At 44.5% G+C, this 121,494-nt stretch overlaps 2 protein-coding genes and 1 long non-coding RNA gene across 3 annotated transcripts; 1 reads left to right on the top strand and 2 right to left on the bottom strand.

Moving 5' to 3' along the window:
* Positions 1 to 301: 301 nt before the first annotated feature.
* On the bottom strand, positions 302 to 41,269 carry SAPCD1 (suppressor APC domain containing 1). Its single transcript, XM_072989105.2, has 6 exons — positions 40,691 to 41,269; positions 25,544 to 25,680; positions 13,209 to 13,346; positions 3,997 to 4,089; positions 1,722 to 1,832; positions 302 to 570 (listed from the first exon to the last, which is right to left on the bottom strand). The coding sequence occupies exons 1-6, from the start codon at positions 41,133 to 41,135 to the stop codon at positions 448 to 450; spliced, it is 1,047 nt and encodes a 348-aa protein (XP_072845206.2). The 5' UTR covers positions 41,136 to 41,269; the 3' UTR covers positions 302 to 447.
* Positions 41,270 to 56,063: 14,794 nt separating this feature from the next.
* CLIC1 (chloride intracellular channel 1) lies at positions 56,064 to 90,105 on the top strand. Its single transcript, XM_020814868.3, has 6 exons — positions 56,064 to 56,322; positions 86,066 to 86,175; positions 86,346 to 86,471; positions 86,613 to 86,719; positions 88,115 to 88,296; positions 89,723 to 90,105. Exons 1-6 carry the CDS (start codon positions 56,284 to 56,286, stop codon positions 89,882 to 89,884), a joined length of 726 nt encoding a protein of 241 aa, XP_020670527.1. The 5' UTR covers positions 56,064 to 56,283; the 3' UTR covers positions 89,885 to 90,105.
* Positions 90,106 to 93,548: 3,443 nt separating this feature from the next.
* LOC140704299 (uncharacterized) lies at positions 93,549 to 106,912 on the bottom strand. Its single transcript, XR_012083396.2, has 2 exons — positions 106,789 to 106,912; positions 93,549 to 93,960 (listed from the first exon to the last, which is right to left on the bottom strand). It is a non-coding gene; the product is annotated as an uncharacterized LOC140704299 (long non-coding RNA).
* Positions 106,913 to 121,494: the final 14,582 nt, after the last annotated feature.

Genomic DNA, 121,494 nt, shown 5'->3' with positions numbered 1-121,494 from the left:
AGTAGCCCACAGCAATGGCTGTTTTCCTTTTCCTGCTTGTTTCTTTCTACCTGTTCTTCTCCATAATCTTCCAATAGCCCTTTGATGCCATCCTCACCATCATCCACTATTAAAAAAGTTTTTCCCAGACAAAAATGTGCTGGTATGCAAACTGGGGGTGGGGGACATTACGTTTTTAGGCATGCCTCCCCAAATAGAGGGCTTAATACGTTGCCTTAAAAAACTAGGGTACTACAGTCACTTTATGGGGGAGAAATTGCTGGCTGTTGCAATGGCTTAAAGAAGAGGATGATATTAACCCCCCCCCTCTCCCAGGCAGAAAGGCTTGCCAGAAAAAACATTATCCTTTGGTCTTGGAATCAGAGAAAGAAGTGTTGTCCCTGGCGTTGCACAGAGAGCAGACAGCAGAGTCACGGCGGCGTTCACCCTCCGAAGTGACCTTGTGCGTCAAATGAAGGTGGACTCCTTATGGCTGGGTAGTCGGTAGCCCCTTCTCTCTTTCAGTTGCTGGCAAAGAGCGGCTTTTTCCTGCTCCAGCTGAGCAATGCGATCACTCTTTTCAGACACTTCCTGTTAGCAGGCAGACATCAAACATTAGGATAACAGGATCACTATTCTTCCCAGTGAGAACATTTCATTTGTGCTGGTTCTTTCATACTTGTGGAAAGCAAGAGATTAACCCAACATCTCTCGTTTGATGTGTGTGCATATGTGTATTCCTATAGTAAGCCTATAGTAAGCCCCACCTGATATTATTTGCACAGAATGTGTGCGGGGGTGGTTAAGAAATTAAGTAGATATGTGATAAAGGAAGGGAGGCGCAGAAGGAGGAAACAAGGAACTGAGCCTTCTTGGTGGTAGCTCCATCGCTTTGGAATGAACTGCCACCCAAGAAATCGTCTAGCATTTCCATTTTACAAGCTATGAGCATGCAGCCCGAGGGCTGTTCCAGATGGGACACCTCTGTTTTCAATCACTTGCTGGTAGAAGTCCATAGACTTTACCAGGTACAAAGCACAACAAAAAATAAACCAAGGGGTTTGGCACTAAAAAAAAAAATCTGGGAAGTTGCGTAGGGGGACAAACAGTTGTGTGTGGGGAAAAACAGTGCTAAATGAGAAAGTGGGAATTTGGACATGCAAAAAATAGCAATATGACCTGCATGAATGCAGGCCTTTCACAGCTCCAGAAAGAAAAGTGTGTGTGTGTGTGTGTGTGTGTGTGTGTGTGTGTGTGTGTGTGTGTGTGTGTGTGTGTGTGTGTGTGTGTGTGTGTGTGTGTGTGTGTGTGTGTGTGTGTGTGTGTGTGTGTCCCTGCCCGCCTGGGGCAATACTGGCCTGTGCTGAGGGTCCCCGCCACCTCCAGGACCCCTCCCACTTTTATTTTTAATAGCCATGAATGAGAGGGTACAAGGTCCAGATGCAAGCAGCCTACAGATCTCCAGAGGTTGCCTCCCCCCCCCATATAAATGCATGTACAGATGGGCACAAATAGCCAGTTCGGTGGTTTGCGCCAATTCATCTTTTGGATGGACAGGCATTCAGTGCTTCCCAGCCCCACCTCCCTCAGAGGCAGCACTGTCCTGCCTCTGGGAAGCGCCCAACACCTGTTCATCCAAAGGACAAACTGGCATGAACCCCTGAACCGGCGATTCGGGCCCATCTCTAAATGCAGGTGTACTGTTGCGTATGCATGTGCCACCAGCATTTGACTTTCGTTACCTTGATCAGCAGGTGGTTTTGTTCCTTAAGGACAGTGACTGCTTGGTGATGAAATTCTTTCTTGCCCAGTGAATAGAGAGGAGCTCCAAAAGCACCAGGTGGAACTTCAGACTGGAGAAGAGGACAACGAAATAAGTTCACGAGCATCATTCTTCCCCCTCCACGCCCACTTCTTCCATGCATTTGGATGGACGATATGCAAAGCTTTTGTATGCATAGGCTTGATAATGTGCAAATCTTATTTCTCAAAATTAGATTCAGGCCAAGACTGGCCCCTGATACAGAGCATTCGGTGCCTATTGTGGCAGGCAAACTACCTGGGTGAATGTATTTAACATGCACAGTATTTTTTTTTGTAATGTAAACAGCAGCTGTGTTGTCAGGGGACAATGCTAGACTTGAAGGAGGGCCAGCAGTCCCCACAAAGTTCACCAAATTATCAAGCTGCGATTTGCATTGGGCAAAAAGCCTCCAGCGGCATCACCATCTTCAGAGCAAGGGTGGGGAATAATTTTCATCAGGACTATGGAACAGGGAAAAGGCTGAGCTCCTTATAACCATTAGCACCATGAACCACCACCACACGTAAATGGAAAATGAACCTTTGTGTAACACTTACTGGTCCAACCCAAAGTGTTTGCACTAAGAAAGAGAAGGACTATGAGTAAGAGGTTTGAATCTCAGAAAGGGCAGGAGAACTGCAGAAGCCAGAGCTGCTGATGCCTCTTTGACTGGTGAAGCCCTTGCCAACTTAGTTTAGGATTTAATTCCTATATGCTTGTGTTGGAGCAGTGAATCTACATAGTGAAATCATGAATTGCATACAATTTATTGTGTTCACATTTTATTTTAGAGTTTTGAAGATTCTCCCATGTTATGGAGACCCAACCCAATTAAGTTGAATTGGATTTTTGTTTGACTTGGAATCTAAAAAGGGACATTTGAGCTTTGCAAATTCTACAAGCAACCCAGTACAATTTGTGTTAGAGTGCACAAATTGCAGCATGTTGTAGTTATAATTACTCATGCTGTCTGTTATAGAAATGCAAATAAGAAAAGATTCGTTTTGTGAAATTGTGTTTGCAAGATTCATCAATAGGAAGTAAATAGTCCCATAGAACCTAAAAGTGTTATATAGTGGACCCTCTACTTAAGGAATTAATCCGTATTGGAAAGGTGGCTGTAAGTCGAAAAGTCTGTAGGTCGAATCTCCATTGACCTACAATGCACTGAAAACTGATTAATCCCACAACTGGCAGTTTTTATTCTATTTTTGTTCCATTTTGGTTTTTTTCTGGTCTGTAAGTCGATTCTCCGGCTGCAAGTCGAATCTAAATTTTGCAGCCAGAGAAGTCTGTAACTCGAAAAGTCTGTAAGTCGAGCCGTCTGTAAGTCGAGGGTCCACTGTATGTGCAAGACAAGCTAAAACCTGTGCTGAATTCGAAAGCAACAACATTCTGAAGTCATTCCAGATCTCTTGTGGCGCAGTGGTTAAACTGCTGTACTACAGCTAAAACTGTGCTCACGGCCCAGGGTTCAATGCCAGGTAGAGCTGGCTCAAGGTTCACTCAGCCTTCTATCCTTCCATGGTCAGTAAAATGAGTCCCCAGCTTGCTGGGGGGGGGCACTGTGGAGCCTGCATAATTAACTTGTAAACCGCCCAGAGAGTGCTTGAAGCGCTGTGGGGTGGTATATAACCAGCACACTTTGCTTTGCTTTTGCTCTCTTCGGTTCTTTCACCTATTACTGGATTTGGGACTTTTCTTTTCCTTTTCCCTTTTCAATCTCCCCCCTGAGGCAGTTTGCTTCAGCTTGTCTCAGGCTAGGGGCATATGAAATCTGTTGCAGTTTTTACAACCTCACATGCTGCCTGAAGAAGGTGTGGCAGGGAGGGGCTATTTGGGAGAGGGGTGACTGTCAATCTATCCAGCATTAACTAATTGTTACCTCCTGTCCCTGAATTCAAATTCTGCCTCTCTGCTCAGAGCTTTTTCCTTCTCTAGAGTCTGTTGAAATCTGTTACTTGAAGGCGGTCATGTTTGCCAGTTTGCTGTTATCTGTTCATCATAAGTACATTAAATGCTTTTATTCTTTCTCCTTACAAATGTCTCAGAGTGAATGATCAAGACTGCAGGTGGCAGTTAATTAGAAAAGGAGTGGCCCAATCTGAGGTACTTGAAGCTATTCTGCTCTGTGAATCTTTGCTGTGCTGCTCGAGGAATTTAACCAAAAAAATTCTGCCATGGGGTCCATTCCCGCCCTCAATCCTCCTGACCTTTCCTGGAGAGGTGAGTAAGTTTTTCAAGCACAAATTCACTTCCTGGATTTTGGCCAGCAGCAGGTGGTTCTGGTTTTCTGGAAAATAGCTCTGTAAGTAGACAAAAAAAAAGCCACTCAGGTTGAAAATCCAAGTATATGTTAAGCACTGCCTTCCAATATAAGAGAGCTAACAAACAAAAATATTTTTTAGCATTTATTATACATGTGTTTACTCTCTGGATGTCTGAATGAGCTGAATGCCTTGCACCTGAGTACAGAAACAATCACATATTCATTCCCTTTTAAAATTCCTTACTCTCCTTCCCCTCCTCGGTGCAAATTTCTGATTGTAAGCTAATAGAAGGTCAGCAACTTCCCTCTTGAACCATGTAAAGCAAGACTTAGGGAACCTAACATTGTTGACCTACAACTCCCATCCTCCATAACCACTGGCCAGGTTTCCTGGGACAAGTCATCTAACAACCACCTGTTCAATTTTTTAAGGGAATCTCCCTCCACAAAAGTATATCCTAGGACTGCACAACATCTTGCAGCCCAAAGGCTGAATTCTATATCAAACAAGTTCCCAATGGCCACATTCCGGTTGCGATGGGGAGCAAAAGAGCGGAATCCAAAATACCAACATATTTTTTCGAAGGTTTTCACAGCCGGGATCTGATGGTTGTTGTGGTTTTTTCGGGCTCTTTGGCCATGTTCTGAAGGTTGTTCTTCCTAACGTTTCGCTAGTCTCTGTGGCCGGCATCTTCAGAGGACAGCAACCTGTGCTCTGGTGCTGTCCTCTGAAGATGCCGGCCACAGAGACTGGCGAAACGTCAGGAAGAACAACCTTCAGAACATGGCCAAAGAGCCCGAAAAAACCACAACAACCAACATATTTTATTAAGTTTTTCTTCCCAGTAACTAAGCTTTAAGAAAGGCATTTCAGTTGTTAGCATGGTGCAAAATAAAAACCCTGGGAGGCAAAAGCTGGGAAATTTTGTTTATTTTATTTTATTAAATGAACAATAACGGAAATAACAAAAACCTAACCTAGCCTGTGCCAACATAAAGCGAAGAGCCAATTAAATTAAATAATAAAACAACTGAGACATTTAAAATATGTAGATTGTTATTAAAAGATTAAAGAAGGCAGGAATTAAATAAAAAGCTAGTGCACTATTTGGCCCGTTTTGAAAGGCTTGATGAAACAAGAATGTTTTCAAGAGCTTTTAAAAAGACATCAGGGAGGAAAATTGTTCCTAAGGCAGGGGAGGACTGCAAAGAAGGCCTGTTTTCTTGTTCTCTCTTTCCAGGCATCCTGGAAAACAGCTAATTATATTGTCAAGGGGGAGAGGGGTGGCCCTTTTGGGAATCTCCGAGGGCTGAAGGGGAATCTCAGGAGGAGTGGACTCAGCCTGAGGACCGAAGGTTCTCCACCCCTTCCAACACTACCATTAACACTGCCTACAGTACTTTCGTTACATCCCATTTGGAGTCCTGTAACACACCGTATGTGGGGCTGCCTTTGAAGAGGGATCAGAAACATCAGCGGTTTCAAAAGGCAGCACCCAGATTACTGACTGGGGCCATTTTACAGGCAGCAGAAAATGTCCCTGTTGCAAAGAACTGCACTGGCTATCAGTCCATTTCTGGGACCAATTCAAAATGCTGGTTATTACCTATACAGCCCTATACAGCTTGGGTCCAGGATATCTGAAGCACCATGTGTCCCTGTATGGACCTTCTCAGTGTTTGAGATTGTCATCAGAAGCTCTCCTATGGGTCCCATTGCCAGTACAAGAAATAGGGACACGAGAGAGGGACTTCTCTGTGGCAGCTCCCACATGATGGAATGGCTCTCCCTTGGGGGAATCAGGCTGGCCCCCTTCCCCTTTTCATCTTTCTACCGACAGCTGAAGACCCAACTGTGACAAACCCAGACCTACTGGGATATGTCACACAGTTACACTAAGCTGCCACCAACCATTCCCTGTAAGAAGTCACACAGACCAGGGATGGATTTTTAAACAAATAAAGAATAAGGTTTATTTAAACACACACACAGGAAAATAAAACAATCAGGTGAATAAGATAAAGTAACGTGGCTTATTCTCACTCATACAAGCATACAGTTTGGTTCACACAGAACCCTTAACTTGAAGCACAGACCCTGAACCTATCAGTTCTGGCTACCCAACAGACACCTGAACCTATCAGGTTGGTACTCTGACACACAGAAGTACCCTGTCTGACACACAGACTCCCACAACAGCTTCTTCTTCCCAGCTGCTGCTTCGTCACAACCCAGTGTCTCTCAGCGTCATCTCTCCACCACACACACGCTCCACATATATATACAGTACAGCCCCTCCTCCTGATGTCCCGCCTTCCACTCCCCATAGGATGGAACTTTCCCTCCAAACCCATGACAGACAGGTAACATCAGTGCTGTATGTAACACCTCCCCTCTTTATAAGTTGTTTTGTAGGAGGAAAGCTAACGTGCTTTTCACCAAAAAACAACCTAGGTAAAATACACAACAACAGTTATACATACCATATTACACTTACTCATACTTACATTCTAAGTTAAACCATAGCAAATAGGCATTTAAACATTTACCATATACATTACATCCATTTACCTTTATTCATACAAACCAAATTCAAAACCAGGTACATTTAACTTTTTGTCATCATTATATACACATAGTCCATGTTCTTTCGCCGTCTTCAATCTTCAGGTCTTCTTGATAAGGCGTCAGCAACACAGTTCACTGACCCTCTGACCACCTTCACTTCAAAGTCATAGTCCTGTAGGTTTAAAGCCCACCTCATAAGTTTGCTATTGTGGGTTTTCATTGTCTTTAACCATTGCAATGGTGAATGGTCAGTGCACAGAATAAAATGTCTTCCCCAGATGTAAGGCTTGGCCTTCTGGATCGCGTAGACTATGGCCAAACACTCCTTCTCCACGGTTGCCAAATGTCTCTCACCTTTTTGAAGTTTCCTACTCAGGTAGGACACTGGATGCTGGTCACCATTCTCATCCTCCTGGCACAGAACTGCTCCTACGCCGCTGTTAGACGCATCGGTGTAGATGATGAACTCCCGGTCGAAGTCTGGAGCACGCAGGACAGGATAGTTGATTAACGCCTCCTTCAACCTCTGGAACGCCGCCTCACAGTCGCTGGTCCACGGGATGCGGTCATCAGCCTTCTTCCTCGTCAGATCGGTCAGCGGAGCCGCAATCTCGCTAAACCTCGGGATGAACTTTCTGTAGTAGCCCACCAACCCAAGAAATGATTTGACTTTTTTCTTGGTGTTGGGTCGAGGCCAATCACGCACAGCTTCTATTTTGGCCTCCAGGGGTTTTATCACTCCTCCCCCTACCATGTGACCCAAGTATTTTATTTCTGGGCTACCCAGCTGACACTTGCTGGCCTTTACTGTTAGCCCTGCTGCACTTAACCTCTGCAGCACTAACTCCAGGTGTATCAGGTGATCTTCCCAGGTATTACTGAAGATCCCTATGTCGTCAATGTAGGCCACTGTAAAGTCACTGAGCCCTGCCAAGGTCTGGTCCATCAGCCTTTGGAATGTGGCTGGTGCATTTCTGAGACCAAAGCTCAGGACTCGAAACTCATAGAGACCAAAAGGGCTGCAAAAGGCAGTCTTTTCTTGATCCCTGGGATCAATTCTTAATTGCCAATATCCCTTTACCAGGTCCAATGATGAGATGAACCGACAACCCCCTATGGTTTCAATCAGGTTGTCTAGCCTGGGCATTGGGTAGGCATCAGGAGTGGTTACACGGTTTAATTTCCTGTAATCAACACAAAACCTAATGCTCCCATCAGGCTTGTCCACAAGGACTATCGGAGAGGACCAAGGGCTAGAAGAGGGGACGATTATGTTCTCCCTCAGCATCTCGTCCAGCTCCTTCCGCACCTTGTCCCTATAGGGTCCCGTTACTCGGTATGGGGATACTGCCTGCGGGGGTGCATCCCCTGTGTGGATCCGATGCATCACTCCCTTCACTATCCCCGGCTTGTTGGAAAACACCTGTTGATATTTACTAAGCAGCATTTTTAGTTCTTGCTGCTGGTCTTGGGTGAGTGCAGGACTGATCTTTACCTCCTCTGGGTTGTATTTTACTTCCCCTCTACCCTCCCAGAAGGGTAATTCAGCTTCCTCACTCTCAGCTGCTTTTATCGCGAATAAAACCCTCTGCTCCCCTCTGTAGTAGGGTTTTAGGGCATTCACATGAACCACCCTCCTTGCTTGGTTCTCCTCCTGCTCTATAAGGTAGTTCAGGTCTGACATCTTGGAAATGACCCTATATGGTCCTGCCCACTTGAGCTGCAGTTTATTCTCTCTGCAGGGCCTAAGCCAAAGCACTTCCTCCCCTGGGTCAAAGTGCCTCTCTCTAGCTTTGTGGTCATACCATGTTTTCTGTCTGACCTTCTGAGCTTGCAGGTTTTCTGCTGCCAGCTCTAGATTTCTCCTTAGGTCATTCATCAAGGTGTCTATGTATGTCACAACGTCTTGTGGGTCATCCTGGGTGATCTGCTCCCAATTTTGTTTGATCAAATCAAGGGGCCCTTTCACCCTTCTCCCAAATAAAAGTTCAAATGGACTAAACCCGGTACTGGCTTGTGGCACTGATCGATAAGCAAACAAAAGGGATTGCAGCTTCTGGTCCCAATTGTTTGGATTCTCTGCCAAGTAAGCCCTAATCATGCGCATTAGAGTCCCATTGAACTTCTCAGTTAACCCATTACTTTCCGGATGATAGGCAGTGGTTTCCTTGTGCTTAATTCCACAGATTTGCCATAAGCGTTTCATGAGCTTTGATGTGAACGATGCTCCCAAATCTGTGATTATCTCTGAGGCAAATCCCATCCTGGACATATACCCTACCAAAGCATCGGCCACTGTGTTAGTTTCAATGTTAGTCAAGGGTATGGCTTCAGGATACCTTGTGGCATGGTCCACAATTGTTAGAATGAACCTGTTCCCCCTCTTTGTGGCCTTGGGCAAAGGTCCCACAATATCCACCCCTATGCATTTGAACGGAGTGTCAATCACAGGCAAAGGGCACAACTTTGCTTTGGTCCTATCGCGGCTATTCCCCTGCCTTTGACACACATCACATTGTTTACAGAACTCCCTGATCTGCTTCCCTATGTCAGGCCAGTAAAAATTCTGTGTGATTCTCTGCTGTGTTTTGTTCACCCCTAAGTGTGCAGCAAACATGTCAGAGTGCCCCCTTTGTAAGATCATGGGGCGATACTTTTCAGGTACCACCAGCTGACTCCTGATCCCATCTCCCCCTTTTGAGATATTCCTCAGGGTCTCTCTATACAAAATCCCCTTTTTCTCCAGAAATCTCACTGGGGTTTCAGGTGTTAGCTGGGCGTCAGTCACCTGTTCAAAACACTTTTGGAGAGTGGCGTCTGCCTTTTGCTCTTGTCCAAATCTGCTGTCTGTGGTTAAGGTTTCCACCACAGCTTCTGAACTCCCCTCTGCTTCCGTCTCTGGCTCATCATTACCCCCTTGAACTGTCCCCGTGGTGGCTTGTGAGCGTGTAATCACTAGCACCCGTTTCACATGTTCAGCCAGGTCATTTCCCACGAGCACGGCTGCTGGCAGAGTCGATGAAATCGCTAGCCGCCAAGCTCCCCTCCAGCCTTGAAAGTTGACAGGTACCTCTGCTACTGGCAGAGAGATTACCTGCCCCTCAATCCCTGCCACCTTCATGCTCTCATTTGGGATTATAAACTCCCTGGGAATAATATCTGGATGGCACAGGGTTACCTGGGAACAAGTGTCCCGCAGCCCCCTATACTGACGGTCAAGTATTCCTACGTCCACCCCGGCGGTCTCAAACAACTGAGAATCTGTTTTCACCAGCAAGCAGCGCTTTACCTCTATAAGAGGACCATTTTCCTCAGCCTGATCATCAGCGGTAGCTGTTCCAGACTGAGTAGCCATGGCAACAGGCTCCCTCAGTGACACTGAGCCTTGCTCTTTCTGGACACAGAACACAGCTTTTGGCTTGGTCCCACTAGACTCCTGAGGCACCATTCCTTTTAGCTGCTTTAATTTCTCACACTCTGAGATTAGATGACCCTTTCCCTGACAGAAATAACATTTTCTGGTGTATTTTGATTCTCTCTCATCTTGTTTTGGTTTTCCCTCCAAAATCTGAGGTCTTAGTTTCATGTCTGAGGGCTTCCCTTCACCATGGGCCCCTCCCCCTTGCTGGCTTTTCCCTGGTCCCTGAGAGTACTTGCTGTAGGTTTCTTTGGGTTTACCTACAGATTTCCCCTCACCCAAGGGCTTTCTTATTTGGGAAATAAAATCTGCGACCTCCGCGGCTTCTGCCACAGATTTCGGTTTCCTTTCCCTCACCTGGAATTTCAATTCCCCATGCAGGACTGAATAGAACTGTTCCAGCGCTATCAAATCTTTAAGCTGCTCATAGGTCTCTGTTCCCTCCTGCGATAGCCATTTCTCAAGCAGCCTCACCAATTGGGCCCCCACTTGGGTAAAAGTCTGTTCTGGTTTTTTGGTGAGGGACCTGAATCTTTGTCTCAGCTGCTCTGCATTTATCCCATGTCTGGCAAACACCAGTTTTTTAAACTCTGCAAAATCTTTCATCAGTTCCTCAGGCATCTCGGCATAAACCTCAGCCAGGCTACCACTGATTAAAGATCGCATGATGGTCATCTTCTCAGTTTCCCTCACTGAGAAGTCCACAAACGCTCTTTCCACTAAGGAAAAGAACACCTCAGGACAATCTCCCTTGTGGTACACAGGGAATTTCTTCAGGTCAGCTTTAGACAATTGGCCTCCCTCAGAATCCCTATTGTTATTATTGTTCTGGTTCATCAGTTCCAATCTCCTTAATTCAAACGCCATCCGTTCTTTTTCCAGAGCAATTTTCTCTCTCTCCATTCTTTCTTCCCTCTCCATTCTCTCTCTCTCTAACCTTTCTTCTCTTTCCCTTTCCTCCATTTCAAATTGCCTCATCCTCAGTTCATGCTGTTGGGCTATGAGCAATTTTCTAAGTTCTGGGTTCTGCTCTCCTGTGCTGTCACCCTGCACTGAGCCAAATTCATCCTCAGAACCTTGGTCAATCTGGGGGTCTTTCACTTCACTCATTTCGGCCATCTGGCTTCGAGTCAAGGGCATAATCCCCCCTCAGAACAGGCTGCTTTAAAAAGTCAAGCCTCAAAATAAAACGACCACTTTTTTTCCTTCTTGCCTCAGAACCAGCTCTCCCTAGAGATTGCTGCTGTTCTTCAGCACTAACTTGCAACAGTATCGAGTCAGAGCCTACCCCCCTCTGCTGGGCCTCTCAGCTGGCAAGCTAGCTCACTGTTACTACGCAGTTTTGCCTCAGCTTTTTCCCGCCAAAACTAGGCTGCCTCAGAGCACCTTAATCTAAGTCTCCCCAGTTGGCACGTTCTTCTACTAGCGCACCTCCCCGTGAGGTACACCTAGAAGATTACCTACGCGCCTCAGACTGTCCCTGACTAGACCCCCCTTGCTCTGGGCACACTTGCCAAGGCTTTGCTGTACCACTGGACAACTGGACCAGTCGTATCCCACACGCTGGACACCAATCAATGTGACAAACCCAGACCTACTGGGATATGTCACACAGTTACACTAAGCTGCCACCAACCATTCCCTGTAAGAAGTCACACAGACCAGGGATGGATTTTTAAACAAATAAAGAATAAGGTTTATTTAAACACACACACAGGAAAATAAAACAATCAGGTGAATAAGATAAAGTAACGTGGCTTATTCTCACTCATACAAGCATACAGTTTGGTTCACACAGAACCCTTAACTTGAAGCACAGACCCTGAACCTATCAGTTCTGGCTACCCAACAGACACCTGAACCTATCAGGTTGGTACTCTGACACACAGAAGTACCCTGTCTGACACACAGACTCCCACAACAGCTTCTTCTTCCCAGCTGCTGCTTCGTCACAACCCAGTGTCTCTCAGCGGCATCTCTCCACCACACACACGCTCCACATATATATACAGTACAGCCCCTCCTCCTGATGTCCCGCCTTCCACTCCCCATAGGATGGAACTTTCCCTCCAAACCCATGACAGACAGGTAACATCAGTGCTGTATGTAACACCAACTCTGCAAGCAGGCTTTTAACAATCATGACTGAATCCCTGAATGCCTTCTTCGAGTTAATGATAGTTTTTTAATGTTTACTTGCTTTTCATTAATTAATAAGCATATAGTTTAATTTTTGAAATTGTTTTATGTTTTTAATTCTATTCTCTTTAATATTGTGAGCTGCCCTGAGTCCCCCAATTGGAAGAAAGGCGGCATATAAGGCAATATAATGCCCTTCTGACATTTTATCAACAGACCTGTATGAGTTATAGAAGATTATGGGGAATGACTACCTTTCTGGTACCACACACTGACCCTAGTTCACTACCTTCCCCTCCTTTCCCCTCCTCTTCTCCCCCTCCTTCTTTTTCCTCCTTCCACTCTGGGTTTATATGATAAGTTGGTGCCATCTGTTTTTAGGGTTATTGTTGTTGCTTTCTATGTTTTTATCTTTATTTTTGTTTTCTATTATAGGTGTAGTATCCATTCAGAGTAGTACCACAATACTAATGGGAGCAGGATACAAAATGAATGAATGAATGAATGAATGAATGAATGAATGAATGAATGAATGAATGAATGAATGAATGAATGAATGAATGAAAGGAAAAGAAAGGGACTTTTAATAAGGTAGTAGAGACTAGCAAGGGTAATTCAGCTACTGCTTCCATGGAACTCAATCCAATTATTTCGCTACAAAATTTGGTCAGAGGAGTACACACAGCCCAAAGACAGGGAAGGAAGGAGGGAAAGCGACTCTCAAAACTGCTAATCCTATTGTTATTCAGATAAATCAGTTCTTTGAGGTTTGTTCAGCCAAAGATTTAGGAACCTACTGCCTCTTACAATCTGGAAAATCCCCTAAATGCCTGGGATTTTGTTGTCCCATCATGCAGGAATTCCCGCACAAGCAAACAAAAGGATGTGCTATCTCGACAAATGCAAGTTCCCATAGCTCATGTACCAAGTTGGCCTCCTGCTTTTTGTTTTTCTCTCTCTGTGTGTGTGTGTGTCTCTCTCTCACACACAGACTCTCTCTCTCTCTCTTTGCACATTGCCTGTTACTTACTGCCTCTGCTCCCATGTGCTTCTGGCGCCTCTGAGCCTCTAACAGGTGACGCTGAAACCAATCACGCATCCGATCCACCATTTCCAAGCCTTGCAACAAAGCGTCCCGTTCCCGTTCCAGCTCCTGCATCCGCTTCAGCTGCAAGACAGAAAGAAGGGAATAAATACAGTGGTGCCTCGCTTAGCTGTCAAACCTACAGTTCAATGCATTCCAATGGGGGGGGGGGAATTCACCAAAAATTAACAAAGACTCAGAACAAAGCCAAATTAAGTTTGCAAAGGTTTTACAAGGTGCACTAACGATTCCAAGCATTTTAAACAGTTTTTGAACATTTTAAGACACACTTAAAATAGCGAAAACAGACATCGCTAAGCAAAACAGGGGGACCTAAACTGTCATCGCTAAGTGAAGCAAGGTCCCGAACATCGCTATGCGAAATTTCCCCATTGGAAATTTCGCTAAACGGAGCGCAAGATCACTCCAAAAACCTCATCGCTAAGCGAATACATCGTTAAATGAGGCAATCGCTAAGCGAGGCACCACTGTACAGCATTCACCTTGGCATGTTTCTTTGTGCTTTTCCTGGGCTTCTGGCTGTACCCATTAGTCAGGGCTATTCCTCTGTCTTGGGGTGTGTGATCCCATTGCAATCGGGACTGCTATATATCCACAATCCCACACGTACAGGGAATTGCATTCCAGCCTAATCTCAATCCATGCCTAAACTGGACCTTCTTTTGGGGACCAGGTGGGAGCAATTCCCCAGCAGGCAGCAGGGTTCCTTTAAGGGAGATTGCACCCATTAAAGTGACCATTCCCAATGCAATCAGGCATGTGTCTGATGTCCAATCACATCTTCATTACAATTACTTTGTTGGTACTTGAAAATACAGGGTTACAAGTAACTAGAGTTAGGATTAGGGTTACTGCAACAAAGTTACTTTTCAGTAAGTAAGGGTGCTTCCTTGGTGTAACGAGTAATGGTTTCTAATCACTTTCAAAAATGTATTTTACAGCGGCATTTTAGAAGAACTTTGTCAGAATTTTTTCTTATCAGCCCTAGGCAACAAGGATAACACTTTGTTGTGTTTCTTCTATATTTCTGCGAAATATCTTCTGATAAATATCTTATCAGAATCAGACACTAGAATGAACTGAAAAGTATTTCCCTGTGTTTTCCTGGCATGCAGACAAGCAAAACCTTGAGCTGGCTTTCTGAGCCGGTTGGAATCAAACTCAGATTGTCAGTAGAGTTTTAGCTGCTGTATTGCAATTTAACCACTCCACCACAAGAGTCAGCATCTGGCTGTCGAGCCACAGGTTATGAGTTCGATTCCCTACTTGTGCCTCCTTGTCAGGAGCTGGACTTGATGATCCATAGGATCCCTTCTAGCTCTTCAGTTCTAAGATAACGATAATAACAATAACTATGGTAATCCTCCTCAAAATGTCAATAATAATAATAATAATAATAATAATAATAATAATAATAATAATAATAATAATAATAATAATAATAATAATAATAATAGTTATTATTGTTATTGTTGTTGTTGTTGTTATCATCATCATCATCATCATCATCATCATCATCATCATATTATTATTATTATTATTATTATTATTATTATTATTATTATTATTATTATTATTATTATTATTATTATTATTATTATTATTATTATTATTATTATTATTATTATTATTATTATTATTATTATTATTATTATTATTATGTTAACTCAGCCTTCCCTCCTTCCTAGGTTGGTAATTGAGTATCTCACTCACTGGGGGGGAGAGAAATGTGTAGCCTGCATAATTAAATTATTAACTGCTCGGATATTGCTTTAAGTGATATGGGATGGTATATTGGCACACTTTGCTTTTGCTCATAATGTTGACACTGTTGATATCTTCAACAACTTCAAATGTACATGTAGATTAAATAGAAAAAATAGTGTGTAATCTCTCCACAGAAATAAAGTCCTAAACTGGGTACAAAGAAAGAGATGCTTTGAGTTCTCTAAAACTGTTTACCAGGCAAAAATAGTATAAATTATGGAATTAAGACAAATGGTCCAAAGATCTGGGCCAGATGTGAACCCCCTGGCTCTTGAAACCAGTCTGATGGCAACGCCAGATGCGGCTTACAGATTGCACAAAAATGCAAGGTGTCAAAACCTATCAATGTCTCTCTGCAGAAAGGAGTGATGCTGCAAATAGATTTGATTTCTGCTACATTTCTTTTAGATAATGTCACTTCCCTTTAGTCTCCTACAGCCCTTGCTCTATTTTGGCCCCAGCTTCTATGTTTGGTTTTTATTTCAGACTGTGTTGTGCAGTATATTTGTTCTGTCTTTACAGAGCAAGTCTGAGCCCAGAAGCATCACAAACCAATCACAGTCATAACCTGAAAATAAAAAAGGAGAGCATGTGCCAGCATTTTTAGCATATTAAAGCAAATGTTAAAGGTGGATAGGGAAAAAAAAACACCTAGGTCTATCTGTAAGAAAGTTGTCAGAAATCATCAGCGCAAAAGGGGGCTTCACTGATGCAGATGTTCATGTTATTTATAGGGGGGGAAGCCCCCAAAAGGTCACGACAATTTTAAAGGAAAACTTTTAAAACATCTGGCACAAACTACCCTAGACATATTTGTCTGGCATTAGGCAGTAATACTCTTTGTGAGGTAGCTACCAGGTTCCCAAATGTCATGCACATATAGAAAGGAAAGGAAATGAACATTTACCAGACTTTTAAATGTCCCAATGCAACGCAATAGATGATGCAAAGATACAGATTTCTGAAATTTTATTCAGATCCGGTCTCAGTTTGGTTCGAACAGAATTGGGACCAAATTTGAACCACTAGATCTGGTCCTGAGCCAGATCAGGGCTCCTGAACAGACATCAAATGAGCAGCTGCAGCTTAGAAGTCCTCAGGCAGCATTTTGGGTTTGGTGTGAGAGGCGGGGCGGGTAGGTCGGTGCCCCTAAGAGGAAGCCAAGACAGTTTTGAAGAAGAGAGAGAGAGAGAGATGATGATGATGATGATGATGATGATGATGCTAAATAATGCAGGGCTTTTAGGTGTGATTTGCAACAGGGAAGAGAGGAAAGAAAGGGGATTTTAGACAGCAGGAAGTTATTAGATTTGGAAAAGTGGAAGTCAAAGGTAAACAGTGGCAAGGAGGAAAAGAAAGGGATGAGGCAAAGTTGTTCAAGGTGAGGGGTGAGAACAAAGACTTCACACTGCATGTATTAAGGACTCCAGCAGCCAATGAAAAGTACTTAATATATTAAGCTCATTGTAAAAAAAAAACCATACAAGTGTGGAGAGCAAGTACTGAAGACAGCTGGCAATTATAAGTGTCCTCCATTCCTGAATCACAACAAGAACACTGCCGCAAAAGACTTGTTTGCAAAGACAGCAAAACATATCATAGACGGATTGTCAAGAAATTGGCTATGAAAGGGTATACCATAAAATACCTAAAAGAAAAAGGAGCAAAAAAAAAAGGAGCTTAACTTTCTTTCCTTAAGATTAGGGGAGATGAACACCAACAGAGATTCCCAGGGAGGGATTTCAAAAGGGGCCACAACAGAGAAGATCCTGATGGGAGTCATGGCTTTGTGTCTTTGGTATACAAGCAGCAGAAGACACGGCTCCAGGACAGTTCCAGCAGAACCTAATAGGTGAGGAGGTGAGGAGACAAGATGGGACCTCCTTATTTGTATATAATGCACATGGTGCCTCTCTCTTTTTAAAATTTAAACAGGATGCCCGTTGAGTGTGAGGACCAGCTGAAGGAAGCCTGGACGAAAGTGTGCAAGTGCATGGCAAGTGACAGGTGTGTGACACCCCCCCCCCACCGGCCTAGACTCACAAACACTCACCCAGAAGAAGAACTGAATGGCCTCCAGGCTGCTGAGGGCGGTGCTCAGCGGGACGATGAGGATGGTGTAGCCTCTTTGGACTGCCATGGAGGGGCTACGGTGGTCGGGAGGCAGCAGAAGGCACAGCAGGACGGGCGGAGGCCACCGGGGCATGCCAGCCAGGCAGGGATGTCCCCCCGAGGTCACCCCGTTTGGTGGGGTGGAAGGGAAACGACCGGAGGTGGGCCAGGACCCCTTCCCCAGCCTTTCCTCCCTGTCTTTTTGTAAAACCTTCTGAGACCAAGGAAAGAATTGCTTCCTTGGCCTAACCCAGAAGCACCTCACTGAGAGCCCAAAGTCCTTCAAAACTCTTGCTCCCCTTTTCTGAGGCTTTTCCGCATTCTCCCTCGGACTCTTCCGGAGTCCCTTTTCCTGCTTGACAGGACCCCCTTCTTTCTTCTCTCTCTTGTTTCCCTTTAGGGAGGTTCACCATCCCCTGCAAAACCCCTTCTCTGGTCTTGCCATCACTGCTTTCCCTCAACCCTCTCCCCCTTCGTAGTGGCTTTCCCCTTTCATTCCACCCACCCACACAATGGTCCAATCACCCCCCGGCACTGGTCTTTCTGGCAACCTTCTCCTCTGTCAATCCGTCACCCTCTTCTCCTTTCCTTGCCCGAGAGGTGCTTCTGCTCCTCCACCCTCTGCTTCCTCTTGGCATTCGCCCTCCTTGTCTTCTTTGGTGCCCACCGGCTGCCTTCAAACCACTCTGGGTTGCCAGCTTTTTCTGTATTCCCCCCTCCTGCCCCCAATGACTCTCTCTTTTCTCCCTGGGCTCTTCCTCTGCTACTCCCCCTTCCCTGCTGAGCCCTCCCTTGCCCTGGGACAGGCTGACCGGGTGCTGTATCTTCCCCTCCTCCCTCTTTGCCCCAAATCTGCTGAACTCAGCACCCCTTGTGCATTCTGGGACACTCTTCAAAGCCTCAGTTGCCTTGGACAATGGGCACCGTAATCCCGGCCTTTCCGGCCAGCTGAGCTTGGGGAGTAGGTGGGGATGGGATGAGGGAAGCAGAATGACTGCTCTGCCAAGGGATTAACTGCTTTGGGTCAGGAAGGGCCTCATCTCCAAAGAATCGTGGTATCCTTTCAACCTCTACTCTCCAAGCACCCTGAACCAGAAGGGTTTCAAATGAAGTCATCATCATGATCACAGAACGGCAGAGCTGGAAGGGATCCTATAGATCATCAAGTCCAGCCCTCTACATTTTTATTTTGCCCAGCAGGGAATGGCTGACAGCATCAACAGAGTAGACTGAAATGAACAATACAAGCAAAACATCTTGAAGACTAGCTAGATGGTCCTCCTGTTTCCCAGCCTCTTGGTGGGGGAAGCAGCTGAGGGGAGGGTTTGTGAGTGTATGTGTGTGGGGGGGGGGACAGCTGACTTGTAAACGATTTGGCACATTCTTCCTGATTCAAAACTACAGTCACAAAAGGAATGTTTCATGAAAATAACATGTTCAAAATGTTGTTCATCTTTCATGTCATGTGCCATTTGTCTTAAAGCAAAAGGTTTCAGCCTAAGGGCCAACTTCAGTCTCAAAAGCATTCAGGAGGAGGAGGGGCCCAAAAGTACGTGACCAAAAATACTACAAAACGTATCCTAAAGATCTTTTTGCCAGTAATTAAGCTTTAGAACAGGGGTGTCCAACCTTTCACCTTCCCTGGGCCACATTAGATGAAAATTTGGTTTGGGCCGCCCATAAATTTGGTTTGGGCCGCATGGGGGGGCAGCGCTAGCCATCCTCCACAGCCCCGCTCCAAGCGCGCGTACCAGCAGCTGCGATCTCAGACAGCAGAGGCTGCCAGCTTCGACTCCGGCGCCTTTATGGGGCCGGGAGGGGGTCCACCTATTGACGGGGATGGCGCAATGCAGTCACGCAGCCCCCCTGTCCCCTCCCCTCCCACTCCTTCCTTCCCTCTCTCCCCCTCTACTGTTGTGACATGCCCCGGCCACATTCCGGCCACAAGCGCCGGCAGTGTACAGTAACTTGAAACTTTGGAATTTCTTTAAAAATAAAAAATTGCACTGGGCTGCATTATGAGCTGACCTGGGCTGCATGCGGCCCTCGGGCCGCAGGTTGGACAAGCCTGCTTTAGAAGAAGCATTTCAACCTTTCAGAATGAAAAAGAGTCTCATACAAAAGATAGGAAACTAACAAACAATTGTACCATGGGATAGGAAGGGGTCATGGCCTTCAGAGAAACCCCAGAGGTCCACCTTTGATTCGGGGAGGGGGCTGAGGTTCCTCACCACTTCCCTAGTGCCACCTCCTGTTCCCTGGCTAATTGCTCCATGCCTGCTTTTACAGTGATTGCATGGCCAAAATCTTCTAGCCTAGTTATGCTGGCATAACACAAATAGTGTAATCTTTGGAGGTGGATTGCTTTAAGTTAAGAAATCACCACAGACACTGTCTGTTGCAAACTGATTTACATGATGCAGCACACAACTGATAATGTCTACGGAGATTTCTTAACTTGAGGTAGTTTACCTCCAAAAGTTATGCCACTTGTGTAACTACGCAAGAGAATTTTGGCCTATGTGTTTTATATTATTGCACAACATGTGATGCCTAAGGTGGCACAGTGGTTAAACTGCAGTACTGCAGCCAAAACTCTGCTCAGGACCTGGATTCAATCCCAGGTAGCCAGTTTGAGGTTCACTCAGCCTTCCAGTGTCGTTAAATTGAGTCCTCTGCTTGCTGGGGGGGGGAGTGGGCATAATTAAATTGTAAACCACCCAGAGAGTACTTTAAGAGCTATGGGGCAGTATTTAAGCAGCATGCTTTAAGGTGGAATAGCCCATTCCACTGCCAGCAAGTGAAGCTATAGAGCACAAAAGGAGGATACCTGAGTGGAAAATACAAAGATTCTGTAGCTTTAAGAGTAGTACGGAAGAGCAAATATTTGCAGCTGCAGCTTGAACTCTTAAAACAACAGAAGCCCTGAATATCAAGATGGCAAGGCATCAACCTAGCATAGTATTAGAATTGCACTGCATCAATTAGGGATTAAAAAAGAAGAAAACAAAAATAAAGGAGGGGATTTCTCTGTCCTCCCTTTTAATGTCACAATCCACTTAATATGTCACAGTGTTGACTCCTCAGTTAATGTCACCCACTGCTCCATTTGGGTGCAGGCTAACCTTCCGCATAGGCTACACAACGAGCTAATTAAGATCAAGCTGAATCATACAAAAAAGAGTACACGTCCTACCACTGTGCCAGAAAGGAGCGGGACAGCTCTTAAAGAGGTAGGATGGATCTATTCAAATAGAAACACATATGGAAACTATAATTTAGCTCAAACTGAACCATGCCAAAAGTGATCTAAACAGTAATTTATGTACTTGTCTGGACAAGTCCTTAGTCAAGTTATTTTAACACCAGAGGCAGAATATCCCACACGTCTCTTTGCTTCTCTTTGCCAGTGAAATACAACAAGCTAATGGAGTCCCTGCTGCCCTTCCATGCTATTCCAGATCAGCTGCCCGACTCTGCCTCTGGTAGGACCAACCATTCCTAAAATTTAAAGTCAGTTCTGGTGAAATACTGTAGGCCAACTGGCACCAACCCACACCCCACCCACTGCTGCCATTACTGCCACCACGTCCGCCACTACCACAACAGACCTGTTGTGTAAAAAATGCTAGTCATGCAATGCCCTTAGATCTTTGCTGTACACTGAAAAGCCAGTTTATGCCAAGGGGCAGCTTGTCACACATGAATTTGCTGCTCCTCTGTTACACTTCTTGTAAAGGTTCCTGCTTAAGCTCTGAGGTCTTGCTGGCTGCAACCTACTCTTCCTGGTGCAGCACCTCCTGGAATATTGTGCCCCATTCGCATCACTCTAAATCAAGAACCCGGCCATGGAGACAAATCTCCTGCCCCCCCTCATGCCCAGATGCATGCATGTCCCTCCCACTCAAGCACGGCCCCTCCCACTGCCCGTCCCACGACCCCTTCCATTCACGCACAGCCCCTCCCATGTATGCACAGCCCCTCCCATGGCCCCTCCCCCACACACGGCCCCTCCCACACACGTATACAGTAGATGCACAAATGACCCCTCCCATGCACACAGCAATGGCCCCTCCCACACACACAGATGCTCCCCTGCCCCACCTCCTGCATGCTAAACCAGTTCATGGAGGCAAACTGGTTGGGGACCACCGCCCTAACATAAGGCTTCTGGGCATGCTGGATAAAAAAAAGTTTTAAAATCAATTTAAATAACAATTTAACTCACAATTTAAATTATTATTTACATTTTAAAAAACTGATTTTTCAAAATTTTAATCAATAAATCAAATTCACCCTGATTCTGGGCAACCTAAACTATCAGGGTGTTGAAGAATTATTTTTCTGAAGAATAGCTCAGCCCTTTCAGTTTAGGTAAGGGTGGGGAACTTATGAATCTTTAGAACTTGATGAATCCCTGCTTCCAATCATCCACAACATTGGCCAGGCTGGCTGAGGATGATGGGAACTGGAGTCTAGCAACATATGAAGGAACCACAGGATTCCCAGCCCTTTTTTGGGTGGGTGGGGGAAATGACCTGGAGAGATATAAAAGAGGTTTATAAAATTAAGCATGGTGCATAGGAAGTGAATAGAGAATCCCGCCCCCCCCACTTCTCCTGCAACATTAGGTCATTTGATGACAATGACTGACAGCAGATTCCAGACAGACAAAAGAAAGTACTTCCTCTTTGGTGCTTAACTGACTGATCTAATCGTTCTGAATTTGCTTGATCACCCTATAAAGCTATCTGAGCTTGGTGGGGTGTTCATGGGGTCCTCACACTGATCAGGCATTCACACTGCTGGAGCTCATGATAGTGACCACGGTCTTGAGCTAAAGGCCTATCAAAGACTATAAGTCCTGGAATGATTTAAGGGGGCGGGGAGCCTGTCAAGCCCATTGTAACAAAAGCAACAAAGGCCAGTGTCCTGTTGCTTAAATACTGAGCAGAAAGAAAATCATTTAAGAGATTGCTCAGATGGGCATTTGTCCCACTTTAAGGTGCACTACGAGTCAGATTGGTTCTCTCTCTTTCCCAATGATCACATGACATATCTCTACAATGAGCCAATTTGTCTCCAGAACACCCCAACCTGCACCTTTTTGAGCCCTTTTCAAGGGCTTTTACTTTCTTGGTGGAGGTTACTGCACTCCAATTTAGTCCATTCCCAGCATGTGCAATCAATGGGAACAGACTGAAATTGAGCCTTGCAGAGGTCAAAGCTATTGTGAAGTGGCTTAATAAATGAGCCATTTGAGGATAATGTGCTCCTCTGTGGAGAAAAACAGAAAGCAAATTAATTTTTCGTTTGCCTCTTCTAGACTATCGCTGATGCACTGAATCACTAAGATTATTTTTTTTTTAAAAAAATTCCCCCCTTGTGTGTTGTGCTGATCAGAACTCCAACTATGGCCAGTTTATTGATTGGCACTACAAACAAGAGGAAGAAAATATATTTTAAAATTTAATCCAAGTGATTCAGTGCACCAGTGACAGTCCAACACGATTTTTAAAAAAACTTCTTCTGCTCCTCTGCATAGGAAGTGTTCAGTGGACAGTGGAAGGAGCTGGGGGGTCGCTTGGTGTTGATATACTATTTGGACATGAGGTTCACTCCTTCTCCCAACCTCAAGCAACTATATTTAGACCACACCAGCTCGGCCCAAGAGGATCCAGTGTAGACATGCCCTACTTTTTCCCACCTCCCTGCAAGCTGCTCATTAAGTACCACTTGTGTGATCTCCCTCACAACCAGTACAAGAAGAGACATGTGTGTGTGTGTGTGTGTGTGTGTGTGTGTGTGTGTGTGTGTGTGTGTGTGTGTGTGTGTGTGTGGAGCTTATGTGAGCTCCATGTTTGTTCAACAGGATCCACAGAGTCTTGCTGTGCTTTTAAAAACCAGCATGTATATTAATATGTTTTATGTTGTTTAAGCATTTGCAGGCTGCAACCACTGTTTAAGTGTCCTGCAGTCAACAAAAGCTTATACCAAACAAAACTTTAAGAAGCCATAAACCTTCTGTTATTTTTATTTGATCTGAGAGCTATCCAGAGCCTCCATTATCAGATGCAGTATGCCTCCCATTACCAGCCATTTAAGCAAAAGCGTGAGAGAGGGTGTCGTTGCCTCCCGGAAATATATGGCTGCCCATTTCAGGAAGTATGTTTAGTTTGATCCAGATCCAATCAGGCACCTCTTATTTTAGTGTTACAGTTTCCAGGAAGCATTGCAGGGGCTTCCTTTCCCGCCTGTTAACAATAAGAAGTAAGACCCAAGGAAGTCATACTGCCTGAGAGGTAAACCCTGCTCCATGTGAGCAAAATGTAATGTCCATAGGTATCCATTTGTTGGCTGAAAAACCACAGAATCCTCCTTGGGGAATTACTGGCCCCAAAGTTGAAAATGCTCAGCCCTAGGTATCTTCTTCAAGCTCCAGGCATCACTGATTTGTCATCAGATATGTGGAGAGTTCTGGTACCTACCCTTGTCTTTCCACTGAACTGCAATACTGTATGTGAGGTTCTTTGGGTTGAAAGCCAAGGCCATAAATAAAATAAGCTTAAGTCTGTTGTATAGACATAGCCTTAAACGGAGCAGCAGCTCTGAAGAACAGTTAATTCCTGAGGTGATGGATGAAAAATTAATTAACAAAATATATTTATATTTCTTGAGGCTTGAAAAAGGCTGTGACTAAGAACACGAATGTCCTCTCTTTCAAATGAATATTTATTACCGGTATTTCTATTTGGAACCAAGGATATCCCCTCATCTTTTGAACACCTTACCCCCGGAGATCTGACTGGCCCCCTCACTGGGAATTTTTAAAAACAAGTTGAAGACTTGGTTCTTCCGCCTGGTGTTCCCCCCTCCCATTACATAGCTTCTTTATCCCATCTTGGATCCTGTTTTCTTTATTGGTTTTTCTGCTCTTATCGTCAAAGTTATTTGAATGCTGTTTTTATCTTGATATTTTGTCAGCCACCCAGAGTAGAGATTCCCGATTCTAGATGGGCGGGGTAAAAATGGAATAAATAAATAAATAAATCCAGCTGGAGAGGGAAATTAAGACACCCCATATGTTTTCAGGAATCATTCTTAGGCCAGGCCTGCCCCCAAACATTCTGCTGCTGAAGGCAAAATTCAAAATGGCACTGCCCTCCCATTCCACATAAAAAAGAGGCCCACTCAGGCATCCATTAATCATGTGGACTTCACATGTGAGGGGAGGAGATTCCAACACATGGTAATGCCAGTAGGGTTTCTGAGATATGTGAGATATTTAAGGAAAGGTTTTACAAGGGCAACCCCTCAGTGAGCTTCTGTGGCTGAGCAGGGATTTGAACCTGGGTCTCTTGAGTCCTAGTCCAATACATTGTCCACTACAATAGCTGACTCTCAGCTTTTTTTTGGTTTTGTTACTTTCTTTATGCAAAAGTGACTGTCTGAAGGGGAGACCCTACAGTAACCATGGAAGCTGTACATGTTAATTAGAATGTTTACATGTTCTGGCTTGCACGCAAGTCGAAACATCGGAAGAGCACAGGGTTCCTGTACCTTTAAACCGCCGCTTAAATAATGATAATTGCTGATTTTGACAGTGACCATTTCCCAAGTTTTATTTATTTATTTATTTATTTATTTATTTATTTATTTATTTATTTATTTATTTATTTATTTATTTATTTATTGATTGATTGATTGATTGACTGACTGACTGACTGACTGACTGACTTATTTATTTATGTGATTTATATCCCGCCCATCTGGTCTGGTCTAAGTAGAGAATATTCAAAAATGGTTTACTATTCGGTTCTCCTGGGGGGCACCTCTTGGACTGTGTGGTTTGCCCATGGCTTTTCTCTGGGGAGGCACACTGGGGAATTTAACTCCCAATTCTTGGCTCAGTGCTTCTCCAACATGGCTATCCAGCCAGCAATTTGTTGCTTAAAAGAGGCCAATTCAACAGGTACAGCTTTTAGTTCAAGCCTGACATGCTGAAATTTCCCCCCTCTTTACACGTTACCCCCTACATCTTCTTTACCTCCTACATGTAAAGCCTACTTCATCACAGATGGATCTCCCCCTGGGCAGGTGCTTCAAGAAGAAGAAGGGATATGGGGGGGGGGAATGCATGCAACCCATCTTAAAACGACAACACAACTAAGCTGCTTGGGCTGGTAAATGAATGGGAACAGCAGGATAGGATCCTCCATGTCACTTAACAAAGGGCATGGCTGTCCTTCAAGGGAGAGAATCATGGTCGATAGGAGGAACAGCCCAGGTATTAGATTCCAGAAAAATCTCCCATTAGAAGCAGGCACTTCGTTCTGCCTCATGGCTTGGGCAGCCCTACCCAGAACCATCCCCCATCTCACCATGTCATATTCCAGAGCGTTAGAAATGGTGTGCCTGCGTGGCTCCTTCGGGAGACGTAGGCTCCGGCGTCGCCCAGCTTGGCACAGGGAACTGTTGATGCTACGGGAACGTGTGATGCTTTTCCCATCCGATTCTCCTGGAGAAAGGAGCAGAAAGGAATAAAGACAGTTAGATCATTATTTCCGTTCCTTATAGTCTAGTACAAACTATGTTTGCATCATTTTGTTAAAAATAAAAAAGACATCTACATAACACCTGCAATTGTGACTGATCTTACCAAGGCAAGGTGACCAGAGGACACCATCTCTTTCATAGTTGCGTGAAGGAGGAAGTTTCAGCAGGCGTAGTTTGCCTTCTAAGTAACTTTTAAAGCATTTTTAATTGACTGATTTGATTTATATACCACCGCCCCATTAGTGAATACATACAACTCCGGGTGGTATACAGGATAAAACACATACCAAAAACAACAACAACAACAACAACAACAACACAGAGACACACTCAGTTCCACCCCTGTATATTAACGCAATCAATAGAGATATATACCAACTAGAACACAGTAAAAAAAGAACAAAAATGTTACATTCTGGGATACGTTCTTAAAGGCTGCTTTGTCTAGTTCTGTCTTAACTAATTTCCAAAATAACAGGAGGAAGGGAGCCTGGTGCAGCTCAGTTGGAGGCTTGATCCACAAAACGGGGGCCACCACCAATACAAGAGTTTTTTTTTAATTGTCAGTAGGATCAGGCTCAGAGCTAACAATGGGGAAAATTCTTACTTTGTGCTAGGCTGCTGGTAAAAGCAGAGGAGTAGGAACTGTATATTTTGACACCATATAGAACATTCTTTTTCATGGAATTCCCTCCACTTCATCCTGTCTCATTTTCACTGCTTTAATTTAAAAAAAAAAACTAATTACAAAGATTCATTGATTAACTGAGCCAGAAGCTGGCTCTGGTCCAGTGGGATTGATTGCACTTACCGACTCCCCAGAGACAGAAATAATGAGAGGCAAAGCATACATCCTAAAAGTCAATGAAGCTGGTTGGATAGCTCGATGGTTAGGTATCTGGCTGTAAAACTAAGGACTGGGAATTGGATTCCCCCACGGGGTTTCTTGAGAGAAAAGCCAGCCTGTGTAGCCTTGGGCAAACTGCACAGTCCCAGGATGCTCCCAAGTAGGGAATGAATACCGCCTACCTAGAATAGCTTGGAAAGGCTCACCCTCAATTAGAATCAAGCTGGCAGCATGCAATGAACGAAAGAGCCCTCAATTCCACACCCTCCCTTCATCTCTCTTTTATCACTCCTGCTCATGTTGTTCTTCTCGCTGTTGACACAGAGCAGAGAAGGCCATGTGGATCTCCTGCACCATGCCTTGTTGTGACAACAGTATCTCGTCCCGTAGCAGTGAGAAGAACCACACCTGAGGAAATCCCTTGTTTACCTTTGTACTCAGTCACCCAGGGCAGGCTGGGACTTCAGGTAAATTTCCGTTCTGTCATGACATTCACTCATTGATTTTGGCCCCTCTGATCTGCCTCACAGGGATGGTGAGAAAGAGAGCTGAGTGAAAGCTAGGTTAGAAAAATAACAGATAATGAAGTAAAATAAATCTCTGCCACTCCCTACTCTGTATTGCTCCACTACAGTCCCCATCACCCCTCATCCTTGGCCATCTATCTCAAGTTGATGAAGGTTAAGATGGGGGGGGGGAGGCACGAGTACCACATCCTGCAACAGAAATTTGTAAAATGCAGGAGACCTCGATCTTTTGTTTTAAGTTTTATTTCTTCTTAGTTTTTATAGTATTTTCACAGCTGTCACCATCATAGGTTTTGTAGGAATTGCTTGTATTTTTGATGGTTGTGGGGTGAGAGGGATTTATTTACATTATTGTAAACTGCTCAGAATAGAGGCTTGCCGCTAGTATATAAATGCAAGCAATTAATTAATTAATTAAGGAGCCTTGTGGTGCAGTGGTTACACTGGCTGCTAGATGCGTCAGCTGTGGACCAGGTAGCCACCTCAAGGTTCACTCAGTCTTCCATCCTTCTGAGGTTGGTAAACTGAGTAATCAACTTGCTGGGGTGTGTGTGTGCAATGTATCCTGCAGAATTAAATGTTCAACTGCCCAGAGAACACTTTAAGCATTACGGGGCCGTATATAAGCAGCACTTTGCTTTTTAAAGCAAACAGACAAATAGCATGTATCTGTGATGAAGAAAAATGGCTCAGAGGCTTCTCCTCTTCCTCATTTCCTAGTACAGTAGTACCTCGACTTAAGAACTTAATCCGTATTAGGACTGCGTTCTTAAGTCGAAATGTTCTTAAGTCGAAGCACCATTTCCCATAGGAATGCACTGAAAACCAATTAATCCGTTCTGACTGTTTTTGGTTCTTAGGTCGATGGGCGGTTTGTAACTCGAATCATTAGTTTCCATAGGAACTAATGCAAAGCCAGTTAATCTATATCTACCACTAGGGGGCGAATTTTTTCTTCTTCTTTTGTCCTAAGGTGAACTTAGGTCAAAAAAGGGGGCAGGAAAGGCTTTTTTTTCTTTTTTCTTTTTCCTGTTCTTAAATTCGAAGCTCCGTTCTCAAGTCGAAGCAACGTTTTGCAAACAGAGCCGTTCTTAACTCAAATCATTCTTGTGTAGGGACATTCTGCGGAGACAGACCTCCTGCCCTGCCCCCCCACACTCACCCCTGCACAGCTGATTCATGCATGCACACGCACTCCAGCGTGCCCGTGCAAGTGCCGTGCCGCCGTTTGCACATGTGCACAAGTGCAAGCGCCATGCTGCCATTTGCGCATGCACATGAGTGTGCAGCACCCGCACAAGTGCCTTGCTGCTGGTTGCACATGTGTATGAGGGCACACGCCTGCACAAGCACCGTGCTGCTGTTTTTGCATGTACATGAGTGCATGCTTGTTTGTGTGTGAGAGAGTGTGTGCTTGTTCGTGCATGCGCATGAGCATGGAGGGGTGCTCCACCTTCCCCAGCTGGTTGGCGGGGTGAAGAAGATTGGGGACTCCTGCTTTATATGACTACCTTTCAGGTATCTGAAAAGTGCTATCATAATCTCCTCTCAGTCTTCTTTTCTCAAGGCTAAACATGGCCAACTCTTTCAATCTTTCTGCATAGGACTTGGTTCCCAGTCCCCTCATCATCCTTGCTGCCCTCCTCTGAACTTTCTCCATTTTTTGGCATCTTTCTTAAAGTATGGTGTCCAGAACGGGACCCAGTATGAGACCTAACCAATGCTGAATATCATCTAATCAAGCAACTTCTATAAGTGTTAGGGCTGTTCATCTATTCATATCCTTGAGGCTGGGTGTTGCTGTTATTTTCTGGAATGCAGACTTGTAAAGCACCCCTTACTCCACAATAGCTTTTCCATTCTGCAGTTCCAACTAGAGAAAGCATGCAAACTGCACCAGGAAAAGGGGGGAAAGTGGACAGCCAAGCCTCCAAGTTGGTCAGTTATGTGGGGAGCAAGGGCACAAGGAGGAGGGAATGGCAGAGGACGATGCTGAACAACTCAGGGAACACTGCCCAGATCTCAGCTGATGTACAAGGACTACCGTCCATGCAGTGTATGGTGCCAGTTGACAGTCGGTGGCTGAATGGCAGCTGCCCAGACAATGAAGTAGCTCTGGGCCAACTCAGCAGATGGAGGGATGTCTGTGGCTCCATACCAGATATTGTGAGTTGCCAAAGTCTCCCCATCCCAAACACACACACACACACACACACACACACACAGAGAGAGAGAGAGAGCGCAGCTGAGATATCAACTGTCAATCTGTGCATCATTCTCAATCTAGATTTGCTGTTAACTAATCTATTGCGAGAGTCTGGAAAAATTACTTTTTGTGTGACTACAAAATCAAAGGTGGCCACAGAGAGCTATGAGAACAGAAGAAACTCCAAACTCTCCACAGGCTGGTAACAGGTTTATTTAGACAAACTATGGTACAAATCAGAAGAAATCTGCAAGCTTTCGAGTCCTCTATCTGGCCAGATGGTTGAAATAATTTTTTAAAAAGAATGAAAAGGGGGTAGGAAGAAAGATGCATTTGGCTAATGTTTTAAGACACCATGTCTGCAGTTGAATTCAGTCCCAATATGGAAAATGCAGATTTGCCCCTTTTTAGAAAAAAAAAAAAAAACTACCCAACCTAACAAAGAGTTCTAGAGAACTCCAAAGGTTGCACATTTTTGTGAAAATGTTTACGCCTATCTGTGGAGGGGGTGTAGGATTACACCTCCCAGAATCTTTCCACCAGCAGGACCATAGAACTACTTTTCTGAGCTCTCCCTTTCACTTACTTGTCTCCAATAAAGCCCATAAAATTAGATTTTCAGCCTTTGCTGACTTTCTGCTTGCATTTATCTCATCCTGTCCTGCCTTTGGAAACTTCTCATCAGAAACAAAGTAATACGTGGAGAGGTATTTCCCATCCTTCCATTCCTTAAGCCTGTACAAACAAGAAGTGATGTCTGTTGAGCTACATGCAAACCACACTTTAATAGGAAAAAATCTAACCACACCTGATGGGCCATTGGACAACCAGAACGACAGTCTGTTACCTTGAGAACTAGTGGAAGGGGGTCAGTGAACCAAGAGACTGTTGGAATCATCCCCCATCATCCACAGCTGACACATCTAACAGCCAGAGATTAGGGGAGGCCCAGTGAGGTATAAAGGGATACAAGGTTCCCCCCATCTGAGGCTAAAAGTTTCTCCTAACCTATTCTCCACGAACAAGTTCTGTATAAAGACAGCAACCTCTCTCTTTTTATGACCAAAAGTAACTGCCAGGAAATTTCTAAGAAATGCGGCTTGGATTTTTTTGCAATCTGGACAGTAAAACAATGCTATATCGAGTCTGGAAAAGTATATATTGAGTGCAAGGGAACCTACAAGGTTGCCTTATGCTTGACCAGATGATCAGACAGCTGAAAAGCAGGTGTCTGATGGCACACACACACACAAAAATCTCTTTAACAGGAGCGATCTCCCTTAAAACAACTCTCCCATCTGTCAGAGAATCACTCCAGCCCAGCCCCCATAAGATAGGAGCCCTACAGCTAGATCATAAAGGTCCAGCTTGGGCACCTATAGGAATTGCGCCACACTGCATTTTCCCATGTGTCATGTGATTGCAGTGGACGACTTCACAAAGCAGTCCAAACTGTGATCTATTTCCCCATGTGATCACTTTCTATTTTAACATCCAGACTCTTCCTCTGTACAGTATTCTAATTGTCTTTCCCATTTCTGCTATTCATCAGCAATACCAACAGGGCCTGAACCTTCCACTTGTCCACATCCTCATTATAGATGGGGCCGGATCAGGCTAAATAGTGTCACTATCTAGTTTTCCATCTAATTTTTTTTAAGTGATGCAGCATAAATGTGCTGTGCTAATCTATGTTTTTAAAAATTCACTTCCTCTGCCCCCTCCACAGAGCTGAGGAAACATTGAGTTTGTCAGCATCCTTTTCTTAAGCCACATCAGGATACTGGCAATTGACAGGAAGCTTTGCTTTTGGTTTGTTTCTGATTATCACAAGAAAAAAGTAGAACCCCTTGACGAGGGCCAGAAAAGTGAGGTAAAATTGTGGAGGCTGATTTACTCCAGCAAGTGCATCCCCTGATTGCTGTCTTTAGGCGTGAACATTTGACTAAGCAGCAGGCTAATCAGCCTCTTTGTTGGGGTTCTTCCGGATGAGGCCTTTATCTTGCAATTACCTTGCCTCCTTTACTTTAAGGGGTCAGGGGGAATGTCTTCTTGGCATGACACCCCTTCTATATTTTTCCACCTTGCCTTCCATCCCTTTTTTCCTACTGTCAAAATTTTATTAAGAGAGGGAGGATGAAATAGTTGTACAGTGTCTTTTGATGGGTAGGCAATAGGGACTTTCTGGCCAGAACCACCCTAGAAAATGGAGGGAAGATCATCAAAATGGAGGGCCAGGGCCCTTGTTCCTCCTTCCCTAGTTCTGGGGAAGAGGAAAGGTCAGCTGGCGGAACTTGAACAACAAAAGGAGGGCACATTACACTAGGGGGCGGAATAAATAAATAAATAAATAAATAAATAAATAAATAAATAAATAAATAAATAAATAAATTCCTTTTGCTCTTGAAGTATGAGAGTTGTGTTCTCCATTTCATGCAGAGAAACTATGTGGACGGATGAAAGCGTTCCAAGAAACAGGGAGAAACAGGAGGCCTCTGGCTTCTTTACCTGAACTGCTGAGAGAGAGGAGGTGGGGATTATAGGTGTGACTATTAAAATGCTCAGCTCTTTAGGTAAGGGGTGAACACAGAGGTGAGCCAACTAACCACAGGAAAATTAATCCAAATATATCCAGCCTGCTGTGTCAACAGAACCGCAAAACTGATGGAAACCTAAAGAAACACACCCACCCAACAGTGGGATATAGAGAGCTTAAATGAAAAACCTGACACGCACAGGCCCGTCTGGTTGAAACCTAGAGATTCACTTTGTCCCCAATATTATGAATTAAGGAGGACATATTTTGGTCCCCCCGCTTCCTGGTTAATTCTTACTCTGCAGCACATGCTTTATGCAATGAATGGGGGAAATAGGGAAGAGGCAAATCCAAGGAAGAAACAGGCAAATCATTGTTGCTGGCTACTGTATGTCTTGTCCCAATCAGCCGTTTTCAAGACAGGCTCAAACTCAGCCTATCTGAAACCTGGAGTAGAAATACACTTCACATGCTAACATGCAGAACTTGGAAGTAACCAGTGAATTAAGTCGTTATTCATAATAAGCCATTACCAGGAGTGGATGGATAACAAAGAATGAACAAAAATACGTACATCTAAAAGTAATGTAACAAATAGCAATGTAACAAAGGTACTTGGTGTAATGAGTAATACATTTCAGTTACTTTCTACTATTACTTTTAAAGTGGTTTGAAAGGCATGTTGATTAAAAAAAAAAACTTTCCAAAGTCTTATGCCAGTTTCTTTTCAATCCTCAAAAATGGGGGAAACCATGTATATTGCCATGAGTTCACTGGAGAAAAGGGATGGAGAGGTGGGGGTGGGAGCCAAACGTTTATTTGTGCAATTTTTAATCCCCCTTCCCCCCTTCTCTCTCTGTCCCGCGGATGGCCCATTAACAAAAGCTCCTTACTCTCTCTCTCTCTCTCTCTCTGTGTGTGTGTTTGCAGGATGGGGGTAGGGGCTTGGATCAGAGCAGCTGGGTAAGAGGATTGGTCGTCTCTATGGCAGGGGAGACAGGATCAGAAGCGCTAAACCTTTGGCCGTATGGTGCCCCGACTGAGCTGCCTGGAGGCCTGCTAGGGGCATGGAGGGAGGGTTTCCACACAGCGGTGGAAAAAGAAAGGTCCCCATGGGATCCAGATGCCTTGTGGCTATTCTTCCCCCCTTCATGCTTTCCCTTCTGATTTCACCTTCACCTCTAAACACAAGAGATACCTCCCTTCTTCCCCAAGCACATCTTTCTCTTATCATGTCATAGGCCAGAAAGCATCAGTGCTTTCAGGTGAGGAGTAAAGAGGCATCAATTTCTGGTGCTTTTTCTAAACAAATCCTGTGATCTGATTGATTTTTAACTGGTTTAAGTGGTATTTTTAATGGTGTTTGGGGCTTAATGGGGGTGGCCACACTCAAAACAGGACACGGCTCTTCTGCCTTGAATACCTGACTAGCAAAGGAGATTCGAGCCGGTGCAGCTTGTCAAGCAAGATACACCTGCTGAAATATCCTCTTCTGCACCTCTTTTAAAAGTACGGGACCCCTGTCTTCTCATAAAAGTGGCCACCCTATGGCTTCAATCATTAATGGTGATTAGCTTGGTATATTTGAGGACCTGTTTAATTGTTAAGCTTTTGTATTTGTGATGGCTCTGTATTTTTGTTGTTCTTCTTGAATTAGATCTGGTGGCAATCATTTGCCTCAAGAGGTAGGTTTTTAATAATTTACGTCAATGCATAAAAGTTACTTGAGTACCTTTATCCCCCAGCACACTCGTGTTGATGCTCCATCTATGGCATGCAATATCTACAAAGAAATTATCCACATCCTCAACATTTCTATCATAGGTACTGAGGAACAAAGCTGATAATCATGTTTTCTTCTCACTTCCAAGTTTTAAAATTTTAGACTCAGCCCATTCCATTTCCACATTAAGTCGTGAGACCGTTTTTCAAAGTGGCCAGAAAAAAAAACCCGGATGTATTTGTATTTCTTGTTATGCCTTAATATAAGCATTGTTGTTGTCACATGCCACCAAGTCACTTCTGGCTTATGGTGACCCTCTCTCTGTGACTGAGAAAGTCCTGTCCTCAACAGCCATGCTCAGCTCTTGTAAAGTCAAGGCTGTGGCTTCCTCTATTACCATCTCCACACAAGAATTGGAGGTTGTTCATTACTTTGTGTACCTTGGCTCAACAATCTCTGACACCCTCTCTCTAGATGTCGAGCTGGATAAACGCATTGGGAAAGCAGCCACCATGTTCTCAAGACTCACAAAGAGAGTATGGCTCAATAAGAAGCTGACGACACATACCAAGATCCAGGTCTATAGAGCCTGTGTCCTGAGCACACTCCTGTATTGCAGTGAGTCCTGGACCCTTCGTGCACGGCAGGAGAGGAGGCTGAACACGTTCCATATGTGTTGCCTCTGACGCATTTTTGGTATCACTTGGCTGGACAAAGTTCCAAATTGAGTAGTTCTACAGCGAGCTGGAATTTTTAGCATATTTACATTACTGAAACAGTGACATCTATGTTGGCTTGGGCATGTCTTATAACTTTTTTGAACTGTTACCTGCTTATAACTTTTTTGAACTGTTACCGTCTGGCAGAAGATATAGAACAATTAAGACTCGGACCACACGTTTTCTAAATAGTTTTTATCCTAGAGCTATAATTCCAATTAATAATGAGCTTAAAGACCACCAGTAGTGAATAATTAGTTGGACTGTGTTACTTGGTCTGAGGTGTAGATGTTTGTATTTTTAGTGGGGGACTTCTAGTGGGTGGGGAGTGTTTGGGGAATGTTATGTGTGTGCATGTGTCTGGTCTCTGGGTGTCTGTGAATTTCGTTGTATGGGTATACTGTGTATATACTTACAATGACAATAAATTATATGATGATGATGATGATGATGATGATGATGATGATGATGATGATGATGATGATGATGATGATGATGATGATGATGATGATGTCGTCGTGAGAATGGCTGATGGTCGGATTCCAAAAGATCTCCTGTATGGAGAATTAGTGCAGGGAAATCGCCCCAGAGGGAGACCACAGCTTTGATACAAGGACATCTGCAAGCGGGATCTGAAGGCCTTAGGAATGGATCTCAACAGATGGGAAACCCTGACATCTGAACGTTCAGCCTGGAGGCAGGCAATTTCCCCAATTTGAAGAGACCCTTGTCCAGCAGGCCGAGGCAAAGAGGCAGTTACAAAAGCAGCAAAATCAGGGAACTGGACAGGGGACAGGTTGTATTTGTCTTCAATGTCGAAGGGATTGTCACTCTCGAATTGGCCTTCTCAGCCACACTAGACGCTGTTCCAAGTCCTCCATACAGAGCACGATACCATAGTTTTTTGAAACTGAAGGATGCCATCGAGTCGAGGCTTCCTTTAGGGCAGTGCTTCCCAACTTTGGGTCCTCAGATTTTCTTGGAATAGAGATGGGAATGAATCCCTGGTTCAGTGGTTCATGCTGGTTTGTTTAGCGACCAAACAGGTATTTGGCCCTTTGCAGCCCCTCTACCTCCAGCAGTTGCCCCTCAGAGGCAGCACCCCAGCTTCCCGGCCCCCACATCCTCTGTGCACTATCTCTGAGTGGGGCACCCTGGAGGAGGTGGAGCTGCAAAGGCGTCGAACACCTGCTTGGCCACTGAACAAGCCAGCGCGAACCACCGATTCAGAGATTCGTGTCCATCTTTATCTTGGAGTTCAACTCCCAGAAATCCTGGCCAGCACTGCTAGGGGTGAAGGTTTCTGGGAGTTTTAGTCCAAAAACATCTGGGGAGCTCATCTCGTATATACGTATTTGGTCATTCTCTTTCTCTGCTGCTCTCAGAAGACTTTCCCAGCATTTTTGTATTTTCCATTGAACCTTGCCTTCTTCTTATGATATGCCCAAAATATGACAGCCTTTACTGAACATCATTTTGCTTAATTAACACATTTTAGTTTTCCTTGCTATAGTGATGCTCTATACTGTTGTTGTTGTTGTTTCTGTTAACCTACACATTTTTATATTTATGTGTTTGTTTCATTCATGTATCAATATCTCCTAGTGAGTTCCCCTGTGGCATACCTGGCTCTCCCCCTCCCCTTGTTCACACTTTATCTAGACAACAAGCCTGTGAAGTAGGTCAGGCTGACAGAAAGAATGATTGGCCTAAGGCCACCCAATGAGTTTCATGGTCCAGTAGGGGGTTAGAAACGGAATATCGCAAATCCCAGTCCTTCACACTAATCTCTATCTCAGCAGCTCTCTGTATATTTGTTTATCTATCTGTTAGTAAAATACTGAAAATACTGAAAAGTGTAAATATAGAAAAACAATCGTGTTCCAGTTCACATACTGGAGTGCACATCTAGTAAGTTCTAATCAAAATGCCAATGGTACAAAATCTCTCCCACCCAGCCCCCATCATAGGGAAATGGAGGAAAACTAGGGGCCCAGATCCAGAGGAGAAAGGTACAATGTAGTTTTATAGAGGCAGCAAAACTGCAACGTTTCATAGGAGCAGCTAAACTGACCATTGCTTATTTGAACACATTCTCACAGCAGGAATATGCTCTCCCTGTAGAAGGCTAACACATCAGGACATTTAGGTTTATTCCAGCTTTTCAGGGTACTTTTTTATATTGGGGAGTTTTAGATGAGGAATCATTCAAACACAGCTCAAGTAAATAAATTGATATGCACAGTACAAAAGAAAAAGAAGTATGGAAAATGCATAAGGGTATACTGGCTGCCACATTTACTATGACATTTACTATGTGGAACTCCCTCCCACAAGAGGCCAAGTTGGGCCTGTCTTTGTTGTCCTTCTGCAAGCAAGCACAAGTCTTTCTTTTCAAGCTAGATTAGGCATCCTTCCGACTCAAGAGACTATGGTAATGTGCTCTGAAGAGAAGACTTCGAACAGTGTCTATTGTGGATGAGAAGGCCTATTCAAGAGTGACAATCCCTTCCACACTGAGGTCAAATATAATCTGTCCCCTATCCAGCTCCCTGATTTTACTGGTTTCAGGACTTCCTCTTTGCCTCAGCCTGCTGGACAAGGGTCTCTTCAAATTGGGAGAGGCTGTGATGCACCGCCTGCCTCCAGGCTGAACACTTAGATGTCAGGGTTTCCCATCTGTTGAGGTCCATTCCTAAGGCCTTCAGATCCCACTTGCAGATATCCTTGTATTGCAGCTGTGGTCTCCCTCTGGGGTGATGTCCCTGCACTAATTCTCCATACAGGAGATCTTTTGGAATCTGACCATCAGCCATTCTCACGACATGCCCGAGCCAATGTAGACATTGCTGTTTCAGTAACGCATCCATGCTAAAAAGTAATGTATAGATTGCTTTTCAAGCAAGCTTTTCCTTAATGAATGGCTGCCTGAGTGGGATTCTTAAATGGATTGTTGTGCCTTACTGCATATAATATGTTTTTTGTTTGCTGCTGTTTACCGTCTTTCGGTGTGGCATTTGTTTGATCCACTTTATACTGTATTTCTATACTTAGTAGCTTTAACTTTCAATATTGTGTATTTAATGATACAAGCCACCTTGAGACCTTCTTAAGAAAATTTGCAGGATAAAAATATTTTAAATAAATAGATAAATTGTCCAAATCTCATGAGAAACAAAACATTTTTTTTTCTCAGAGATGTAAGAACAACCATTCCAAATGATAATCAAATACAGAGAAACAGCTGCAAAGCTGGATCAGACCAAAGACCTGCCTGGCTCCATCAGTTTTCCTCCTTCAGAGCTCTTGTATTTTATTTATTTATTTATTTATTTATTTATTTATTTATTTATTTATTTATTTATTTATTTATTTATTTATTTATTTATTTATTTATTTATTTAATATCCCGCCTATCTGGTCGGGTGAGGACCACTCTAGGCGGCTAACAACCATAAACTAATACAATAAAATATATATAAAGAATTCTAAGTGACAAAAACATTACGTTACATTACACAAAGCAAAAAACAGTAAGAGAGGAAAGAGAGGGCGTCAGGAGTTATCTGATGGGAAGGCCTGCCGAAACATCCATGTCTTTAATTGATTCTTAAAGATACCCAGCGAGAGAGCCCCACGAATCTCAGGAGGTAGATTGTTCCAGAGGTGAGGAGCCACTGCCGAGAAGGCCCGATTTCTTGTCTTTTCCTTCTGGGCCTCCCTCGGCATCAGGCTCCTCAGCCTCACCTCCTGGCTCGCATGAGTGACATGGGTAGATCTTGGTGGGAGTAGGCGTTCCGCCAAGTATCAAGGCCCTAAACCGTTTAGGGCTTTATACGTAAGTAAGTTACTTACTTTATGTAAGTACGATGAATGCAAAGTAAGAAACAAAACTGCCACAACCTTTGATTGTTCTGCTGTATAACCTGTATTCTGGACAAAAGGCCACCATTAGAAGAAAATGTGAAGAAATAGTTTCCTACAGGTGTCACACAGCCAAAGGTATATTTTATTTCTCTATCTGTTTCATTTGTATGTAGAACAAATGATATGAAAAAACGGGATTAGATCCAGATGAGAGAAGAGCAGTGATTGCTGGAAGAAACATCCATAACTTCAAATATGCAGATAACACCATACGTTTCAACTTGAAATGATGAAGGTGAAAGTACAAAAATAAGATTGCAGTTACACATTATGAAGATTAAAAAGTCAGGACTGCAGTAGTATTACTTAACAGTTGACGAAACGGATATTCAGTGGTGCCTCGCACAACGATTGCTTCATACAACGATGAATTCACACAGCGATGGGTTTCTTTGAGGAATTTCCCCCATCGTTTAACGATGTTCTCTATGGGGGAATTTCACTTAACGATGTCCCTTTTTCGCTCCTGTAAAAGTGTCTTAAATTGTTAGAAACCTGTTTTAAATGCTTGCAATCGTTAGCCCACCTCCTGAACCCTATGCAAACTTAATTTGGTGTTGTTCTGAGTCGTTGTTAATTTTTGGTGATTTTTTAAATTCTCCATTGAAAGCCTTTGAATGGTCCGTTCAAAGGCTTTCAATGGAGAATTTAAAAAATCACCAAAAATTAACGACGACTCAGAACAACACCAAATTAAGTTTGCATAGGTTTCAGGAGGTGGGCTAATGATTGCAAGCATTAATCTGTTCCAATTGCAACGGATTAACCGGTTTTCAATGCATTCCTATGGGAAATGGTGTTTCACTTAACAATGTTTTCACATAACGATTTTTTTATGGAACCAATTAACATCATTAAGCGAGGCACCACTGACATTTTCGAGAGCTCAGTTCAATTGTCAATTAAAAGGGAGGCTGGAGCCAAGAAATCAGAGGAAGGCAGAGACTTGAAAGGACAGATGCATGGAAAAGGAAAACATCCTCAAGTGTATGGACATGTCACTTGAGGACAAAGCCAAGATCATCCATGCATATGGTACTCCGGATTACTCTGTATGGGAGTGAAAGCAGGGCAATGAAGAAAGACGGCAGGAAGAAAACCTATTTGTTCAAACTGTGGTGTTGGGGGAGAGGTAAGAGGCGCCTTCCGAAAGACAAATGAATGGGTTCGAGATTAAATCAAGACTGAATTTCCCCAAATAATAAGAATGACAGAACCGAGGCTATTCTACTTGGTGCACATAATGACAAGACTCACTAAGCCAATAATGTTAACAGCCGCTGAGGACAGAAGAAAGAGAGGAAGATCAGACATTATATAGATAGACTCAGTAAGGGAAGCCATATACTTCGTTTGCAATGACCTGACGAGCTCTGTTAATCACAGGACTTTCTGGAGGTCAGTAATTCACAGGGCAATCTAAGTCAGAAGTGGCTATGTGGCCATGAACTACAACTACAGCAAGCAAAAGAGATCGGCTTCTCTGTTTATCACAATTTGATCTGCAGTTCCTCCAAGGAGTTTGTGATAGCATGCAGGATTCTTCCTCTCTTACCCTCAAAATAACCCCATGAGGTAAATTAGGCAAGAAAACACAGTAAGGTGGGAGAGGGCAGTGACCAAGCCAGTATCACCCACTAAACATCATGAGATTTGGGCCTAGCCCAACACATGAACTACTGTATATACTGTACCACATGGACTATCAATCTTGCTCACATCAGCTAAGGTTGTCTGCTTTTAAATCGTATCACAGGGATGGATAAAAAAATAATTAGTGTGCTGCCTGAAAGCTACAGTATCGGCTTATTTTTCCAACATCACAGGGAGTATCAAGAAGTTACTTTTCAAACACTGAGAAAAGTAATCGGAACAAAAGATTTTTTAGAAATGATTTATCCAAAGGTTTCACCCAAAGGTATTTGCAGATCAAACTAGGCTGCTTATTGGGGACTTCTATTTTTTTCCTAGCTAGGTAAACTCAACAGTGATGCCCATCACTTGCCTTGAGGCCTACAAAACCAATTGCCACCCAAATGCCAACACCTATAGAAGCTGGCTGGAGTAGCAGTTCAATCTTATTCAATGCCGATGGTGGAACCCTATTCTTCACCTCAAGGGAGGCCTGCAAGCTAATTCATTTCTGGGTTAACACACAGCTCTGGCCTCCAGGTCCCAGGAGGAAGGAAGTGGTCTCAGGGCTGTCACTACTTCCTCCTCCATACCACTAATTATCTGCTGCTTGAGACCACTTTACCTAACGCTAGCCCTATACAAAACTTGGATGCGTCTCCTAATGCTACTTGTTGTCCACTCCTTATGCACTTTCATTGCTACTAAAGTCTGATCTGCCTCCTCCTGCCTCCAAACCTGGGAGTCAAGATTTCTAATGTGCCCCCCCTCATCACGTCAGAAAGGACCAGAAATCTTTCCCATGAGCAACTCCCTCTCTAAGAGAGCAACCTCTCGCTTTCTGATCTCACTTACGTATCCGACTCAAGTTCTTCATGGACTGGGATGCGCTCTGTCCGCCTTCAGCCTGCTCAGCTCGAGCGCTTTCTCCTGCTTTCTCCGCTTCGGCGCGATCCTCTTCTTCTTCAGCCCGGAGGAGGGCAATTCTTAGCCCGGCCACTAGGCGGGGGAAACTTAAATACCCCCCGCACGGCTCTGCCACTTGCTGGAGGGCCTGGAGAACGCCGGAAGGAAGCTGGGCTCTCTCTTGGTCTCCTAGAGGTCTCACTCCAGAGCCACCGCGACCCCAACGGCTCTCGATTTCGGAGACGTGGATGGTCCCGCTCCTCTGGTCATCCAGGATTTCAAAGAGAGTCCGGAGACTGTGGAGGAAAGGACGGGGCAGGCGGGTGCCTAAGCTGGGAGCAGGATTTTCGGGGTTGGGGGGAAGGGGTGGGGCTGTCAGCCCCTCAGAATTCATTTGAAATCAGGTTTAGGATATTGGGGAAGAGAAAGCTCCTCGAGAGGTCTGGGGCTTTACAACAGAGGCCTTTGGGAACCGGGTCACCTAGTCTGTCAGAGAGGAGGATTAGGAGAGAGTAGAGGAGAAAGCTGGAAAGCAGCTGCGAAAACAAGTAGAATGAAACTGTGCCAGTGAAAGCCAGAGAGGGGGGAAAGAGGGGAATTCTACAGGGGTAGCAGGACGCCTGGGTTCTCTCTCTCTGGGAGGGGACTGAGCTCCTGCTGGCCGAAAACAGAAGGTCTAGAGGTTAGTTGGAAGCGGAGCACCAGCGTCCTTTTCTGTCTCCCTGCAATGAGCGGTCAGGGTGGCTCTGAGGCTTTTCTCCCTCTAGTTTGTCAGAGTCGAAATATCTGATTGAGTCAGATTGGCCAAGCTGGTCCAGGCAAGGGGGAGGCAGCTGGGACTGGAGTCATGTGACCCATGGCAGATAATCGCCTTGGACGCCAGATGATTAGCGGCTCTGTCTAACGAGGTAGCTTCCCCTCTGGGGGTGGGGGAGAAAGAGAGAGAGAGAGAGAGTCAGAGAGAGAGATTGATTTCTCTCTGGTGGGCAGCTGAACCCAAACTCCAAGATCATTAGGGCCTTCTTTCTTTCTTTCTTTCTTTCTTTCTTTCTTTCTTTCTTTCTTTCTTTCTTTCTTTCTCCTTATAGGTCTTACATTTGCACCCCACTCATGTGCCACACCACATACAACGAGTTAGAGAAGGGAGTTAATGAATCTGGCTGTCACTCAGATATTTATTTTATTTTATTTTATTTTATTTTATTTTATTTATATCCCGCCTATCTGGTCAGGTCATGACCACTCTAGGCGGCTAACAACATAAATACTACAATAAAATTGATATATAAACAATTATTAAATAATAAAACATTACACAAAGTGAAAGGAATGGTAAGAGAGGGAAAAGGGTGTCAGGGGGGCGTCAGGGATTATCTGATGGGAAGGCCTGCCGAAACAGCCATGTTTTTAATTGATTCTTAAAGATACCCAGCGAGGGGGCCACACGAATCTCAGGAGGTAAGTTGTTCCAGAGGCAAGGAGCCACCGCCGAGAAGGCCCGATTTCTTGTCTTTTCCTTCTGGGCCTCCCTCGGCATTAGGCTCCTCAGCCTCACCTCCTGACTCGCGTGGGTGATCCGGGTAGATCTTGGTGGGAGTAGGCATTCCGCCAAGTATCGAGGCCCTAAACCATTTAGGGCTTTGTACGTGAGCATCATCACTTTGAAGTCGATGCGGAAACGGATGGGCAGCCAATGCAAAGCAGCCAGAGTGGATGAGATGTGTTGGAAATTTTTCACTCCACTAAGTAATCTGGCCGCCACGTTCTGCACCACCTGTAGTTTCCGCAGTAGCCTCAAAGGTAGCCCCATGTAGAGCGCATTACAGTAGTCTAATCTTGAGATTATATGGAACTGCTTGGTTAATATCCTGTATGTCCCTACCCATTTTATACATTAAAGATACGTCAGTTTATGGCCATGGCTGACTTGCATATTGCCATTAATAGCATTGCTTGAGTCTGCTGGCCACCTCTGGCAAACAGAAGGAACGGCCAGAAAAATAAGATAAAGGCTAGAGTAATACATGCCTTTGAATATTCACTGCACTAGAAACTTTAGTTGATTGGGATGGTATATAAAGGCAAGCAAGGTTGTCTAAAGAGAGATCTAATATTGATGATGACGGTGTTGATGATGATGACTTGCCATGAAGTTGATTGTGACTTATGGCGACCATTTTCAAGGTTCTCTAAGTAGACACTATTCAGAATTGGCTTACCATTCCTTTCTTCAATCAATCATCATCATCATCTTAGAACTGCAGAACTGAAAAGGACCATATGGATCAATTGAGTCCATCAATGTCAAGGAGGTATACTTGGGAGTCAAACTCCCAAACTCTGGTTCTGCAGCCAGATATATAACCCACTAAGCCCTAGGTTCCCAACCTTTGTTACTCGGATGTTTTTGAACTGCAACTCCCAGAAACCCCAGCCAGCACAGTTGGTGGTGAAGGCTTCTGGGAGTTGCAGTCCACAACTCCTGAGTAAGCCAAGGTTGAGAACCAGTGCACTAAGCTATCCAGCAGTTCCTGTGATGATTTAAGGACTTCTTACAAATCAGAATATCAGACCAAGATCTGATTTCATTAGCTTATTTATTTAAAAGAAACAAAAAGTATTACAGAGGGCAGAATCCTCTCAGGAAACATGGAGCACAACATCTTCATGGGCAGAGCGCTCTGCAAAACCTTCAGCTTTCAGTTATGCCAACTGGATCAAGTCCCATTGAGAGTCATGGAGCAAACTGCAGGATTGACCATGGAGATTGGAGTAGGCTTGGATGTTGGTATTGCAAGGGGAGGAGAGAGACATTTCTCAGGATAACATGATCTGTTCTAACTCCACATCTCTATAGTGGAATCCCCAAATGACATTGTTGGCTCTTCTGGTTGGCGGGAACCCATCAATCAAAGTCTGGTACAGATATCATGGCAGTGATTTAAGAAAAAGAAAATCTTTTCCTGAAGCCAGATGGTCAATGAGAGGATGAGAGAAGGTGGTGGGAGGGATACAATGGGGTGGGAGGCCTGCGTCTTCTCACCAGGGATCATCCAGTCTGAACGAGGCTGAAATTTCCTTTTTTTTTCCTATGCCCTCGAGATGTTAATGCTCCCGATCACCTCAGCTTCCCACCAGAAAGATGGGGCACGGGGAAAACATCTGTCGTGCTAACCAGATGTCAAACACACTTCTGCAGGAACAGATTTGTGAGTGTAATAACAACATGCTGGAATAGGCAGCTAGGGAAAGGAGTGGATAATCACAATATGGCCAGAAAAAAATATAGGGGAAAGAGGGAGAGAAAGAAAGACCAAGAGAAAGAAACTAGGTTGCCAGCCATCACCATTGTCCTCAGCCACAGCATCATTGCGATCAATGTTGCATTGATTATAATACAAGATAACCAAGCAGGTTATGCTCTGTTGTCTATTTCTAGGTTAATTTTGCTGTTTCTGGCTTCAAAAATCCAGAAAGACCTGGATCCTACATACTTTAAATCTAATGGACATGCTGCCTGGGGGATTATGGGAGCTGTAGTCCAAAAAGATAGTAATGTTTTCAAACTTTGCCTTGTTTATATGTGAAGTCTGTATGGTCACCAAACACATGCAGGTGTAACCAGAGTAGAGATGGGCACGAATCTCAGTTCAGAGGTTTAGAAAGTTTGTCAGTGCAACATCAGAGGTCCTGCGTGTTCACTCACCTCCTCGGGGGCTGGCTACCCCACTCACCAGCTGACACATGCTGTTTTTCTCCTATTCTTTGCACAATTGTCCAGTCATGCCAGGAGCATGGACTTCTCTTCTCCGCCTCCTCCAGCAGTTGCCCACTCAGACGGGGAGGTGGAGCAGGGATTCCTGCTGCAATGTCTTTGGGTGGGCAGCTGCTGGAGGAGGTGCAAAAGGGAAGTCCATACTCCTGCTGTGACTGGACAATTGCACAAAGAGTAGGAGAAAAGCAGTATGCACTGGCTGGTGAGTGGGGGAGCCAGCCGGGGTGTGGTGTGTGAGAAGGGAAGACGCAGCACCTGTGGTGTCATGCTGACAAATCAGCACAAACCTCTGAACTGAGGTTCATAACCCATCTCTAAACCATACTTTGAAAAATTAAGTCATTTTCTTGGAGTCTATACCCAGGTATTAATTCCCGCAATCTATTTTGGAATCTATTCTGGAGTTTAGGGTCTACCATCATTCCTCTCCCCTCCCCACCAGTTGCTGGTTGGGTACGAGTGATAGTGATAATGATAACGATAATCTTGAAACTGTAGAGCTGAAAGGAACCCTGTGGATCATCAAGTCCAACCCCTTGTCAAGGAGGATCATCAACTCCCAACCTCTCATTCTGCAGCCAGACACTTAAACCACTGGAGGGAGCCCTCTCTGAACATATCTGTAGCTATGAAGGACCTCTTCTATCTGCTGGCAAGGACTTTGGCTGGTATGTATAGCATTGCACAGGGTTCACATACTAAACACATATATAAGACTCCCTCCAACATACTCTGTTATCTCCTCTGTTTTCAAGAATATTAATTGTTGTGGGTTAAATTATTTCAGAAGATGGTTTGGGGGGCATTTTGTTTTGTTTTACCTCTCTACTGTTTTAGTAGATTATGGCTGCTTTAATGAATTTATCCTTGTCAAACTGTTTTAAGAATTTGTTAAATCTCTGTCAGCTTTCACTGGAAAGATGTGGTGGCCAAGCAAACAGATGCTACATAGATTTCTCTTGGGAGTTTCTTCTACTGCCTTAATTTCCTTAAGATAATCATGTCAGGATATGGAGCAAAGTGAATATATGAGGCAGGGTGAAGACAGCATCATTCAGAGTCAGCCTGTGTGTGATACCTTTCCTTGAAGGAGATTCTGTAACTTTTAACAGCTTCATGTCTGACAGAAAATTAAGAGAACAAAGCTTATCCTGGTATAAAGCAAAGCTTCTTAAATATTTGTGGTAGACAGGCAGCTGTTAAAGGCATATGAGGTGGGGAGGTAAGAACTGCAGAAATGGGAAGGTAAATTTTATTTTAAAGTCACATTAGAAGAGGATTATAGATGTGCTTCCTTCCTCCAGCTTTATGGAAGCTCAGAGTCACAACACATTTAGAGAGGGAAAGATCTCTTTGGACAACATCTCAAGATGAGGACGAGGCACAGCGATTTCCTAAATAAAAAAGTAAGGACACGTACAAACCATGTAAACTGCATACTGACATATGTCCATGTAACAAATCAACTGACCAAATGCATAAAAAGGCACTGGCACATTCTAGAAGACCTAGAGGGGTTTAAAGAGGGAATACAGATATCCTTTAAATAGGACTAAGAATCTAAGAGATATATTGGTTAGAAGTGAGTACAAAGATACTACACCCTCACTAATTCTCAGTAGTTTACCTGCTTCCCCCCTCCCCAGGACAACATCCACGTGGGCATCATGTTTATTGCAGTAATACAAGCCACATGTCAGAATGTATAGATTCTCAGAACAAAAAGGTTTACACCCTGAAGGATTTCACTAACTGTAATACCAACGGAATAATCTATGCCCATAAGATGCCCATGTAATAAACTGTACACAGGAAAAACTTCTAGACCTCTTAAAGTACGAATGGCTGAACACCTCAGTAATTTAAGAAATAAATGACTAGGCAGTCCTCTAGTTGGCCATTTTACATAAATGCACCATACAATAAAAGATCTGGTGTTGTGGGCTATGGACAGAGTTCCTGTGAAAGGTCTTTACTAAAAAGGGAAATTAACTTGATCCTGAAATTGAACACCCTAGTACCTCATGGGTTAAACAAAGAAATAGACTTTCTTCATTTATTATGATAACACTGCTGGGCTGGTTATCTTGCCACCTTCATCTCTATGTACAGCTGTGTACAAACGCCTCCTTTCTCAGTGCCTGCACTTTCAAACACTAGTTTTGGAGCTGGTATAAACCAAAGAAAGATGCAGAGAGTATAAAGAAGCTCAGTGTGTGTTTGATATTCTGTCTAATACAGTATATTTTATCATGCCTAATGTGCTTAGTATAAATGCATGCCACATGGAGTGGTGTGGAAGTGTCACAAGGGGCAGGGAAACAAATGCCTTTCTTAAGAGCACGACCCTGAGGCAATTTTATCCATGATAAATCATTCTTTCCTATTCACAAGGGCAGCCTTTGGGCCCAGCAATGGATACTTCACCACAGAATTATGGTGGAAGCACCCCTTGACCCAATCGCCAATGTAGACTTGTTCTGTTGCAACCCTTCCTCATCTTCTGTAGAGATTGGTTTATGTACCCTATATAGATCAAACATTCTTTTTTTTGGGGGGGGGAAAAGATGGATGGAGACCATTTCAATTCAATAGGTCTGTTAGTGTTTCCTTCCCCCCCACACCAAACCATAAAGGGCACAACCATGCAAATTTACTCATGGTGAGCCCCTATACCAGCGATGGCGAACCTTTTTGAGCCCAAGTGCCCAAACAGGGGAAAAAAACAAAACAAAACAACAACCCAGCAGGAGTTGGAAGGGGGAATCCTGGACCCACCTCCAGTCGTGCCCAACCCCACCACTGCCTATAGCTCAACCGGCCTGCCAGTGCCAGTTGCACTGGATCCTGGCCTGTCGGGGTGCTAGCACTGCGGCTGCAGCCTCCTCCTCAGGTTTGGCTGCCGGAGGTAGCAATCCAGCGATTTATGGCTCGCGTGCCCACAAAGAGGGCTCTGCGTGCCAGCTGTGGCACACATGCCAAAGGTTCGCCATTGCTGCCCTATACAATATTCACCTCAATGTTCAAGAGCTTGTCAAGTGGTTAATGAAGTTTCATATGCAGGCCTTTTTTGGCCCATCAAGTGGAACGAGAGCCTGAGAGTGAAATACTTTTTACTTCAAGTTTCTGCACAAAATGATACTTTAACAGGAAACCTTGGAAAACTGGCCCAAACAGTACATTTTGAATGAACTAATTGCAGTATGCAAACTCACGCTTAAGAGGTTGAGTTAAAACTTCTCTGCCTTTATACGGCCAAGCCAGTTTGGGGTCGATTCAGTGATCAATTAGCCCAAGGGGAAGCTGTTGTCATGGAGACTGCTATATAAGTGATCACCTGCTTCCGTCTTTCCTTCCTTCTGAGTGGCCACTAACTCCTCATGTTGCTGACTATAATCTTGATTGATAGAGACAAAGGAGGGCAACCCAGAGCTGTGTGTCCTTTTTAAAAAATTCTACGGCATGATGTAGATTCCTGATTCCTTTCCTTGTGTGCAGATTATCCTGTTTGGTATCCAGGGTGGATCCTGCAAACAGCTAGATAAAAAGTTCAGAGTGCTCACACGGGCGTTCCAGCCTTAAGAACAAATCATATTTCATTGATTATACCACACCTGAGGGATTTAGTAGGCAGCCCAGACGCCACAGGTGATCACAACACTCTGCTACATGCATTATTTATCTTTTAAAACCCTGAAAGAGGTCTGATGTATTCTTTTTCAACCTTAATTTCCATCCCAAGTAAACACAAAAGATGAGCTCAGCTCTTTGATTTCCTGAAAAGGAGGGGGAGTTCTGATTACCTAAGATGATGTCATTAAACATAATGTCTTTCTTGCCTGCAAATAAAGATAAACTAAAAGAGAGTACTAAAGTTTATGCAACTGTGGATATGAGTATATCTGCTGTCCATAGATGCTGGCACTACCAAAGCCTATGTTTTATAATCAGCTTTCCCACTCAACTAGAGATGCAGCGTATAAGGAGTAGAGTAGTTAGTGGAATTATGCTGCAGCATTTACTTGGGGTAGATTCATGTACAACAAAATAAGATGAGTGTGTCCATGTTTTCAGTGGGGAGTGGGAGCTGACTGCAATATTTTTTTAATTTCTATCTATCTATCTATCTATCTATCTATCTATCTATCTATCTATCTATCTGTCTGTCTGTCTGTCTGTCTGTCTGTCTGTCTGTCTGTCTGTCTGTCTATCTATCTATCTATCTATCTATCTATCTATCTATCTATCTATCTATCTATCTATTTATTTATTTTGCTTTGGGAGGTAAGAATTTCAACCACACTTTTTTCTTTCAAATCAAAGGAGTTCTCTTCTATTTGGGAAATATAGATATTGATGTGCTTTTTTTTTGGAAAGAAATTGTTTTTCCCCCTCACAATATGATCCCAGCCTATCATACCTAATACAAATAAGAGGGTGATAGCAAAACACACACAGCCAATCAGAATTGGCTATATTATGATGTTACTGGTAACAAATAAAACCTGATGATCTCTGAATGGCCATGGAAGGCAAAGGAGGAAAGCATCCTCTGTTGTCAAGGCAACCAAGACCCTTGCTCCACCAGTTTCACTGCCTGTTCAGGATGCAGTGTCTTCTGGGTGGGTGTAACTAGCTGGGGCTTAACATAAATGGGAGATTCAGATTTTCTGTGACATCTGCCTGGCGCCTACTTTTTTATTTTCTGAGCTTCATTATTCTCTCAGTCAAAGGCTTCATTGTTTTCTCAGGCCTTTTAATCCTCTGTATACTTCTGTTCCTGTGTTGTGTTTTCAAGAGGTGTCTCATTCTGTGATATACTATGTCTTCCTGTTGCGATGTGTGTTGTAGCACCTACTATTTTTAACGGATTGTTGTGTTTCCTGGATGGTTTTATTTTGTGGCTTTTAATTTGATTTACATGGATTTTGGAATTTCCCTTTTGGTCTTACGGTATGTTGCCCTCGGAACTATTAGCTATTTTGCAAGTAATAAATCTTGGAAACAAAGTATAGCATGTACTTTTTAGAAAAAGAATCAGAACATGAAATTCAAGGGAGCTTCCGGACACCCATGGGCTGAATCATGTTTTCTACCACCTGGCTGCCCCAAATGATATATTTTCTTGACTCTCATAGCAAAACAATGGCTGAATTCCTGTTGCTTAACATAGTTAAGTCACAACTAGAGCAGGCCCAGTAAACTGGTGAGGATCTGGTGAGTCAACTCCTCCATTAAGTTCTATTGATTCAAATAGAGCTACTCAAACCATCGCTGATTTTAGTGTAGTAAATCACAACTAGAGTAGGCCCCTTTCAATCAAAGGAATTTATGGAGGAGATGACTCACCAAATCCCCACTGATTCAATGGGTCTAATTGTGATTTACTACAGGAAACAATGGGCTTCCAGGTATCGATTTTCTGCCTTAGTGAGAATGTTCCTGATATCCATCCATCCATCCATCCATCCATCCATCCATCCATCCATCCATCCATCCATCCATCCATCCATCCATCCATCCATCCATCCATCCATCCATCAACCTTTTACAGCAACCCTCACGTAAGATCTTACAACAGAAATGCTTTTAAATGCAATAGTAGTTGAATAAGCATAATTAAAAAGTCAGTTCTTTGACTTCTGAAGTCACTTGAAACAGTATTAATTTGATCCTTTTTTTCCCCGTTTTCAATATTGTTTTTGCTGGCAGGTGAAGGTGAAATAGGTGGTCCTGTGCCATGCAAGGTGGTTTAGGGTGAAAGAGAGCCTGACTGGTCAAAACTCACACTGTGAGCTGGATGTGGTGTTTGAATCTGTTTCCCTTTGCTCCTTGCTCTCCAACAATGCAACCCTTGGTGGTCAGCGACAAGTGCTCTCGCCTTAAGATCCTGGACTGTGGTTCCTATTGTCAGAGTAAAATATGTTACATTTGGCCCAGACAGTTTTGGCAAGCTAGGCAGGAGGATCAGGGAAGATACTGCATTGAGTCTGATCACCCCAGCAAGAAATTTCAACCTCACTTTTTCTCGGGAGACCAAGTTCATAGCTTGCTGTTGCAATGAAAATATCAAAAATAAATAAGCAGAGACGGTAATCCATCAAAACTGACCATGCTGGCTAGGAGGGACAGGAGTGGCAACGGAAGGACAGATTGTTCACCAGAAGTCTCCACCACACTGTTTACGCCCACGTGGCCTCTTGTGAGAGAGGTTTACACGACTTGCGCTGCTGCCCTTTTGCAGCTTAACAGGCAGCTTGAAGGGAGCAGAAGCGGAGGAAGCTGCTTTAAAGAAAAGGCAATTCTTGGTTTGCCTGAGACAGGAAACAGAAACATCCTGTTAATCTCGGAGCTCAAGAAGAGACAGAAAGATAGAATCCGAATAAGGAGATGATGAGACACCCCCCCCCACACGGGCATCATGCCCCTGGTGATGCTTTATTCTGTGCTCTCGTTCCTCTCCCCTATCCCCAAAATATTCTTCCTTATTTTAACGACAGTCAAGTACATTTATTTCACAATATCGTCCCTACTATTAAACAAGGGTGAGAGCTAACTGCAGCTACCAGCTTGTAGGAAAACCTGGCCTGGATCCTCTTCATTCCAGTCTTGTTCTCTGCACAACACCTCCTCCTAGTGTTACATCGTTGTTAGTAATGATTTTAGCAGCAAGCGCCATGCCTCAGGTATACCCCGCATATCCACCCTCACTCCCCTAAGGGAGTAGGCAAAATAATATATTTAGTTATTTCTTCCCTTCCACACCACAATTTCCTTTCTCCTGCAAAAAAGAAACCCTGGAAATTAAGGACGGGTTGTTTTTATACACTGGTGGCTGCGGGCCAGTCAGTCTCCCATTCATCAGAGTGCACAGAGGTTTATTGTGCTGTTTCTAGTCCACACCCACCTCCTTCCATCTCCCAGCAGTTTCCTGTCTAGGTCAGAGAAATAATACAGCTGTTTCACTGGAAACAGAACCTCCTGGATTCTTCCTGGTTCCCCCCTCTCTCCCAGGGACCCCAGAAAGCCTCAACCTGGCCCACAGAAAAATGCATCCAAGATATAAACGGTTTTGAGAACTCCCAAATCCTGGAAAGGAGTTAATGTTTAATGTGAAAGGCTCAGGTCAGCCTAGAAACCATATATCCCTTTTACCTAGCGATATAGGAAAATGCTATAGCAAAACGTGCGAGGAAAACATGCCTCGTGGGTGCTCAGAAACTCTTTAGGCATGTTTCGTACAATGGTTCCAGGACCAGAGCGTAGCCTGTAAAAAAATTAATTAATTAATTAAGCTTCAGGCATGGAGATGTGAAACAGGAATTAAAGTTAAGAGAGGAAAGAAGACTCAGAAAGCTGAAAGGCAAACCGGCAAAGTTTTCCACATTGATTCTACAGACCGGTGGTCCCCAGATGTTCTTGGACTAAAACCCCCAGAAGCCTTCACCGCTACCTGTGCTGGCCAGGATTTCTGGGAGTTGTAGTCTAAGAACATCTGGGGACCCAAGGTTGGGAACCATTGATACAGAGGAACCAAATATTCCACTCTATTCAGCACTGGTTAGGTCTCATCTTGAGAACCGTGTCCACTTCTGGACACCAGACATTTAAGAAGGACAACAACAAACTGGAGCAATTTCAGAGAAGGGCATTAAGATGATCAGGGGACTGGAAACCAAGCCCTATGAGGAAAGATTGAAAGAACTGAGCGTGTTTAGCCTTGAGAAAAGAAGACTGAGGGGAGATCTGAAAGCGCTTTTGAAATACTTGAAAGATAGTCATAAAGAGGAGGTGTGCGGTCATCCCAGAGTGCAGGACACGTAATTATGGGCTCAAGCTACAGGAAGCCAGATTTTGGCTGAATACCAGGAAAAGCATCTTAAGTCTTAGAGCAGTAATGGCAATGGAACCAATGACCTCGGTAGGTGGCAAGCGTTCCAACGCTGGAGGCATTCAAGAGAAAATTGCATAACCTTCTGTCAGAACTGCTTTGGTTTGGATTCCTGCTTGAACAAGGAGTTGGACTTCATGACCTTATAGGCCCCTTCCAACTCCATTATTCAATGATTCCATTAAATGGATTAAAAGGTTGTATTTTCTCATAACCATTTCACTGTTGTAAACAATATGTACCCTTTTGAGTCACAGAAATGTCCATATCAAAATGAAGAATTCTGTGTGACCAGTAACCCTGCATGATGTTATATACAGCAGAGGCTGGGCCAAATCCAGTGCATTCTCATTCATATATACCCAAACATATCACACATGCATGGGGAGAATATGTGTGCATTATTCTCCATTAAGTCTTGTTTATACAAGTGGCTTACCCTATAGCAAGATAATCTGCCACTCAGAATTTTGTACCATTGCCAACAGAGACTCTTGGGGGAGTCTAAAGAGGAGGTGTTTGACTACTTGTTAAGGGAGGCCACGGGGAAACGTGACCTTGTTGGTCCTCCTCGATTTCTCAGTGGCCTTCGATAACATTGGCCATGGTATCCTCCTAGACAGGCTGTCAAGTTTGGGGATTGGTGGCTCACTGTTATGATGGCTCCAGTCCTTTCTCAGTGGTGGAGTCCAGAAGGGATATTGTTTCAACCCCATGGGTTCTTAATTGTGGAGACCCACGGGGGTTGATAACCTCCCCAATGCTCTTTAACATCCTTGTTGAGAGAGCTCATCTGGAAATCTGAAGTATGCTGTTATCAATATGCTGATGACACACCAACTCTATATCTCTTTTTCATCATCACTGGGAAGGTTTACAGACCCTGAAGCAGCGCTTGGCCTCGATTATGAGCTGGATGAGGGCTAACAGGTCGAAGCTTAATCTGGACAAGACAGAGATCCTATTGTTGGGAAGGGAGTCCATCCAGCTAGGAAGTATTTTGCTTGGTCTAGATGGGGTCACACTCCCTCTTAAGGACCCGATCTGCGACTTAGGGGTGTGTCTGGACTTTCCACAGAGAAGCAAATATCAGCTGTGGCCAGGTCTGCCTTTTTCCATCTGCACAGTTGTGTCCCATCCTAAACAGAAAATCCCTGACTGGTTCATGAGGTTGTAGTCTATAGCATTGACTGTTGCAATGGTCTCTATGTGGGGCTGCCTTTGAAGACAATACAGAAACATGCCAGCAATGTGGAGATACAACCATGTTTCCACAATGTTGGCATGTCTGCATTGGCTTCCTATTTTCTTCCATGCCAAATTCAAAGTGCTAGTACAGTACTAACTTTTAAACCCCTTAATGGTTTGGGACCCCACCCTTCAGATTGTCAACTTGGGCTAGCTAGCCTTTGTGTAGCAGCACAACATGATTTCAGCCAAGATATCAAACTATAATGAGGAGTAATAACAGTTCTAGTCATGGCCATGCCTTATGTAGCCGCCTAGAGTGGTCATAACGACCAGATAGGCGGGATATAAATAAAATAAATAAATAATATTATGTAATGGTACTGTTGATGATGTTCAAACAAATCTAAAAAGGGAAAAGAAAAGAATGGTAACAAAACCAAAGGAAATAGTGTGTCCTTGTTAGAAATATAATTCCAAAGACAAAAAATGCCACATTGTGGGAAGTTCGCGAGCATATAGGACTGTTGTTGCTCCTCGGTATGGAGTATGCATTCAGCAATGCAATTGCTTCTGAAAGTAGACGTTTCACAATTGGTACTTTGATAGTCCCTTTTCCTCAATGAATCTGTTCAGTGCTTTTCGAAAGCTGACACTCTGCAGCAATGAATTCCGCCTGCTGGATTATATGTTGCACAAAACAGCAACAATGTCTTCATTATGTTCACAATTTAATACTACAGTACAGTATATCAAGTTCAATGCACAGCTTTTGAATTTTAGAATCTGGCAGGCAAGAAAATAATTCGGAGTAGTCACTGGCTGCTCCTCACAGCAGTTGGGCTTGTACAGAACCTTTGCCCCCCCCCTTTCTTAGTCCTATATCCAAAACCTATTACTGTACTCTGAAAGTCTCTCCATAAATTAAATTTTTTGGGGGGACTTAACCTGTTAAAAGTACCTGTCTCAAATTATACAGCACACGTGTTTACAAGCTCAGTCATTTTATAAATCCATGCAATGCAGAGATTCAGAACTGAATCCAGCAGAGTACAACTTCGTAGCAGACCCAGGTTTTCAGCTGTGTAATGTGTGAACCAGCCCATTTGGTTTGATTTCAGCAGAACCTTGTTGTACATAAAATACCTCACCCTGGGATGTATTAACCTGCCTCTCTTCCACCCACAAAAGATTGTTAGAAAGTTCCAAGCTCCTGATTTGTAATAGTGAACTCTGACTATGCTTTTCCTTCTGGTGAACAGGATTGACGGAGATTTTCGTATTGTTGCCAAAGCCTGAGGAACCTGTTTGACCAGATACAACAATATGGGATAAAGGAACCCTATGACATCATTTTACAAGCAAAAAAGATGAAACTGAAGCTATTAAGATTTCGGACACAGAATGGGAAGACAAGACTTGCTTGATAAAACAATAATGGTGGAAGTTGAAGGCAGCAGGAAAAGAGGACCACCAAATATGAGACGGAATGACTCAATAAAGATCTTGAGTTTGCAAGGCTTAAGTAGGGCTCTTAATGAAAGAACCTTCTAGAGTTCATTCATTTATAAAGTCATTGATCAGTTGGAGGTAACTTGATGATGTATAACAATTCCTAGATAGTCCTACGGTGGCAGAACCAGAAGTTGGAACCAGAAGTTGGGAGTTCGAATCCCCACTGGGCCTCCCTGACGGGGGCTGGGCTTGATGATCCACAGAATCCCATGCAGTAATTATTATTACTTCATTATTAGGTGTCGATAGCTAGATTCTCGCCTACAGAAGACTTCTGGAGAAGCCGAAAGCTTGCATCATTGACGGCTTTCCAGTGGCTCCTAAAGTGGAGGGTCGGCCGGCCGACCTGCGGGTTTTGGGAGTCCGCTTTGTTCTGCGGCGCAACCAGCGAAGGCGGCCACCTCTTCAAGGGAGGGGGAATTTATTTTATTTATTTATTTATTTGATTTGATTTGCATCCCGCCCATCTGGTCCACACGACCCCTCTGAGCGGCTTCCAATACAATACAGTAAATTAATAAAAACACAAAATTACATAATTCGCTTAGAGTGGTCCTATGTGATTCAGATAGGCGGGATATAAATAAATAAATAAATAAATAAATAAATAAATAAATAAATAAATAAATAAATAAATAAATAAATCAATCAATCAATCAATCAATCAATCAATCAATCAATCAATCAATCAACAAATGAAAACGTGAAAAAACCAAGAAAATAAAATAAAGGTCAATAAAGGAGAAATAAGAAGGGAGAAGGGAAGGGAGAAATACTTCAGGGGCTGAAAAGGTGGAAAGAGAGGGACCCGGGGAGGGGCCGATGGGGAGCCACAAGAACCTAAGAGGAGGCAAAATGGGGCACCCGTGATCGATCGCCCGTCCCCCGCATCCTCGTCCTCCTCCTCCGCTCCCATCCGCCCATCATCTTCTCGGTGGTGACTCACAGAGAGACACAGAGCCCGGCTCAGTTCCTGGGCGTGGCCCGAGCGGCGGAGGGAAGTTGGTGGAAGTTGCGAGCGAGTCTTTTTTGGCTCGAACGCGTCTCGCCTGCGCGGGTCCCCCCCCTTCCCTCCTTCTCCCACCCCATTGAAACCGCGCTTTCTGGTTGCAACCCCCCTCGGGAAGAGTGCTCGCCAGAGGTCTTCTTTCCCCGCTCCCACCGGATCCCGTCATGGCCGAAGAACAGCCTCAGGTCGAACTGTTTGTAAAGGTAAGGATGTGGGGTGGGATCCCGGGATCCCCTTCTTCTCTCCAGTGGGTGGGTGGGTGGGGGGTCTGTGTTGTCTGGTGCGCGTTTCCCCCTCCTTGGAGGGAATCGGGGGAGTTGGAAACTTTTCGTTTGTTTGTTTTGGCGCGAAAAAGGGAGAAACGGTCTCTTTGTGTGTGTGTGTTGCCTGAATTACTGATTCTCTCTCCCCCCCTTAAAAAAAAACATATACACGATTTTCAGTTTTTAGAGAAAAGAAACAGCAGGGCTTTCGGATCTTCTCCCCCCCCCTCCCTTTTTTTTGACTTCCTCTTTGGCGAAGAGCGAATGAGAGTCTGAAAGAAAGCCAAAAGAGACGAGTTAGGAGAAAGACCTTAAAAAGTGTGTTTTTTTTGGTGGGGTTTTTTTTTTGTGTGGTTGTAGCCTTTCCGTCTTAATAGACTGGACCTAAACTTGGACTTCAACCCTGTACCCGTTGAATCTGGGAGCTCCATGGGACTTACTTCTGAGTAGGCACGTATAGGTTAGAGCTGACTTTCGTTAGATCACTAGGGCTGAGGATAGTGGTAACTAACATTTCCCATGAAACCAGGGCTTTACCCTAAACATGGACCAACCAAATCTGGATCCAGCCTAGTATTTTTTTTTCTCTCCTTTCTTGACCCCCATCTTCCAATCCAACCTGCTGCTTTTCTTGCTTTATAAATGAGAATATGCAAAGAGGGTTACACCCAGAAAAGCAAAAAAAAATGTGCAGGGTCTCAAAAAAGCAAATACGCTTTTAAAATAATTGGCCAAGTGGTCCTTATTTGCCAAAGTTTTTTTTGTGGCAGCTTAAATATTTATTTATTTTCCTTTCTTTACTGTTTGTTTACTCACTGGCGTGGTTGTTGATAGTAGAGAAACTTTAGTCCACATCTCTCCTTTTGGTTATTTAAAAATAAAAAAACCCTTTCTCTGATTCCAGTCCTCTGTGGGAATAGAAGTGGTGATTGTTAGGATAAATGTGCATTAAAATTCTCCATCCTAGTGCTCTGAAGCCATCTTGCCCCTCATCCTTGAGCCCATATGTCCATTGTACACATCTGGAGGGCATCGGTAAAAGCCCTTTGGCCTTTAGGGTGGCGTATCTGCCACCCTCGGTTATCTTTCAGACTGCGGCTCCTAGAAATCACCATTAGAAATCTGCCAAAGGTAGTTTAAAAAAGTTTCCGCCCCACAATTGCTTTATGGTAGTGGGGCTGAAAGAGAGAGCTTACAAGTAAGTGTCCAGGGAACTGTTGCATCAGTCATATTTTTCAAATTGCCTGCTTCATTCCGCCATTAGGGAATTTTGGAAGTTGTAGTCCAAAACACACACACACACACACACACACACACACACACACACACACACACACACACACACACACACACACACACACACACACACACACACACACACACACACACACACACACACACACACACACACACACACACACACACACACACACAAACCTGTGCAGATTTGTTTTGCAGGCAATTCTAGGTGCACATCCATCTCTTTCTACCTTGTCGTCTTTCTACCTCGTGGCTTCTCCCTTCACCATCCATGTTCGGAGGTTGACTTCAGTCCATGCACCATTCTTGGTCAGATCGTGCTGAAGGTCGGAAGGCTCTCCAAGAGGGTCGCTGTCCCTCAGTTCCTCCTAGACTTGATCCAGTTCTACTGAACCAATCCAGGCCCAACAGTTACCGGTAATGTGCAAGAACGTATCCAGGGAGAATGCTCAAAGTCCAAGGAAGTTTCAACCCACGCACCGCCCGGCAACATTTCTTTCCATTCCCGAGATCTTTTGCTTGAGGTGAGGGCAGGTCAGGCAGGGACAACAACGAGGTGCCTGGGCTGAGCCCTAGTTTTCCTTCCTCTGAGTGGCAGACAAGAATGATTTTAAAAAAGAAAGAGAAAATACATTTTGAAGAGGGTTTTTTTTTTTTTTTTTGGAGTGTGTGTGAGACTGGACTACAACTCCCAGAATCGCCCATTGTTCGTGGAGAGAATGATAATTCTTGTATATATGCATGGCAGTAGGTGCCTGTCCTCAACTCATTTCTGAGCCTTAAGTGTAAGATGATAGTGCATGGAAACTCTTGGGTGGGTCCAAAGGTGAAGAGAGTTTATCAGGCCCTTGTGTGGCCTCTGTGAACTTGAGAGGTCTAGTTGAGTGGCTTTAATAGGAGGAGGAGGAGGCAGAGCATACTCCTGTTTTCTTCGTTTTTCACCACTGAACATACAGTACCTGATCGGGACTAACTTCAGAGGCCGGCCAAGCAGGGTCACGCCTGGTTCATAGCTGGGTGGGAGACCCAGGGGTATACTAGTGTGAAAGTTTTCCTAGAACCTAGTCAAGGTTGATGCTATTGAGCTAGATCAGGGGTCTCCAAACTTTTCAGCCCGAGGGCCGCATCATATATTTTACACATTTTGGGGGGCCGAAGGACAGGCACACATGCATGCACGCATGGGCTGAAGGGAACAGACCTGAGCCTGTGACGTTCGCTGGGCCGGATAAAAAGGCAAGGCGGGATGGATGTGGCCCATAGGCTATAGTTTGGAGACCCCTGAGCTAGATAGACAAATGATTTGATGTGGCACGAGGAAATGTCTTCATCCTTTCACGGCTTATGGGGCTCAATCATCAGTCAGCTATTGGGTAGGGTTTTACTTCCTTTCCTTTCCATGCCACTTGGGCCACCATATGACTCCAACTTTGTCCCTTATACCTGTTGTGCTCCTGGATTCCTTCTGCTGCCCAGTGGCCTGACCTCCTTGGTGATTTTGGAGGTGGTCCAACTTTTGCCAAACAGGAGGTGTTGTTCCAGTGGCATCTTCTGCTTCTTCATGTCTGGTTGTCTTGCTGCTGCCCAGCCCATTTGTTTCCTCATTACCATGTGATCCTTAATAACTCACTTGCATCCTGATTTCAAACTTGAAAGTATCCCTCATTCATTTCTGAGGATTTTGCTTCTGGCTGTTCTTAATCTTCTGCCAAAGTAATGCATCTCTCTCTCTTCCCCCCCCAACCCTTCTCTTCTTCCTTCTAAAGAAGGATGGAAAACTTGTTAACCTTCAGAGTGTTAAAGAGTTCCTTAAAGCAGGGGTGGACAACTTTAACCCTCCTGTTGGTCTTCAGTTGCTGACAGCCCCTAGCCTGTGATTGTGGGAATTCTAACCCAGAACATCTGGAAGGTCAGAGGGCTTCCCACACTTACCTTAGTACAGTGGTTCCCATACTTGGGTGTGCAGATGTTCTTAGACTAAAATTCCCAGAAGCCTTCATCACTCTCTATGTTAGCCAGGATTCATGGGAGTTGTAGTCCAAGAACATCTAGGGACCCAAAGTTGGGAAGCACTGCCTTAGTAGCCGAAGCAATAAATTAACCAAACCACACAGAAACATATCGTCTTTTATGTTTTCCTAGTTATATTTCACAACATGCAGTCTTTATACCAACTGGTAATGGGATGCTGATTACAGGTTAGAGGTCACACACCATGGCTTATGGAGTGTGGATTTTTCTACATGATGGTCTTGCTCTGAGATCTGCTTTCAGTGGTAGATTTGAAGTGGAGGATCTTTGCACTGATGACCTTAAAGTTACTTGCCTCCGTTTTCCCGTCTGTCCTAGGAGGCCTATTCCAGGAGCTGCGCTATTGTGTTTCCTTGGCTGGTATGTCATTTGCTGCCTTCTGACCCACCAGCCAAATTGGCCTCTTATCTGTGCCTTGAACACCATCTTGAGGAACGCTGGTTTAAAAACAACCGTTTTCTGAATTACTGAATCTTCTCCTTTCAAGCTTTCTTGTGTTTGCTTTGTTTTGCTTGTGCCTCTGTCTTTCCCTCCTATTTCTTTCCCCTCCAATGTGGGGCTTGCAAGCAGGAAAGAGAACTAAAATTGTTTTCATTTCCCCCTAAATGGAAAATACTTCGCCTCCCCCCATCTTCCTCTGCATATTTTTGCAACGGTTTCTCCATCTGTTGGAGCCAGTTGCTTTGTGATTACGATGATCTATCTGAGTTAAATCAAATGGATTTAAATCATGATTTCAATTTTTAAAAAATTGATTTTTAATCTAAATTGTCAAAATCCAATTTTTTAAAATTGAAATCATGATTTAAATCCACTTGGTTTCACTCAAATCCACCCTGTTTGAGAGGGTGAACTGATAGCACAAGTATCTGTGAGGAAGAAATAAAAAAAATACATCTGCTGACTTCCTGAATGTGCTTTCTTTACTCTTCATTTGTGATCGTCCTCTGGGACATGGTTGCATGCAAATAGGCGTGACAGGGAAATAATTCTGGGGTTGGTTGTTGTGGGTTTTTCTGGGGTTGTCCGTGTTCTCAATTGTGTAGTCCTTTTCTTAAACCTGAGAGCTGGGTTGAACAAGTAATGCTGGAGGTTTCACTACATCTGTGTCGGTTGATAAAGGTAACATGCTTACCCCCCTGTGATGGTGGGATCTCTTGGCCTTATTTTGTGTGAGTTTTCAGCCCATGGATGGCCAGTTTATAATACAGGGATCCGGCACGTGTGGCATCTCCAGATGTGAGGATGAGGGCGCACCGGACTAGGGTGTGGTCGGTGTGGTTGGAATAAAGGCCTGTGCCGCCTTTCACCTTAGTCACTGCTTTCAGATTTTTGATGGAGCCAGAGCCATTTTGAGGTTTGGGAATACAGTATTAATTTTTGGACTGTCACGCCTTGTGTACTCTGGCTGAGGATTCTGGGAGTCCCAGTAAAGAAAATAATGTTTCCAGGTCCTGAAAAAGGGGAAAAAAAGATTCCACCTCCTGTCTAAGTCCTTGTTGTTCCTCTTTTCCCTGAGACGCCATCTTGTTGAAGTTGCCCAAGCTTAAATTCTGGATTTTGTGTGTTGTTGGGGGGGGGGATATGCTTTCTCCCTGTGCTGTGACTCCCTCCCCTTGAGGCAAACTTGCCACATGCAGGATGGCCATTCTAGTCCAGCACTTGATCTTAAACTACTCTTCAGACGTTTTTCTTCCACCTTTCCATGGGCAGGCTCACACCTCCGAATGAGTGGGGGGAGGGCTGCTTTTGGGGGGGGGGCACCAACCAGCTTGCTGGGCAGGCTTGCAGCATGAGTCTGTACATTATGTGCTACCCAGGGAATTTCTTTTTTTGTTTTATTTATTCTGCAAAGTACCTCAGTAAGTATCACGGCATCTCAGAGTGGTCAGTATACAGTGGTGCCTCGCTAGACAGTTACCCCGCATGACAGTTTTTTTGCTAGACATTGACTTTTTGCGATCGCTATAGTGATTCGCAAAACCGTGATTCCTATGGGGGAATTTCGCTGGACAATGTTTGGTCCCTGCTTCGAAAACCGATTTTCGCTAGACAATGATTTTGACAGCTCCCTCCGCGCTCGCAAAACAGGTGTTTTCAGGGCCTAAGCTTCGCAAGACAGCGATTTAAATAGCTGATCTGCGGTTCGCAAAGCGGCTTTCCTATGGCCGATCTTCGCTAGACAACGACGATTCTTCCCCATTGGAACGCATTAAACAGGTTTCAATGCATTCCAATGGGGAAGTGCTTTTCGCTAGGCAATGATTTCGCTAAACAGCGATTTCAGTGGAACGGATTATCATCATTTAGTGAGGCACCACTGTAATGTATTTGGAGAACAGTGGTCTTAAAAATGTTAAAAGAAAGATGCATGAGTGGGGCAGTAAGCGGCTGTGAAACACCAAGGCTTGCTTTTATTTATCTCTGGGCCCAGAATCTGCCAGCTGTCATGCTGTCCCTACTTGGTGGGAAACTTTGGACTCCAAAAAAAATTTTTTTTTTTTTGGTTTCTGGGCCCATCACCTCCTGGAGCAGCTTGTTCTACTCCTGACTTGCACTTGCAATTAAGTTTTTTTTTTTCCTAATGTTAAACATGTGAATGTATGAAGCGGTCTTACATTGGGTCAGAGGACGGGTCTTGTCTTTCTCACGATGTCTACTCCACCATGATCCTTAGGGTCTCTTCCTGCTTGGCAGTTCTAAGGTTATGATGATCCCAACCAGGGTGGATGGATTTTAAATCATGATTTAAATAACGATTTAAAATTTTAAAAATCAGATTTTTTTGGATGCTTTAAATTAGAGAGGATCCATTCACAGTTCCTAAACCAACAGCCACTCCAGTCATCTCATCTTTGGGGCTGATTTGCAAGGTTGTGCAAAGCTTGTCTATGGTTTACCTTCCTGTTAAGACTCTTGTTGTCCTACTCTCTCTCCTTTCCTGAAGGGAGGGAGTGGAAAAGTGGAAGTGGCCAAGTTAAAGTGTACCTTCTGCGCCTGTAATTTCCAATGCTTGTTAAATTTTAAAAGAGTGGCTGCTTTCGGAATGCTCTTGGGGCACAAGTGGCTTCTAATCTATCGGTGTGCCAGGATGTTTCTCAGGAGCAGGGAAAAGGAATGTATGATCCTCCATCAGTTTTGGGTTCCTGTCCGTCGTAGCCATCATAGCCAGAGGTCGTAGATTATGAGAGCTGGAATCCAGCAGTATCGGGGGGCATAGGTTCCCCATCCTTGCCGATAATATAAGGGGGAGGGGGAGGCTCTAGCATTAATTTTTCTCTGGTCCAAAGGGGAATGGTTTCATTCCAGTGCCTTTGGTGCTTGAAATAGAGTGGATCTCTAGAATAATCCCTCTGGACCATCAAGTCAAGCTCATGTCAATGAGGCACAATGGGGAATTGAACTCCCAACCTTTGGCTTACTGTCACATGCTGAAGCCACTGAGCTATCTAGCAGTTCATCTCTATGCCTACAATTGAAGGCCAGCACTGAAGCATCATGTAAGCCTCTTTGACCTTCTGGGCAGGACGCTGGACAGAGTGCTCCAAGTCTTCACAAAGGAGTAGCAATTCGGATAAGAACTGGTGAATTTTGAGGTCAGAACTATTTTCTTCATTCTCTTCTCCCATAGCTTAGTAGATTTCCCCCTTTCTCTGATTCTGCCATGCGTATCTCCTTGGCCTTCATGGCAGAACACTCCCACGTTCAGAGTAAAGTTGGAAACATACCTTTTAAAGATTCCCAGTGTGCAGGATTCCCAAATCTGGGAGCTGGAGCCCAGAAAAACTCCTTGATGTTTCCATACTCTGCTTGAGAGGAGATGTACATTTGAGCAGATGGTACTGGGATCAAACAGAAGAAAAACATTGTGGCTTGTAAGCTCCACAGAAGCATCTGGTCAGCCACGACTGGAAAAGAAACCTGGGCTACACTGGGAGGGAAGGAAATACTTCTCACTAAACCAGGCCCTTTGTTCATTTTAGCTTCACACCGTCTATCTGTACCAACTGGCAACAACCACTTGGATTCAGAGAAACATCTTGCACAGCAGTACAAGGAGTTGGTGTGGGGCTGAACCTGAATATTCTGCATGCAAAAATATGTGCTGTTTTAATGGAGCTGTGCTCCTTACCTTAAAAATGACATTACGGTTCCAATTGTTATTTATTTCTCTGGTGGATTTATATTCCTGCCTTCTCCCAAGAAATGAGGCTGATGGTAGAGTAACAGGACCACAGCAAGCTGCCTTACACCAAGTTAGACCATTGGTCTGTCTACCAGAGGGTTGTCTGCACTGACTGAAATGGTCTGTAGGAGGTTTTCTCAGCCCTTCCTGGGAAGACTGAGGGGTTGAATCTGGAGCACTTTGCAATTCAGGTCATGGGTTCTTTGTGAAAGAAAAATCAGTCTGGATGAACTAGCATGTCATTCTTGTCTATAAGAAGCCTCATGTAAATTGCTTAGCTGTTGTGCCTGAACTCCTCCCAGTGATCGGTCTGAACATTCTGTGATGTCACAGAATGTTCATAAACATTCTAATTGTTCAAGGAGAATGGTTCCATGGTAGAATGTTGACCATCAGTGTACAGTAGTTGTTCTGAGGGAAAATAAAAGTCAACACAGCTGAGAAAACATCACATGTTTTGACAGGAAGGGATTAGGATATTTTCAAAGGTTTATTCCAAAAAAGATGAGTTTAGAAATTGTTTTAACCATGCCTAATAATGAAGGCTTTAGATCAAGTAAATATAGCATCCTCATAACAACCTGTGAAGGTAGGTCAGTAACAATGTAATTTTTATACTGGGGTAGTGGAGATTTTTTTTTACTGTACTTTTATACTGGGGTAGTGATAAATGTTAAAACGTAATTGATGCCCAGGGCCATCTGTTGTGTCTGAACTGGTAATGTGTTTTTCTCCTTTTAAAAACACCACTTGCCACTCTAAAATGGGGTAAACAAGAAAGAACTGAGCCACTGCCCCACTGTATTTCAAAGAGGTGCTGTGCTTTTCTTTGCTAGGACTTGAAACCTGTGTCATGTATGCAGTACAGTGGACCCTCGACCTACTGACTTAATCCGTATTGGAACGGTGGCCGCAGGTTGAAAAGTCCGTAGGTCGCTGGGCAATCCCAGCCATGCTCGGACTCTTGGACTTCCCTCACCGCTGCTAGGAGCCGCGCTGTGTTCGGACAGCGGCGGTGGTGGGAGAAGTCCAGGCGACTGAGCATGGCCAGGATTGCTCCCCCTGAGCTCCCAGCAGCAGCAGTGGCAAGGGGGGGGGGCTCTGGAGACCTCCCACGGCAGCGGAGAAGCCCTGGGAGGCCTCCGGAGAGATGATCAGCGAGGGGGACCAAAGGGCAGTCGACCTACGGACCGGAAGGGGGAGGCGGGAAAGCGCCAAATTTGAATTCTCTGGCTGCAAGGCGAAGTGAAGTTTTGTGGCCGAAGAAGTCCGTAACTCGAAAAGTCCGCAGGTGGAGCCCTACGTAAGTCGACACTGAACTGTATAGAACTAATCAGCAAAATTCCAAGCTTCTTGACCCTACTAGCTTTTTTGAACACGTTTATGAAGAATATGTCAGCCAGAGGTCATGAGACATGATAGCTCAGTGGAATCTGTGGCCATGTTTGATGGAAAGCAGTGGAAGTGGGGATCCAGAACCATAACATTTTAAAGCTCTGGGTCCCTTCCAGCTCTTCATTTCTCTGATTATATTATATATTACATTTATATTTACATTACACACGCACATATACACACACGCACGCACACACACACACACACACACACACACACACACACACACACACACACACACTGTATATATATGTAAAGACTAAGAAGTTTATTTCACTGTGAGTGTTCATGGAACAGAATCCGACTCCCATCAGAGTCGGTGAATTATATATTTCTTCCAGCTGTTTGCCATATTTATTCGCCCCACACTTCATTTATATTGTCCTGCGTTACATGTGAAGGTTATTCTGTTCTTGTTCTTATAATTTAAAAAAGAACCAAAAACTAAGCGATTGTTTAGGAGGATGTAAAATCTTCCATGCTGTGATGTCTTGCTGTGTTTGAAACAGAGTGGCTGATGCTCAGATGTGTTTAGCCACATCTGCGATTTAGTAAAGTAATTAAAAGAGCTGGGAAAGAAAGCAAAGCAGATGCGTTTTTTCTAGGGGACATGCATAACGACTAACAAATAATGTTTTAAATTATTATATTTATGATCTGCTGGATGTTATGTGCTGTCAAGCTGCCTCTGACTCATGATGACTCTATGAATGAGCACTCTCCAAAGGGTGTTGTCTTCAATTTCAACTCTTGTAAACTCAAGTCTGTGGTTCCTTTTAGGGAGTCAGTCTGCATCATGCATTTGGTCGTATTCGTTTCCTGCTGCCTTCCACCTTTCAGAGCATTATTGGCTTCTCCAGAGAATCCTGCTTCTCATGATATTTCCGAAGTAGGACAGCCTCAGCTTCATTATTTTTGCCTCCAGAGATCGTTCAGGCTTGATGTGATTTGGGATCCACTTTATCAAATCGCTGTAGAACGAAAACGTCGTAAAGTGAAAATAAAAAAGCCATTGAAACGCTTTAAAACCTGGTTAATGCGTTCCAATCGGCTAAGAACTCACCGTCCAGCGAAGACCCTCCATAGGGGCGGCCATTTTCGGGTGCCTGTGCAGTGAAAAATGGCTCCTAAACACAGCGTGGAGGCCTTTCTAAGCACCCGGCGGCCATTTTGAAAATGCGACAATCAGCTGTTTTGATTGTTGGGAAGCGAAAATCGGTTCCCAAAACAGAGAACCAATCATCGTGCAGCAAAATTCCCCATTCAAAACTTCATTTTGCGATCGCAAAAACCTCATCGTAATGCAGATTCGTCATTAAACGGAGCGCCCGTCTTGTGAAGTACCACTGTATTTCTGGCAATCCAGAGGTATTCGCAAAGCTTCTGTATATCTTAGTGGTTTAGGTATCTGGCTACAGAGCCAGAAGCTGGGGGCTCAGTTCCCCACTGTGCCTCCTTGGCGGGAGCTGGTTTTGATGATCCAGAGGGTCCCTTCCAGCTCTGCAATTCTAAGATGAGCATTAAAACTTAAGATTTCTCCAGGAGACAGATTAAGAATCAGAACCGAGTTACCAAAAAAGATGGTGGGAAAAATCTTCTCCCTGGAATGCAGGATGGCCACTGCTTGTCAAAAGAGAAGAGCCTAGAAAAGTTCCTTTTTCTTTTATTTTTGATAGCCCCCAGATTCCGACTGGGCAGGCTGTACAAGTTAAGACATTGCTGGGCTAAATAAAGCTAAATGAGTCTCACATAAAGTTTCTAACATGGTGTGTTCAGAGTGGAATTGGTATGCCTTGTTCTTTCTTTCTTTCAACCTACTAATGTTGACAACGAAAAAATTGAAATAGAGATTTTGTATACCTTGGTTCAGTCATCAATCCAAAGGGAGACCGCAGCCAAGAGATCAGAAGACTGGCACTAGGAAAGGCAGCAATTCAGGGTCTAGAAAAGATCATCAAGTGTAAGGATGTGTCATATTGGAAATCAAGATCATCCACACACTTGTATTTCTGATGAGTATGTATGAGTGTGAAAACAGGACAGTTGAGAAAGCTGATGAGGAAAAAATGATTCATTTGAAATATGTTGTTGGAGAAGAGCTTTATGGATACCTTGGATTGCCAGAAAGACAAATAGGTCCTAGAGCAAATCAAGCCGGAACTATTTCTAGAGGCAAAATGTTGAAATTGAGGCTGTCCTGCTTTGGGCACATCACGAGAAGACAGGATTCCCTGGAAAAGTCAATAATAATAATACTGGGAAAGGTGGAAGGCAGAAGAAAAAGAGGAAGACCAAATACAGCGGTGCCCCGCATAGCGACGTTAATCCGTTCCGGATTAATCGTCTCTATGAGGAAACATCGCTAAATGGAACGGAAAACGCCATAGGAACGCATTAAACTTAGTTTAATGCGTTCCTATGGCTCCAAAACTCACCGTTCAGTGACATTCCTCCATAGTGCCGCCATTTTCGCACCCTCAGTGAGCGAGGGCAGGGCGCGAAAACACTTGCGGCGGCCATTTTGGGTGTCCGGCGGCCATTTTGGAACCGCCGATCAGCTGCTGGGGAAACATCGCAATGCGAAGATCAGTAAGCAAAACGCGTACCGATCATCGCCATGCAATGTTTTACCCATTAAAACATCGCAATGCGATCGCATTAGCAATCTCAAAAAAGAGATCGCTATGCGGATTCGTCGTTAAATGGTGCGCTCGTTAAGCGAGGCACCACTGTATGTGATTGGCTAAGTCCGTAAAAGAAGCCACGGTCTGAGTCTACAAAGCTGAGCAGGGTGGCTAAGGACAGGACATTTTGGAGTGCATTCGTTCACGGGGTTGCCATGAGTTGGAGGCAACTTGCTGGCACATAACAACAACAGCATAATGAAAGGTTACTAAAGTCCAAAGGCAGTGAAGGGGCATCAGGCCTTGTCTGCTCATAGCAGCGTTGCCGTCTTAACGTTTTGTGGGATGAACACAGAAAAAACCACACTCATTTTTCTGGTTCATTTTTAAGTTCAGTTTGGAATTTTGCCTGTAACTTCCTACAAGAAGGAGAGAGAGAGAGCACATGTACAAGAGAAAGAAAAAAATGATAATATTGAGATAGCACGTTTGATGTTGTAACCAGTACATACACTGATTAAATAAAGAGAACGAGGAGCCGTCCATCTAAAAGCAGCCTTATCATAAGAAGGTGGTGATATTTGTTTATTACTGTATTTTAAAAACATGTTTACACTCAGCCCTACCCAGACAGGTGGACTGCCAAGGAGTATATAAACATAAAATTAGAGACCAGCAACATCTTAGGATGCATTGAGACATCAGCCATAAAACTGAGAGGAAGTAAAATCGTAAAAACAGCTCTTCGGTCAGCTAAAAAGCAGATCAACCCACTTTTGTTAATTGGGAGCTCCTCGGGTGTAGGTGCTACCTAGGTGTACTAAACTAGAACTCCCTCTACCCTCAGCCACCCTGGCATCAGATTGGGAACGGCCGAGATTAAATCTTCCTTACAACTGTCTCAGCAGGAGTTGAGGGCTCCGTTTTTCGTCCGAACCCACTCCTGTCAGCAAACATGCGCTGTTCAAAGACCATGACAAAGCGACCTGCCTGCAGGTTCTGACGGATGAGTGTTCTGTTGCTAGCAAGGTTTTTTCCCCCTCTTAAATTACCTGCCAGCCGCTGTTTTTCTGTTGGAGTCAGGTTGGTAATTTATGGCTGCCGCCTAGAAATAGTCTCAGGTGGGCCTTTTGTTTTCTCGGGCCCTGCTGTGGAAAGGGGAAGGGCTTTTGTGAGGGCTGAAAGAGGGAGGGTTGGAGCGGTTTTCTTTGCCTTGGGAAAGGCGTTCACGAGTCCAACGTTCAAGCGATTCCTGGGAGAGAGGGGGGGCTGAAAACAGATAAGCAGCCATAATTCTGTCAGTGTGTAAAAATGGAGGACTGACCCCTGTTTCAAAGGCTGTGCGCTTTCCTCCCAGAGGGTTTTTAAAATCAAGTTGATTTAAACCACGAATTGAGTTTTAAAAATCATTATTTTTTATTTGAATCATCAAGCCACCCACCCCCAATTTTTACAATTTAAATTATGATTTAAATCGTGATTCAAGCCGGTTTGGTTTAAATCTAATCCACCCTGCTTTTTCCACCTGAGCCAGCATAGCATACTGAATTACAGAATCTGTAATCTATTGCATGAAGGGCTTCGTCAGTGTCTCATATTTGTTTTGTTGTGGTTTCTTCTTTAAATATATTTTATATCCCATCATTGCTCCTGTGAGCTAGAGTCCTGCTTTCCTTTATTTCAGCTCGAGACAAGATACAGGGCTGCCCTCCCCCACCCTCCAGATTACTTTACGACAGTCCTGTAATGTGAAACAGTGACTGGTTATGACAATGGTTCCCAGCCTCGGGTCCCTAGATGTTTGTGGACTGCAACTCCCAGAAGCCCTTGCCAGCACAGCTGGTGATGAAGGCTTCTGGAAGTTGCAGTTCAAGAATATCTAGGGATCCAGTGTTGGGAAGCTCTGGGTTAAATTTCTTGACTACATTTGGGGGAGACTACGATCTGGCTCAGTGGATGCTAGTGCAGCTTATCATCTAAAGCACCAGCAGCTTGTGGCCTGACTTTCCCATTCTGGAGTAAGGCACACTCATCCTAGTTCAGACCCATTCTGTGGGTTGCCCCTGCCTGTAACCAGTATACTACACTGCCTCTATACAGAGGACGCACCTGATTTAAATCCACAAAGCTTATCCATTACCTCTTTCCAATTTTAGTCAAAACTAAAACCACTTAACCTTCCATCAAGAAGTCCAATGGGGGCTACCAAAGGTAAGATGTGAAGGCCACCTTTCTCCCTCTCTATTTCACCCCGTCCTTGTGTTGGCCACCTTCCTCAGCCTCAAAAAACAAACAAACAAACAAAAAAACCCAGAAAGCTGGTTAGCACGGTGCAAGACAGCCAGAATGATTGTTGTATTAGGCTTGGGGGAATCACTTTAGGCTTGGGGGGGATCACAAGTGAACCTCATTTTATTCCTGTTATGTCTGTTCTGTGTTGTGCTTTTGTCTTGTTACTGATGGTTTTATTTCAGTCTTCATTGATTATCAACTTGTGACTTTTTTTTACTACAAGTCCCACAATCCCTCACTGTGCTGATGAGAGTTGTAGTCTGGCAACGTTAGGAGAGTCGCATATTGTTGTACGTTGTCTTGAGGTGTTTCTGTTTCTCCTAATGGAGAAGAAATTTATGCCTTTTTTTATAACCAGATAAACTGGTTATAAAAATGGGAGGATTCCTCTCGGTTAGTGTTCTCCCTCATTCCATCTCTCTTCCTCCTTCCTATTTCTCCCTCCTCTTAGATTTCTCTTGCTATTTCTTAGCTACTTGTTACTTTTTACTGTCAGCCCTCCTCTCTATAAATGACTATTTTTTTTCAGGTGCTTTTCCTGTTGGTAGATTCAGCATGGAGAACATCACAGGAAAGGGAGAGAGGGAAACCATCGTAGGCATGCATGATGCTTGTAGTAACTTACAACAGGGAGTAGAGCAGGTCCATGTGCATTCTTTGAGGCCAATATTAAAGGGAAGAGGTATTGATTATAGAATCTCTCATTGTGCCAATCCTCATTTTTATCTCTCCTTGAAGCAAAAAGTCTCTAGTTGTTAAAGGAGCACGGAGCATGTACATGAGGCTAGTGCCCTTTGTTTATGCCAACCTACACACGTTTATGTTAACCTACACTACAACCTGAGTGCTCACTGGAAGGACAGATCCTGAAGCTGAGACTCCAATACTTTGGCCATCTCATGGGAAGAGAAGACTCTCTGGAAAAGACCCTGATGTTGGGAAAGAGGGAAGGCAAGAGGAGAAGGGGATGACAGAGGACGAGTTGGTTGGACAGTGTCACCGAAGCTACCAACATGACTTTGACCGAACTCCGGGAGGCAGTGGAAGACAAGAGGGCCTGGCGTGCTCTGATTCATGGGGTCATGAAGAGTCGGACATGATTTAACGACTAAACAACAACACACATGTTTTAGTTCATATATGATTATAAATCAGAAAAGCTCCATTGATGAGTAGGAAAGGAATCTTAGGCTATTAAATCACTTTAAAATATGTGTTTCTGTGTCTGTCTTACACTGTGGCACCATTCATATTCTAAAGCTGAAGTGGACAGCAGGGACACTAATGGAAAGGGGAGCAGATCATGGGGAAAATTCCAGGAGCAGAGCTTTTCAGGAGGTTAGAGCACTGGTTCTTAACCTTGGGTTACTCAGGAGTTTTGGACTGCAACTCCCAGAAGCCTTCACCACCAACTGCTGGCTGGGGTTTCTGGGAGTTGCAGTTCAAAAACATCCGAGTGACAAAGGTTAAGAACCACTGGGTTAGAGCATTATCCCCAGACACTCTGCAGGTCAGATCCCGACCTCATACGGTCATACTGTTGGTCCATTTCACCCATTATTTCTAGGGGGCATTTCAGGAGCCTCCACCCCCACCTTGGAAGAAAGCAGAAGTCTGTTCCATGGACTACGTCCTGATCCTTTTGAGTAGAGTCTGCAGAGACGGATCCTGAGCCTTTCTGCATGCAAAGCATATGCTCTCCTGCCAAGGTGTTGTCCCTGCTGTGTTCGATCAGACCTACTTACCCTCTACTAGCATCTGATACCTGTGGCAGCTGCTCCTTTGGCCTAACAGTTGGGCCAGCCTTGTGTCCCTCACTCAGTTCCTGTACAAAAAAAATCTATATAAAAGTGGAATTCCTGTAAGTAGGTTCTGCCATCCAGAAATAGACCTGGGGAAACCAAAGGGTGCTTCCTGATGCCTGTTAAAACAAACTGGCATGCAAATATGTAGAAGGTCAAGCTATTCCCATCCTTTAACCCCCATACTTTTTTTTTTAATTATATATACCTGTATCTTTATTGCAGGTAATTAAACTGCCCCAATTCTCTTTTGCTTCCTCTTCTCTCACTGTTCCCTCTGCTTTGTATTATATCTTGTATATAGTTTGATTGGTTCAAAATTGGAGTACGACGATTGCTATAGTGATTCGCAAAACAGTGATTCTAATAGGCGATTTTCACTGGACGATGACTTGGTCCGTGCTTCGGAGACCATTTATTCGCAAGACGACGATTTCTACAGCTGATCGGCGGCTTTGGAAAATGACTTCCCTATGTTTTCCGGACCTATGCTTCGCCGGACAGACATTTTAACAGCTGATCGGCGCTCACAAAATGGCTGCCCTATGGGCAATCTTCGCTAAATGACGTGATATTTTCCCCATTGGAACACATTGAATGGGTTTCAATGCATTCCAATGGGGAAATGGTTTTCGCATGACGATGATTTCGCTAAACTGCGATTTTCACGGAATGAATTATTGTTGTCATGCGGGGCAGCACTGTAGCTTTATTGGCACCCACACCAATGTCAAAAACCCAAGTGCAACTTTGGTGTGCTAGAAAGCTTAATTGGGTAAGATGATGAACAAAATAAGAGGTATGGGGAAGAGAAGGAAAAAATAGGGGCTGAATTTTTACACACAGACAGACCCATACCCCACTGATGATTCTTAAACTGGAGGGCAGGAGGAGTCCTGTGGCTTTAACTGGGTTTTAGCCTCATTGGATACAAGACAGTTTACAGGCTGTATCCAGCGCTCCTAAGATAAAGCAAACCATAAAAGGTTAAAGCTGTATTGGAAGGATAAAACCTAGTCATTCCTTGCTCCACCCTATAAAGTACATGCGTAATTTGAAGCTTGTATCATGCTGTGTTTCTTAATGTGGCTCTTTTTCTCTCTCTCTGGAAAGGCATTTTAGTCTCTGCTAGGTATGATTTTTTTTGTCCTTTGCCTTGCTGTGATATGGTGCTGTTTTATACCCTGTGTTTGTGTTGAATCTCTGATTTTTAAATTATTTTGTTATGTTTTGTGTACATGGCCCAAAGAGTGGTAGCTATTCCATGATAGATACATAAAGTAAATAAATGAGAGAACCCAAATCTTTCTGTTAGCAACTCTTGTTATGTGCCGTCAAGTAATGTCTGACTTATGGCAACCCTATGAATGAGGGACCTCCAAAATGTCCTGCCTTTCAACTGCACTGCTGAACTCTTGTAAACACAAGCCTGTGGCTTCTTTTAGGGAGTCGGTCCATTTGGTCTTCCTCTTTTCCTGCTGCCTTCCAACTTTCCTAGCGTTATTGTCTTTTCCAGGGATTCCTGTCTTCTCATGATGTGCCCAAAGCAGGATAGTCTCAGTTTCAAAATAGTTGCCTCCAGAGATCATTCAGGCTTGATTTGCTCTAGGACCCACTTGTTTAGCTTCCTGGCAGTCCCAAGGTATCGGCAAAGCACCACATTCCAAACAAATCATATTCCCCCTGGCAGCTTTCTTCACTTTCCAGCTTTCACACCCATACAAGAGTGTGAATGATCTTGGCAACTAGATATTAGCAACTAGAGAAATTAATTTTAGGCGCTGTACTAGGCACACATTCAGTAGAATCCCATTGAGATAGAATTGCCTGGTGAATGAGAGGCATTAGATTTCTTGAATTTTCTGAATGTATAACGTTATTCTGCTTCTTGCCTCTTCTGAAACTCTGTATACAGTCATGCCCTGCTGGACAATTACCCCGTATAACAACGAATCTGCTTCATGACGATGTTTTATGATCGCTTTTAAATGGTTTTTTTGCGATGGGTTTTTTTTGTGGTGTTTTGCGATCGCTTTTAAATGGTTTGTTTTTTTTTTGCTGTGCGATGATCGGTTCCCTGCTTTGTCGTCAAGCAAGTCACCACTGTACTTTCTAGAGGGCATGAGTAAAAACTAATTTAGGGGTGGGCAACTTATTTATTTATTTATTATTTATTTATTTAATTTATATGCCGCCCACTCTACCCAAAGGTCTCTGGGCGGCTTACAACAATTAAAATTCAATGCAATAAAATAAAATGATTAAAATACAATTAAAATACGATTAAAATACAATTAAAATTGCCATCATTAAGACCCACAGTTAATGTTATTTCAATTAAAAGCCTTCTGGAACAGGAAGGTTTTGACCTGGCGCCGAAATATCATCAGTGTCGGCGCCAGGCGAATTTCAGTTCCATAGTCTGGGGGCAGCTGCCGAAAAGGCCCCCTCCAGATGTTCCTAGAATGCAATTTCCATTCATCCCCATTGATTATACTGACTAGTCCTAATGGGAGTGGTACCCTGTCTATTTTAGGAGGATTAGAAGTTGCCTACCTCAACTCTAGGAATTGACCTGCATTACTGGAAGTCAGTGCCTCCTTTCCTGGTGTCCACCTGCCAGATTCCTCCTCTTGGTCTCCTGCATTATTCCTCCTCCAGATCCATGTATTCTGCCCCACACACTTTCTTCACCTGTGGGCCTGTGAGTTTGTATCGAGTGGATTACGTATGCCCCAACATTTCAGAAGGGAATCGCCAAGCTGCGTTGTCCTTTGTATTTCCCCTCCCTGAGTCATCCACTGCCTTGCTTTCTACAATGAGTAGGCCCTCGGGGCAGGGGGGAAAATTGGGTCGAAACCAGAATTTCTACATCTCTGTGAAGACAGTAGATGGATTGTCACTTGGGTTTGCTTGTGATGGGCAGAACTGAACGGGTTGGGGTTTGGGAGGCAGACGTTCTGGCATTCCCAGAGAGGGAATGTTGCACACACAAGCAGCAAATATTTATCTGCTTTTGTGGAAAGATGCTTGTCAATAATTTCACCAGCAAAATGCCACTTGAAAGGTCTGTGGCTTGCAGACAGGACATGGATCATTTAATTTAGCCAGAGCCACCCCACCCTTGCCATTAGGCAAAGCGAGACATGTCCCTTAGGCAGTAAAGGCTGGGTGGGGGAGCGATGGTAGCCTAGATATTCCCTCTGAGTCCCCTGGCCATCCATCTCTGCTGGAGGACAAACCCATGTGTATCCTGTACATCTTGTCTTAGATCTATTAACGTAGGCTGCTGCCATAGGGAGTAGTGGAGGACGCTGTCCCTTTGGGAGCATTGAAGTAGCATTCAGGTAACTGTTCTGGCACTTCTGAAGAAAGAAACTGGAAGGCAGTACTGTAGTCTGATTTGGCCTTGCCTTGAATTTAGCAAAAAGTGCTTGTGGTGCATAGAGTCTGAACTGTATCTGCCTTGATTTCCTTGGCTGCCCAGGCCTTCTGCTATATCATGTAGGGGAGTTGTAACACTTCTGCCTTCCTTGGGCCTGCTGTGACATCAGAGAGACATCAGCCGATTGGTGCCAAACAACACATATACTGTACTGCCAACTGCAAATTAGTTGTATTATATGTGTTGTTGCTTACGCTGAACTTTCTTGATTGTTTGTCCAGAAGGAAAGACCTTTTTACCTGACAGAATGTCTCTCCCTGAGATTTCCACCTGGGCCTGCCAGATTTTGCAGTTGCAGGTGGCCATCCCTAGATAGGCCTGGAAAACTACTTCTCAGTGGTGGCAGCAATGCTATGGAATGCATTACCCACGGATATACACCAGGCTCTCTCCCTTCTGGCCTTTAGGAAGTACGTAAAAACTAAGAAGAAGCTGAGAAGTTTGAGGAAGCTTTCAGAAACCTCTTACAACAGGGATACCCAGACAGGCAAGACCCTTATGGAAGACAGCAATCTGGAGATTGGAGCAGAAAGTGAAGGTTTAGCTGTTTTGGAAGGGGTAGCCGCATAAACAGAGAGCCCTGTGACATGTTAGAAATGTTAAAATCAGTTTTAGTGTGAGCTCGGTGTGGAATACAGTCTGCTTATTGTACTTTCCGTTTGCCTTCCCGAAAAGAATGTGTTATGTGTGCTTTCAGTTGCACTCCTCCCTACACTGTGCTTTCAGCCCTGTGTAGAAATGTAAATACATAAATATTTAGCAAGAGACAGGTAGGCTGCCAGGATGCTGGGCTTTAAGAGAAGAGTGAGGGTTAGCGGAAGAGGCTGAGGAACAATCTCTTTTTTTAATATAGACTCTCCTTTCTTTCTTGGCGCTGGTTTGTAAAACTGCCGGCAGTAATGGAAGAGAAACGGAAATCAGAATTCCGGGTTTCTATTTGACCGGTGCCTATATTTACCAACCACAAAAATGTCGGTTCTTAAGAAAGGCCTGTGTCATCAAGGATTTTTCCTCGTGCCCCACTCCACCAGACACTTAGGACAGGCTCCTCCCTCCGGGGGATATTAAAGCCCAGCCGGTTTTTAGGTCTCCGTGTTTGTCTACAGTTTGGCACTCCACTCCAGGGTGGGGCTCGCTGGGTTGCCAGGCTGAGGTTGGCTTTACTTGCAGCCTGTCTTCCTTGGCAGGTCGCACCACTGCCACGTCCTGAGCCTGGCAGAGCAGGGCATCTTGAAGAGGTGCCACGGAAGGGAGGTTCTAGAACCGGGTCCCCTCTCAGACCTTTGATCATTTCCCACCATGTCTGCTTTGAGGGAGGATGTGCATCCCCTTCAACCTGCCCTTTTAAATTGCTGTGATGATTATTGATTTATTTAATTTATTTATAATTTTAAAATATTTTTTACCTTGCTTTTCTTCTTAAAAAAGGACCCAAGGCGGCTTATATCATGAAACAAGAGTATTTCAATCTAAAAATAAATACGAATGCTAACAAAGGGTCAAGCAAAAACCACAGTAAAAACTGGTAAACAAAAGGAATTAAAGCCACATACAAAGCAACAAGGCGCTACAATCCATTTAAGAACCCCGCTCAGACAGCCAGTCGCTGAGGGGAAGCTTGCTTGAAGAGAAAGGTCTTGGCCTGCTTGTGGAAGGACAGCAAAGATGGGGTCGGCCTGGTCCCCTGTGGGAGGGAGTTCCAAAGTCTTGAAGCAGCAACTGAGATTATTCTAATGGTTTTATTGACAAATCTGTTTTGAATTTGCGATATATATAACGGAGAAGTTGACTCAATAAATCTTCGATGATTTAATGGGCCTAGTCCATTTCATTATATGGTTCACAAAGTGTGGCCTGCTTCCTGAGATGTAATGGAGGGGAATAGAGAGGAGAGGCCATCTTTCTCCCTAGGCAGCAAGATAATACCTGTTAGAGAGGAGCAGCGAACCAGGTAGATTGAATCCAGGGAAATTCAGGGAAAGAAATTCAGGGAATGGCTGTAAGAACTAGAGTTATAGTCATGTGAATTTTAGAAAGAGAGAATGGGTGTCCGAGGGCCCTGAACTAGGACCTGTCTTATTTTCCCTGAAAATAAGGCAGGGTCTTATATTAATTTTTGCCCCCAAAACACATTAGGGCTTATTTTCAGGTGATTCTTTACTTTTTTCATGTACTGTACAACCACCATTGTTTATTCAGATACAGTTAGGTCATCTTCTTCTGGTGGCTGCACAATGGTGGAGGGCAGGCTTTCACTTAACTAGGGCTTATTTTTGGGGTCGGGCTTTTATTATGAGCATCCTGAAAAATCATGCTCGGGCTTATGTTCAGGTTAGGTCTTATTTTCAGGGAAACAGGGTAAGTCAGCTTGTCTATCAAATTCTGTGTCATTCTTCCCGCTTGGCGTGCTGACAGACGTTGGAGATTTTCTTTATTTCTAACAATTATCTCTGTTTCCAGCAACTCAGAGACAATTTGATTCTATGGCAATGAAGGGTATTCCAGTAAGGTACTTTAAGGGCTGCATCATCGGTCTCTCACGTGAACAAGGCAAAATTAAAGGTTGGCCAAAGGTGTAGGATTTAGCGGCCATAATCCTGTTGCTTAGCATAGTTCATGGCACTAGAGTCGGCTGATTGAATTTAGTGAGTCAACTGCTTCGTAAATTGCACTGATTCAAATAGGCCTACAGTTAACTGCAACAACTGGGCTAAAGCAAAGCTAAGCATGCTGCTTGTATACCACCCCACAGTGCTTCAAGCACTCTCTGGGCGGTTTACAAGTTAATTATGCAGATTGCAGAGTGCCCCCTTCCCCAGCGAGCTGGGTACTCATTTTACTGATCCTGAAAGGATGGAAAGCTGAGTCAACCTTATGCTGGCTACCTGGGGTTGAACCCTGGGTCGTGAGCACAGTTTTGGCTGCAGTGCATCAGTTTAACCACTGCACCACGGGAGGGGCTAAACTAAGTGGCAGTTAGAGTACAGTGGTGCCTCGCTTAACGAGCGCACCGTTTGATGACGAATCCGCATAGCAATGTGTTTTTTGCGATCGCTAATGCGATCACATTGCGATGTTTTAGGTGGCAAAACATCGCATTGCGATGATCGGTAAGCGTTTCGCTTACCGATCTTCACATTGCGATGTTTAGAAAACAGCTGATTGGCGGTTCCAAAATGGCTGCGGGTGCAGAAAATGGCTGCCTGCAGCGTTTTTGCGCCCTGCCCTCATTTGCCGAGGCGGCGAAAATGGCGGCTGGATGGGGAATCTTCACTTACCAGTGAGTTTCCCCCCCATAGGAAAGCATTAAACAGAGTTTAATGCGTTCCTGTGGGGTTTTACGTTCCATATAGCGATGTTTCCGGATAGCGACGTTAATCCTGGAATGGATTAATGTCGCTATGTGGGGCACCACTGTATATCCATTTGAATAAATGGAACTTACGGAGGGGTTGACTCAATAAATCTTTGATGATTTAATGGGCCTAGTCCAGTGCGATTTATTACACTAAGCAACAGAATTTGAGCCACTGCCTCAAATTAATGACCAGGACTCCTTGTTCGCTAAAAGTAGCAAGATGGATCTGATTGTTTAGGGTGGGGCAGAGGGGGTGTCTTGTCTGTCCGTCTGTGGCTGGGTCATCCAGATTCTTTGGAAATGGGTCTAGCATGAAGCAGGACGCCTGTTCTTTTTCCAGAGTGGAATGTGGAGATAAGCAGAGGGCTGGGTCCGTTTGTAACTTCTGATTGCCTTGGGTGGAATTTCCTGTCAGGCATCCAAAGAATGAATTGAAGGCTGCTTTCTTGTAAAAATTCTTAAGGGTCAGGATGACATCAGTTTGGGAACCCCCTTTCCCTCCCACAGATCAGAGCAAGCAGGCCCAAAACACAGGATGTTAAAAGTCACTTCAGCTCCCACCCTCCATCATTTCACATGTATTCCCTCCCCCAAGCTAGCGGATGCCTCTTTTTTTATTCCTCATCTTGCTTTATCGTGTTCCCAAGGAAGGGCGTACTTTCTCCATGTATGGCTTTGTGGTCTGGTTTCTCAGCAACAAGAAACTTGATTTTTTTCCCTTCTTTAACTGAAAACCCATCGTCATTCAAAAGGAAGGTCCTGGTTATTTTTGGAACAATTAATCATGTGGGAGGAAAGTGGTCAGTTAGAGGCACTGGTGGATGTTTAGAGTGAGGATCATTGGGAAAGACAGTGAAGGAAGCTTACATTTCAGAAGAAAATGAAACAAAAATTAAAACAAAGCTGAAGTGTTGACTCTGCACAGAATGTTTAGGGTGGGGCCATTTGAAGATACAGTAATTGCCAGCCTTTTCCCTGGCTCTGTCATTTGCTGATCCTTAAGTAATGGGAAATTAGTAGCGTAGAGAAATCTCTCCTGTAAGTGTCCAAAATACTGTTCCCCCTTTGGCTGGAAAATAGAAAATAGGGAGGGAGCAATAAGATCTAGAAGTCTGAGGACAAGGGGTATAGTCAGACTGAGCGGTCTGATTAAGACCACACTGATTAACGCCTTGCTGATGTCTTTGTCATTAGGAGATAGTGTAGAAATGCCACAGGAAGACTGTGTAAAAATAATGCACCACTGTTGTCCTGTGAATTGTTCAGCATTCTCCTTGACCTGAAGATCTGGAACTGAGGTGTTCGGTTTTGTGTTTTTGGACGACAACTCCCGGAATTCTTCGGTCAGCCGTTGTGGGAGTTGTAGCCCCAAATCCCAAATCTTACAGACCTCTAATCCAGTGCTTCCCAATTTTGGGTCACTAGATATTCTTGTGCTACAATTCCCAGAAATCCTGACCAGCCCAGTTAAGTGGTGAAGGCTCCTGGGAGTTTTACTCAAAGAACATCTGGGGACCCAGGTTTGGGAACGACTGCTCTGCTCTGTAACGAGACTTTGGTGTTCATAAACAGCAAACGTCATGTTTGTGCGTTACGGTGTCATATTTTTCTAGCAGGGACAACAATAACTTCGGAAGTACAAATCCAAGAATAAGCAATTCATTTATAGGCCTGTAGTTGTTGTTGTAGTTGTTGTTGTTGATAGGGTGTCTGGGCAGATAGAATGGGCTGGGGAGGAACTGGCTGGCCTCAAACCTTGTAATCTTGTGTTGCCTTAAACATAAACACCGGAATTACAGACTGGATGTTGTGAGATGACACTTCCTTTTTTATTAAAAAGAAATGGCTAAAGATCATGGCAGGACAAACAGCTTTACTTCTTTCACCTTGTGTTGGAAGAGAAATTCCTCTTACTTTACTGGGATTTTACACAGGCATTTCATGTTTCCACCATGGGGAGAATAAAATAATATTTATTTCCCCCTGTCGGCTTTGACCCTTTGGAGCATTGGCTGTTGCTTCCAGACGCTTTTCTTCTCACCTTCAAATGCCTTTGCTAGACGCACACATTTCCGCAGCTGTCAAAAACCTACAGGGACTTTTTTCTTTTCTTTTGGAAAGCACTTCTTGGCAATAAAAGCAAGCCGTCCAAACCTGGATGGGACAGTGTGTGTGTGGGGCAGCTTGAAGCTAAGCGGCCATCTTTCTTTACGTAGTCCAGTTCATTTTGTGTGATCATCTCTGCTGATACCTGGGCCCATGTACCTGTCCGCCAGCTGGCTGACGCAACGGGGCCTGGTGGTCCATCCCCAGCAGGGGCAATTCCTAGTCTGTTCCCATGGTAACCGTTGCCAGCTGTAGCCTTTTGGAGGGGAGATTTGTCTGTCTCCACGGCAACTGTCCAGTTACTAAGGAAGGGAATCTCCTCTCTTTGGCAATTGTTACCGAAGGGGAGTTTCCCATTATCTCCGCAGCCATAAATGTTCCCAGGGACGCTGACTCGGCAACATAAATAGTGACACATCCAGCCGGAAGGTTTCCTGTTGTTCTCTTTTCTCATCTCCCTCCCCTTCCAAACATCTGTGATAGTGGTGGCTAAAACTCTATTGCCAGTTAGGCATCAAATAAGGGTCTAAAGGCCCACTTCCTGCATCTTTCCACTCTGGAGGAAGGCTTGCCTCAAGGCAGTTGAGTACAGGAGATGGTGTAAGGATATGTTTGTGTGCAGCAAGAGCCTTTCCTCCACTGAATCTGACCCTTTTCATTCCTGTATGTGCTGCCACAGCTTGGCCACATAACGTGTTTTGTATTATTCTTATTTTTTTGTTTATTTTTAAGATACTGAATGCACTTGAACACTAACCCACCCAACCCACAAGCTGAGGAATCAGGGATCCCAAGAGCCTATGGGCAGATGGAACTCAGGCGAGCCTCCCCCATTTTAAAGGGTTGGGAGTGAGCTGGATTCAGCTGCAGTCAATTTATAAGTCAGTGACTTACAAGAGGGTAGGGGAAAGTTGTTTTTTGGACTACATCTCCCAGAATCCCCCCAGCCAACAAGGCCACTAGCACTGCTATCTGAAGGACTGTGGGAACTGTAGTCCAGAGCAGTCACCTTTCCATGCTTTTCTGGCGTAGGTCCTGTTTTTCACTCTGCTTTGCTCTTCTGCTGTATGTTACATCAGAAATGCACGAAAAACACGTACAGTATGCAGTTTAAAAACAAGAAGTTAAAAACTGCCTTTAAATGCTGTCCCCTTAAATAGAGGCCATCCTCTTTATTCTCTTATTCTCCCTCTCTTTATGTGGTCTAGGGGAAGCCCTGGGTGCTTAAAGTCCTGCTAGGAAATTGCCCTGTTAACACACCTATTTTGTTGCCAACACCTGTACAAATCACAGGTCAAGGTTCAGCTGAAGCACTTCCCTGCTCTGCAGGGAGAAATTATGCCGCACCACATGTACCAAAGACGATCTGTTAAAGAGTCAAGATACAATGCTATTGAAGTAGCCTGGTTTGGTCAAAAATAGCCTAATTTGATTGTACTTTAAAAATATTTTATATTTGTCAATAATTTTGAAGCATTCAACACTTTTTTACAAAGAAACACTGCTGGGTAGGCTGACAGCCATGGAACATGTGCCCTCTGCTGGCCAATGCTGGGAACGGCAGCCTCTTTCTGAACAGCTCCGTTGTACAATAGTTTGGTGCTGGCACTGGTGGCCAATCTTTATAGAGCACAAAAAACAGTGCCTCTTTCTTGTGCAGGCTGACGCTCTTCAGATGTTTGAGACAACAGCCATCAGTATTTTTTATCATTATCCATGCTGGCTCAGGCTGGCAGGGATTGAAGTTCAAAGCCTTTAGAGAGGGCCATGTTGGGGATGACTGCTTCTTCTGGCTGCAGTTACTATTACAGGCCTTTCCGGGGTGTGTGTGTGTTTTTCTTTGCATTCAAGATCATTGTTAGAAATCACCGGTGATTTTTGTCTTCCATCAAATGCTCCGGCTGTTTCGATCAGTGGCAGGAATCATTTTAGTTACCTTTCCCATTACAGTGCAAGATCTCTGAGTTCTGGTTTGAACTCAAAATATTATGCTCCTCAAGGTAAAGCAGCAAAAGATTTTTTTTAAAAAGGTGCTTAACAGCCAAACCAGCCAAGGTATTCTCTTGTTTTCAGCATAAAATTCCATAAGCACCCCTCACCACCCCAGTAGCTTAAACAACAACAATAATAATTTAAAAAAAATAGTGGTAATAAATTGTACCCTTTGCACACCAGAGTTTTTCAAAGAACTTTGGGGCATTTCTTAAAATGGTATCACTGGAAGTACCGAGTATGGTGGCCATCTGAGTACCAGGGCGCTAATACATCTTGCTCACTTTGTCATGCAAAATCATTATCCTTTACGGTAGTGGTTCCCAACCTTGAATCTCCATATGTCCTTGGACTAAAATTCCCAGAAGCCTTCACCACTAGCTGTGCTGGCTAGGATATCCGGGAGTTGTAGTCTAAGAACATCTGGGGACCCAAGGTTGGGAAGCACTGCCTTAGAGAATGTTGGTTGGAATCTTATTATTTATTACATTTATATGTCATCCCAAGTCAGCTACGGGACTGGTTGGGAACCACTGCCTTAAGGTGCTGTCAAGAAATCTGATGGCGGGATAGATTAGCGAAGAACCTATGCCAAGAGGATTGTTTTATGTCTATGGCGTTTAGTCGTTTAGTCGTGTCCGACTCTTCGTGACCCCATGGACCAGAGCACGCCAGGCCCTCCTGTCTTCTACTGCCTCCCGGAGTTGTGTCAGGTTCATGTTGGTTGCTTCGCAGACACTGTCCAGCCATCTCATCCTCGGTCGTCCCCTTCTCCTCTTGCCTTCACACTTTCCCAACATCAGGGTCTTTTCCAGGGAGTCTTTTCTTCTCATTAGATGGCCAAAGTACTGGAGCCTCAGCTTCAGGATCTGTCCTTCCAGTGAGCACTCAGGGTTGATTTCCTTTAGAACTGATAGGTTTGTTCTCCTTGCAGTCCAGGGGATTCTCAAGAGCCTCCTCCAGCACCACAATTCAAAGGCATCAATTCTTCGGCGGTCTGCTTTCTTTATGGTCCAGCTCTCACTTCCATACATCACGACAGGAAAAACCATAGCTTTGACTATTCGGACTTTTGTTGGCAAGGTGATGTCTCTGCTTTTCAAGATGCTGTCCAGATTTGTCATCGCTTTCCTCCCAAGAAGAAGGCACCTTTTAATTTCAGGGCTGCTGTCTCCATCTGCAGTGATCATGGAGCCCAGGAAGATAAAATTTGACACTGCCTCCATATCTTCCCCTTCTATTTCCCAGGAGGTGATGGGACCAGTGGCCATGATCTTAGTTTTTTTGATGTTGAGTTTCAGACCATTTTTTGCACTCTCCTCTTTCACTCTCATTACAAGGTTCTTTAATTCCTCCTCACTTTCTGCCATCAGAGTGGTATCATCTGCATATCGGAGGTTGTTGATATTTCTTCCGGCAATCTTAATTCCGGCTTGGGTTTCTTCCAGTCCAGCCTTCTGCATGATGTATTCTGCATATAAGTTAAATAAGCTGGGGGACAATATACAGCCTTGCCGTACTCCTTTCCCAATTTTGAACCACTCAGTTGTTCCATGACCAGTTCTAATTGTTGCTTCCTGTCCCACATATAGGTTTCTCAGGGGACAGATAAAGTGGTCAGGCACTCCCATTTCTTTAAGAACTTGCCATAGTTTGCTGTGGTCCACACAGTCAAAGGCTTTCGCATAGTCAATGAAGCAGAAGTAGATATTTTTCTGGAACTTTCTGGCTTTCTCCATAATCCAGCGCAAGTTAGCAATTTGGTCTCGAGTTCCTCTGCCCCTTCGGAATCCAGCTTGTACTTCTGGGAGTTCTCGGTCCACATACTGCTGAAGCCTACCTTGGAGGATTTTGAGCATAACCTTGCTAGCGTGTGAAATGAGTGCAATTGTACGGTAGTTGGAGCATTCTTTGGCACTGCCTTTCTTTGGGATTGGGATGTAGACTGATCTTTTCCAATCCTCTGGCCACTGTTGAGTTTTCCAAACTTGCTGGCATATTGAATGTAGCACCTTAACAGCATCATCTTTCAAGATTTTAAATATAAGATTTTATGTCTATAGATCCTGTATTTTGAAAGTGGCAGTACAATGGTTATCTCTTAAAGAACACGAAAAAAGCATTCAGTGCATGCCATGCACTGCTGTCCAGAATTACCAATGTAGATTTTCCTACTTTAGAGAAACATAACGTAAACTTGATAGTTAATACTAGAGATGGGGATGAACCACCGAAATGGTGGTATGTCTTGGTTTGTGGGTCGCCAACGTTGTGGCGACTCGTGAACCACAAATTTGCCCCTGATGACACAATGAACCACCAATCGATTTGTTGGTTCATTGGGTCTTTTTAAACGGCCCCACAGTGTGGCCCCTCCCCTTCCCACTGCTGTGTTGCTTCCCAATTCCCTACCTTATTGTGCTGCCTCCTTCTGCTCCACCACCGCTGCAGTCTACATTGGAATGGAACCTAGGCTGCCAGAACGATGGTTTCTGTTCCAGCAGTCTAGCTTCCGTTCCATTGCTGCTTCCGTTCCATTGGCTGCTTATTCCATGCTGGAATAAGCAGCCAATGGAAGCCTGACTGAAGGGAATACCCCCCTGCTGCGGCCACTGTTTGCAAAGAGAGAGCAGGGCCAATTCCCTTCAGTCTGGCTTCCTCTCTCAGCCCAGGTTTGCACGGATCAGCTGATCCACGAAGGCATAGGCAGAGAGACGAATGGACGACTATAAAGGATGTATATCTGTCCCTTTGTATTCGTGGGGTATCTCCAGATCTCATGAATAGGAAGGGACGAATATCTGTCAAATCAATGAATATTATTATTCGTTTTTATATCCATCCCCATGTCTAGTGAATAACCTTTCTGTCTGGTGGTGTTCTAAATTAGAGAAACAGCACCCTCTGGTGATATGTGGGGATTGAAGATGAAGCATATTTTGAAAGGCAACAGAGATGCCTTGTGGTAAATGAGAGACATCCTTTGTTCCAGCTTTACTACCACCCATGCTTCCTGGAGGAGGTAAAGGTTAGGTGTTATAGGTTTGTACTATGTTTGCGCAGAGACGGGAATCCTTATTGCCCATCTGGCTGTGAACCTCAGCTGAATCTGGGCAATGAAAAATGGTTTCACTTCCATGAACTGTGGCATATGGTTTGCTGATTTCTGTGACTGTTTTTTTCCCCTCCTAGGCTGGCAGTGATGGAGCCAAAATTGGGAACTGCCCTTTTTCCCAGCGTCTCTTCATGGTCCTTTGGCTCAAAGGAGTGACCTTCAATGTAACCACAGTGGACACCAAAAGGTGGGTGAAATACGCCTCTTGGCGTCTCGGTGTCCTTCCCTTTGTCAAGCTATCTAACCCACCAGCCTTTTTGTCCAACCTAGCATTACCCATGTCTTCTACTTGAACCCCGGAGATCCCTCCATGATTGGTAACTATTGTGTCTCCCTGTGTTTTTTTCTTCCTTGTAGGCGGACTGAGACAGTACAAAAACTATGTCCCGGAGGTCAGCTGCCGTTCCTGATGTATGGCACCGAGGTCCACACAGACACCAACAAAATTGAGGAATTTCTGGAAGAAGTTCTGTGCCCTCCCAAGTATGAAGAAAATGAAGCTCTGGGCAGATTGGGAAAAGGCTTTTTCCTGTAGAAGGAGTTGTGGGTTTTGGGGTTGGGGGGCAGGATATGGCTCCCAAGCAAGCCCCACTGTATGGCTGATTTCTGCCATCTCTTGCATAGGTACCCCAAGCTGGCCGCCCGTAACCCTGAGTCCAACACCGCTGGCCTTGATGTCTTTGCCAAGTTCTCTGCCTACATCAAGAACTCGAACCCAGCACTCAATGCCAGTAAGTACCTCCACCCCTCAGTTCTCATTGACTTCCTTCTGTGAGTGCTTTACACTTCATTATTCAACGTTGACTTTCTCATTCACATTGGCGATTCCTTCTTGTTGCCTCTTAAGTAACTTAATTTCCTTTGTTCTTCCTGTGTGGTCAGTTCTGCCCTTCATCTCATTCATCAAAGCTTATTCTTTTCATTGGCTACTCTTTGGTTCTTCTTTCATCCTGCCTTTCTTCAATGCAGCAGGGTCTCCAGGGGATGCCCGTTGTCCTATGTAGGCTGACAGCAATCTCAGTTCTCTGCCTCTCAATCCTTTTGGGGCCAAAGGGGTCCAGTCCACCTAGGAGGAGGGTAGGTGTCAAGAGTGCTGGGGGGAGGGACCTTGGCTTTGCTGAAAATGCCCTTTCCAAAAGACTTAAGGAAAAACTGGAAGGCGACTTCTTAAATGCCTCCCATTTGGCCACATAATCGGGAGAACTTTGTGAGAAGGACATAAAGGAATGAAGGTTGGAAGAGTGAATAGAACAGAACCTGGACAGCCCAGTGGTTTAGATCAGAGGTTCTTAACCTTGGGTTACTCAGGTGTTTTTGAACTGCAATTCCCAGAAACCCCAGCCAGCACAGCTGGTGGTGAAGGCTTCTGGGGGTTGCAGTCCAAAAACACCTGAGTAACCCAAGGTTAAGAACCACTGGTTTAGATATCTGGCTCCAGAGATTTGGAGTTCAGTTCCGCACTGCACCTCTTTGACAGAGGCTGGACTCAATGATCCAGAGGGTCTTTTCCAGCTCTGCACCTCTGAGATGATTTATTCGGAATATTTTCCAAAGAAGAATAGATGATCCCCCACTGGAACAGAGCAAGCATTTTTAAATTGAGCTCCGTATGAAACAGAGGCACCATATATGATTTCCCGTTCCCCAAAACCCTGAACAAAGAGCCACTCTGTGTCGGCATCTTTTGTTGCAAGTTCCAGTTCTGTCTTCTAACTGGCCATCTTTTTTTTCCCATGTGGGTGTTGATCTTATACTTTATTCATTCTTTTTTTTTGCTTCATTTCTCCATGAGATCTCAGACTGTTTATTTCTTTGTTCTTCCAGGCTGTCTCTTTCTTCCCATGCCATAGCTAAGTTTTTGCTTACTTGTAACGCTCCCCGGAACCCTTCCCCACCCACTTAACTGTTCTGATTTCTCATCATCTATAGAGGCCCCCATTTCCAGCTGCCCGAAGCATTCATGTCAGGGGGAATTGATTTCCCTTTATGCTCTCTGCTTCTCCTCTCCTCCTCACCTTCCTTAACTTAGTTACCTTCCAGGTGTTTTGTGTTACCCCCTTTGGGTTTCCAACCACTGTGTGTATCCTCATCCCCTCACCCTGCCATAACTCCTCCTCGTTTCCTAGACCTTGAGAAAGGTTTGCTGAAAGCGTTGAAGGTGCTGGACGTGTATTTGATGACACCACTACCTGACGAGGTGGACGAAAACAGCGCTGAGGATGAGGGCCAGTCCAACCGCAAATTCTTGGATGGGGATAAACTCACGCTGGCGGACTGCAACCTGCTGCCGAAGCTGCATATTGTCAAGGTGAGCCCCTCTCTTCCCATACAAGGCCTGGGCCTCTGCACAGAGCTTAGGACATTTCTCTAGAAATAATTTGTTCCTGTTGCTCACTACAGTGTTTCTGAAAAATAATTGCTTGTGACACATTAAAGTATTGGAAACGTAATTTGGTGTTCTCCTGTTACTTTTTAATTCCTTTTTGTCAATTTTAGAAAACAGTCATCTTAAGAATTTATCAGAGTGGCATAAACCTGGAAAAGGTCCGCCAGAATGTCTCTGAAATAGCTTAAAATGCTCCCAGAAAGCAACTTCTTAAAGTGACTAGAAATCTGTAGGAAACTTCTGCTTAAAGGTTGTAGCTGCATTCTGTTCCAGTGACGTGCATACACTCCTGGCAGGAAGTGGCAGCTGCCAGCAGGTGGGGTAAACCCTTATTCTGCCCTTTCGCTTAGAGGTAGAGCATAAGATCAAAGAGTTATTTCATCCAATCCTAGTTGCGATTAGGTAACTAGTATCCTATCTGAATTCTCACAACATACTATGTAACTCATGCTAAGTCAATAAAAAGAGTTCTCAGGGTGTTGCCTGTAGGCTCCGCTGGCTCGGACATCCACTCTGTTGATTCCTTTGTTCTAAGGCAATTAGCCTTCCTTCCCGGCCGTGAAAGCCTTCGCAAATCCATTGTGTTAATACTCCTTGAAAAGATATGGTTGTTTATGCAAACTTTCCATGAGAAACCAGGAAAATGGCCTCAGCTGATGTCAGCCATTGTTTGCATTTGCTACTTGTCTTTATTGCCTATGAACTATGTTTTGTCTACTTTGCACTTTTTAAAATAAATCGTGCACTTCTTCACTTCTGCATATTTTATCTTAGAGAGAGGAAAAAAGCAAAGTGCGCTGCTTATATACCGCCCCATAGCACTTAAAGCACTCCCTGGGTGGTTTACTATTCAATTATCCAGGCTGCACATTATTGCCCAATCTACTCTTGTTACAGTTTGTCATATCCAGGTGAGAAAAGTTATACAGTTCCAGCATAAAATGCTGGAAATCCTATGCAATGCTTTAGAAATCCTATCCAATGCTAATTGGTGTAAGATTCCAGCAGGTGTAAGGGCAGACTTTTCAAGCCTCTTTTAGTGGTCATAAGGACTAGAGGTATGCTTTTATGTAAATAGCAATGCTCTTAGAACTGCAGAACTGGAAGGGGACCCTATGTGTCATTGAGTCCAGCCCCTGTCAAGGAGGCATAGTAGGGAATCGAACTCTCAACCTCTCTGGCTTTGTAGCCGGAGCCCTTAACCACTGAGCTATCTAGCAGTAAAGCAGAAACTGAGGTTCTAATTTTGTGTTTAGTAGCTTATCCTACCCACCATGGCATCTCTGAGCACATGTAGATCCACTTGATTTATAAACATCCTGGTTTTGTTTTTTCACATTCCAAACAGGTGGTATGCAAGAAATACCGTGACTTTAGCATCCCGGAGGAATTCCGTGGCATCCACCGCTATCTCAAGAACGCTTATGCCCGCGAGGAGTTTGCCAGTACTTGCCCAGACGATGACGAGATTGAATTAGCTTATGAGCTGGTGGCCAAAGCTTTGAAATAAACTTCTGAGAAGAGTACGAAAGGGACGTGGGGCTTCCGTGGCGGGTTGTTTGGATTGGGCCCGTCGTCAGAAGGTGGTTTTTTTTAAAAAAGAAAGCTTATGTACTTGTGTTTGGCAGCAGTGGGAGGGAGAGGGGGGATTTCTATTTTCCGGGAAGGTGGCACACAAAATGATTTGCATTTAAATATGAATAAAAATAAAGTAACCTGTTTTTAAAAATATCACACCCGAATGTTTTATCTGCCTCTGAACAAATTATGGCGAAGCTATTGGAAGCCGTGGGTGCAGTGTGTGCAAGTTCTACTGACACACTAAATTGGGGGCTGAGCGAATGTGAACTTTGCAATGTTTTTTGGCTCCCCAATTCCCATCCGTCTTTGTCCACATTTTTGCTGGTGAAGGATTATGGGAGTTGTAGTCCAGAAGCACCTGGAGGAAAACAGTTTCTGTTTCTGGCCATGTCAAGGTTATGAAGCCCTGTCAATTTGTCATTTTGTGATGTGTATTAACAGATGTATTTGTATATTTATTTAGTGATATTTAGATATCCCTCATCATCTGAGTCACTCTCTTTTGTAGCTTAGTTCATTTGTGCATAAGTCTAGCACTTATTGTCTCTATAGTTCTGTGGTATTCAGGCAAACAGATTTGCCTAAACAGTAAAGAAGGTTGTGTGGTTCATAGCATTTGCTATGATTGGGTGTGGTGAATTGTAAGAGAGGGCTAATTGAACACATTAGTTTTAGATGGGTTCTATTGTTTTGCATCAAAACACACACACTGACATTCACCGTAATATCTTACACATTTCTTCCTAAAATGAGAAGTTTCCTTTAAAATGCAGTTTTGTACGTGTTAATGTATTTGAGAAATGGATTGGAAAAAAATGGGGGAGATACACCATGTCAAAATATTATTCTCTTCCACTGGGTTCTGCTTCTAATATGAATCTAGGACATGTGAATTAAGTCAGCTGGTATAAAAAGGGGGGGGGGGTTGAAGGAAAATTTCTTACACCCGTACTAAAGACTAGTTAGGCAAATCCTTGGTACGTTAGAGATTTTTATGCAATTTTGAGAGACTTCTTTGGTTGGTCTGGCTTCTGGCAGAACTCTGATGGGACAGGGGACTCCTCGGATTTTAGCAATATCAACATCCCTGTGGTTCATCAGTGTTAGATGATCAGAAGGGCTGATGATGACTCTCTTGACCACCTGCCTAGCTTTTACAGCTTAAGAATAGTCATACGTATGTTTCCTAAGTCGGAGAAGATCTAGCATGCTGTCTAACAAAAATACTGCCTTGTGTGTGTGTGTGTGTGGGGGGGAATCAGAGGTAGCACAGCTTGTTATAACTTCTTATGAGGAGATTTGAGAACTAACATGGGAATGTGTCTTGCTAGAGATGAGATTTTGACATTTGTTTTGAATGACAACACACCAAAGTCTGCTGAAATTGGCTCTATTTAGAATTCTGGGGGATTTAGCCCTCCCTACAAAAAAGCCACCCTCTTAAATGTTTGATATAATCTATAGCTGGTGCATAAATGAGGGGAAAAAATCCCTCCATTTCTTTGTTTTCTGAGGAACTGGCTCTGTGGGGCTCAGCTCAGTGGCACTGCAAAGCATTAGGGGCAGTGAAATCTCCTTGCATATTATGCTTTGTACAGGGCCCTCTCACAGGAAACTACAATACCCCTAATGCTTTGCCATGCCCAAGAACTTAGTCCTGCCCAGCCATTTCCTCTACCTCAAAACACAAAAAAAATTGAGGGATTTTTCTCTCTCATTCACTGTATACGCCAGCTGTAAATTATGTCAGATTACCTCAGAGGGCTGGGGGCAGGGGGCAAAGCTCCCAGAATTCATCCTGGGGCAATTCCAACATACGTCTGAGTGTTGTCATTTAAAAGAAATATGAAAATCCCATCCGTATTCATTCCTAAAGGGCAATCTTTCGGTTATTCACTTGAAACAATTCTTCACTCCCTATTCCCACTCCGATTGTATATATGTTAATACAATTATGTAATGACATGCTCCTTTGAAGATAGCACTAGAGGGTGTTGACTAGAAATCATTCAATATGCTTGGATTCGATTCCCCTTTGTAAATAAGGGTATGGTATACCCAAACATTCTTAACAAACATTTCTTCTCTTCAACGAATATTTTGAGATCCGGTTCCCATTCCCAAGGTTTCCTTTGATTCATTATTGAGTGGTTGGGAGTCATCAGGCCCATGGCCAAAATTTAGCGGGAGAAAAATTATTGGCGTAGTGACAGCTTTCTGGTAGTTTTTCCTCTCCTGCCAGTACGATCAGCCACACAACCAACTATGATTTGTAGGCAGCGGGAGATCGGTTTCGAAAAAAGTGAGCCTGGGGAGATGCTTGCAGAATCACCATGACAGGATGCTTAAGCAACCAGGATTCTGGTTGCTCTCCCTGCACCGGATTCCATAGTTCGAGTCATCTTTGTGATCATTATTACAACTGCTGGTGTTATTGATATTGTTTTTCCACCAGATCATATCATGTTTTACAGAAGTGCCTAAGTAAATACCAAAGCTGAATATGAGCTGACAGTGCAATGTGCTGTAAAAAGGCCTATGCTATTTTAGGATGTATAGAAGTATAGGCTCCAAATCCCGTGAGGTACTAGGTTCCCCTCTGTTCAGCACTGGTTAGGCCTCATCTAGAGTTCTGGACACCACACATTTACGAAAGATGCCAACAAACAAGCAAGTTCCGAAGAAGTCAACAAGGCTGGTTGAAGCCCTGTGAGGAAAGACTAAAAGAACTGGGCATGTTTAGCCTTGAGAAAAGAAGACTGAGGGGTGATATTATAGCACTTTTCAAATACAGTAGTGCCTCGCTTAACGAGCGCACCGTTTAATGACGAATCCGCATAGTGACACATTTTTTGCGATCGCATTGCGATGTTTTACCGATCATCGCAATGCGCTGTTTTGGGAACAGCTGATCGGTGGTTCCAAAATGGCCGCTCGGTCAACCAAATGGCCGCTCTCAGCGTTTTCGCGCCCTGCCCTCACTGGACGGCGAAAGTGGCGGCCGGATGGAGGATTCCCCGCATAGCGGTGAGTTTTTCCCCAATAGGAACACATTAAACGGAGTTTAATGCGTTCCTATGGGGTTCCCCCCCCTGCATAGCGACAAATCCGGAAAGCGACGTTAATCCTGGAACGGATTAACGTCGCTATGCGGGGCACCACTGTACTTGAAAAGGTAATCATTACAGAGGAGGGACAAGATCTCAATCATCCCAGTTGGTAGGACACATAATAATGGGCTCAAGTTACAGGAAACCAGATTTAGGCTAAATACTGTATCTGGAAAAACATCTTAACTGTTAGAGCAGCACGACAATGGAACCAATGACCTCAGGAGGTGGTGAGTGCTTAAATGCTAGAGGCATTCAAGAGAAAACTGGACACCCCTCTGTCAGATCTGCATCGATCTGAATTGCTGCTTGAGCAAGGGAGTTGGACTCAATGGCCTTATGGACTTCTTCCAACTCCATAATTCTATGATTCTATGAAACAAATGAAAAAGGGACCCCTACCCCAATCCACATATTAGGAGCAAAAGAAGAGAAATGTATTGGGAGAAGCAAATAAACAAACAAGCAGTAATAGCAGGCAAGTGATACTGATTGAAATTGTTATTTCTTAGCTGAAAAATATAAGGAAGAAGAAATAAAACAGGACATAAATGAAACAAGAGACTTCCCACCTAGCACACTGCATCTTACAGACCTGTGGGGGAGTACAAAGAAAGCAATAGTGGGTGGTGGATGGCTCCACATCATCACCAGCCCTCAGAGAAGGAGCAGCTTCTTTCTCACTGGAAGAGGACCAGGACGATTGACAGGGCACTGAGCATCAGCGTCCCCCAGAAAGCATAGGGGACAGTTCCAGCAGACCTGTTGCACAGGTCGGTAGAGCAGCAGGAGGTGTAGTAGGTGAAATTGGTTCCCAACATGGACCGGCTGCCATGAAGGTCGCACATGGATGGATGTCCGCAGCTCATCTCGTGGATGACCACCGCAAAGGCACCTGATCAGGGGAAGGAAATGGGTAAACAAAAGATCAGTGTAAACCTGATGGGTCGATTTAACAAACAACAACAGCTGATTGGAATTTTGTTGCTTGGCACAGTAAGTTGCAGCTGGAGTTGGCCCATTGAATCAGTGGAATTTACAGTGGAGTTGACTCACCAATTCCCTGCTGATTCAATGGGCCTACTCCAGTCAACCCTTGACTTACAAACGGCCCTAGTTACAAACATTTCGACTTACAAACCACTCTGATAGAAAAATATTGACTCGACTTGCAAACTTAGATTCGAGTTATGAACCCAAAAAATGTGCGGGAGGTGGGGAAAGCGCGAAATTTGAACTTTCAGTTCAGGCCAGTGAAGAGGGTGCTTGTCTTCATCCTCGCTCTTCCCAGCATTTTGAGAGTGGATTTGGAGACAGTCTCTAGACTGCCTGGTACTGCCTGGTATTGCCTGGTACAGTGCTGTACGGACTGTATTTTTATTTTTTGGATTTTTAAAAGGTGTTCCCTTCCTCCTTTGCTGCCCCCCTTTCCCCAAAAGGTGCTTGTATTGGCTAGTTTTGATTGAAAAGGTGTTTTCAAGGTGATCTGTTGTCTGAAAGGTGCTTGGTTTTCCCCAGAAGGTGCTTGTCTTGGCTGAAAAGGTGCTTTTCAAAGTATTCTGTTGAAAAGGTGTCTGTTCCCTCCTTCCCTCCCTCTTTTCTTTCCTTTGTTTAACTTAGCATGTTAGCATCTTAGGTTAAAAGGGGGGGGGGAGAGAAAAATCTGCCCCTAGTGGTAGGAACGGATTAACCGGCTTTGCGTTAGTTCCTATGGGAACCAATGATTCGAGTTACAAGCCGCACCTCAACCCAAGAACCAAAAACAGCCGGAACGGATTAATTGGTTTTCAACGCATTCCTATGGGAAATGCTGATTCGACTTACAAACTTTTCGACTTACAAACTTCCTCCCTGAATGGATTAAGTTTGTAAATCGAGGGTTGACTGTAGTTCTGACTTATGACACTAGGCAACCTATAAAATCCCCTTCACGAATTGCTGCCTTGTTGTGGCGAAAGGGTTTGAGTAACTCAGAGAAGCTATGGGCTATGCCGTGCAGGGACTCCCAAGACAGACAGGACATAGTGGAGAGTTCCAACTAAACGCAATCCACCTGGAGTAGGAAGTGGCAATGCCACTCCAGTATCTTTGCCAAGAAAACTCCATGGACAGAAACAAAAGGCTAAAAGATATGACGCTGGAAGATTGGCCCCTCAGGTCGGAAGGCGTCCAACATGCTACTGAGGAAGAGCGGAGGACAAGTACAAGTAACTCCAGAGCTAATGAAGTGGTTGGGCCAAAGCCGAAAGGACACTCAGCTGCGGATGTGCCTGGAAGTGAAAGGAAAGTCCGATGCTGCAAAGAAAAATACTTCATTGGAACCTGGAATGTAAGATCTATGAACCTTGGTAAGCTCGATGTGGTCAAACAGGAGATGGCAAGAATAAACATTGGTATACTGGGCGTCAGTGAACCAAAATGGATGGGAATGGGCAAATTCAATTCAGACAATTATCATATCTACTATTGTGGGCAAGAATCCCGTAGAAGAAATGGAGTAGCCCTCATAGTCAACAAAAGAGTGGGAAAAGCTGTACTGGGATACAATCTCAAAAATGATAGAATGGTTTCAATACGAATCCAAGACCTTTCAACATCACAGTAATCCAAGTTTATGCACCAACCACCGATGCTGAAGAGGCTGAAATTGACCAAATCTGTGAAGACTTACAACACCTTCTAGAATTGACACCAAAGAAAGATGTTCTTCTCATTATAGGGAACTGGAATGCTAAATCAGGGAGTCAAGAGATAAAAGGAACAATAGGAAAGTTTGACCTTGGAGTTCAAAATAAAGGGGGGTACAGGCTAATAGAGTTTTGTCAAGAAAAAAAGCTGGTCATCATAAATACTCTTTTCCAACAACACAAGAGGCGACTCTACATATGGACATCACCAGATGGGCAATACCAAAATCAGATTGATTATATTCTCTGCAGCCAAAGATGGAGAAGCTCTATACAGTCAGCAAAAACAAGACCTGATTGTGGCTCTGATCATCAGCTTCTTATAGCAAAATTCAAGCTTGAACTGAAGAAACTAGGAAAAACCACTAGACTAGTCAGGTATAATCTAAACCAAATCCCTTATGAATACACAGTGGAAGTGAAGAACAGATTTAAGTAACTAGATTTGGTAGACAGAGAGCCTGAAGAACTATGGATGGAGGCTCGTAACATTGTAGAGGAGGCAGCAACAAAAAACCATTCCAAAGGAAAAAAAAATGCAAGAAAGCAAAGTGGCTGTCCAACAAAGCCTTACAAATAGTGGAGAAGAGAAGGGAAACAAAATGCAAGGGAGATAGGGAAAGTTGCAGAAAATGGAATGCAGACTTCCAAAGAATAGTAAGGAGAGACAAGAGGGCCTTCTTAAATGAACAGTGCAGAAAAATACAGTGGTGCCTAGCATGACGACGTTAATTCGTTCCAGCAAAATCGCTGTAGAATGAAAACGTCATGCAAAAATAAAAAGCACATAGAAACACATTAATACCCGATTGATGTGTTCCTAGGGGCTTGAAACTCACCGTCCAGCGAAGATCCTCCATAGCACGGCCATTTTCGCTGCCTGTGCAGCGAGGAATCCATCCCAGAAAACAGCAGGGAGCCATTTTATTTTCCTGGCGGCCATTTTGAAACCGCCGATCAGCTGTGCGAAAATCATCACTTTGCGAGAATCGGTTCCCAAAGCAATCATTGCAAAGCGAAATTCTCCCATTGAAACCATCGTAAAAAAGTTCCCCGTCTAGCAATTTCGTCGTTAAACCGGGCACTTGTAATGCGAGGCATCACTGTAAATGAAAATAATAGAAAGGGAAAAACCAGAGATCTGTTCAAGAAAACTGGAGATTTTAAAGGAACATTTTGTGCAAAGATGGACATGATAAAGAACAAAAATAGTAAGGAGTTAACAGAAGCAGAAGACATCAAGAAGAGGTGGCAAGAATACACAGAGGAATTATACCAGAAAGATCTGGATGTTCCAGACAACCCACATAGTATGGTTGCTGACCTTGAGCCGGACATCCTGAAGAGTGAAGTCAAGTGGGCCTTAGAAAGCATACCTAACAACAAGGCCAGTGGAGGTGATGGCATTCCAGTTGAACTATTTAAAACCTTAAAAGATGATGCTGTTAAAGTGCTACACTCAATATGCCAGCAAGTTTGGAAATCTCAGCAGTAGCCAGAGGATTGGAAAAGATCAGTCTACATCCCAATCCCAAAGAAGGCCAGTACCAAAGAATGCTCCAACTACCGTACAATTGCACTCATTTCACACACTAGCAAGGTTATGCTCAAAATCCTATAAGGCAGACTTCAGCAGTATTTGGACCGAGAACTCCCAGAAGTACAAGCTGGATTTCGAAGGGGGAGAGGAACTAGAGACCAAATTGCTAACATGCCCTGGATTATGGAGAAAGCTAGAGAGTTCCAGAAAAACATCTACTTCTGCTTCATTGACTACGCCAAAGCATTTGACTGTGTGGACCACAGCAAACTATGGCAAGTTCTTAAGGAAATGGGAGTGCCTGACCACCTTATCTATCTCCTGAGAAATCTATATGTGGGACAGGAAGCAACAGTTAGAATTGGATATGGAAGAACTGAATGGTTCAAAATTGGGAAAAGAGTACAACAAGGCTGTATATTGTCTCCCTGCTTATTTAACTTATATGCAGAATACATCATGTGAAAGGCTGGACTGGAGGAATCCCAAGCCGGAATTAAAATTGCCGGAAGAAATATCAACAACCTCCGATATGCAGATGATGCCACTCTGATGGCAGAAGGTGAGGAGGAGTTAAAGAACTACTTAATGAAGGTGAAAGAGGAGAGTGCAAAAAATGAAGCTCAACATCAAAAAAACCTAAGGTGCATGGAAATGAGAGCTGGACCATAAAGAAGGCTGGCCGCAGAAGACTTGATGCTTTTGAACTGTGGTGCTGGAGGAGACTCTTGAGAGTCTCCTGAACTGCAAGGAGAACAAACCTATCTGTTCTGAAGGAAATCAACCCTGAGTGCTCACTGGAAGGACAGATCCTGAAGCTGAGGCTCCAATACTTTGGCCATCTCATGAGAAGACTCCCTGGAAAAGACCTTGATGTTGGGAAAGTGTGAAGGCAGGAGGAGAAGGGGATGACAGAGGATTAGATGGCTGGACAGTGTCATCGAAGCTACCAACATGAATTTGACCCAGCTCGGGGAGGCAGTGGAAGACAGGAGGGCTTGGCGTGCTCTGGTCCATGGGGTCACAAAGAGCTGGACACGACATAACGACTAAACAACAACAACAAACATATAAAATATGCATCTACTGCCTTCTGCTGGCACCCTCCCCCAGTGAACTATAAACCATTGTCCCAGGTTGAAGGCAATTCTCATAACCCCTAGAATGATTACTTCTGTTTTGGAGGAAGAAGGATGTAGGCAAGTACATCAGGAAGATGCTGTGTTGGCTTTGTGCCTGTCCTTGTGATTCAGAATATTGTTTCAACCTCATCTGTATTTATGTAGCTGGAAATCTTTGTGTCATGTGAGATTAATCCCCTAGCAAATGGCATTTTTAGGGTTGTCATGCAAATTGGACAGAACAACCAAATCAGCTGCTTAGACTGTTGGTTCTCATCAATGGTGTGTCCTATCAGCCTATGAATCCCTGAATCCCTAGCTAACTGAAGTAAACAAATGTAGTTTTACCAAGCTCTGACATTTTCACACAACAGCCTGTCCGAAACAGGAGCCAGGACGATGACCTCCAAGAAGCACGCAAGGAGGGTATAAGAGCAGGGGTTTTCCGCAAGAATGGGTTCTCTAAGCTTCCAATATTCAGAAAGATACGGGCTTTGAGCATGGCTTTTCTGTTCAGCTTTCACAACTAATGGCCACTAACACACCTATTCATCATAAATGTGTTTAACCAGTCAGGGTACACATGATGTCTGCAGCAATTCCAGGTTAACCATTAAACCAGTCCCTGCCACTTGTTCTGTTTCTCTCATGCATTGGTGTGTAGGGTACATTTGTTTCGATTTACAGTGGTGCCTCGCTTGACGACGTTAATTCGTTCCAGTGAAATCACTGTAGAGTGAAAATGTAAAGCGAAATAAAAAAGCTCATTGAAATGCATTGAAAACCGTTCAATGCTTTCCAATGGGCTGAATAACTCGACGTCCAGCGAAGATCCTCCATAGGGGCGGCCATTTTCGGTGCCTGTAAAGCGAGGAATCCATCCAAAAACACAGCGGGGAGCCATTTTGAAAACCTGACGATCAGCTGTTTTGATCGCCGTAATGCGAAGAATTGGTTCCTGAAGCAGGGAACCGATCGTTGCAAAGCGAAAAAACCCCATTAAAACATTGTCTTGCGATCGCAATTGCGATCGCAAAAACATCATTGTGGAGCGGATTCATCGTTATAAGGGGTAATCATTAAGCATGGCACGACTGTACATTTGTTTCATCTTTATTGGACACTGTCAGCTGCACACTTAAGAGAACACTCTGTGAAACAACCCCAGGGATTAGCTGCCAATGGCTGCAACCAGTGTAACCTACATTCCGAGAACTCGTGGTTTCCCCATTTCTGCAGATGAGTGGTTCCCAACCTTGGGTAACCCAGATGCTCTTGGACTGCAATCCCCAAAGACCTTCACCACTGGCTGTGTTGGCAAGGGTTCTTCTTCGTGGCCTCTGTGAATGCACACTAATGAATGCACACTAATGGGTTAAATCTGCACTTGTGCAGAGGCCTCGGAATATTCTAGAGCTTAAAGTAACACTTTTGGCTCCGCCCCCCAGGACCTCATGGTCCGCCCGCCCTAACAGTTACCTCAGTTCCATTTTTTCCGCTGCTGCAGTTAGGTCTCCTGGCTAGAGCTCCGTGAAATTATTGGAAATTCCTGGAAAATATTTGGCTCCTGTTCGATTCTTCATTAAGGAAAGTACAAAGACTTTATTATTTAGGAGGGGAGGTGTGCGTTTTGGCCCTTTGCGAGGGTTTTCCCTCTTTCCACCTCCCTTCCCCCCCCCCCTTGGACTGTTCCCAGGCCTCCAAGGCTTCCTCATCTCCCAGGGTTACTTTTAAAAGCTGCATTGCCTTGGAGAGTTGCACAAAAATCTTTGTGTATGCATTGAAGCGGCCTCTGCGTCCGCAGAACCCGACCCTTTACCTCATATATAACCTAGGGAAAAGAGTAAAGCCTCTAAAACTAAGGCCAAACCCTTAGTTTTATAACCACCGACCCCTCATTCTTCGGCTATTCCTAGCCTGCCACCACAGGCTTCCCCGTCCTTGCCTGTCCTCACTCCTCAGTCTCCTGTTGAGTTTCTTTCCTAGGGCTCTTCGCCTCCATCTTCACCGCCGTCGTCGGTCCTGCTTCCTCCTACTCCGGAATTATCCCTGCAACATCCTCTCCGAAAAACAAGAAGGTGAAAGCGAAGCATTTGGCGCCATCTTTAGAGATTCCCGGTCTCCGAGCCACTCGGGACCGAAGGTCTCACCCCACGGGGCTCGACATCTTCGCCCCAATAAAGCGAAGATGCATGCGCCTAAAGAGGACTTGCGAAAAACAAGAAGGCGAAAACGAAGCATTTGGCGCCATCTTTTAGAGATTCCCGGTCTCCGAGCCACTCGGGACCGAAGGTCTCACCCCACGGGGCTCGACATCTTCGCCCCAATGAAGCTAAAGAGCATGCGCCTAAAAAGGACTTGCAACCGCTCAAGCTCTCTAAGAGCTATTTGAGACGTTGGAGGCAGCAAATGCAAAAGCTGTATTATCCGCGTCTGCTATACAGCCTTGCTGCGGAAGCTTCATCCTCCTCGTCCTCATCGGAATCCTCCAATGAGAGTTCGACATCGTCGGTACCGTCCTTCCCTGATATCAGGAGGAAGAGGCACCGATCGATACCGAGGGAACCTCCGTTACTGGAGATGCCTGAACATCTATGGACCTCCCAGGTCCCGATACTCCTGCGGGCTCCGGTACCAAAGAAAGAGATCATCTCCTGATACCAAAAGACATAAGAAGAGATGGTACCATGAAGCCTCCCTGGTACAGGAGGTTAAAACATGCTGGTACCATGCCTTGGTACCAAGCGGAAGGCTAAAACATGCCGGTACCAGGGAATTAAAACATGCTGGTACCATGCCTTGGTACCAAGCAGAAGGCTAAAACATGCTGGTACCAGGAGGTCAAAACATGCTGGTACCATGCCTTGGTACCAAGCGGAAGGCTAAAACATGCTGGTACCAGGGGATTAAAACATGCTGGTACCATGCCTTGGTACCAAGCAGAAAGTTAAAACAGGCTGGTACCAGGAGGTTAAAACATACTGGTACCATGCCTTGGTACCAAGCAGAAGGCTAAAACATGCTGGTACCAGGGGATTAAAACATGCTGGTACCATGCCTTGGTACAAAGCGGAAGGTTAAAACAGGCTGGTACCAGGAGGTTAAAACATGCTGGTACCATGCCTTGGTACCAAACGGAAGGCTAAAACATGCTGGTACCAGGGGATTAAAACATGCTGGTACCATGCCTTGGTACCAAGCAGAAGGCTAAAACATGCTGGTACCAGGGGATTAAAACATGCTGATACCATGCCTTGGTACCAAGCAGAAGGCTAAAACATGCTGGTACCAGGGGATTAAAACATGCTGGTACCATGCCTTGGTACCAAGCAGAAGGCTAAAACATGCCGGTACCAGGGGATTAAAACATGCTGGTACCATGCCTTGGTACCAAGCAGAAGGCTAAAACATGCTGGTACCAGGAGGTCAAAACATGCTGGTACCATGCCTTGGTACCAAGCGGAAGGCTAAAACATGCTGGTACCAGGGGATTAAAACATGCTGGTACCATGCCTTGGTACCAAGCAGAAAGTTAAAACAGGCTGGTACCAGGAGGTTAAAACATGCTGGTACCATGCCTTGGTACCAAGCAGAAGGCTAAAACATGCTGGTACCAGGGGATTAAAACATGCTGATACCATGCCTTGGTACCAAGCGGAAGGTTAAAACAGGCTGGTACCAGGAGGTTAAAACATGCTGGTACCATGCCTTGGTACCAAGCGGAAGGCTAAAACTTGCTGGTACCAGGGGATTAAAACATGCTGGTACCATGCCTTGGTACCAAGCAGAAGGCTAAAACATGCTGGTACCAGGGGATTAAAACATGCTGATACCATGCCTTGGTACCAAGTGGAAGGTTAAAACTTGCTGGTACCAGGAGGTTAAAACATGCTGGTACCATGCCTTGGTACCAAGCAGAAGGCTAAAACATGCTGGTACCAGGAGGTCAAAACATGCTGGTACCATGCCTTGGTACCAAGCGGAAGGCTAAAACATGCTGGTACCAGGGGATTAAAACATGCTGATACCATGCCTTGGTACCAAGCAGAAAGTTAAAACAGGCTGGTACCAGGAGGTTAAAACATGCTGGTACCATGCCTTGGTACCAAGCAGAAGGCTAAAACTTGCTGGTACCAGGGGATTAAAACATGCTGGTACCATGCCTTGGTACCAAGCGAAAGGTTAAAACAGTCTGGTACCAGGAGGTTAAAACATGCTGGTACCATGCCTTGGTACCAAGCGGAAGGCTAAAACTTGCTGGTACCAGGGGATTAAAACATGCTGGTACCATGCCTTGGTACCAAGCGGAAGGCTAAAACTTGCTGGTACCAGGAGGTTAAAACGTGCTGGTACCATGCCTTGGTACCAAGCAGAAGGCTAAAACATGCTGGTACCAGGGGATTAAAACATGCTGGTACCATGCCTTGGTACCAAGCGGAAGGCTAAAACTTGCTGGTACCAGGAGGTTAAAACGTGCTGGTACCATGCTACGGTACCAAGCGGAAGACTAAAACAATATATGCCCATAAGAAACGCCTGGTACTGAGGAAGTATTCTTAAGGAAGATACTGAATACTGATGATATGAGGAAGGATACTGAAAAAGAAACCAGAAGTCCTTTTTCACTTCTGATGCTCCACTTTGTTCTACTTCCCATGACTCTGACTCTGAGTCTTCTGACTCCATGGCACCAGACCACTCCTAACCTGACCCTGCCAGACTCTGATATTTGTGATGGCTTTCCTCCATCCCTCATTTCCGAATTTCATTCATGTTCTAACATGATACAGAGAATCGATAAGGCTCTTGATTTAACAGTGCATCAACTTCAAACAGAGTCTGATAAGGTTTATGCAGATATTGATGAGGAATCAGTGCCTTCCCTGTGCTTGTCCCTTATCCCATCTTTATTCTGCTTGCTTCAGTAGACCTGGGAAAAGCCCTTCTCTGTCCCTAAAATGTCCAGGCTTGTAGAAAATCTGTACAAGACCTATGGTACCAATACAGATTTTTAACTAGGCATCCTCCTCCTTATGTGGATGTGGACGCCACACAAGCCAGATCACGCTCGAGATCTACCACACCGAGCAGCGAGGAGGTGAGAAAGCTCATCTACATGGCAGCTATGGGCACCTACCATGTCAGCCTCTCTAACTGTGCACTACCCTCTCTTCAGGCAGCCCCAGCAGCATTTAATCCGAAAGGGCTTGCTCTCCATTAAGACGCCATGTCCCTCACTCAGCAAGAGAGTGTGATAGCGCATCACATTATCGAGGCCACCTCCAAACAACTCATGACTGGGGTAACCTTGCAAAGACACGATTGGCTAAGGTCAGCCAACATTTCTGATTATGTCAGATTTGGAATAGGGGACTTGCTCTTTGATGGCTCTAGGTTATTCGATCCCTAGATGGCCTTCAAAGAATGAGGAAAACAGCATGGTCGTACAACGTTCAGCCTTATAGATCTCCGTTCTCTCTAGGAAGGCCCATTTTAGAGTTCAGCGCCTTGCCATTCAGCTCTCGACGGCGCCTCGAGTATTCACATAGGGGCCGTATTGGAATCTTGGCCGGCAAGAGCTTTTCCTTTCCCAGAATGGCATGGTTTAAATTTGTTCCCTGATATGTTGCTCCCCTCCGTTGTCTTGGATCACAGCCCATCAGGCCCAAAATCTTCGGGGACTCATGATTTCCACCACATCTGTCATAAAGCCCGCGAGGCTCAAGAGGCAGTCCCTCCAGCCCAGGCATCTGCCCTGTTTAACCCCATGAAAAAATACGCCCTACATATGCCTCCAGATTACTTATGAGCTTGCACACCAACCCTGCTGGTAATCAACCCAGAAGACTTGGCCCTGGAAAGACTGTTTGCTCCACTCCTACCTACCTCGAGAATCACGATAGACTCCAGTCTGGTCGGATGGGACCCCACTGTACCAGTCTTCATATCTACGACACCTGGTCAGTGAAGTAAAACTTTCTCTTTTTTTAAAAAATCTGGAATTGCTGGCCATCTTCAAAGCATTTCAGGCGCTCCTAACTCTCAACCTAGGCATGGCTGTCCAAGTTACTACGGATAATGCGACAGCAATGTACTACATCAACAAACAGGGAGGCACCCATTCTCTTCCTCTACTGTACCTGACTGTTCAGTTTTGGGAGTAGTGTCTAGAATTCCACATCTTTCTGTCTGCTGTGCACATCTCCGCCCAGGACTTCACATGGGCAGACCATCTGAGCAGGCAAACATACCAAATACACGAGTGATCTCTGGACCATTGCACATTCATCAGAATCTGCAAGAGATTTTTTTTTTTTTTTTTGGTTCCTCCCTGCCATAGATGCCCTTGCAATTGAGGTGAACAGCTAGTGTGCCATCTATCTTTCACGGCCTGGACTAGGGGTAAACTCTCAAGGAGACGCCCTCATGGTGCCCTGGAAGGGCTGCTTCATGTACATGTTCCCTCCAATACCTCTCCTACTGTGCATAATAGTGAAGATATGACATGACAATGCCACCGTGATCCTCATAGCTCCATACTGACCCATACGGCTGTGGTTCACAACACTGCTGACAATGTCGTCAGGCTCCCTGAGACCCCCGTCTATTCCTCATCTTCTGACCCAGAATCAAGGGAAAACGTACCGTCCAGGTCTACAAGCTCTTCACCTCATGGCATGGAGAATTCCTCCTCAATAAACTCCATATTATCACACTCCCGGAAGCCCTCTACCAATCAATTCTATTTCTGCAATTGGCTGGCATTTACCAAAATTACTACTCGCTACCCTAAATGAAGAGGTTTTCCCATGGTACGGCAAACCTTTACCCTCCATGGGGCCAGTCTATACCACAGTGGACTCTTCACACTGTCCTGAGTGCCTCTCGTATTCATCGTTTGAGCCACTGACCACAATTGCTGGACATTTGTTGACTTTCAAGGTTATTTCTTAGTTGCAGTTACTTCCAGTAGCACTTCAGGTGGATCCTCCCTTCCTACTTTGTCACCTGGACAAAGTTATCCTGTTCCCAGATGTCTCCTTCATACCTAAAGTTTCTACTGAGTTTCATGTTCGGCCGCCTATCAGTCTGCCCACTTTCTTTCCTAACTGCCTACAGATGTAGAGAGGTTTCTTCACCTGCTAGATGTTCGCAGAGCATTATCGTTCTGTGTTTGCAGGGCTGTTTTTCCCCCCGCAAATCTAGTCACCTGCGCCCGGTGAATGCTCATTTTACCGGAACTTTGGCTACTTCTACAGCTTTTCCTCAAACACCTGCACAGCTGACATTTGGCCCACTTCGTCAGCCTTCATCTTTCACTATCGCCTGAATCTGCTGGCCAAGGAGGATGTCATTTTTGGACGCGCGGTCCTGTCTGCTGTTTTGCCGTGACGTCCCTCCTCCTATCAGAGGCAAGCTTGCTAATCACCCATTAGTGTGCATTCACAGAGGCCACGAAGAAGAAAGAAGGGTTACTTACCTGTAACTCTGGTTCTTCGAGTGGTCCTCTGTGAATTCACACGTCCCGCCCGTCCTCCCCTCTTTCCGTCACGGCTGTCTCACCTTAGAGCAGCAGCGGAATTTGGGGAACTGAGGTAACTGTTAGGGCGGGCGGACCATGAGGTCCTGGGGGGCGGAGCCAAAAGTGTTACTTTAAGCTCTAGAATATTCCGAGGCCTCTGCACAAGTGCAGATTTAACCCATTAGTGTGCATTCATTAGTGTGAATTCACAGAGGACCACTCGAAGAACCAGAGTTACAGGTAAGTAACCCTTCTTTTCTGGGACTTGCAGTCCAAGGACACCTGGGTTATCTAAGGTTGGCAACCACTTGTGGAAATTTGGAAGCTCATGGCCCGTTATGGAAGAGAAAGAACCTCACTCTGGGATGGTTTTGGCTGCCTAAAGCCCTGCCATATTCTATCATTAATGGGTGGTCCAATGAGTCAAGAAAAGGGCAAGCACCGGTGGATGTTGCACCCCAGCGATAAAGGTTTGCATCTAATAGCATGAGCTTCAGAATATAGATCATGTTTGAGGAACATGTGATCCTTAAGTGTGGGGCAGCTGGATTGGAAGACATGATGGGAGTTGTCGTTTGCAACATCTGGAAGGTCCAAAGTATCCCACCCCTGGTTGAGACAAGATTGATTATCTTCCTCCTTATAAGTTCATTGGTACTTTCCCCTTGCCCTCTGCATCCCTGGCTGGGCCTCCCTCACCACCTAGGTTTGCTATTAAGAGGAGCCATCAAGTTTGGGTTACTGCTGTTGCCAGCCTGTCTCCCAAATGCCGTGTTTCTTCCGTCTCCCCATTGTTCCTTTCCCTGTCCTGAACCCCATTAGCAAAGATGGCCCTAAAGTTCTGCAACACAACCTCTGTGTCCAGTTGTGACGGAGGTCAGACATTTCTGAGATGGCCCGCATGGTGTGATGAACTTCAGGCAGTCCAGCGGGGAAATGGTGGGGAAGAGGCAGGTGTAGCATCTCAAGGACGACCCTGGAAGCAAAGATCAACAGTGAGTGATCTAAAGAGACAAAGAATTCTCCTGTCCCAGCTCACCTCTGGTGCAAAATTCAACAAAAAAAGGCTAGTGCCAAAGCCACCCCATCCCACCCGTTAGCTACTGAAGCTTGTTGAATATCCTTGGAACTGCACAAGACTTAAGAACGGTGAATTACTATTTTTTTGTAATGTGCTACATGTCACCCAACCTGAAATTTGTTACCATGGTGAAATGCTTTGGTTTTTTCTTTTTCTAAAGTGACTAAAAAAGGAGGGAAAGATTTGGAAGGGACAACAGATGCCGTTCTCTAGGGAGTTAAAAAACAGAAAGGGGTCATCAGTGACACCAGAGGTTAAAGTGCCTGGGGACCCGTCAATCCTGGCTGTACTGTATATATGTGTGTATATGTGTGGTGTTGTTTAGTCGTGTCCGACTCTTCGTGACCCCATGGACCAGAGCAAACCAGGCCCTCCTCTCTTCCACTGCCTCCCAGAGTTTGGTCAGATTCATGTTCATAGCTTCGATGACAATGTCCAACCATCTCATCCTCGGTCGTCCCCTTCTCCTCTTGCCATCACACTTTCCCAACATCAGGGTCTTTTCCAGGGAGTTTTCTCTTCTCATGAGATGGCCAAAGTATTGGAGCCTCTGCTTCAGGATCTGTCCTTCCACTGAGCACTCTGGGTTGATTTCCTTCAGAACGGATAGGTTTGTTCTCTTTGCAGTCCAGGGGACTCTCAAGAGCCTCCTCCAGCACCACAATTCAAAAGCATCAATTCTTCAGCAGTCAGCCTTCTTTATGGTCCAGCTCTCACTTCCATACATCACTACAGGAAAAATGTATGTGTGTTCAGATGCATAATAATTATTATGTGCTCATGTTCTTTCTGATGCTTCTCAGGATTTCAGAAGTTGTTTATTAGATCCTCCTTCTGGAAGAGCCTAGGGCCATACGAGTGGCCAGGCGCATCACCCTTTCAGTGAGAAATGCTGGGGTTGTCTCGGTGGCCCTTCTCCTGCAGAGAAGCAGAGTATAGATGTGCCAAGTAGAAAAATGTGTAGGTAAAAGCAAGTGTGTTGGAACAGCACAAATGTGCAAAAATATTCGGTCTGTAACCAGGTGGAGTTGCTGTGTGACCAAATAGCTTCGGGCGGGAGTAGCTACTGCAAACAATAATGCAAGTTGTGTGTCGTGTGGGTGGGAGAGGGGGTGGCGGCTGCGAATGATTACCACCACAAGGGGGCAACAGTCTGCGCCAAATCCCTTTATGGGCATTCTTTGCCTGGGATTATTATATTCAGCCGTATCTTCTCCAGTTCAACCAGAGTTTGCTTGTTTTTGAAGTGCTTTCCCCTTGTTATTTTAAACCACTCTTGAGAATCACAGCTGGGCAGTTTCAGTGAGAGAACTTTATTTATTAGAGGACACTCCTAGCCAAGTCCTGAGCCTGGTCATCTCATGGGTGGAGTCCTTCTTCCCCACCCCCCCACCACCACGTGGCTCCTCTTTTCCTTATTCTGCATCTGACTTCATTTTCCACCGGGAGAAAAATCCAATCCAAAGCCAATGCCTGAAATAATTGCATGAAGCGGGAGAGAGAGTCTCCGTCCCCTGGAGTCATGGGGCTTGTTGATTAACAGCAATTAAGAAGTCATTCCCCCCTACCTCTCAGTTTTTCCCTGCAATTCTGAGTTTAGCTGCCCTTTCCACATTAACTGGGTATAAAATGCATTTCCAAGCAAAAAAAAAATTGGCCTAATATGATTTATAATCCCAAACAGAGTAGACCTATTTGGTCAATGAGGTTTGCAGTAGGGCTAGGTTCAGGTATTCTACTCCACCTGAGACTACCGCCAGGATTTAGGCTAAAGCCTTGTTATGCACTTTCACCACTACTGAAATGCTAAATATTTTGGGGCGTCTTGGTTTTAAATGAAGGCTCGTTAGGTTTACAAAAGACCTGTTTCCAATGTAGCCGTGAACTTTTAGAGCTTGTTGGTTGGTGTGGATCAGTACAACTCCTGCATTTCTGGGCTGTGCTTTGGAAGCATGGTTATGGAGATTGTCACTATGAGTTGCCACTGCTTCAGCAGCGTCACAGTAATAAAACTGGAATGTTGAAACCTGTTACAGAGTTTTGCATTTTGGTTAAATTCCTCAAGTTGTGCAGCAGAAGTGCAGGGGCAGAGGAACCGAATAGCTTCAAGTTCCTCAATTTAGTCCACCCCTTTTTCTCATTAACTGGTACACCAACACATTAGCAGGAGAAAGGATAAAAGTTTCCTTTACTTAAAAATGAACAGATCAAACAGCAAACTGACAAACATGACATTTCAGCAACAGACTTCAACAGACTCACAACTTCTCAACAGGCTTTAGAGACAGAAAAAGCACTGAGCAGAGAGGTGGGACTCTCTCTTTGAATTCAGAGCCAAGGAAGGAATGATTGAATAGTGTTATATTGATAGTCACCCATGCCCAGAAAGGCCCTTCCTTCCAAACCTACTAAAGGTTAACATACGAGGTTGTAAAAAGTCCAACAAAACCTACACCAGCTGATATGCCATTGCCTTAGATGGTGGTGGTGGAGAAGCAGAGGCCACTGTTGAAACACCTTTAAATACTTCCTAGTCTTGGCCCCTTATGTGTTCCTGAAGACAGTGCTGTGTCGTACAGCCTGTGTGTTGCATTTGTACCCTGCTTTTCCTCCAGGGAGCTCCAAGAAGCCCAGATAGCTTTATTTTCCCAACAACCCTGTGAGTGGGATCAGCCAGAGAGAGTGTGACGAGCCCAAGCTCCCCACATTGAGTTTCACGTCGTGCTGGGAGAGGACTTGAAGCTGGATCTGCTGGGGCTGAATCCAACAGTCTAAGCATTACAGACCACCCTGGATCTCAGCCAAGACCATTTGTTCTTTCAGCTGGTTTTTTTTTTTAATATTTGGAAAAAAAGCAAAGGAAACACAGTGGACCTCCATTTGCCTGGCCACTTTTTACTATTTGTGACAAACCAGGTGGGGAGAAAGGACCCACATTCCCAGCCTACCCTTTGAAACAAGACTCAGAGCATCTTCTGAAGTCTTAATAATAAAAATAATATAGATAAGAATGAAAAGCCCAAGTCCCAACTGACCACACATGCATTTACCTAGAGAGTTGTGGGCAAAGATCTGCAAAGAGTCAGCAGCTTATTCATGCCTTTATGCAAGCAAACGGAAGGCACGAGGCTCCTACAGTGGATTGGGATCCCACTGGGAGGAGGCACAGAAAGGGGAACTGCTTCTCTATCTGTGATTCAGGGCCCCAGTCTAATTTGGGACCCCTGTGCTTACTTTTGAGTAGGCAAAACAAACTGATCAAAAGCAACACTGAGCATGACCATTCACTTCTACTTACCTGGTGGGGCTGAGAGGAGCAGGACGGCTGCACAGATCACCAGGACAACAGCCTTCATGGTGGTGGTGATGATTCTTCTCTTCTACTTCGTGTCTGGGCTGCACAGAGAATCTCCCAAAAAATTGTTTTTCTGCCCCACTAATTAGTAGCCATCTCCCTCTTATTAACTTTTAATTTAATATCCGGATTTAAAAGGAGGCCCAGTGGGGGAATTGAACTCCCAACCTCTCTGGCTCCACAACCAGAGACCTAAACCGCTGAGCTATCCTTTTGGTCACAAATAGTTTAGGTGTATTAAGAATCCGAGGTGAAATCTCGGGCACTCTGTTCTCCTTTCTTACTGGTGCCGGCCCATGTATTAGACAAGGTGAGCTGGCCAATCTGGACAGCAGAAGGCAAGGGATGGCAGTCGCATAGTCCCTTCCTGCACGTGTCCTGAACAGCCACAGGGTCAAAGTTTACATGACCAATCTTAAAGTAATGTGTGAGGGTTCAAATGGGAACTCTTCAGGTTTGGACATAGACACCAAAGGCTCATGAGTTGCAAAATCAAAACTGGGTTTTATTGAAACATTGAACAACAGGTTCTTTGCTTCTAATTCGACCCCAACATTGTCTCTCGCGACCAATGGGTCCCACGAGGGCATCCAAACATCCTTGTTAAACGGATTAAACTCAGAATCATTCCAGGGACCTTTGGTAAAGGGATTACAGTGGTGCCTCACTTGACGAGGATAATCTGTTCCAGCAAAATCGCTGTGAAGCGATATCCTCATCAAGCAAAATAAAAAATCCAATTGAAATGCATTGAAAACCCGTTCAATGCGTTCCAATGGGCTGAATAACTCACCATCCAGCGAAGATCCTCCATAGGGTGGTCATTTTCTGCTCCCTGTCTTGCGAAAAAGCCTTCCTAAGCACAGCGGGGAGCCATTTTGTACACCAGATGGCCATTCTGAAACCTGACAATCAGCTGTTTTTGATCGTCATAATGCGAAGAATTGATTTCCAAATCAGAAAACCGATCATCGCAAAGTGAAAAAACCCATTCATACATTGTTTTGCAATCGCAAAAGCGATCACAAAAACTTCATCATGAAGCGGATTCGTCGCCAAGCGGGTTAAGCGTTAAGCGGGGCACCACTGTATTGTCATCCAAGTCCAAAGAGTCCATTCCTGGTCTATCAGCGGTATGGTCTCCTCACCTCTCCCCTTGGGGTCGAAAGGGTCCTCATCTCTGTGTAAGGGAGCCCACGGTCCAGCCAGAACCCTTTCCGACGGGCTTCCTCCAGTCTCCATGCTCTTCTCTCCCTTTCTTCTCTCTCCACAGCTTCCTTCTCTTCCCTCAATCTCCGGTGCCAGTCATGCACCTCTGATTCCCCCCAATACAAGGGTCGAGGAGGCAGACCCCTTCTCCTTCTGTAGTCTGCCTCCTCCCTGGGAACCTGGACCTTTTCACACTGTCTGGTCCAGGGATCTTCCAACCATATTAACTCCCAACCCCCGGGTATATTGTCTCTTGCCCCTTTTATATCCCCTTTCCCCGCCTCCACGGTGGTTCTGCCCCTTTCTTCTTTTCCCACCGTTTCCCCTTCAGTCTGAGTAGCTATAGTTATTTTAGCAAAAACCCCATCCCATTCTAGCTCCCGGGTGTCCACTCCCCATTGTACCGTCGCAACGGGTGATGCAAGCGGGTCTGTTTGCGCCTCCTGTTCTTTCCTAAGGGAGGACGACACTCCGGCGAGGGCTTCTACCCCCTCGCCTCGTGTCTCACATAATGGACTTGCCGTTCCAGTGGCAACCATATTAATACTGTACTCATGATTCTGGCAAATTTTCATTCCTGGGAAATCAGATTTGCAAACAAAGTCCATGTTTATGTGGAAAGACGGGTCACAGAAGAAAAAAGAGCAACTGTTGTACAAATGACAGAAGTGTGTGAAAGTTCCTGCTGTGACAATCAGAAGCTTTCAGCACATAAGGAATTCCCTCCTCCAATGATACAGTATTTTCAGTTATACAGTATATATAATTCCCTCCTCCGACAAGTAGCCAGGTCTATGGTTTGGGACCTTACTAGCTGTCAGATCACCTTTCCCAAAGAATATCAGCTTACGCCACCTGGTCTGCACAGGCTATGCTCCTTCGAGACATGGACAAGAAACTGGGCTTTCTCGGTCGTGGCACAATCCCTATGGAATGGTCTTCTGGTGGTGCTGTGTCTGACCCCCTCTCTCCCTGCCTTGAAGAGGACATTAAAAACGTGGCTGTTTCAACAAGCCTTTAGGAACATCCGCGGCTAAATGGTTTCCCAGATTTTCTCACCGTCTTGCTATTGCTTAGGTTTATTTAGTCTTAGACACAGTTGTATTTTTTGTCAGATACTTTTTATTTCATTTTATTTCTGTCTGATGATCACACAATGGCATGCAATACACCACCTTAATTTTTATTTTTTTAAATGAAAAAAATTATATTCTAAATTTATCAGTCTTCCTAATGTGCTTGTAGTTGCAGTGTTTCCTTTGAGTTGGTGGACTGCAATTTGAAGAATGTGTGAGATTTTTATGTTAATCAAAAGGGAACATAGTTTAAAAAAAAACACTCTGAGAAAGAGGAGGTTATGGGAAGTCTTGGGGTAAAATAACAAAAGTAGGGAAAGGTAAAGGTTCCCCTTGACAAATGTCCAATTGTGTCCGACTTTAGGGGGCGGTGCTCATCCCCGTCTCCAAGCCATAGAGCCAGCGTTTGTCCATAGACAGTTTCTGTGGTCATGTGGCCAGTGCGACTAGACACGGAACGCCATGACCTTCCCACCATGGTGGTACCTATTTGTCTACTTGCATTTTTACATGCTTTCGAACTGCTAGGTTGGCAGGAGCTAGGACAAGCGACAGGAGCTCACTCTGCCATGTGGATTTGATCTTATGACTGCTGGTCTTCTGACCTTGCAGCACAGAGGCTTCTGCAGTTTAACCCGCAGCGCCTCCACGTCCCTTCAAAGCAGAGTCCCTCCTGAATGCATGGTTTTGCCTCAAAAGCATGTATGCCTTTGCCTTTTTTTTCCTGTAGCTTCTGGTGCCCCGTTTGCTGTTTGATAATCTTGACCTCGGTCTCCAGCGACGTGTCCTGAAATTTGATGACGTTTTCTAGTTCCTTCAGAGCTGCCCTTTCAAATCTCTAGCTTCTTCTGATATCTTGCCTTGGATTGAGCCAGTGTGTAATGTAATAGTTCCCAACCTAGGGTCCTCAGATGTTCTTGGTCTAAAACCCCCAGAAGCCTTCTCCACAATCTGTTCTGGCCAGGATTTCTGGGAGTTGTAGTCCAAGAACATCTGGGGACCAAAGGTGGGAACCGTTGTAGTGTAGTGTAAGAAAACTAAACAGGGATTTCTGTCCCTGTGCAGTGTAATTTGCTCATTCTGCCAAAACTCCTCCCCGACCCCATTACTTCAAAATCCAAATAGGTTCTGTCAATGCAGCAAAATTGCCAAACTCATACCGCTGTAAAAGACTGCCGCAATCTGTTTTACGCTTCACAGAGTCTTTGTTGTGTGTTGTCTTGTTTTGTGTTCTGAAGTGCCTGAAGCCTCTACAGGGCTTTTACGCTGTAGCATCATAAATAATGATTCCCTTGCCTATGGAAAAATGATTCTACTAGCAGGCTGGTCTCCATTCAGGAGAACAGCTCTGTTGCATTTAAGCCCATTGAAAATAATTTGATTCTCTTGTGGATTCTGTCTATTGTGCCTGCCAATTTGGGGCATGTGGCTCTAATTGTTTGAGCATGCAAGAAACTATTATACAGCTGTTGATTTGATATGGGCCTTGCATGTCTGAACAATTTTGCTGTGATAAACCTCAGTTTCCCATTATGTCATGCTATGTCTTAATTAACTCTGTGCATTCGCATTGCTTGTTACAAGTCTGGTGGTCCTCGACCCCAGTCTAACTCTGGAAGCCCAGGTGGACTTGGTGGCCAGGGGCGCCTTCCTTCAGCTGTGGAAATTGTACCAGCTACGACCCTACCTGGACGAGTGAAGTCTCATGATAGTTACACATGCACTGGGAACATCTCGTATAGATTATTGCAATGCGCTCTGTGTGGGGCTGCCTTTGAAGACGGTCCGGGGACTGCAACTGGTCCAGAATCGAGCTGCGTGGCTGGTGAATGGTGGGGCCGCTAGGGGACATATCAAACCAATTCTGATTAAATTACATTGGTTACCAGTTGCTGCCTGGGCCCAATTCAAAGTGCTTGTTTTGACATATAAAACAACTTGGGCCCTGGATATCTGAAGGACCACCTCCTTCCATATGAACATACCCAGCAGTTAAGGTCTAGCCAGGGGGCCCTTTTGAAAGAGCCATCCCTTAAGGAGGTAAGAGGGACAGCTTGTAGACAAAGGGCCTTTTCGGCAGCTGCCCCCAGACTATGGAGTGCCCTCCCGACTGAGATTCTTCTGGCGCCGACGCTGATGACATTTTGGCGCCAAGTCAAAACCTTCCTGTTCCAGAAGGCTTTTAATTGAAATAATATCAACTGTGGGTCCTGATGGCAATTTTTAGAGTATCTATTTTAATTGTATTTTCATTGTTTTATCTTTTTATTGTATTTTAATTGTTGTAAGCTGCCCAGAGACCTTTGGGTAGAGTGGGTGGCATATAAGTTAAGTAAATAAATAATAAATAAGCCTGTTAATATGCAACTGTTTCTTTTCAGTTTCCCGTTGTCTGTATTTTGTTCCCCTAATGTTGGATTAAGACGCACCTGGGCAAAGTACGGCCCAAGGGCCACATACGGCCCGTGAGCCACTCTTGTCCGGCCTGCTGGTTGTTGCTCCAGTCCGGTGTTCAAGCACTTGTTCAAGCCCAAGACAGACTGGATTCCTCTCACTGAACAAGTTGAACATCAGAACCATTTATAGCTTTTGGCCTAAAGTTGATCAGTTGCTTATCTTTTATTTCTAAGTAAAGTTGGTTTGGCCCCCGAACACAATTCAGATTTTTCATGTGGCCCCCCTATAGAAATTAATTGCTCACCTCTGGACTAAGAGTATTTATGTCAATGTTGTTATGTGCTGTCGAGTCAGAACTGACTTACAGCAACCCTAACAGGGTTTTATCAGTTCCATTCCCCTATTCTTGAAGGGCCAGGATTTGTTCTTGATCGTCCCAGAGTGCAGGAGCCATCATAATGGTTGTAACCTCTCCCAAGTAGAAAAAGATTAAACCAGATAGTTAATATCATTCCTAGTTCAGGCATTCTATGGCACATAACACTTTATTGCCGTTATTAGAATACCTGTATTAGACCACAAAAAAGGGAAAAAAGAACAAAAAACAGCTAGCTTTCAATAATTCATCTTCCTCAGGCTGAGCACCAGATTTATGGATAATTCAGTATGTATATACAGTATATATATGCAGTTCTATGTATATAAATTATTTTTAATTTCAACCTTGTTTTGATCTTACTAACGACTTAATAAGTGCCTTTACCCCCCTTTGCTCCAGTTACATAGTATTGGCTTTAACTATTTACTGGGGGTGAGTGCTGTATGAATTTTTTTCCAAATAACTCTGCTTGGTTTTTACCAAAAAAACTATCTTTAGTATATCATGGGCACCGCTGTAGTAATCAGATTAACCAAGACTAACTCTTAGGTAGAAGGATTGATAAGACTTAGTCAATAACTGGAGGGTGCCTACCATACTCATTTATTCTTCCTCACAACCTCCCACTTTCTCACACGTTGGTCATCTCCTATCTCAACAAATCCTATTTCCCTTTTTGGGCAACTGTCGGTCGCATTTGGTAGAAACCTATGTTTGAAAGTGCCATCTCTCTAAGGGGCTGTTTAGCCAAACCCCAGGTTAACCCCCCCCCCAAGGAGGTCAGAGCAGCAGGGGCTCAGAATATATTTATCAACACGTAGATGGTAAACTGGGCAATGGTACATCATCCTTTTCACTCAGGGAGATGTACTGTATTTCTCTTTAAAGGGCAGTGGCCCAACCCTATTACTTACATCCATTAGCATAAGGCAATTTGTCTCAATCTCATTAGCAAATTGCCACAAGTAGTTAGCGGAGCACATGTCCCTGTTGCGTGCTGAGGTTGGACAGCGTCCTCCATCCTCAGCTTGAGACGAATCCTTTCCCTGAACGCCTTGATAGAGCAAAGAGGGTGCTGGTATTGTATGGCTGACTCCGCGTGGGGTTCCCACACTGTATGCCTCAATTCGGAAAGGAAGAGGCGACAATCAGTTCAGTTTAACAGATGGGCTACCAGTGATGTTGAACATTTTGCCTCCTGAGGCAATACGGCAAAATAGACCCCATCACCTCACTGGTATCAAAGCGTGTAGTCCTCAAGACCCACCTATTATTTTGGTACACAAGGCAGAAAAGCCCGCAAAGCACGTTTTCCAACCGTGACAGTGAAAATATCTAAATAATTAATTAAACCATTAACCATTTGCTTCATGAGGGCAACTACCGTATTCTTGGAGGGCTCATGTTTGCCCCAACGATCCCCAGAAAACAGTCTTTTCTCACACCTGCTATTTTGCAATGTCTAAACATTTCCTCTGGAAGTAAAGCATTCCCGCACCTCCCTACAGCTTGAAGGAACAAGTTGGTTCAGCGTTGACATTTCCAGAGACCCTTTTTTTTTTGGACCAAGAAGTAACTTTTACAGCCTGTGAATTTTGGTCTTGCTAACTGCCTAAACTGGCTCTACTGGTTTGTCACGGCTGGAGGGGAATGTTCCAGAAAGCCACTCACCTCAGGTCATGTTGACCTTGAGCTTTCAGAGGCATCCACCCCTCGTTCTTTCATCCCCTGAGATGTTTCGTATGGTGCTCTTGCTTAAATTATTCAGAACCCTTTTCAGTGGCACGTGTGTTTTTACCCTGGATTTTATACCTCTTGCTTGACCTTCTGTGTTCAGTCCGCCTGGGGCAATTGCTCACCACAGTGGTTGTGGTCAGAAGAAACAACAAAAAATGGTTCGCAAAAATAAAGGGGAGAGGAAAACAAAAATAAAGGGGAGAGGGGAAAAAACAGCCTGAAGCACTTAAAAAAAAAAGAGAGAGAGAGAGAGAGAGAGAGAACAGAGCTGTAGTAACAGGGCAGCTGAAGAATTAAAACTTTTACGAGGCTTGGGAGGAGATGAGGTGGAAAAAATCATGGGAAAGCAATCAGTTAATATATCACAGGGCAAGTATTAAGAAATTGAGAATGGAGAGTCTAGTGTGGATTTAGGATCTCTCAGGGACTGCCTCCTCCAAAGTGAATCTGCTGATGTGACATGATCTTTGTCAGAGGATCTACTGTATGTCCCTCAGCCATTGGATGGTGCCTCACGATAAGGCTTTCTCCGCTGCGACACCCTGGTTTTGGAACAGCCTTCTGGAGGAGCTGGCCACCCCAGCGCTGGCCTTATTGTCTACTCAGGGCCTTGGTACCTGGCAGAACGGCTTCTTCCCACAAGAACTGCCCACCCTACTCATTCATCCCAGGCTAGATTTCTGAGTAGGATGACCCCGAGAAAGGCCTGGAGGGAGAACACTAGAAACCAGGCCTTCTCGGCGGTCACACCCCGACTCTAGAACCAACTACCTCTGGATAGCCACATTTCCCAGTTGCTGCTTGCTGGCAACTTTTATAAAGCTTTTAAAAAACTTGGCTGTTCAGACAGGCATTTTATTCTGCTCCATCAATAGAATCCTGATTAAATTATCAGCCACCAAGATCACCATGTTGTTGTTTATGAGGGGGTGCTGATAAGTATTGAGCCTTTCTCAGAAAAAATTGAGCTAGGAAGCTGTAACTGCCACACTGTTCTACATATTCCCCCAGGAAGTCAATGCACTTGTGACATCTGTCCTGCAGCTTTTTAAGTCCATGCAAATAAAAATTCTTCCGACTGCTGGTGTAACCACTCATTTGCAGCATTAGTTGCCTCCAGAACACTCCCAAATCATTGTCCCTTTAGGTGTTCTTTGAGTTTGGGGAACAGATAATAGTCAGAAGGAGCCAGGTCAGGAGAATAGGGTGGATGGGGCATCACTTGAAAGCCTAAGGAGGTCAGTTTTGCCATTGTTTCACCTGCAATGCATGACAAGGTGTTGTCATGCAACAGGATGACACCTTTGGAGAGCTTTCCTCGACGTTTTTCCTTGATGTTTTGCCTCAGCTTCATCAATAAAGCACAGTAATATTTTGCATTGAGGGCTGAGCCCTGTTGGAAGTAGTCCAGCAGCAGAACTCCCTTCTTATCCCAAAAAACTGTTGCCATTTGATTCTGCACCGACCTTTGCACTCGGAGCTTCTTTGGCCTGGGGGAACCACTGTGCCTCCATTCCTTAGACTGTTCCTTTGTCTCAGGAGCATAACAGTAGATCCATGTCTCATCACCAGTTACCAGTTTGCCCAGGAAATCTGACTCATTTCTTGGAAAATGTTCCAAAACAGCCACCAATGACGCCACGTGTTTCCTCTTTTGTTCGGTTGTCAAAAGTTTTGGGAGCCACTTTGCTGCCAGCTTTCTCATTTCCAAGTTGTTGTGGAGAATGGCACCAACTCTCTCATGTGATATTCTCAGATATATAGTAATATTTTTGGCTGATATTTGGCGGTCCTCCATGATCATGTCATAGACCGCTTTCACATTTGCAGGCAGAGAGACAGAAGCAGGCCTTCCACTGAGTTTCTCACTTTCAATACCGAAGTGGCCAGTTTAAAAATTGACAACCCAACGTTTAACTGTTGCATATGAAGGGCCACTGTCACCCATATTTTGTGACATTTCATCATGGATCTGCTTTGCACCTTTCCCTTGGAGAAACAGGAACTTGATTATGGTCCTATGCGTTTCCATGTTGAACTTTTCCGGAGGTGCCGCCATCTTCACTTTTGACCTGAACATGAAAGATAAAAGCATAGGTAGTTGATTTTTGCACCATTTAATATAAATTGGCCAATATACCCTGCAATTTATAGCTTCCTAGCTCAATTTTTTCTGGGAAAGGCTCAATACTTATCAGTACTCCCTCGTGGTCATTAAGCCGTGTCCGACTCTTCGTGACCCCATGGACCAGAGCACGGCAGGCCCTCCTGTCTTCCACTGCCTCCCGGAGTTGGGTCAAATTCATGTTGTTAGCTTCAATGACACTGTCCAACCATCTCGTCCTCTGTCGTCCCCTTCTCCTCTTTCCTTCACACTTTCCCAACATCAGGGTCTTTTCCAGGGAGTCTTCTCTTCTCATGAGATGGCCAAAGTATTGGAGCCTCAGCTTCAGGATCTGTCCTTCAAGATTACCATACCACCACTTTAAATGTTTAATGCGTATATTTTTAATTGTGATATTTTATTGTGTTTGATTGTGTTGAATTTACTGTTACATTAGTAGTGATGTTTTATTGTCTCAGGTTATGTTGTAAACTGCCCAGAATGGCCTCCGGCTAGATGGGCAGTATATAAATAATAAAATAAAATAAAAATAAAAGTCAATAAAGATCTTTTCAAGTGCTCGAGGCCCTTTGTATATATTAATGTGTGGTTGACTTACTCCTGTTGTCACTGTTGTTGATTTTTTATATCACTGTTTCTGTTTTCTTCCTTGTGAAGGACAGAGAGCTGTTCCAAGACATTCTACTCCTTGAAGCAAAACTGAATATAGTGTCCCTCCTCACACCTCATTGAAAGAGCAGTAGTACTTAAGGTCTCTGAGAATCAGAAACTCTCTCTCTCTCTCTCTCTCTCTCTCGTGTGCGCGCGCCTTCCATGAGTTCTCTCCCTCACTGGCTCTAAAGAATGAAGTCATTAACCATTTACAGATTCTTCAAGATTACTAAGCTTAGGTTGCAGCCCTACTCTCCCTAAATGGGAGCTGCTGGCCATGTGGGTGGGACAAGTGCCCCTAGAAGTGGGGTAGGGACAACACAGGAAGTTAAGAAGTTGCCTTCTCAGACCATTGGACCATCTAGTTCCATATGGCCAACACTGACTGGTAGGAACAGTCAGTGTTCCTACCTTTCTGGCAGTATAATTTCCTAGTCCCATCTGGAGGTCTCTGATATCTCTTTGTGGTGTCCCATCCATGTGCAGTACTTGGATGGGAGATCACGATCCAAAATCAGATGAGATGTGGTGATATGGTGAAATGTTATAGTGCTTTTGCTGTTAACTCATTACTTGGCTTTGGAAAGCCATTTTCCATCCGCTTCAGAATCTCCATCTAAGAAACCAGATGAGAGTGAATAACACGGATTAAAGAGTTGTAATCGAGGATTATAACTCAACAGTTCATGCAAAGCTTTCTGAACACTCGGAAGTGTGGCCCAAATGCTAAATGATATTAATAAAAGCCAACTTAAATTGTATTTACAAAGGTTTGCAGAAATGGTGCAGGGTTTCCCTGGCACTGAAGGCAAAGCAAAAGGCACTTTAGGGAAGCTTCACTGGGAACAGAATTCAAAAGGCCGTTGGCCTCAATGGAGAAGGCCCCCAAAAGTTGAACTCAGTTCATATGGCTTTATGCAAGAACAACAGAATTTAAGAAGAGCCACACTGGATCAGACCAATGGGGCGGACCCTACCATCAGGGCAAAACCTAGAGAAAATGCATTATATGTTATATTTTAGAGCGAGAGTTCCCAGAATCTACCAGACAACATGGCTACCAGAAGATCCTTGGTCTGTTGTTAAAAAGTACCGTATTTTTCGCTCCATAAGACGCACCTTTCCATAAGACGCACCAATTTTTTAGGAGAAGAAAACAGGAAAATATAATCTGTTTTCTTCGCTCCATAAGATGCACAGACTTTCCACCCCCCTGTTTTGTGGGGGGGGGAAGTGCGTCTTATGGTGCGAAAAATACGGTAACTTTTCTATGCTTGACTTTATCCCAGTCTTGGAGCTAGACCATGGTCAGACAAGTGTTAGCAATGGTGGGTGAGATAGTAGTGATGCTTCTCTTCCAAGATGCAGAGCTTGGGGGAAATCACAAGTTAAAAGAAATTCACCTCACCTGGTATTACAGCTTTCCCCCACTTCTCCAACCACCTCACACCATTCTTTCAACTCTCCACTCCTTAGGAAGCATACTTGCAAATGAAGCCTGCATTTGCAGTATCCCATCAGAAACAAAAGGGAGCTAATTTGCAACATA

The sequence above is a fragment of the Pogona vitticeps genome, chromosome 2 (genome assembly GCF_051106095.1).
Source record: "Pogona vitticeps strain Pit_001003342236 chromosome 2, PviZW2.1, whole genome shotgun sequence".
NCBI classification, from domain to species: Eukaryota; Metazoa; Chordata; class Lepidosauria; order Squamata; family Agamidae; genus Pogona; species Pogona vitticeps.
This window is presented reverse-complemented; position numbering and strand designations above follow the sequence as displayed.

Coding starts and splice junctions, on each gene's coding strand:
- SAPCD1 (XM_072989105.2), bottom strand. CDS start 41,135: ATGAATTCTGAGGGGCTGACAGCCCCACCCCTTCCCCCCAACCCCGAA. Junction 25,681..40,690: donor GAAGAACTTGAGTCGGATAC/GTAAGTGAGATC, acceptor TCCTTTCTCCAG/GAGAATCGGATGGGAAAAGC. Junction 13,347..25,543: donor ACGCTCTGGAATATGACATG/GTGAGATGGGGG, acceptor TCTGTCTTGCAG/CTGAAGCGGATGCAGGAGCT.
- CLIC1 (XM_020814868.3), top strand. CDS start 56,284: ATGGCCGAAGAACAGCCTCAGGTCGAACTGTTTGTAAAG. Junction 86,176..86,345: donor ACCACAGTGGACACCAAAAG/GTGGGTGAAATA, acceptor TCTTCCTTGTAG/GCGGACTGAGACAGTACAAA. Junction 86,720..88,114: donor GAACCCAGCACTCAATGCCA/GTAAGTACCTCC, acceptor CTCGTTTCCTAG/ACCTTGAGAAAGGTTTGCTG.